The 144179-nt window shown below is 36.6% G+C and overlaps 1 protein-coding gene across 1 annotated transcript; it reads left to right on the forward strand.

Moving 5' to 3' along the window:
• The first annotated feature begins 1431 nt into the window (after positions 1-1431).
• On the forward strand, positions 1432-2793 carry LOC147063623 (cilia- and flagella-associated protein 100-like). Its single transcript, XM_085959434.1, has one exon. It carries the CDS (start codon positions 1432-1434, stop codon positions 2791-2793), a length of 1362 nt encoding a protein of 453 aa, XP_085815560.1.
• The last annotated feature ends 141386 nt before the right edge of the window (positions 2794-144179 follow it).

Consider the following 144179-nt stretch of genomic DNA (forward strand, 5'->3'; position numbering starts at 1 on the left):
CACCATTCAACTCAACTAAAACCACCGTTGGTAGAATGGTGTAAAATTCCTCTGGCGGTGCGAGCGACTTATTTAGGTGTTGGTATCGTTACTTTCAAATGACGCTAACACTGTCCCAAAGTGATTTGGTAGTGGCCGCAATGCCATAAAAATCTGCACTTCCTCTACCACAGTACTTCTCAAACTGAGGTGCGCGGCCCCTGGGGGGCCCTGGAGCTCCTGCCAGGGAGCCGCGAAATATTTCAGTATTTGAAAAAAAATCATAAAAATATGATCACTGGACGATACCTGATACAAATCAGTCAAAATCTCGAGGACGAATTTTAACGATTTTATCCGATATAGATAAAAATAATCTACTAATATTTAAAAATTAGTTAGATTTTTTAGTTAAACAAAATTTATATTGACCTAATTGCGACAACATACCTATGCGAAACAGCATTTTCATCATTACTGGTAATAAAAAATAAACACAGGTCGTGTCTTTCAATGGAGACTTTGGAGCAAACCCTGCGAATTATCATTTTAAACATTGTACATGATATTGATTTATTATGTAAACGTATGCAATCATTCCTTTCTCATTAAATTATGTGTAGGCTGTAGCTGTAATAAATTTGAAAGTATTTTCTTTTTAATTTTTGCTTTACAAGCAAGTAGGTAAATGAATTGTTCTATTATTGTTAATAAAAACGTACCTATAATAATAAATTAATGGTAAATAAAGTAAGGGAGCCTTGGATTATTTTTTGTGGTTTTGGGGGCTGCGGTATGAAAAAGTTTGAGAAGCACTGTTCTACCTAACGAATTCATAAGGACGTGATCGTCCGAGATAGAGAGCTAAGATTTAACAAGAATGCAGCCCTCAATCTCCTTATTGACTAAAAAAAACCGCGGCGATTCATGTGGCGCGAATTATTTTTTGGGGTGGTTCGGGTCTTTATTTCGATGTTTATACTCTGTTGTCTTATGTATGTCTGTATTTCCACGTGATATCTTATTGACATTCATCTCTGTGTGCCACTTCGTGTAATGTTTATATTTAATTCATGTACCTAAGTACTACAAATAATATTTTTTAAATACCTATCTTAATGTAATTTACAGGCTCCCGATAATGCACCAGCAAACATCGCAAGCGAATGGACAAACGTATCAGAAAAAATGCCTTCTATGGAATATTTAAATACTTACAAAATAATCGATCTTAAAAAATATGACGAGCCTAAAAAGATAAACGTACTAAGTCGGATGTTTAAAAAAGAATATGAAACCAGCTGTAGATACTTGACAACCGGTCAAATGAAACCGGATGAAAGAAATTTTCAAGAACAAATAAAAAGGACTCGGCCGTATTGGACACCAGTTCATCGACAGCATGAAGCCTTCAGGGTATTTTTGAAGTGTCAAAATAAACAAGAAAAAGATATGACTAAAGGTATGAATTTTTATGATAGGCAAAAATACAAAACAAGACAAAATGTTGACCTGAGGTCCAGAATTTTTGTTCGGCCATTTGTAAACGACGTTGAAACCATACTGGATATGGACCCAACGTTTTATACCCTTACTGAGGGTAGACCAGTTAAATACAACCAAAGCAGGAGAGATTACATGAAAGATATAACGGATTGCTTACAAATTCACCTCCAAACTGGATACCGTCATGACGAAAGGCTGAAGATCGAAATCGGCTTAGCGGAAGAAGAAAATGTTTACAAAAAAGTAAGTGAATTGTTGGAGGAATATTCTAATACTTTTGAAAAGTTTATAGCTAATGATTATGACTCGGCAGTGGATATTATGAACAGTGCTGTCGCCATGGGAGACATGTTGAGGAAGAGTAGTAAAGAACGGAAATTGTTAAAAGAAGAAGTTATTTGTATCAGAAATAAAGTACTCGATCTTAGAGAAAGATGCTCGCGTAGTAAAGTATATCAAAACTTTATTTATCAGTTGTCTCCAAGGTCTTGGCATGAATGTTGGAAAAAGAACGAACCACCAGTAGTTCCTGTGAATGTAAATGAAACGAAAACATTGCCTGAATCTGTCACACTGAAACGTACTAGCAGTACAGATACGTTGGATGAACAGGTTGAGTCTTTCAATGAATGCTACAATAAAATGGAAGAACCACGGATGTATTTTAATTACCCATGGCAGATAGCTGCATTATTCAAAACTATCGTCATGACAAACCTGAGGAGCTGGAAGAATGCTGAAAAATTATCTCAAAGCCTAGAAGGCGTAAAAGTTGGGATATATAATTTTAAAAAACATCTGGCGAAAGAGTATAAAGACATCGAAGATACAGTTGCAAATTTGGAAGAAAAAATTGTAGAAGAAGAATTGAATGCAAATAGAATGAAAGAAAGATCTATATTGTTGATAAATACTTCATTTTATAATGCTATTGTGTCAGATGAGGTTTTAAAATTGCTAGTTTCTGTACAAAATGTATACGAGAATTTAAAATTGCCTTCCGTACACTTCAGCACATTCGAGTTGATGAAAATTTTGGAGATGGAGTATAATAAGTCCATGAAAGAGCTGGATGATATTGATTACAAATGCGTGAAGGAGGCGCAGAAAATTTGCTACGCGGAGGACATCCAGAAATTCATAGTCGCCAAGGAGGCTGCGCAGAAATTGAAAAAGTTGAAGCTGTTACGGCTGGTGCAGAAGAAGGCGATGGAGAGCATTTCGACACACATTGGTTATATGGAGGCTCTATTTGCGCGAAAGAAAGTCCACAAAAAATTAATGTTTCTTAGCCATTACCAACTTTAAATTCGACAAGAATTCGTATTTTAAATATACTGCAATAATGCGTTGAAAATGATAATTTTCCGTTAATTTGTAATAGCAGAATATTTTTTTTTTTTTTTAAACTCACTTTATGTTTGTTGTTCATTGGGGTCAATGATACTTTGGCTTTGAATTTTATAAATAGGATTACACCAGGAAATTTTTTTGTAAGATATCAATTGAAATAGGGATGGAAGATCGAAGAAGATTTTTTTGTTAAATTTCAACGATTACAGTTACAGTAATTTCAAATTATTGTATGCGAGGAAATGGATTTACCACTATAACTTTGCTTTTCCATTCAGAATTATGGTGGCATCACGCGACTGATTTAATTGTGGCAAGATTTGTTGGCGTGTTTTCTGGATCATAGATTTCGATAACGAATTTTGTGGTTATCCACATTTATATATATATCTTGCCGACATATCAAGCGCGCACCGGCGCTCGAAATGGAAAATTGAACGGAGCGCTCGATAATTTTCTGAAAATATTAACATACTTATCTAACTCAGAGTATTTTATAAAAATATATATGTAAGATTTTTATATGGCATACTTAGCCCTGGTAATTAAATTATTTCTTCAACGAGACGGAGCGGTAATCTCGGGGATTTTATGAACCCCAACGGCGCTCCGGTGCGCTCTGGTCCATTTCGAGCCCTGGCGCGTACCAATTTCCTTTAAAACAAATATATATTTTTTCCAATCCAAGATTTAAAATGAATCTGGTAACACAACTATAATTATTGCTGTATTTTTAATACTCAGTAGCGGCTTAGCGCATAGGCTTAGTTTTTGCAAAGGGGTCTCAAAATCTGTTAGCGTGAACATTTACGAGCAATAGTTTGCGTTCAGAATTTCTATTGTGCCAGATGGAAAACATTATGTACGTACAGATGTACCTAAACTTATGTTGGTAAACATAATATAAAAAGTTTCCACGGCTAAATTCAAATGGAAAACGCTGATTTACCTACGAAGAGATTAACTTCACTAGTAATTCAATCAGCCAATACCTATGCGAGGAGGAATGACGTAACAATTCCTAAGTTCTACACTCATTATCACGCAAATGGAGTAATGGATTATGCTCTCCCAATCAGCATTAACTATATAAGGTGAGTGCTGTACGTTGGAAGAAAAAATAACCGATGCTAACCGATTTTAAAGACAGCTACCAAGGACACGCCTTACACGTCCTTAGGGGAGGTAGGCAAATAAGATTCGACATAAATAGTGCACACTAAACTTTGTCAGTTTGTTTTCATTAAACTAATAACACAATTTGCGGATGGTGGTATCTGCACAGTTAGTTTTTAAAAGGCAATTAAACTCTGCCTAAATCAAAACAATAATTCGAGTGCTTAAAGTCAGACAACGTTATCTACAAAAATGTGTTTTTTTTTTTGAGATAACGTTATTTTACATTTACGGATACATGATAGTCAAACAACGTTATGTCAATATTTTATAATTTATTATTAAATCGTCAGTAAAGTTTAACGCTAACTTCATAAGTTACCCTTGTTATCATATTTTTTAAAAACTATCCCTATAAATTTTAACATCATCATAAGCAAGACAAATGTACAATACACAATAAATTATAAAATATTAACATTAGGTTTTAAATAAACATTTCCCTTGTTGAGTAACAAGAATCTAAAATAACGATTTTTGGCTCTCCTGTAAAGTTGCACTTTTGTAGATAGTGTTGTTTGACACTAAGCCCTCGAATTTAGGTATGCTATGGGCGATCCTGCAAAAAATGCGCGCTTTTTCAGTCACACCTATTTGTTTTCATTGAATTAAGAACACATATATTGTTGGTCAGGTTTTTAAAATTCATTAAACCCTTCCTTACCAAACCATAATCGATAAAAATGTTTGTATATCTAAAAATAAATGTACGTATTTAAAATTATGTATGAGTTAATAGCATAATTTTAAATAAATAAACAAATATTATTTTACTATTATCTACTATGGCTTGGATTAGGCTTAATTGAAAACTAACAAACACTATCTACACAGGTAATTTCAAATACCATCAAATACCTTCGGTCGATAGTAGGTATCTATTAATATTGAAAATAGATAAGTTTGAATGAAAAAGTTTAGTGTGCCTTATTTAAGTCGGATCTTAACAGTCTACCTCCACCCTTCTCCACTCCAAAGCCACTGATAGTATCTACACAGGCTTCAATTGAAAGAACGTTTATTATTAAAATATATAATATCATTGTACATATTAAATTATAATATACATTTATATTTATTTTGTTACAATCTGATTGAATAGATTTATAAATAGAATGGTCGATCCTTTGATAAGGATCAGTTGCTTCGCAAAAACAGGTAAACAAGAATAGACGCTGTCAATTTTTTTACCTGTTGACCCCCTAAGGAGAGATTTTCGTATGTCAGGTACGTTTGACGGCAGAGTCGTATTAAATTCAGGACTAACTAATTAATACTTTCTTGGATCAGTTAAAAATTGCATTTATTTTTACGATAAACAAGCATCATAATATTAACTAAGGTTTGGTCATTTTGAAATATAGCGAAAAATCATTTAAACGTTTAGATATTTAAGCATATTATATATGTTGATAGTTTGGCCCCTTAAAACCGCAGAAAATTCTCAATATTGTTCTTATGGTGCGAAAAGTAGCTAAGTGACAAAATGATATCATATTGTAATTATAAGCAAATGAAGTTTTCCCAAAACACAATTGGGTTTTTTGACACCAATTTAATATGACTAATGTAATGATTTTTTTTATGTCTTCAAATTAACTGTTAGTTATAAACTTTTCGCAAAAGTAGTTGAAATCATTTATTTCTTATTTATTTTATAAACACACTAATAACAATGAATTATCTGTATATTAAAAAGTAAAAAAAATAATAATAATGAAAAATTAAACGTATTTACAGATCTTCATCTGAACCAACTCAAAACGCATTGACAGATTGTGATTGTAATGAAGTTAGCAATGAGTATTGCAAAAAACTTGACAAGTACGTTATCCACTATTGGTGAAAACATATTCCATTACATTTATGTTACTATATATCCCGAGAAAAGTGAACGAGTTACTTATTCATTATTTCTAATATACCGAATATACTAAGTGTAGTTACACATACCTAAAATATCACTTTCTGCCACTTTTTGCATTGATAGAGAACCTGTAGAGTGTAGAAGAACATTTAGCAATAAGTTAGCCATTTTTCGCACTATACGGACGATAATTATGTGAAGGCGTTTAATTTATAAAACACTTTATCGCGCATAGTGAATAACTATGATTAGTGGCCAAAGTACTCACCTCTCATCCCATTGGGCGACTATTTAAATCCAACGGCTGGATCAAATCAATATTGAATATGTTGTGTTTTTTCATTAGAATCTAGCATTTTTACAAAATTCTTTGTGTACCTACCTAATCAAATGGCTAATAAAATCAGTCAGTCCCAAACAGGCTAACGTGAAGATCTCTTCACATAGTTTAGTATGTCCGCATTGCTTTAGCTTCGTTTTTACATATTATTATTTGTAAATTAATTAGAATCATTTATTATTGTTAATTCTCCATCCTCCTTTATCCCATGAACATTTTTTTTATTGAACTAAGTCTCAGTAAACTCAATCAAAGCACACTTGAGTGCGTGGTGACCTCAGTATTGGGCGTCTGCTCCTGAGACATTCCCAGGCATAAAGAACGTAGGGCCTCGTGATACGCTTGATTTAGACTGAGTGTGGTTTTGGGCGGGTTGGTTTGGATAACCTATTAGGTAGTCAGTCCCAAAAGAGGTTTCTATACTTACCTATCTCAAAGGCACTTCGAGTGGAAATGTTACATGGTATTTTTTACATACAGCTACACGATAAATACATTATAAAGCGTCAATTACATTGAGCTTCTTTACGAGCTGTTTGTTGGCGAATTTAAAAGCGAGCGATTCAGCTACTGCGATTTGATGATTACACACAAAACTTTCCATTCGCTGAGAAGCCAAAAGCCAGCGACTATTTTGACAGAACGTAGTTCGTTTTTTTACCGGGAGGTTGCTACTGCGCTCTACTGCGCAGACGCAGTAGGCCCACACGCTGGCGTGTAGCGTGTAAAGTTGACCGGCTTTCAACTTTTCTCGGTGGAGTGTTTACAACCTGCTTGTTAGCTTGTTCGATGATTACACTGGGCGACTTTACATGCAGATTGTAAATTCGCCAACAAACAGCTCGTAAAGAAGCTCAATGTAATTGACGCTTAAATACCTATTTCCACCAATATAAATAAAGTATGATTATTTGTCCGTAGTGGAATAGTGGTCAAGCGTAGAAATTAACATTTTTAAAGGATCCAATGAGCTAACCGAATGCCTAAAACAATTTCTCGTAAACACAACGTGGTTGAAGAGAAACTCTACCCTGTGGAAGTCAATCTGCTCATACTAAGAGCAAAAATGATAATTTAGATTTTTTTATTACCTAATACAATCAGAATACAAAAACTTGTTTCCTTAATGCTGTAAAGCCGATAAAATTACAAAATCCCCGTCCTTATTGTGTAGGTATAAAATATTTACAAAGCATTCCAAAGGTAGACAGTGGGATTTGAAAAAAAAACGCAATATGAAAAAACTCTAATCCCCTAATGCAGACCTGACAACAAGATCCTGTTAAGTATCTTTTTGTTGCCATGGGAACCGCTGGATTAAACCTAAACCAAAGGATCAGGTAACAAAGGAGGAACTTGGAAAAATATCATACTTTATTGTCTCTTCTGAATAAAAATATGCCCGGGACATTGAGGCCAAGAGGTGGGGGCGGGGTTATAAAGGTCTATGTTTATTATTGAGGCGGTATTACGAGAGTTGATGCGAATATGATGCAACTCGACAATTGGAGAAGAAAATTCAATTGAAAGATGAAAAGATTAAGGCACTCTAAAAATGGTAAGTCAAGTAAAGTGTAAGGCAAGTGATGCATGGTCAAATGTACATGTATAACAAAAAAATGTTTTTTTTGTGTATCTAAATTCATTCCGGTTTCGTCGCTTATAACCAGAGCGTTGGAGTGGAGCTCGGAGCAGGAGCACGGAGCAGTGGAGCAATAGGGTTTTACCTGGAACAGGAGCGGAGTCGGAGCACCCAAAATTTGTAGTGCTCTACTGCTCCAGATGTTTTTTTTTATTATTAAATTTTCGTCCTAAAATCCAATGAAAATATTATATTTGACACTTTGCAACACTGGAATTATTTGAATTGAAATACGGCAACACACCGAGTGATAAATAACCTCACTTTTGTTGACAGAGAGGCAGATAATGAAAGACGATTTGCAGAAGGAATTGCGTATAATAGAATTATTAATGAAAAAGACGACTAATAATAATGAACCTTATTTCAAAACTACTTATTTTTATTTTTTAACATTTTTATATCTACATATAATACATATTACAACTTTTTACCCGGAGTGGAGCTGGAGCAAGAATTAGGTCCCGGACTCGTCATTAAGATATGTATTTTGACAAAGAATTTTCTAAAAAATATATTTAAACATTATCTATTACGACAAATGCAAAGTATTGTATTCATTTTTAGCTTTATGAATTATTTCTTACCTGTGAAACAGTATATTATTATTCAATGTTTGCTCTTGTGAAAACAATGTATATAATTTATTTTGATATAAGTACCTATTATTTTTGAAACGCTCATTTATACTTATATTTTTTTGAAATTATTAAAAAAAAAACTAGCAATTTTCTGCCAGCTAGGTTAGGTTACTCTATTTGGCATGTATATTTGTTAAAGAAAGTTAGTAACACTGGACAGATGGTTTATTTATAAATAATTACAAGATAAAAAGAACTTTTTATATACCACGTTTTTTAATTTTCTGTTGAATCATATAAACTTGACAATTATATTATGTATTAATAAAAACTTTTTATTGTACTTCAGAAATACTGAATAAATATTATAGAATACAGACAAGTCATTTTGACATTTCATATTGATTTCCATAGTAACGCACGTATTTATTAATAATTTAGTTGCTAGGACCCCCTTAGCAACCGACAATAATAACGAAAATGAATTCAATTCTGCTTAAAAATGACTAAAACTATTAAAAGAATGCATTGTCGTCGTGTTCTGGTGTATTCTAAAAGTTTCAAATATCTAGCTAGTCGGGAAGTTAGTTACAAATTTTCAATCGTCTAATACAAATCTTGGACAAACAAGAAAAAAAATGGTTACTGTTCGGTTATACGGAATACAGCGGAAAACACATTTTAAAAATACCTGATATACTGGATTATTTGATAGTTTAGGTTAGGTTAGGGTGGGTTAGGTTAGGTTAGGTTTGGTTAGGTTAAACTAACAAATAATCTAGTTTATCGGCTATTTTCAAAACGTGTTTTCCGCTGTATTCCGTATAACCGAACAGTACCAAAAAATGTACTGGACACACAAGAATACGAGCTAATAAAAACGTGGTAAAAAGTAGATACAACACAATAATATAATAATTAATATATAGCCGGTGTAATACGCACACCAAACTGAAAACAGTATCCACGGGTAATACGGGAGTATCAAAAGGTAGACATCCCACACGTGGTGCAGGTAGATGCGCAATAGTTTGATTTACGACGAGAAGGGGATAATTATTTAAAACCGACTTCAGTATAAATTAAAAAGGGATGACGGCATTAATTATACGATGTCAGATAAAACAAGGATAATAATGTATTATAATCGAGAGGATAAACTAATCGACTTTGTGTATGGAGTAGAGGTGGGAAAACTGGTCGATTTTGAAGACTAAGTATACTTACTACCGGTATAAAAAAAATACTTAGTATCAAAACTTGTTCCAAAATACTTAGTAGTATTTGGAATACTATATAGAGCATGGTTTCCCAAACTATGGGTCGCGACCCACCAGTGGGTCGCGAGCGAATATTGAGTGGGCCCTCGCCACTGTATATGTACATGAATTTAAAAAAAATAGCAAGTGATAAATTTGATATTTCATTCAGCTATTTATAATTCCTAAAAATTTAAATAAACTTAAGTTACGGAAAATATTGTGATAAAATAATAATAATTTGAATTGCCAATACACTACAGATGTTTTGGGGAAGAGATGAAAAATTTTGATTCGTTGCGTTGGATTTGTAACCCATTTCAATACGACTTACCTACTAGTATGTCAACAAAAGCAAGTGAAGAACTCATTGATTTATCAGAAGATACGTCACTGAAAAATAGTTTTAATCGTAAACAGTTAACGAAATTCTGGCTCTCAGTTGCTGATAATTATCCTTGCCTATTCGATGAAGCTATGAAAGTCCTCCTCTTTTTTACTACCTCATATCTATGTGAACATTAAAACTAAATACCGAAATAAATTGGATATAACAAACTCACTGTGATTAAAAGTAACTAAAGTTGAAGTTGATGCTAAAACTGTAATGAAGAAAAATATGAAACAAATACCTACATCCTTCCATTGAAATAACTTAAAAAAAAACCTTGCAGGTGTAGGTATTTAAGTAATATTTTTTTTTTATTTAAGTTGTGTTTCTTATTTCAACAGTCTTTCATTCATATTGGTAACACTTATAAAAAAATTTTTTTTATTCCAATTAGAACAAATAAGACAGCATTAAGTAGTTCCACGACTCGCCACTAGGGAATCTGAGCATTACCAATATTTATGCCCTCTTTTCTCTCAGCTAAGAGGTGGGTCCCAAGATTGAACATTTTTGTTAGATGGGTCGGAGCCCAGTCAACTTTGGGAACCACTGATATAGAGCGTTTGGCGTGCGTATGCGACATAAGTCTCATACTAAACCAGAACTTAAACTTAACTCCATATTAGTATTTAAAATGTCGGCTTCAATAGAATCGCTAAAAATACACTGAACTGAGCTTTCCGAAATGTCCCATTTATTATAAAATTTTAACAGTGGTTTTTTTTATTATAAACTGCGTCACCTCAGTCACATCACCACATTTCCGAGGGAATAATATGCTGCTACAGAAAATGACCTATTCTCATAAATAAGATGATGCAATTCGCATGCATAGACTAATAAATTAAAATATAATTTTATTGTATTCAAGTGCTATCTCGCTCGTGCGCATTTAATGTCAATAGTATTGAAAGTCTACCAACTAGCCAGCGAAACTCGCAATGATATCATCACAAGTTTATTGGGCCATACGTACTGAGTATGGGTAGTTTCATTCGATACTTGAGTACACAAACTGGTGACAGTATTTCCAACTCACCTCTAGTATGGAGGTTTATTTTGTTTACATAGATACTAATGCATTCTTATTATGAGGTAGTGATAAGTTAAATAATTTTAATTACCATTAACATATTGGATAAAACAATGCATATATTGACTGTAGATTTTTGGATGCATTATTCGACGCTTTGGGTAGCCTTCAGGGAAGGCGAAGCAGAGGAGTGCCACCACCCTGGAAAAACGAAGTGAAGGACCTTCACTTTACCCTGAGAGAAGAATAGGTCCGAGAGGGGTGGAGAGTCTCGGTCGCTCATAAGATGACTGAATGCGAGGGTGGTCATAGTTCTCAGCCATGAGAGAACTACCAAGAAGAGAGATTGGCAGAGGCAATGTTCCCTCTAATTTTTTCAGTTGCTTCTTATCCGGAGAGCTCCGGATTTGATTTCCGGTGGGGTCACAGTGCATTAATTTATAATATATACGAGCATGTCCCCCCTTAAATTTTTTTTGATTTTCTTTTATTTTCGAATGGCGAGGTTCATTGTTCAAAATGTCAAAATGTATGAGAAAATGAATTTTCTTCATAATTTATTTTTTCTGTAATTTATCCAATGTTTTAATAGTTATTCTGCTATTCGGGGCGGAGACAAATCGAACAAATCAAAGATTATAAAAATCGGTCCAGCCGTTCTTGAGTTATAAATGGTGTAACTAACCCGACTTTGTTTTATATATATAGAAGTAACTGTTTCATTACTACAACCACAAAACAGATACGTAATATGAACAGATCGATATAAATAAAAATGATTTCAATTTCAACATTATTGTTTTTAGAAAAATTAATATTGTTTAAATAAAAAATTACCCAGGTATATTACAATAATTGCGAATTATTCAAAAGTTTATTCTACATCTTCGATACAACTTATCAAACTATATTTAAATGATAAAATATGCAATAAGCTAAAAAGTTAAATATTTTAAATAATTGTAAGTAACAGTTTCCTCCATAATTGCAGGTTTCTTAATTCCGTCACTATAAAAGATATCCCTAGTAGTTAGTACTGCGACTTAGGTAAAATTCACACTGAAATTTGACTTGACACATACATACTAATAAATCACCGCCAAACAATGTTTTATTCAAACACGCACACGCTAGTAATGACGCCAAAAACGGCCAATCGTTATCGAACCTACATCCGACTTATTAGAGTTTATGAAAATAAGGTACCTACTACCAGTTGCGTGCGGTGACTTTTCAGATCGAGCATGCTCTTCAAAACAAATAGTTTTATTTATCAAAACCGCTATTGACACTAGAATTACTTACGTATTCGAATTAGGTATTCCTTAATCGAACTTTCTATATACGTAGGCGGAATTTATTCGGAAAGTAGATATTTTGTAAAACAGTTAAATAATAAAAAAACATTTGTCAATCATTTTACATAACTGTAACGCAGCGTTAGCCATAAATTAATTATACTGCTTATGACAAATAATATCTTATTCAAAAATATATTAATTCGTAATATTAAATAATATGTACAAAACACCACGTGCATTGTATTTTGCTAATCATTATTTTATTATTGATTTTATACATATATTCTATTATTATTATGGAATAATTCAGACGTGTGCCGCATCTACAGCATAATGAAAATTATTTGACGTACGAGTGTAGATAGTTTACGCCGTCAGTAGAGGTGAGTTAGAAATACTGTCACCAGTTTGTGTAATCAAGTTTTGGATGAAACTACCCATACTCAGTATGTGTGGCCCAATAAACTTGTGATGATATCATCGCGAGTCGCTGTTCTGTGCACTCGCCAGTTGGTAGACGTTCAACACTATTGATATTAAATGCGCGCGAACGAGATAGCAATTGAATATAGGTATATTTTAATTTATCAGTCTATTGCGTTCTAATATATGAATAATAGGTCATAAATTTTGTGTCACAGCACAGTGGTGAGATTCCGCACAGCTTAAGCTTGTTATATGACCGCTCAAAACATGTTTACAATTTAAAAAAAATCACTGTTATTCATTTTTGCTAATAAGAATATTGTAACCTAACAGAAAAAACAACTCATAAATTTTAAATGTCTTTAAAATTTTATAATAAATGAGACTTTTCGACAAGCGGAGCTCGGCGTATTTTTAGTGATTCTATTGAAGCCGATACACCGTCTGAGTTCCCTGAGTCGATACGTATTTCAAAAACTAATATGGAGTTGGTTTTAGTTTCAGTTGAGTATGACAATTTAGTCGCATACGCACGCTAAACGCTCTATATAGTATTCCAAATACTAGTAAGTATTTTGGAACAAGTCTCTATACTAAGTATTTTTTATACTGGTAGTAAGTATACTTAGTCTTCAAAATCGACCAGTTTTCCCATCTCTAGCGGTGAGTAACACGCTTTCAAACATGCGCAAAACTACTAGGTGTTAAAACCACAATTAAAAAGTTGAAGTGAAGTGGAAGATGAAGTGTTCAAATATAGATATAGCTATACGGACTATCTTGAAAATCGACTGACTCGCTGTAAATTGCATGGATTACATGCATATTTTTGAACTGCACCTTAACTGCACACATAAGCGACATTCATGCCGTGCACTTTAAACATGCTTCTTGCATGCGACTACACATTTCTATAAAGTGATCTATCAAGCTTGTGTCACGCATCGGTTCAACTATAAAAATATCCTTTCATAATTTGAAAGACATGCTATTATATTGATATAGAATATAGATATAGTTAAAAAACAAAAATGATAGAAAACTGTTTTTCCGAGTAATAAGTTATAACTCTCCCTTTGACGTAGAAAGATAAAAGGGGAGATGAATGGAAATAACATAGCTGAAGGGGGTGGTTTACCTGTAATGGCGGAAGACTGCATCAATAGCTTGGGATGGGCATAAAAGTGCATAAATATCAAAGGACTGTATGCACATATTACGTTGTTTTGAAGAGCGGCGATATTACAATATAATTTTCATTGAAATTACGAAATCTTTATATTTTAATTCTTCTTCTTATTGTGCCATCTCCTAGATGAGGTCGGCCACCATCAAGGCGATCTTATCTTTGTCGTCTGCTACCCCGGAACAGTTCGGTGGAGCTGCACTCGTACCAATCACGGAGGTTCTTAAGCCACGAAATGCGGCGCCGTCCTCCGCTACGCTTCCCATTGATCTTTCCTTGAATGACAAGTTGGGGAATGCTGTATTTTTGTCCTCTCATAATGTGGCCGAGGTATTGTAGTTTCCTGGTTTTGATACTACGTAGAACTTCTCGGTCCTTCCCCATTCGATTGAGAACTTCAACATTTATTTTGTCACCCGGTCAGTCCAAGGAATTTTGAGGATGCGTCTATACAGCCACATCTCGCAAGCTTCAAGTCTCCGTGACATCTCTTGGTTTAGCGTCCATACTTACATACCATAGAAAAGAATTGAGAGCACATAACAACGTACCATACGCAGTCTCAGACCTAGGTTAAGATCTCGATTGCTAAGGAGGCGTCTCATTTTGAGAAAGGCGCTCCTTGCGATCTCAATTCTAGTTTTTATTTCCTGAGACTGGTCCCATTTCTCATTGACCCATGTACCTAAATATTTATAATGGGTCACACGTTAGATTGGTTCGCTGTTAATGACAAAATTTGTGTTGGTGTCTGGTGTCGCTGTTTTTGATACTAGTACAATTACAATTGATTAAATTTATACCACTCCATGAATTTCTTATATTTAAACAAGAATAAACTGTATTCTATGTCAGTGTGCATCTGCCTGAAGATGCTGAAAGGCGAATCCCAGGTGCGTCTTGCCAAACCATTATAATAACAACCTCAATAAACCTTGGATAATGGTAAATATTTTCATTTTTACAAAAAAAATACTGTAACTATGCTTAACGTATATGTATAAATTATACCTACATATTTATTATAATTTCATGCTGGCATTTACCCTACGCATTATCGCGGCCATAACAAAAAATGCAGTGTAAACAATGTGTAGTATCATGCATGTTGCAAGATTGCATGCATGAACAAAAAAATTCGGAAGCTTCTAAATTTTCACGCGACAGTTGGGATTCGTTCTATATCTGCGCAGTAGAACGATAGTGGTTAATCTGCCGGTAAAAAAAACGAACGGTACTGTTCGGTTATACGGAATACAGCGGAAAACACATTTTGAAAATAGCCGATAAACTAGATTATTTGTTAGTTTAGGTTAGTTTAGGTTAGGTTAGGTTAGGTTAACCTAACAAATAATCCAGTTTATCGGCTATTTTCAAAATGCGTTTTCCGCTGTATTCCGTATAACCGAACAGTACCAAACGAACTACACCGCGCAGACTCATTTTGAGGTTAACCGATTTTCACGACCTGTCAAATAGTACTATAAAATGACAAAATCGCGTCTCGCTTACTCTTGAAGTATGAGATTGGTGAGACAGTCAGCACTTTTACATGTAAACGATAGTTTAGAATAGGTACACACTATTGCAGCGAATAAATCAATGCACGTGTATAGGCGCTATAATAATCCTTATATGAAACCTGTTTTGTTGGATTTAAAAACAAATAAATATAACCAAATCATTGAGTTATCGATTACATCATGAAATAGTACACGGTCGCTAAAAGCTACATTAATGTAGGCGCAAAAATTTTCTGTCTTGTTTTCTGATAGTAGGGTTTGGCAAGATATATGATACATCCAGGTAAAAGTACAAAACTTAAATCAATTAGATTTACATTCTAATTCCATCAGGTAGGCAAATCATTTAACAGTAGCACCATAGGTGTTTCGTGTATGTATGGAATTGTTTACTGCAATGCTTGTTTCAATGCCAGAAAACAATGCGTAGGTATCACTACAACTGCCAGCTGCTTTTACCATGGTGAAACTGTGACACTGTACCATGATTTACATATGTCATAATATATAGTACGCATGGTGCACTGTTATGTCTGGTATTAGTAATCGATTGCAGATATAAAATGCATATTTTTCACAATCTGAGTGTAATAAATCAGCCAAAGCTTTAAAAAATCTAGCAATCTATTGCTGTAGTCGTGGTAGTGTTTGAGTTTTATGACACAGATAAAAAAAATCAAGACGACCTCTGAACTTCTTTGTACCTAAAACAGCCGCTTTCTAGAATAAAGATATAGGCGCTAAACATATTTTTTCACGGAAACCTAAACTTTTTGAGATATGACTGTACCCATAGACAGTGTGACTAATGCTGGTATCCTCAGACGAATGGGAATGGGCCGAGAGTTCTGAAAATTTAGAAACTACGTTCAATCTATCCGAATAGAGGTTTATTAATGTATCTGGCTAGCTCGCCATACAATATCCACCTTTTCACCACTGTTCTTAGTTTAATAGAAAACCTCCATAGGACCAGATGTTCCTGGATTTCTTTTGTGTTTATTTTCTATAAAATGAAAGGTAAACATATTCGTTATATCTGTTTACATTTTACAGGTACCTACTTCAAAAAAAATATACAGGTACATGATCATTATGGTTGATATTTCTTTGAATTATTTTTGACAAAATAATATTAACTTGTTCTTCTTATACTCGTTGTAGACCGTCAGAACTATTTTTATTCAGATTATTCAGGTATTTATTTCTACGTGTTTTGGGAAGTCAGCCGAGAAGACGACCATTGCCAACGGTGAAGCGTTGAAAAGTAATTACAATATTTAAGGATACCCCCTTAGTCCAGTCAAATAAAAAAAAATACGTTATGGTTGAAAAGGGTGGGGTAGAAGATTTTTTTTCAACTTGTATATAATGATAATGAGTAAGAAAAAAAAGAGTTTGCCAATTCGGATGACTTCGGCACAACTTTTGGCGGGCAAAAAACCGCAAAATCTTGGGATAGTTTTTGGTTTTTCGCTTATATCACAAAAACTGTCGATCGTAGCAAAAATATTGTGATACATAATTTTAAAGCTTATTAAATTTTCTAGAATTTTTATATAATACATTTTTTCTATCTCTGACCGTTTATGAAATATTTGCTGTTGAAAACAGTATATATGTATTCAAAAACACGCGTTTTAGTAAAAATCAAACTTTAATGAGAACAAATACCATTTTAAACTTAAGATCTTACAAATAAACATTTTGGGGTTACTAACTAGACTTTATGGTCAATGGGCCCATTGTCCCAGATGGTGCGTGGGGGTGGGGAGGGTAGTGGGAGTCGTAGAAAGGGCCACATTCACATCCTCCACCAGTACCGCTGGTGGCACGACACGAATCAGTATCCCCCATCTTCAAATTTTGTGTTTTAAGAATTTTAGAATAACTTCGATCATTCAAATTTCAATTTAATCAATTTTTTTACATATAGTGAACATTACAAACTATTAATTTAAGACGTTCACAACATTTAGAAGAAAATAAATATTAAATTCGACATATTGTGGTCAGTATATCAACATACAATTAATGGTGTAGTACTAAATAAAATAATGGCGTGTGGCTTGTTAAAAAATCCTGTTCACCTCCCTCCCTCACCTTTCAAACGCACATTTTTTTAATATTTCGACTGATGGGGGCCGAAAAATCAGCGGTGGCAACGATTATCGACATCGATTATCGAAATTCAAAGTGATACATGAAATCGAATATCACCCGCAAAGTAGAAAAGGGTCTTTCCCACGATCACTTCGGAATTGAACTGACTAATTGCTTCTTTCGCATTTTTACGCACAGTTCACACGTATGATCAAATGGTTTTTTTCCCTATATTCACATGATTCAAAATAATTATTGTTTATAACTAATGTTGACATTAATATGGACGAATCATCTGGAAAAGAAAATGACACTCACTTTATTGTCGGGTCTGCCGAATGGCATAATCTGTTCTAACGCCATTACAATAAAGGTGATATTGCTATAAATTCCTGATGCTTTTTGTTGGATCTGCCGAATGGTTCGGTTCGAACGGGTTCGCTCAAATGAACATTGACATTAGAAACACTGCTCGAACGAACGCCATTACAATAAAGGTCATATTGCTATAAATTCCCGATGCGTGATATCGCATAATGATATTGCGTGACGTCTACCTATACATGCGAATGCGCGAATTTACTTGCTAGCTTACTGTATTGAGTGCGTCGTCCAATAACATATAAACTTGATGAGAACTGCCCGGAGAAATATCGGAGTGTGCTCCGTCCTGGATAAAAGTACTGAATAGTCCGCCGTTCTGGCTACTAGCAGTACACCACTGCAGACGACACCCTTAACTTCGTAAAATTCTCGAATTTTCGGATGTATATTTTAAATTGGTACGAAAGACGTAGTTTGAACTACTTAAAATAGAGTAATACGAACTGTTTGTATTAGGTACTAACATACATGCCAACTAGGAATCAAAGTGACTAACTCAGTACCTACCTATAATTGTTGACAACTTTAATGATTAATTTAATAAAAAGCAAAATTGTTTAGTACTTACTTAATTCATTCCGACCATGTTCGATCCTAATAGGATCATATGAGCTTCCACAGAGTGGAGGTTTGTATTAACGGATTTTAATACTATCGACTGACGGTACTTGATGGAATTTGAATTTATATCATATCCTATATTATGATGTTTTACATATGAGACTCTATTATGGTCAATGTTATTGATACAAAATGTATATATGTATGTATAAGATTGTATGGATGAGGATTTAGGTATGCATAAGTGTATATTAGGTGAGTTTATATATATTATATTAGGCGAGTTTATAAAAAAGTAGGTACCATGTAAGAGTATTATTAAAGACTAATATCTCATTAGTTAACCCCATTAGTAATTATTTTTGTAAGAATTGACGATTTACACCTCTTGAATGTACTTAGTATTTTTATTGTTCATAAAGAATAATGATCTATTATTATGTTTTGACGATTTATTATAATATGCTATCGAGTGTATTGTTTTTCGTTCGTTCGTTCTGTGTATAGCCTTTACGTGTATGTAGAGCTCCGGGGCTGGGCCCCCTATCTCCTTCATCTCAGTTGTAATTGGCATTTGATAGGCTTTGACGAGGTACGAGTTTACATAATTGCATATATAAACAGGTACAAGTTCATACTCATAATACAGACATTGCAATTTTCTTCATCCTGGCCGTGATGTGGCCCAGATTCAGGACACATCACTGGTCAGGTGGTTTCCGGTGTAGATCTCTGCTGTGACATTGATAGCCCGATTGTCTCCCTCGAGCAGTATTTTGTCTTTTATACTTAAGTCCCTGGATGAAATAAAAAGGTTGTGTATTTATATTTTTAATACTAGGGAGGAAAGTTCCCTCCGCCCGCACTTGCGTCAGGCGGCGGGGTGCCCTTCATCTTTTATTATCCTCGGGAGAGGGCCGGGTATCAATGTCTCTCCTTGGTACGCTGAAAAATAACAGGTTAGTCGCTTGGATTATAGGAGTCTGTGGTATGGATGTGAGGGAACTATGGTGGTTACTTGTCCAGCAGGATTGCCTTCGGCCTCCTATAAACGTAGTCTGTATCGCTTCCATTTTCGATCAGCAAATTTTTAATAGTCGCGTTGGGATGGTTTATCATGGACTTGTAGAATTTCTTCGACAGTTTCACGATATGTTCGTGGATGGTTTCAACATTAAGGTCTCTGTGGAGTGTAGTATTGCGTACAAACCACGGTGCGTTTGTGATTTGTCTCAATGTCTTGTTTTGTATGGTCTGAAAGACTTTAATGTGCCTAGGGTTTGCGTATGCCCATATGGGGCTTGCGTAGGTGATTATTGGTCTGGTGATTGCTGTGTAGACAAGGAGTTTTGCTCGAGTAGACAGTTTACTCTTGGGACCCATTATGGGTTGAAGTCGTGAATGGACTATTGCAGCTTGGCGTTTTTTCTGTAAAATATGTTTGTTAAACGTGAGTTTCCTGTCTATCGTAAGACCTAGGTACTTAACCGACTTATCCCATGGGATTTTGTGGTTATGCATTTTGAGATTTTCCATTCTATTGACGTGCCTATTCGGATGCTTGGCAAAGTGAATGGCCGTGCTCTTGGATGGATTAATCTGAATACGCCATTTGTCGCACCAGTTGGAGATCTGGTTTGTCGCTTTCTGGACTTGTTTGATTGATTTATTGAGATTGAGCGATTTGCCAAGGATAGCTGTGTCATCTGCGTATTGGGCTACGATAGTCTACGATAGGGCTACGATAGATGTGGATCTAATTCCGTTAATTTTTACATTAAAGCTTCTATTCCGGAGAAAGGAGCTTATCATGTTGATCATGGCTATGTCGAGTCCTGATTCTTCGAGTTTAACTATAAGACCTTTGATCCAGACCTTATCAAAGGCTTTTGCTATGTCTAAGAAAAGTCCTGTTGTGAAGACTTTGTAATTGAACGCTTTGGTTATGTATTCAATAACCCTAAGTAGCTGGTGGTTGGTCGAGTGTCCTGCTCTGAATCCGTGTTGGATTTCTGGGATGAGGTCTGCTTCATCTATCATGATTTGAAGTCTGCGTGTTCAAAGATTTTACTTAAAGTAGGTAAGAGGCTAATTGGTCTGTGATTTTCTGGTATAGTCAGGTCTTTGCCGGGTTTTGGAATGAGGACTATATCCGCTACTTTCCAGTAAAGAGAGTATTGGAGTTCTAAGCTGGCGTTGATTATCTGCGTAAGTATTTCTATACCTCTGTCTGGGAGGTTTTTGACAGTTCTGTTTGTTAGACCGTCATTACCAGGGGCTTTGCGGTTATTAAGCCACTTAATGAGGCAACCGATTTCCGTGACCGTGGCCGGTGTTAGAGGATTTGGAGGAGGATCTGACCTCTTATTGTAGATATCCATGACTTTTCTAATGATTTGCCTAACATAATTAACTATTTTCGAATTGTTCCTGTCTGGAGTTTTTGCTCCTGCCACTCCTTGCGCGCTATATTTTTCTCTCTGATTTTATCTTTGAGGCGCTGTGGTATGTCTGGGCGGAGTGTATGATTTGACGGTGTAACTACGGTGGCTGAGTTTACGGCATCAATTATTTCGCCCGTGAATGTCGCGACTGCGGAGTCTATACTCTCCTCAGTGTTAAGTAGGGTTGGCTGCGTGAGCTTTTCCTTTAACGCTGATTAGAAATCGTCCCAAGATGTTCGGGTTCTGAAAGTACCGAAAGAGGAGGAAAGAGGTGAAAAGTACCGGCTTGTGATCTGACGATAGTTCGTTAACTACACTAGTTTCGTGGATGAAATCCATCTGCGCGAGCAAAGCAAAGTCTAAGATACTAGGTTGATCAAAATTCGTTGGAAAGTGAGTGGGCTCAGATGGAGCTGCTAAGGTTATGTCATTGTCTTCTATGAATTTATGTATCATCTTGCCCCTGAAGTTCGCTGTTAAAGAGCATCCTTGGTGGTTTTGGCTGGAGAAGTTACCGACGTTCGTTTTGGTGGTGTGCTGATCTTCTGGGCTGGTGGTGTGCTGAGTCTAGGGGCGGCCTTCTTCTTCTGCATTTACTGTGGTGAGATCTGCGTGGTGTTTGGCGATGTCGATTCCCTTTGCCTTTTTCGCACTGCCGAGGCAAAGGTGTTGTCGTCGTTAAGATCCTCGTAGTCGGAGTCATCTTGAGTGGCGGCGATCGTTTCCTGTGAGTTCAGCAGAGTCTCTTGCTTCTTCTGGGTGGTCGGGCGCTTCTGTCTCTTAATCTTGAAGTTGGGTGCGGCAGGATGGCTGGTCGTTGGCTGTCGGCATTGGGCCTTCGTTTTTGAGTCCATGCAGGAAACCAGTAACCTGAAAATAGAACGGATCAAAGTTTGAGGGTCTTGCCGTTTGTTTTTAGTTATCACGTAAGCAATGTTTTGAAGTGTCGTAGCCGGGTCCTGTTCCAACAGTTGCCTAGGGTTTGGAGCTGCAGGGGTCTCCATCAGGTTATGGATGTCCGCGGTTGCTTCCTCGCGGATCTCAATAAATCTGGGCGATGACATGTTTGGATAATGAAAGTGTTGCTGATTTGAATGAAGAGAAAATGAGATAAAATAAAATTTAATTTAATTTGATAGAAGAAAAGAAAATCGCGCAGTGGGCAGAAATCCCTGTGGATAGGTATGACAGATATAGATTAATAATAAAGGTAGAAAAGAAAAAATGAGTGATTTGTTATCTGTAGCCCGGTTCCTTCGGCGCGGTGATCCGGCGGTCGCCTCGAAGCACGTTTCACTGACCGAACTGAACCGAACGGAACTGATGTCGATCTATGCGATCCGGGTCGTCGATATCACAAGATAAGATGAAATTGAAGGCTCGGATTGCTCACGACACCACACTTAACTGAACAGAACCGTCAGTGCTTGTGCCTCTCGGTTACACACTTGATACACGGCACTTGGTGAACAAACGAAAGCACTGGCCCACAGTAACACACTTCACGGGGAGGTAGGTAAGTACTAAGTAGGTAGGTCTTGGGCGCCACGATGTAGGCCTCCGAATCCTTGGCTAGCTCCGGGCCTGGAGTGGAGGTACATTCAAGTTTGGAGAGCAGGTAGGCACAGTAGTATAGTTGACAGAAACTAATGTTTATTATATTATAGTCTATTTATTTCATCTCACTTCCACCAAAAGTTATAAAAAAGTCAAGTTACATAAATCCGAAACCACAAAAGTTCACAATATTTTTATAACAGTCTAATTTAATTAATTATAGTAAAAGTCAGAAACACTTTATTATATACTTAAGAATTACTTTCTTATTATTATCTCTATACTATCGCAGGCGAGATTGCACGAGCGCGGGACCTTGCTACGAAAGGTTGAAGACCGGGTCCAATAATAAAAAGTTAAAACGAGAGAAACGGCTAAGTCGCTGACTGACACTTCAGAACGCTGTCAGATTTGACAGTAGGTACTGATCGGTAGGTATCAACCGGTAGGTATTATGAACCTCGGTGAGTACCTCCTCTCAAGTCTTTGAAGACTTGTATGGAGAAGTGCGATTAAAAACACGCCGCCGACCGTCGCAGTTCGGGGTCGTAAGGGCGGAAGAAGACTATTCTGGAATCTCGAAATCAGGGGTTTATATGCAAATTGGGCCGATTTCATCCCTTCGACCAACGTTAAGAGGGTGCGAAAATTAATTAACGGTTTCATTATGAAGATGAGCAGAAATCGTACAGTGACTAATTACCCGCAACATCCACACAACTACCGGTTACGTCAAATTATGGGCGCTAGGCGTCGCTTTCAGATGGGCGGCGTCGCTCTCGCGTCACTTACGTATCTCGAGTACTTGTCCGTACTGAGTGTACGTACTTAGAGTAGCAGAAGCACTTTGTTTCTGGTCCAGCCACGCGAAAAACGCACGTACGAAAGAGTGTTTAGTACCGATGGCTTCGTCATTGAATTACCTATCGATACAGCACACCCCCTGCGTGGTGGCGTTCCCCATGACTGAGGAAGGGGCGTTTCAGAGGCGGCCGGCTCTAGAGGCTCTAGCGACGTGAGGATACCTCTCACCCAGAAACAAGAGTACTCCAGAGTTAGCCTGGGTGGTAAGGCGTCATATCCCAGTGGTCAAATTGGCATATTTGCGGCACCAGGCCTACGATAGCGCATACCAACCCTTCGGCCAACTACCGTGGGAGGGACAATCTTTGAGGCCCTCCGACGGCCTGAATACCTCCTTGGCGTCGGTCTCAGAATATGAAATCGGTAGGTCATGAATTTACTTAAAAAATGATAGCTTAATATTTGATAATATTGAGCGGGAACGTTACTTTAAATGAAAATGTATTTGTGCTGGTCGCGCAATCTTTCCTACTTTATCAACTAATATAGCTCGGTGTCGCCACAAGCACATACTTACGCCTAGTTGACGGATGTTATTCCGTCAACCAAACATATAGGCAGTAATAATTGCTTAGTACATACTCATACTTTGCCGGTCAAAGATTTCCCGCACTTTATTCTAGTACGTGGTCTCCTTGATCGACAAAAATCATTGATCCGATTCTCCCGTCGCGCGTGAGCGTGACGCTGTCATACACGCGAGCGAGAGGGGCTCTGTCTCTGCAGAGGGAGTAAATTTGGATCGCGAAATCGGTTTCAACACATACGACAGAGACGCCGTCGTATGTCAGAGCAGGAAAGTTGCCGGAATACCGATTCAGAAACGCCGCGCGCGGAACAGCCGTGGCTATTAAAAATCGAATTTGTATGAAAATTAATTCCGCGGGATCGTGATTAAAATCGGATCGATGATTGCCCTATGTGTTGCTATACTTTGTGATCGCACAAATGTACAAATGGAAGTTTTCGCAACAGGCCTATGAGCATATGTTAACAATTACTGTGCCATGTACGCGCGATGCGTAGCGACATCGATCTATATACCCTTAATATTACATGCACCTAAATTACTTTAATTACTATATACTATTAACGCCCATCCATAAGTCCCCCTTTATTACCTTGTTAACCCTTGCATTACATATTAATTTACAATTTACAATACATATTATAATTACAAATGAAATTTTATATTACATCTAATCTAACTTAACTAACCCCTTTATCCAATATACATTTAATTCAAATTTAATCATATAACCTTATTACCTTATTACCTATATTTACATGGTCTGCGACCGACTTATTCATCCACAGTTCACCCTGAGAAGTCGTGGGACCTGCCAGAGCAAACTGCGGGACTTGTACATATGTAACATTTCGTATGTTTTTGTTCGGCCTTGTCGAGGGTCGTCATCATTCCACCGGTGGCACATTGACTACCAGGGTCAGACCGAGCGGCTAGGTCGGTAGGTATGATAGTGATGGGCGAAGGCAGGTTGGCAAGAGAGAGCGCAATTCAGGTCTGGTTCGAAACGTATCGCGTCTCCGCTATGAAAGCCCGGGTGAAGATTCTAGTTTGGTCGGCTGTCGGCGACATGTCCATGCGGAGGGGAAATACAGGATGCCAACCACATCCTATGGGAGTGTCTGAGTATGTGCTCCGAACGGGAGGAAATGCTCAGGTCGGTCCAACCAGCTGTTGGACCTATCGGCCCGTCCGACCTGGTTGCTACTAAGGCCAATTATCTTGCTTTCAAAAAATTTGCGGCGTCTTACTACGGGCGTGAAGATCTCTTCACATAAATTTTGCTGCCTGTATGATTAGCTTCGTTCTTTAATTTAATAAACAAGTAGCTTCATTTTCTTTTTAGTAATTTCCATGTGCTTTTTCTCTCCCTGGCACTTTGCATTAGAGTAAACTCAGTAAACTCAGTCAGAGCTCACTTTGAGCGTAGCAATCTAAGTCTTGGCCATCTTCTCCCAGGACGCTCCCAGGCCAATTCTTAGATGCTTCACATCACCAATTGATGGGTCCCGTGATACTCTCGATTAAGACCGAGGGTGGTACGGGGCGGGTTTGGTGGAGGGACTTTAACTTCAATGTCGGCGATTATCTTGAGAAAGACTGTTCGGCGGCAGGTAGATGGCTGCTAGAGATCCTAAGGCTGGCGATGATAGCGGCTAATCGATGGGTATCTGGGTGTCCAGTGCGTATTCAGGATTAAATTATTCTTTGCAGAAATAAATTCAATGCGCAAGCTGAATCGGAGTGGAGAGCAGAGATGTTATCGGATCGAGTGTCAGACGAGAAGTGGGTGTATTGTTATTAATAAGATAGGGTTTTTACTAATTAGGTTTTTTACTGACACTTTTACTGACTATTCATAATTTGTTTATTGTATTTTTTGTAACCTTTGACTTTATAGGTCGGTATGAGGTTTTACCTACTTTATTGTATTGATTAATGATATTAGTTAGAGTAAAGAGAGTTCGTTGTCAGTGTGTGTTTACCTTTGGTGAGTGTACACGGCGTCTGAAGATGCCGAAAGGTGAAACCCGACTCGCAAAAAACGACTTAAATGAAATAGTACATAGCTTGAATCCATTAGAATTAACGGATTTTGTTTTTACGAGAAATGGATGTCAGCCACTTGCTCAACCTATTAGGTTTAGTACTTAGTCCATTTTTATTATTTAATAAATCTGGAGCGGTTTCGTCCGCCTCAGAGGGATAAAAATATTTGCGTTTTATTAAATTAATCAATAATACAATGCAGTTCCAACATGAATTGACAGTCATATAGGACAGCAGACATGAATCGTTAGTCTATGGTTTCGTCATTTTGCAGAATATTTTGAACGATCACCACCTCTCTAAATTCAATAATTATAGAAAGTGCCATACCTTTCTTAATTATTATTAATTATTCTAATTTCAATTAATTTTAACAGTTTCTACGTGTACGCACGTAAAATTACTTGTAATACTATCCATAGATAATATTTTGAACAGAACCCAACCTGAAGACTATAGATAATAGACAATATTCCTATAGAAAATACATAGTGCTAAGCACTTAAAACAAAAAACGTGATTTTGACATAATTTGAAAAACTGTAGACATCTAGAATATCATAAAAACGTTCAAAACGCCACGCAAGTGTCGATGCAGTGCGGTTCAACGTGAGGTGACCTTATTGTTGTGCAGATTTTGCCAACTGACATTGTTCGTTTACTTTAAATTAAAGGTTCACAATGTGCTACGGGATGGGAGCATCAGTCTGATAACATTTCAAACACCAAGAAAAACGATATTAGGTACACACTTTCTCCCAGGGAACTCAGAAATAATGGGAATTGAAATACACAACGGGTAAGGCGATAGCAGGTAACCGACTCGAGTAAGGAAGAACCCGGGTTAAACTTACACATGTGTCTAGAATACGTTTTACGCCGAATACTACGGTTTATGCATTTACGCTCATTTAATGTTGGTGTATTACACACACTATTGCACGTGCATAATGCGTGCTTCATTTTCGTAGGACACTCACACATTCAAAAGCCTGCTTCACCATGCGGCGTATTGAATATTGCCTATCGGTATTCTATTTATTATCTGTTCTGTGCTTTCTCCCGTAGCGGCAGCTTACTGTGATGTCACGTGATAGTCCGCGATATGCACCATAATATAGTTCAGGGAATGGGACGACTGGCCTCCGGACAATTGGACGCCGCACTGTCGTAGACACGTGTAGACGATGTATTTTAATCAGTTTCTATCTACTACTTAGTAGTTTGAATTCATTTTACTCTTAACATAATGTATTCTTTATCGCGGATTGAGAATTACCATGCCTAAGGCTTTATATAACATAAAAAACTCTTTTTTCGTTGAAACTTAAACATATGCACGATTAAATCATTGTTTACGTCTGCATATTTACATTCTAACCAACTATTAAATCATAATATAATCATTTAAGTATAAATAATAATATTGAATATTTTTTTTTTAAGTACCTAACGTCTATTTATTTTCGAATTCCGTGGCGTCTAGTTGTCCGGTGCCAAATCGACCTAGACCCATATTTCACGCTTTGTGTTTGATTTCGTATGTTTTTTCTGATTCGACAAAATTACGGTATAATTTTTAAAATGAAACTGTGGTTTTCAGAAAAAAAATATCTATAGGGAAACACCCTATAATATAAGACTATTCTCTGCAATAAAATAACGTATGGGCACTGTAGTTACAGGTAGGGAATCCAATCCCGGGATCCCGAGCTATTTTCAATACCTATGAATCCCGGGATTGATAAACATAATCCCGGGATTTCGGGATTGATTTTTTTATCAATTTTTATGGAAAATATAACAGAAAAAATACTTTTAATACAAAATAACTACATTAGAAATAAACTGAGTTTGAATGAAATTTGATGTGTAGGTTGCCGATTCATTTTATTTTTTCACATAGATTATTAAAAATGAGAAAGATTGGTAAAAAAACAATGCTTCGCACTTTTAACAAAGTAATTCCACCATGATATCATACGTTTTACGGCAGTTTCATATTTGGCTGACTAATTAGATTTATGAAGCGGAAAGGCCATAAGTACGCCATGATTATTTGCTTTACTATTTTAAATCTCGCTGATCTATTCATTATGTCTTTACTATCAGAAATAGCAATCTCATATTAAATTCACATTATTATTTATATTACAATATTATTTACTCCATTAAACTTGTGTATTTCCAAGATTTAACCTATACAATATTAACAATAAATGTCTTAAATAGTATAAATTATACTAGATTTATTTTTGACCGATTTTATCAATGTTATTTGTAAATATAAAAATTTTATATTAACAATGGAAAAAAATTCCAATCCCGGGACCAGTCCCGGGATTGTCAATTTGTAATCCCGAAATCCCGGGATCAGAATTTTGGCTCGGGATTGGATTCCTTAGTTACAGGTCATTTAAAAGGCGAAATGATTACGTAATCGCCAATACCTTGTTATGTAGTTACATATTATTTAAAGTTTTTACTCGGTGGGCAGGTTAACAATGGAACAATGAAAAATGCATCGCACTGTGTAATTTTATAACATCAAAGTATTCGTTGACAAGGTGATTTGCATTGTGTGCTTCATTATCTGATATAATTATTTTTACATAAGTACTTCTGTAGAGAACATTACATCATTACACGAAATAGAGACCACCAGTTGTTTATTCTCCCAAGGTACAGAACCAACCTGCCACTGGTAATGCCAATTGGGAGAGTGATAACTATGTTCAACGAAATTGCTTCGGGTGTTGATATATTCCACCTACGTGAGAATGAGTTTAGGTCGATGTTGTTTTATAAAATCTTAAAATAGGGTCTGCTTAACTCATCCGGTGTACTTCCTTGTACCTATCTAATTCATCTACTGATATATCTCTTTTTTTATGTAATACTGTTATATTTATATATCTTTCTTTCTAAATGTCATGTTGTGAACGTCTTAAACTTATAATTTGTAATGTCCACAATATGTTAAAAAAAATAAATGAATTGAAATGAATGAATTGAATAATAGTCGTAAAATGATCCAAAATAAAGGCGAACAACGTAACGTCCGAAACAAGCAGTTCAAAAGGGAGCTCGCCATGGATGGATCCTCTCCTCAGATTTCTTCAAAATGTGGGGCGAACATATTATGAAAAGATCATTAATACTTTGGACGCTGAAGACGCACCTGGCGCGTAATGACCAGGCGGCCGATCGATGTAATTAACGTTCATTTTAAAGGTGGTAATTAAAAAATCGTTATCTAGTCAGCAGCGAATGAGTTAAGGCTATACCTCAGCTGAGGCATGGTCTAAAAAGATCGTGACTAGGCGATGCGCGGATTGTGCAAATGACGCGAGCCGAACGAAATATAATTTGTCATGCGTCCTTTTTATGCTATGTTTATTATTATATTCCTAATAATAATAGTATATTCATTGACATGTTTTCTTTTCCAAGTACATGCGGAACGTTTTTTAGTCATCTTTACACGATTTAAGAATATATTCCTCCGACGCCATCACAAAACAAATTGACGAGCAAACCGTTGAGCGTGTCATCAGCGACTGGCGGATTGGAAGTGAACAGCGACCATGCTGGACATGTGTACCTAGTATGCTAAAAGATTACTTAAATAATATCGGCTGTGCTACCCGCTTGGTCTAGAGCAGTGTTTCCCAAAGTGTGGTACGCGTACCCCCTGGGGTACGGGAAGAGTTTGGTGGGGGTACGCGCTGCACCGGGTTATGGCTACGCCTGGTGCAACAAGCATTAATACAACATCCATGCTAGAAGGTTTATCGCACACGGAAGAAGAGCAATTGTTGGAATTATTAGCTTCAGAAGGATTCTTGCAAAATATATATAAGGAGTGTACTTAAACATCATTTAAGTTGCAAGTGCAATATGTGTATCCAGTTTTAACAGAGAAATTCCTGAAATACATCTTGCCTTTTCCAACTTCTTTTCCAACTTCATATCTATGTGAAGTTGCTTTTTCAGCATTTGTAGATACGTATTAAGTCAAAAAAAGGAACAGTCTTTTGGGTGTGGAAACGCATCTCTGATTAAAATTAATAACCAGGGAACCGAATTATGATGATCTGTCGTTTCAACATAAATAATTTCATCCTTCTCATGGTTTATAATGAATGTTATTTTTTATAATATAACTTTTATTTATATTTTATTATGAATGAACTTTATTTTTCGTTTATTATTATTTTGTTTATGTAATACAAAAGGAATTTATATATTTTTTGATTGTTATTGAAGTACTTATATGCATTTTTCTTAAGTACTCAGTGTTACGAGAATTATAGAAGGGGTACACAGATGTCGAAAGTTTGGGGAACACTGGTCTAGAGAGCTACAATATTTATGCCGAATTCCACCGAAAAAATGTTCTTTTGATTTACACGGGTAGTCGTAGTAGTATCGTTGTAGTCGTTCTTTTCGCCGAATGTTTATCGCAGATTTTTGGTTTGTTCCAACATATTAATTGAAAATGGACAAAAAAGTCCAATTGGAGACTAAGGCAGTTTTTCCCAACCCTATTGGTGGCATGCCCCATTTCAACGCTTCAAAAATCGTCATGCACCCCCCCCCCTTTCAAAATTTCATAGTTAACTAACGAATTCTAAATGAAAAAAAATGAATTGCTTCAAATAAAAAATACACATAGGCAATACTATTTTTAATTTAACTTTCGTAAGTAAGTACCTATGTATATATCATATTAGACATACAACTCGGAAGAAAATTAGTGCGATATTTGTGCTTGATGTGAGCTGCAATGCATGTGAGTTTTTATGTGAGGTACCAATTTGGTCCATTTTAATCATAAATCTCCACAGTTTGTGATATCAAAACGATTTCTATTTTTCAGTAACAAATCATTTACAGCGCTAAAGCAAAGCATCCAATTAAATATTATGATAGGAATGGCAACGGTAATTTTCTCGGATAGTCGCGGTTGCAATATCAATTTTTTTTTCGAAAATGCGTTTTTAATCAAAAAAAAAATGTACCAAATATTAATGATTTGTACATTGCCCCACGTTGGGAAACACTGCTCTAAGGACTAAGCGGATTCATTTAGAATCAAGTAAGACGCAGTATGGTGTATTAGCAACCATTGTAGATAACGGCCTACTGCCGTATGCATATAACAGCAAACTGCATTCAAGCTATTTAATGCAAATTTGCATGCATAAACCTAAATAGAGTCCGTTGAATAGTGACGTCACGTTGCTGACGTAATGCCGTGACTAATGTTACCAACTTTTAAATTTTGATTCCCCGATATTTAATTTAAAATTTTGAAATTGTGAATAGGTGTAAAAATGTGCAAACGGTACCATATACATTTAATAATTATAAATGAATAATGATCATGAACTTTAAATAATTTATTTATTATAATATCATATTTATTTTATACTTCTTAATGCACAAAGGACAAAGTATACCCAGTAGACATTTCCTGCCAGCTTCGCGGGCTCATTGACAATATTGACGTTTCCTTCGATCCTCGATATCTGTATACATTTTTACAGTTTTAGCATTTTTACACCATGAATCCATCTATATCCCAACGACGACGGGCAGTTAACTTCAATCAAGACGGATTAAACCTACTAAACGCTTGTTGTGATGAACTCATTTTAGACATCGCCGCCATTTTAAGTTTGGTGCGCATTCCTGTACGCATCTTTGTGACGTATGCATTTTTCATAGTTTTCTTATTCGGACGATAAACCACTAACTGCGTTGAGTGCGATTCGAGACTGTATGAATACGGCTGCTAGTCTATGGAATTGTTATCCGAGTGATATCTGTGTTATTTTGGAGCAATAAATAACGGAAACGTGTTACTGTGCGGTCTATTTAGAATAAAGAGCTCTATGTATAAGATACTGGTGGTAGTAAAGTAATATACCTACACATTAACCATAATTCACAGCACAATATGTCAGTGCGCTCTGTAATCTTCACTATCTTTTACGTGGCATGTCACAAAAGCGGGGAAGTAAAGCAGGAAACTCGAGCAGCGACTGGATGTGTCTTGCCAGCGTTGCATATTGGATGCACGTGTTGAGTGCTCGTCATCGTGACAAGACGCGGGGACTCCCCTTAATACAGTGGCGCACTTAATGCATGCCGAAAAATCGAATAAAAAATAAATAGCGATTTTACCTATTCCAGTACCTAGCTCTATGTACGGATGTAATGAGGAAACATTCGTTGACATTTTATTTTATGATTTTCTCCATACATTTATTCACTGTTATAACGAGCAACTTATCGGCAATACCGAGCTAAAATATCGTCAAAAATTTTCTTAAAACTATTAATGTGTCGATTGCTTAAAAACATTTCGACCCTAAGCAATAAAATCCGACGGGACAAGATGCCGCCGGGATCGCATTACGTTTATGACACTAGTTAAGTGTCTAAGTACCTACCTAATTGGTGTTTTCGCCGACAATATTGAAAAAGTATCCACGCATATGGTTGAAATGAGTAAAAAAGTCCAAAGTTTGTGAAGTCAGTAGGTACCTACCAGCGTTCATTACAATAAACAACTTCTTTTGTAGTTCATGATTGTCATGCTTGTTTCGGGGGTTTTTACGATGGTTTTCAGATTTTATGTTTTCGACTTTTTGTGTTATGTGACCGCTCATTTAAAAATACCTATTCTCTGATATAACGAGTAACGCATATAACGAGCAAATTCAGTCGTCCCATCTTCCTCGCAATAACCAAGTTCGACTGTAATTGTATGGAATCGTAAGATCTTTCAAACATATTCACGATGTAATTAATACGATTTCTATATACTATTTGACGGTAAAACGAATACGAATTTAGTGATCTCGTGTCCTACAGAGGTCGCGCATTCGAACATGGACTGAAGAGATATCATTTACCTCGGATATAATTTTAAACACTCACAGCGGGTTAGAATAAAACTGATGATTATAATTTTACCGATGCATTGACTGAAACCTGCTGTCATAACGTTTTCTTCTGTTAGTGTCTTCAGCATGGCCCCCACATCGTGAAGCGGGCCCCCAGGCCAGGATCATTGGTGACCCCCCTACCTATAGCTTAGGTTAAAGGCAGTCTGATGCTCTATAGTGGCGTTTTCCAAATGGTTTTTGAGGTCAAATAAAATTCAGTGCAGATTTTTTAACACACAACAACCAAAAATTGCGTCGCACAACCATATATTTTAAAATGGGAATAAACCTGAAGTAAAATAGCGCCGCAGGTGACTTTTTTATTACTTATTTGAGCAAATTTAAGATGTGTGTTTATCTCATTTATCTGGTCGAACACCACGCCGGGCCCCCCTCTGCCCGGGCCCCTAGGCTAGAGCCCTGTCAGCCGATGACAGCAGATGAGGAGACTGCTTGGGAGAAAGTATAGACATGTCAATTTTATACTATCTGAGTGGAAAAAATCAAAACTGTATCTAGGTCGTCGTCTGTCGGTTATATATCTTAAAAATATCACGCCTCACAGTTAACTTCAAGGGATAAATTAACTGCCTAAATACGACCCACGATGGCCGCGTGCCTTAAGAGTGGGTATAACAGCAGCCAGTGTGATTCATATTTCAGTCGAAGAGAGTCCACAGAGCTAGCACCACGTCATTTAAAATCAAATTTACAACAAAATACCTGGTCATCGAAGATTTTATTTTAAAAATATAATAATAATTATTGTCGCTAGAGCAATTCTTTGCAATGATTTATTAGGTGCCGTGAACGCTCTCGCCAGCCGGTGGAATGAAAACAATGTGAAAAATAATAACAGTATATGGGGTGCCTATACGATAATATTTATTTTTAGGCGTTATAAATTATTTCGTGCATTGGCTTTACTCAACCAACAAAATACAATAATGGTACCTACCTATTGTTTCACTAGTACATATTAAATTATAAAAGTAATTGCGTTACTAGTTTGTAAAAGTGTCTCTAAACTCGGGTACATCACTAGATAATATATTGTACGTTTTTTTTTTAAATATGCATTATACTTACCTATTTTTTTAAAATAATTATGTAGGTCTTACACATTAAAAATAAATACTACTCATTAATTATGTTTTTTGGATAGCACATGAAATAAAAATGTAGGTAGATAATGTGTTTCAAAATCCTTCGTATGTTTAGTTCTCGTACAATTTCAGGTTAAAAAGTTATTAATCTATTTCTATGTTTCTAAAATACTAAACTAAACTCTAAGTTTAAAAACGTTACAATATCCACCATATTGGTTGCAATACTTCCCACCAAAAAGCTGATTAACATATTGAATTTAGTAACATTTAAGTATATTAAAAGATATTATTTTTTGGTCACCCCATACTCACTAAGCTGAAACGAGTTTGTTTGTTTTAAATTTATTTTATTGACCATTACTTTTGACCCACGTATCGGCGGCGACTTTTTAATATTACTATTACTGGTAGACCAGCTATTTCGGACCACATATAAAAATATCATATTTTCAATTCTCAAGGGCATTTCTGTAGATCGTCCCCTTAAGCGTCGGCCTATAGCGTCGTGGGTCCCAGGTTCGAGTCCTGCGTCTGGCAACTACGCGTATTGTTTTTTTCGATTTGTGTATGAGTCAGAGTATTGACCTAATAGGTTGAGCAAGTAGCTGACATCCATTTCTCGTAAAAAACATGATCCTATTACGATCGCACATGGTAAAAAAAATACGACATCATATTTATCACATTTTTTTATTGATTTTAAAGTTACTAAAATAGCTCTGGTAGAAATATGTTTCGTCGGTCTTGATATGGTCGGGTCAATCTCCCATTCACCATGAATTTCTTCTCTGGTAGATTGTCTGGCATGAGGAACCCGTGTATTTCCTAAAGCATTCCTGTATTGAACATTAAACCTGCAACATCCAGTTATTAAGCACGTCACTGTCACCACCCCTCCGTAAAGTGGTACTCTGGTAAATTCTACTCTGTCAGCAAATCCGTGAGAGAAAGATTGGAACAGAAGGAACCGGGAGCTTTTCGTACCGAATTTAGCTTGTGTTCAGTACCACCGCTTTGGTACCGCACCGCCTACATACTTGTCAGACTTCAACCAGTTTCTATATGAGACAGTACCCTCATTTTGTATCGTATTACGCTTCTGTTTCATATTATAAACAAGGGTTAGTGACATATTTGGAGTACCAACTTGTAAATTATTAATTAATCACTATTTTCTGAGTATAAGTATTAAAATTATTTCCATAATATAATATTATTAAATTAAATTAGCAGACGATGTATTTCCATCAGTGGCGAAGAGTGGGCTGTTAAGATTCGACATAAATAGTTTTGTCAGTCATAAGTATTTGTTTTCATTGAAATAAGAATACAATTTAAGTTCGTTAGTTTATAAAATTTCCATTAAACCCTGCCTAAGCAAAACCATAATAGTTTAGGTATAGGTACTATGGGCGAACCGAAAAAAGTTTTGCATACTTTTTAGTGATACATATTTGTTTTTGTTGAATTAAGAATACATACTATTTCAGTTGGTATTGGTATATATATTTTAAAATTCATAAACCCATCCATAATCGATAATAAAATATTCTTTTATCTATAAATTTTTTTAAATTATATATGGTTTAATGGCATAATTTTGGATATTTTATAGATAAACGAATATTTTTTGACTAATATCTATTATGGCTTGGTTTAATTGAACTTTAAAAACTAAGCCGGCTCGCACATGACAACTCGCCTTGTGTGCCTGACGGCCATAAATTAAAACCTTCGAGACTGCCGGCGAATGTTGCACGATCACAACCTCGCACATCTGCCTATCGCTGCTAGCTCTAGCTCTACCAAACGCAGCGACAGTCTGGAGAGAAATGGCCGATTCGCCCGATTCTGCAGCTGTGTGCATGCGCGGAGTCGATATTGGCCGGACATCGACATGCAGGCTTTGGCCAATGCAACTAGACGAATGTCGCAGGGTCGCAGAGTTGCAGTTGCATCGGCCAATCTGCGAAGCTCCATTTGATAACGTTTGTTTCTTGGTTTACGATGACTTCACATCGACGAATTCGTCGTAAGACGCATGCGGCGAGTTCTGATGTGCGAGCCCTCTAAGAGAGTAAACCAAGAAACAAACGTTATCAAATGGAGCTTCGCAGATTGGCCGATGCAACTGCAACTCTGCGACCCTGCGACATTCGTCTAGTTGCAATGGCCAAAGCGTGCATGTCGATCTCGGGAATGTCGCCTCCGCGCAAGCGCACAGCCTGCGGCCATCGGCCATTTCTGTTTCTGTCTCTGTCTACACTGTCATTGCTCGCTCATCGCGGTGAGCGTTTGACGTTTGTTCATACAATCAACATCTGCACGTCCAAGTCAGAGGATCGATCACCCTCCTCTTGAGGGGGATCAGCACAATACTCGCCGGTGTCCATCTGACACCACCGCAGAGATCCGAGGACGTTCCTTACAGGAAGACTGTAAGTGACATTGTGTACAAGACCGCATTTGCGGCATGGCAGGCGAGGTGGACCGCCTCCCCCAAGGGGCGGCATACTTACCGTTTTTTTCCAGACGTATTCTGCAGGCACCAAACTAGAAGACTCCAACCTTCGCACTGGATTAGCCAGTTCCTCACCGGCCATGGCAACTTCGCCGCCAGACTCCACGAGTTTGGCTTGATAGTAGATGGGCCGGGTTGTACCTGCGGGCATGACCACCAAGATGTTGAACACATCCTCTGGGATTGCCCGCTTATGGAATTCGAACGAGCGGAGCTGTTTGCCAGGGTCCGTCCTCACACGGGCCCAATTGGTCATGGAGATCTGGTAGCAACCGAGGCCAACTTTGTGGCATTTGAGAAATTTACAGCGTCGTATGGGGAGCGGGATAGTCCCGACTCTTCCGTAAACTCATCCATTTCAATTCGTGACACTCAGTATGCGGGTACACAAAGCGCTTAACGTCAGCGGACAGCAGAGCCAGTCCAAAAACAAACATTTTCTTTCTTAACTTTCTTCTTTAAGCACTACGGTGCATGGTTGCAGCATCAGTCCCGTGCGGCTCCGTCTCGGGACGGAATGAGCACTTAAAATCACTTCTTTCAGACACGTTTAAAGCGTCATAGAAAGCGGCCGTGCATATCCACGGTTGTGCATATATGACGGGCGGTGGTGGGCACTTTAACGTAATCAACACAATAAAAATGGCAGACGAGAGACTTCTCCTTTTTCACGTTTGACGTTTGCCGTTAGGCAGATTTGCGAGTTGTAGCATACACCATTCGCCGGCAGTCTCAGAAGTCTTTGATTTATGGCCGTCAGGCACACAAGGCGAGTTGCGATGTGCGAGCCGGCTAACAAACACTACCTACACATTTTTGCCATAGTTAAATGAAAACAAATACGTTTGATGAACAAAATTTGGTGTGCACTGTTTATGTCAGATCTTAACAGCCTACCTCCACCCTTCGCCACTGGTTTCTATACAGATGCATGTATTAACTAATTTTACAAAATATTTAGACCGATAGTTTGATAGAAAAATTGAATAAAAAATTTGTTATTTATAAAAAAACCCTCATGCATATTTGACATTAGCAAAATTTCACTTAGATATTATATTGAAGACAATTTTTTGAAACTGTGATGGTAATTGTGTATCTCCAAAACAGACTTTTGTGGGTTAGCCAGTTTTTCGATCACATCCCTCATTTAAGCTAATAATTTCAATAATCGATAATTCTGTGTGAACATATTTTTCTACCCACTATTTTCATTATTTCAGAGGGGACGTAGACGAAAGTCATATGATCGTATCGATGGCATGCTAAAAGTTACGGTGTTTTCAATTGAACATTCAATCGCTTCAACAAAATCTAGAAGGTGCCACTGACTTCCATATTTAATCTTCCTATTACTTATAACTTCTCGTTCAACTGTCGATCACCGCACTTTTCCGGGTTCATTCCCCATACCCAGACACTCATCACTTTTAGTCTAGCGATGAACACCTGGCCTGCAGCTATAACTACTTGCGCTCATCTACAAACTATTGCGACCTGTCGAATCCACAAGTGGTTAATAAATTCACGTGGCCTAACGGTCCTAACTGTTATGTTATTTATCGTCCGTTTCTGTAGTCCGCGCTATCTTGTCTTTTAGACATGCCGTGTCAAATGATTTCACCATTTCATGAGTGCCACGAATCTTCAACTGACACAGGCTTTGCATGTCGTGAAATGTCAAGAGGAGACGGGCCAACCCGTTGACAAGGCTGTTCGACAGCCAAATAATCCAGGTCACGATCCTCAGACATGAAGTCATGACGAAGAAGAAGAAAAAGAATTATTCCATTCACAATAAAAATTTATATTTTTTCTTTCCTTTACAAATTGTGACGTAATGTCCGACAAGAAGATCTAGGCGATAACCGGAAGTAGCTGTAGTCGAAGTGCGATTAACTAAATAGGAGGGGCTTATTAGTTCACAGTTTTAACACGTGGACAACTCGTCGATAACCGGTAGTCGCTGTTGTCGAAGTGCGGTTAAAAATAGGAGGGGCTTGTTAGTTCACAGTTTTAAGGGCGGACGTGCTCAGCGTGGGTCAAAATGGAGCTTTTCAAACACGCGCGTTAACATCATTTTACTCCCTACTTCAATTATAGTTTGTCAATTTATGACTACGGCCGTATGTTGTAGCTTAACCACTGGGGACAGCCAAAAGAAATGTGCGTATTTCAAAAAAACACTACCTTATTCTTAGGTCAATAATTATTATAAAGCAATCATTATTCGTAGGATGTTTATCACACTTGAATGGTCAAAAACATAGCTTATAATTAGTATCTTTAGAATTATCTTCAAATGTGTTAATCTTGCCCATTCTTGAATAATAAAATCCCCAATTCTTGTCAAATTTGGGATCACAGAGATTATCATTATAATTTTTTATCGTAAACATTTCACTATAATAATGTCGATTTAAATTATACTGATGGTTTTATAAATGCGTTTAAAAATTAATAAATGTAAAAAATCTTAACACCACTGCACATTTATGTACTGAAATATGAATATATTCTAAAACATTAGAGCGAGAGGTTTAAAAGAATACTATTTTATGTAACAAAAATACTTTATGCAGTCATCAACTGTTTAAAATAAATATAAAGGATAATAAGGCTTCCAAATTATATAAATATATTATCTACAACGTTTAAGGTATGTCCAGGATCATGCTTTGAAAATAGAACAAAAGCTCCATTTTGACCTACGCTGAGCATGTCCCCCCTTAAGACGTAGAGAAGAAATTCTTATTCGACATACGTGTATTTCTTTGTGCATTTTAATCACATCTATATGCAATGTCCAAATGTCGTTCGTCGAGTTGGTTAAGTCGGCGACGTCCAGTTGGGGGCGCCAAATGTCTTACCCCGCTAATAGTACTTCTTACCGCAATTACTATGCAAAACCGTATTATTTTGAGTTTTAATTAAAACTTCCAATTACCAATTAACATTAACATAACCTTAGCATAAAGTTCCTAAAATGTCGGAAATTGCTTTTTTACGTAAAGCTTTATGAAAACCCATTGAGCAGAAAATAATATCCAAGCACACAATCTAAAGAGACAGAGATTCCGAAACGAGCTTTGTAATAATAATACTTATTTTGAGAGACAGAGTTTTTGCAACCCTGATTAAATTTTACTTGCAATAGGCCCCTACATTATTTCTCTCCTATTCTGCTTTACATATTATAAACCGAGTCTAAAAATATCTTCCCACCCTCCTTTCCTTATTTATAGGGCATAAAATAAACTAAATGAAGACTTTTCTGTATAGTTAACTTAGGTACGAAGTTTCAAGGCAATACCCACTTACTAATTAGCAAGACAGTGGCGTAGAATATATAATATCGTCTCTGTTCTGGCAGAACACACTAACTGGAGCATACTAGTTTTGAGTAATTTCACTTTGAAGTTGTTAAAATGTTTGAAATGGTCTATCATGTGAGTTTATTAAGTAATCGTAAAAAGGATGACTTTAAAATAAGACTGTTTATTTATTAAGAAGGTTTCCAGACGGTAAAGTTTGAAATAAGGAACATTTTGGTATAACTAACTCAATGTGTCATTTTTTCGAATTTGTGTCTTCTGCCAGAACAGAGACGATATGTAGCAGTGGCGAAGGGTGGAGGTAGGCTGGATCCGACATAAATAGTCCACAATAAAATTTATCAGTCATACGTATTTGTTTTTATTAAGGTGACGCATCAGTGAAACGCCAAATAATGTTCAACTGTACGCGCGACGAAAATTTGTACTTGCTTCGCATTCATTGAGAGAACGTGGAGTCGGACGCACGTCACTTTGCTGCGTGATGGCGACGGGCCAATTAATTCTAAAATCGTGTAAAGATGACTAAAAGCTTTACCCATTTACTTTAAAAAGCAAACATGTCAATGAATATATTATTATTGATACTAATAGAATAATAAACAGAACATAAAATGGACGTATGTTGGATTTATATGAGAAATAATATTTCGTTTGACAGGCGTCATTTTCACCCGCGACCCGCAATCCGCACATCGCCTAGCAACGATCTTTTTAGACCGTGCCTCAACTAATGCATGGCCTTAAACTAAGTCTACAATTCACAGATGTTGGTTAGTTTTTCAAAATTCAATAAGTAAACACTGCGAAAACCAAGACATAATAGATACTAGTCAAAAAATAATCGTCTATCTATAAAATATCTAAAATTGTGCTATTAACATTAAACCATACATAATTTTGAATATTTTATAGACATGATAATATTTTGAATCTACTGTGGTTTGGTTAGGCAGGGCTTAACGAATTTAAAAAACTAACCATTTACATGTGTAATATAATATTATATTCTTAGATATGTAGGTATGAATGAAAAAGTGTGCACAATTTTGAAGAATCGCCCATAACATACCTAAATTGTTATTTTGAACTGGATTAATTGATTTTTAAAAACTAACCAAGATCATCTGTAAATTGTAGACTTTCTTCAATAAAAACAAATATGAATGACTGACAAAGTTTAATGTGCACAATTTATGTCGGATCTTAACAGCCTATCTCCACCCTTCGCCACTGATATATAGTCGGTAAAATTCATTATGTACTTACCTTCATTATTGCCCTTAAAAATAATTAACATATCCGCAGTATCGGCATAAGTTTTGCTAATTATTCATCCGCGGATTAAAAGTCTAATCTTGTAGAAAACACTAATAAGACTCGACATAATTATAGGCTCGGAGACATGACGCCTGAGTAAAATAATAGAAAGAGTATTGGGCTCATTTGAGCAGAGTGTGCTGCCTGGTATCTTCGGACCCATAAATGACACACAGTTGGGATGGAGACGGATATACAACTACGAGCTGTACGCTTTGTACGGGGTTCGCAAATCGTATAATCTATCAAATTGGGCCGCCTTAGAAGGCTGGGCCATGTACACAGAATAGGCGAGTCACTCATAGCAAGGAAACTAAAATTCAGAAAGTGGGAAGGCGAACGAAGACAGATGGACGATAGTGTCGAGTTGGATTTAAAGACCTTGGACGTCCTAAACTGGATGGAAGTGGCTTTGAATATACGTGGATGAAGACAAATGCTAGGGGAGGCTAAGACCCACATATGATTGTAGTGGCATTAAGAAGACGAAGTAGAATTAATTCGTATACATTAATAATAACAAATAATAAACACAGCTTAAATGTGTTTAAAAAATCTCAATATGATGTTGACGCCACCTGTAAAATACTTGGTAATCTTATTATTTTTATTTCAATTACAAATACTTTGGCTTAATTTGAAAATAGGTACCTACCTACCTGAGATAGCATATTTGTATATTATATAGCAGGGATGGGCATACATGAGGTCAACGAGAGCGACATTCTGGATTTTCATATACGTATATAAAGAGCCACTCCATAGTCACGTTCTCACGTAGTATTGAATACACAAATTCAAATTTAATTACATATTATTATCTACACTGCTATATAAAGTATAAAAATACATATATACGCATACACTAATACGTGCGTCTTTGACAGTTGCATTCGTATACGGCTAGGCAGTGGCGCACCCAGGATTTAATATTGGGGGGGGCCCAAGGAGGATAATGTAAATTAGTCCCATAGGATCTTTTTCTTCTTCACACCCTAATTTCTCGTTTATCGCCCTTTTGTCTATTGCACTCGGTGTACCTATACCATGGTCCCCACATCCTGAAACGGGCCCTCAGGATAGGATATTTGGCGGGCCCCCTACCTACCGCGAACATTAAAGGCAGTGTGAAACACTACATTAACGTTTTTCAAATTGTGTTTTAGTTCAAATTAAGGGTACTCATACAGTGAAATATTGGCGATTTTTAATACATTTACTTTAATAATGGAGCAATCGAGTATCGACACATAATAATCAAAAAATATATTGCACAATTACATAATTGAACATGTTCATGGTTATGAAGTATAATAGCGCCGCAGGCGACTTTTTTATTATTAAAGCTAATGCATGATGTGTGTTTATCTCACTTATCTGGTCAACCCGACACGCCGGGCCCCCAGGCTAGAGCCCTGTCAGCCATTACCTACACCACTCCGGATTTCGGATGGACACCGAGAATTTTTTCACAGTTCCATTAGGGATTGGGTGTCTAAAATCATTCTGATAATTTTGGGGGGTGTCAGGGCCCCTTGGCCCCCCCTGGGTGCGCCACTGACAACGAGAGGGGCGGAAAAAGTAGGACCAGTCGTTGTGAATGTATCGGCTTTCTACTTTAGTCGCAAATGTCCACACTCAGAGTTCCCTGATAGAGTATATGCTTCATAACTTTGCACTCCAGCTCTAGGATGAAAATGATTTAACATATTCTAAAAACTTTTTTTTACATGTATTGTTTGTCTATTTATTTATTAGTAAATAATATATTATATTAATACAAGTAAATATCATTTGATCTAATTTTATGCGAGGTAATTACGCAAAGAGGCTTATCAGTATAGTAAAGAGTGCAAAAAAGTGCAAAGTTATAAAACGTTTACTCTGGCAACCCTTCGATATGCAGTATTAACTAAATTAGCCGTACAATTTTAGAATATTAATGGAAGGGGTTGCATTATTTTATTCTGCTTTAGGGCGGCACTTTACCTAAAGACGTCACTGTGTCTATGTGCTTGGTCAAACGGAATCTTTGATGGAATCTACTATTGTTATTGAATATATATACAATTATAGTTACAGTGATTACAGTGAATTACAGTTGATTACAGATTACCCAGGATTTATTATTGGGGGGGGGGGCGAAGGAGGAGAATGGAAATTAGTCCCATAGGCTCCTTTTCTTCTTCATATAAATATTTTTAAATAATTTCACAATACACGGCGATATATTTGTACAGTTTCTCCTAGTTTTTATTAAATTGGAGGCATAGTGGCGGTAACCGTTGAGCGTGTCATCAGCGACTGGAAGTGAACAGCGACCATGCTGGACATGTGTACCTAGTATGCTGAAACATTGCTTAAATAATATCGGCTGTGCTACCCGCTTGGTCTAGAGCAGTGTTTCCCAAAGTGTGGTACGCATACCCCCTGGGGTACGGGAAGAGTTTGGTGGGGGTACGTGCTGCACCGGGTTATGGCTACGCCTGGTGCAACAAGCATTAATACAACATCCATGCTAGGTTTATCGCATGCGGAAGAAGAGCAATTGTTGGAATTACTAGCTTCAGACGGATTCTTGCAAAATAAATATAAGGAGTGTACTTAAACATCATTTAGGTTGCAAATGCAACATGTGTATCCAGTTTTAACAGAGAAATTCCTGAAATACATTGCCTTTTTAAACTTCATATCTATGTGAAGTTGCTTTTTCAGCATTTGTAGACATTAAGTCAAAAAAAAAAACAGCCTTTGGGTGTGGAACCACATCTCAGATTAAAATTAATAACCAGGGAACCAAATTATGATGATCTGTCGTTTCAACATAAATAATTTCATCCTTCTCATGGTTTATAATGAATGTTATTTTTTTATAATATAACTTTGATTTATATTTTATTATGAATGAATTTTATTTTTCGTTTATTATTATTTTGTTTATGTACTACAAAAGGAATATATTTTGATTGTTATTAAAGTACTTACGTGCATTTTTCTTTGACGAGGAGTACTCAGTGTTACGAAAATTATAGAAGGGGTACACAGATGTCGAAAGTTTGGGGAACACTGGTCTAGAGAGCTACAATATTTATGCCGAATTCCACCGAAAAAATGTTCTTTTGATTTACACCACCACCGTAGTGGGTGTAGTCGTTCTTTTCGCCGAATGTTTATCGCAGATTTTTGGTTTTTTAATATTGAGGTTTTAACATATTAATTGAAAATGGACAAAAAAGTATTATTGCTTTTAAATTATACACAACCTACTCAATACAACACAGCCTAATATCTCGTTTATCGGTCTTTTGTCTATTGCACTCGGTGTACCTACACCATGGCCCCCACATCCTGAAACGGGCCCTCAGGCTAGGGCAGTGGTCGGCAAACTGCGGCTCTTTAGCCCCTTGAGCGCGGCTCTGCCGCAGATGCTCTCTGCCATATTTGATATGGCTACAAAGAAGAAGCAAAGAAAATGGAAGAGGATATCCGTAAATGTAATGTTGAATAGACCGAGACTTTGCGTTTATTCAAAACTTAAATGGCTTACCAACCTTTATTTATGTGTCGGGAAAAATTAGCGCATTCAAATTTAGAGAGATACTACAACTAAAAACTCGTAATTTTGCGCTAAATATTCTGTCGATTATGCAAGGAAGAAAGCAGCTGAGGAGAAGAGTCAAGAAAAATAAAGTTCTGTATTTAATTAGGTACTGAATAACATCTTTCAACAATGTTAATATTGCAAGTTTTGTGATTAGTAAAAAGATTTCCAAGAGAGGAAATCAAGAGTAAATTGAGAAATCGATTTATTGATGAGAACCTGGAATCGTGCTTAAAATTAAATCAACAACATACGAACCTGACTTACCCAAACTTTACAAGGAGATGCAAGGCCATTATTCACATTGAGTTTGTCAGTCATTGTCATGATTCAATTTTATGGATACCTGACTTACAATTTAATTTGTATTAATAAATAAGATCATTATTACGTATGATATTCAGTTTTATTCAGTGTACCTACCTATAATTTAATTATGACTTAAAACTTTAACTAAAGTTTATTAAGTAAATTAGCAGTGTACCTACTTACTACCTACGCATATAATTTAAGTTTAAGAAATTTGGCTCTCAAAAGAAATCTCAATCGTTGTACTGTTGATATTTGGCTCTATTGACTAATGAGTTGGCCGACCACTGGGCTAGGATATTTGACGGGCCCCCTATCCACCGCTTAGATTAAAGACAGTGTAAAACACTACATTTACGTTTTTTAAATTGTGTTTTACTTCAAATTGAGGGTACTTATACAATGAATTATTGGCGATTTTCAATACATCTACTTTAATAATGGAGCTGTCGAGTATCGACACATAATAATCTGAAAATATATTGGACAATTATATAATTTAAAATGTTGTGATGATGTGTGTTTATCTCACTTATCTGGTCAACCCGACACGCCGGCCTCCCACAGCCCGGGCCCCCAGGCTAGAGCCCTGTCAACCCTCCCCAGCCATCACCTATACCACTCCAGAATTCGGGTGGACACCGAGAATTTCATTAGGGAACGGGTTTCTAAAAAAACCTGACATCAGTGTTTCGAAATTTTTGTGTTAGAAATTAAAATCTAAGAAATTTTACTAAAAAGGGTGCTGGAGAATTACAAATCATTTTTTGCCATGTTGTTTGTCTAAGCCCAATGTATAGTTTATTGGCTTTCGATTTCAATGTGTAAAATCATTCTGATGATTTTCATATTTTGGGGGGGGGCAAGGCCCCCTGGCCCCCCCCCTGGGTGCGCTACTGCGGCTAGGTGCATCTCGTTACTTACAAAGGAAAACCGCGAAATTACAAGTATAATGGGGAAACAAAATAACTATATTATTATTGTCAAGAAATATTGGGAGCCGCAATTTACCCAACGAAGAGCCGCATACGGCTCTCGGAGCCGTATTTGCCCACGTTTGTTATAATATGGCATGAATATGGTATGTATGTGTATATACTATATTATTGATTGTCAATATGATAGCGTTCTCATACGACTGGCCCATGGTAGGGAGGTTTACTACAGCAAGTTGATCACCAACCTTTGATGGAAGACGTCATCAAAAGAAGCATGTTCACAACCCATCATCATCGTCATGAAATCATCCATCCAGTCTAAATTATGCCACATTTTGAATCCCCCCCCCCCCCCCCCAATTCGACAAATAACAAATTTATTGGAAATTATTGAATAGGTAGATGATTTCAGTTGTATGTACGGTCCTTGCTCTGTGAAAAAAAATTTTTTTAGACACGGAATCTGAACTCGCGCCCACGGCTCGAAAGGCTGAGCCGCTACTTATCCAACTTTATTATTTGTTACTTACTATTAATTTTTTTTTATCTTTCTAATCCGCCGTCTACTCCACTGGGTCTCTAAGTTGTGTAACTAAATCTTATTAAAAACATATTAACTTTGTAAATATGCTAAATTTAATACGGATCACAATACAAATCTGGTCTTATTTAAATCTGATAATCCTGGCAACGCATCTTCATATGAAATTTGTGGAAAATTAATTTGTTCAGGACTTTATTCGCTGTCTTATCCTTTTCTCGTCCTTCGTTATTGAAATGAGTTAGATAGAGACAGGGACAGGGGTTTGTGTGCGGACTTTTTGGATGATTGATTTTGAGCATGTGTTAACTTTAACACTTCCGTGTCACATAGGTAATAATTTTACAACGTTTTTATTATGTCATATTCTTATTTATCCGGTGGTTGTTTATTCATTACAAATCTTCCAATCGATTTTTAATGAACATCCCGACTAGCTAGACATTTGAAAATTTTAGAATATATCAGAACACGATGCCAATGCATTCTTTTAATACTTTTAACCAGAATTGAATTCATTTTCAGTTAATTCTGTTTTGTATGAAAAGTTATTTCGGGAGAAATCCGTAATCCAATCCACTATTATTGTTTGCTAGAGGTCTGAGGTCCTAGCAACTAAATTATTAATATATTCGTTCGTTACTATGGAAATCAATATGAAATGTCAAAATAACATTTCAGTATTATTTCTACTAAGTACATTTTTTTTGATCATTTAAGCTAGTCAAGTCAAGTTTATATGATTCAACAGAAAATTTAAAAACGTTGTATACCTATAAGAAGTTCTTTTTATCTTGTAATTATTCTATAATATGATAATAGAATCTGTTAAAAATGGTCTCTTCCGCGACTGAAACCGATCATGATAACAATGAAAGTATGTCATCATCATCAGCCGGGGTCAATCCACTGCTGGATGAAGGCCTCCCCAAGCTTTCTCCAACTCTCTCGGTCCTGTCTCGTTCGCTGCCGCGTATTTCCACCGAACTTTACCAGTTCGTCAATCCAGCGGCTTTTAGGGCGACCCTGTGGCCGTTTCGTACCCCTAGGGTACCACTGGATGACGGCATTTGTCCAGCGGCCATCCTTTTGGCGAGCATTGTGCCCCGCCCATCTCCATTGCAGCTGTTTGGCAACGTCTATTACATCGCGTACTCTTGTCTGCTTCCTAACCCATTCGTTTCTCTTACGGTCCTTTCGCGTGATGCCCAACATGCACTTCTCCATGCCTCGCTGTGCGACTCTTAGCCTTTGGACATCTCTCGTGTTGAGGGTCCACGTCTCGCAGCCATACGTGAGCACGGGTAGCACACATTGGTTGAACACCCTACGTTTAAGACATAATGGTAGGTCACTCTTGAAGATACTATTCAGACGTCCGAAAGCACTCCATCCCAGCTTTGTTCTTCGAGCAATTTCATCGTGCATGCTTCCGTCTATGGACACCTGCTGTCCGAGATAATGTAATATGTAATAAATATAATAATAATGAAATTATGTAATAAACTAAATTGTTTTATTCAACGAATAGTTCACAAGATTTTATATTGTAACATTCCTTTAATAAACATACCTACATAATTTGAAAACACCTCATAACATATTATAATAAGTAGGTATACGAACTAGAAGATATTTTTGAAAAAAATACGACACAGCGGGAATCAAACCCGCATCTCCAGCACCTGATTCGCACCAACGTGCTTTACCAATTAACCCATATGCGTCCATCTAATTACGACGAAATTACAGTAGGTAGTTTTTACGCCTTTTAATTGAGAAAAAAATCCAGAGCAGGAACGTAATAGATTGAGCTACTTGCTCAACATGTTTCGGATTCAAACGCACATTGAAAAAAAATATGTAAAGTTTGCCAGACCCGGAATTTGAACCTGATACCTCTCAACTTACCAAGCGGATACGTAACCACTCGGCCATCACAGGCACCGGATTGTAGAGGCAGTTAAAAAAGTTTTTCACCACTTGAAACCCAATTTCAGCGCTTCCATGAACATATTTTTTTTAGAATTATTAATAACCATGTCCTTGCTTTTTTGTACAGGGTGGTTGTTAGTAATTTTGAACAATCACAAACACATAAATACATAAATATTGTATCCTGACCGGGAATCGAACCCAGAACTCTCGGGTGGAAGGCAAGCGCCTTATGCACTGCACCACGAGAGCCGCCTCCATGGACACATTGTCTGCAATTTTTTTAGGTACGTACTTAGCGATTTTATTACTTACTTTCGGCTCAAATAGACAAATACAACAAAAATATTAAATTGAAATACACAATATCATCTAATGAAAATTTGAGCATTTCCACGAAACGTACTCTCAACTTCGTCAAGAAAATCTGTTACAATTCTGTACATACAAAAATAAAACTATATATTATTATTTGATATGTTGCAGCTAAGATCACTTACTTATTCGGCCGCCAAATGCTGGTTCTGGCTTGTTTTCGAAGAACGCCGAAAATATAGGAATCAGTATTTATACTACAATAAATTACTGTAATATTTATTAGTCGTAAACGTCAATAAATATCTTACTCCATGCCTTACCTGAAGTGAATGTGTTTAAATTAAGAGATCTATTTTTGGGTTTCCTTTGTACTGTTTGATAAAGTAAAACGAAGATGCTTCTTCCGTTTGTCGTTCGACAAAGTCGCTCGCAAATTGAAAATAATTATATGTTCCGTGAGTTTGTTATTAAATCTCAGGTACCTATATTCATTTATATACCTTAACAATTTATTCTGTTATTTATCTACATTACCAACTTACATTATATCTTATATCTGTTCTGGCTGAAGACACTAATTCGAAAAAATACATATTGAGTTAGTTATACCAAAATGTTCCTTATTTCAAACTTTACCGTCTGGAAAGCTTCTTAATAAATAAACAGTCTTTATTTTAAAGTTATCCTTTTTACGATTACTTAATAAGGTCACATGATAGTCCATTTCAAACATTTTAACAACTTCAAAGTCAAATTACTCAAAACTAGTATTCTCCAGTTAGTGTGTTCTGCCAGAACAGAGATTCTGTTTTAGTTTTAGTAGTTTAGTTGTCAGTTTTCACAGTGTAGAGCTAATAAAATGGTGCCAGGTCGCTGATTTTTTTTAAATTTTATCCCCCCCCCCCACTCTCCCACTTTTCCAAAAGCACATGTTTTAAATTTTCAATGGCTCGGTAACGAAAATTTAGAATTTCACCATTCCAAGTTTTGACACACGCACACGGCCCCACCAGAAACGGAAAAAATACGAAATATCAAAATGAAATATTATTTCTTCTTAGTCTTCCTCATGACTGAGGATCTAGACCAGTGTTTCCCAACACCGGGGGGCAATATGGAAATCATTAATATTTGGTACATTTTTTTTTTGTTAAAAACCAATAATATTATTAATGGACGACGCACTCAATACAGTAGCTAACAAGTAAATTCGCATGTATTGGTAGACGTCACGCAATTTCCATTATGCGATATCACGCATCGGGAATTTATAGCAATATGACTTTTATTGTAATGGCGTTAGAGCAGTGTTTCTAATGTCAATGTTCATTTGAGCGAACCCGTTCGAACTGAACCATTCGGCAGACCTAACAAAAAGCATCAGGAATTTATAGCAATATCACCTTTATTGTAATGGCGTTAGAACAGATTATGCCATTCGGCAGACCCGACAATAAAGTGAGTGTCATTTTCTTTTCCAGATGAATCGTCCATATTAATGTCATTGTAAAAAACGCATTTTCGAAAATATTTTTTTGATATTGCAACCATGACTTTCCGAGAAAATTACTGTTGCCATTCCCATCATAATATTTAGCTGAATGCGGCGCTTTAGCGCTTTAAATGATTTGTTACTGAACAAAAGAAATCGTTTTGATATCACAAACTGTGGAGATTTGATTAAAATTGACCAAATTAGTACCTCACATTCTCTTTGCAGCTCACATCAAGCACAAATATCGCACTAATTTTCTTCCGAGTTGTACATCTAATATAGTATCTTGTATATATCTTGGATCGACCATCAGTGGAAAGGATGGATGCGAAGCGGAAATAAAAAGGCGCACACAAATTGCAAAAAGTGCGATGACACGCCTTACCACTATATGGAAGGATCGGGGAATTTCGATTCCCACAAAAATGATGCTTGTGCAAACATTAGTGTTCTCGATATTCCTATACGGAGTCGAGTCGTCGACCCTGAAGGCAAGAGAGCGGAAGGCAATTGATGCCTTTGAGATGTGGTGTTAGCGCCGAATGCTTCGCATTTCTTGGACGGAGCACAGGACGAACCAGTCAATCATCCAGGGACTGAAGATAAAGGAACGGCTCTCGACGATATGTCTGAGAAGAATTCTGCAGTTTTTTGGACATATTGTCAGGCGAGGACCGGACAACCTGGAGAGACTAGTAGTTTTGGGTAGCCTCCAGGGAAGGCGAAGCAGTGGAAGAGTTTCTGCGCGATGGAGCGACCAAGTGAAAGAGCTGGGGGGCACCATCCATTCTGCCCTGAGAGAAGCGGAAGATCGGGAAGGATGGAAAGTCTTGGTCGCTCAAAGGATGGCGAAATTTAAATGTAGTCACGATCCTCAGCTATGAGTGCACGACCAAGAAGAGATAGTATACATACTAGGTACTTACTTACGAAAGTTAAATTAAAAAATAGTATTGCCTAATTCGTCGGTGTTTTGTAAAAAGGGCGAATCAACCATTTTGGCGAAATCGATATTTTAATGAAAATACAATATGTACCCCACTAGCTTTGTTGTGTAAAAACGGCGAATTTTTATCTCCACAGGAAAGTACTTAAAAACGATAATCGACAAAAATTAAATTAATTAAAATTACGAAATAAAAAGCAAATGTGACATATTAGGCCTTTTAAAATATTATATAATAATACCTATTATAATGACAGTATTCTTTCTAAGCTTTATTATTAACTTGTCAGATATTTATAATCATCTACAGGTAAAAAACAAATAAATGTCAAAAGTTAAAAATCCTCCTCCTGTAAAGTAGCATTTTGGGTAATTCGCCATTTTTACAAAACATAGACGCTATGTTCATTTTTTATTTGAAGCAATTCATTTTTTTTCATAATTTGTTAGTTTACTATGATATTTTGGTAGGGGGGGGGCGTGGAGATTTTTAAATAGTTGAAGTGGGGCATGGCATAAATAATATTACAGGCATAAGATGCTTTGACTGTTGAACAGCCTTCTCAAATAGTTGGCACGACACGCAAGGTCTGTGACCAGTAGAAGACCAGTGGGACTCATAAATTGGTATGACTATCTGGGGCACGGCCTGGGGGTACGTCTAAAAGACGAGATAGCACGTACGACACAAACGGACACTAATAATTATGACCGACCACGCGCATTTGATAACCACTCGTGGATACGACAGCTAATTTGAACGTTCCGAAAGTACTTATAACTGGGCTCTTATCTCTATAAATTAACGTTATCTTGAAATAGCTCCTAAAATTGTACAAACTTACCCAGTAACCCATGATCTTCGTGGATTTTACCCCCAAATTGGGGGCGCCCACCAATGACATTATTAATGGACAACGCACTCAAAACACTAGCTAGCAAGTAAATTCAAGCATAGCCGTAAGTAGACGTCACGCAATTTCCATTATACGATATCACGAATCGGTAATTTATAGCAATATCACCTTTATTGTAATGGCGTTAGAACAGTGTTTCTAGTGTCATGTTCATTTGAGCGAACCCATTCGAACCGAACCATTCGGCAGACTCGACAAAAAGCATCGGGAATTTATAGCAATATCACCTTTATTGTAATGGCGTTTGAATAGATTATCCTATTCGGTAGAGCCGACAAAAAAGTGAGTGTCATTTTTTTTCCAGATGCATCGTCCATATTAATGTCATTGGCGCCCACCAATTTGTGTTCCTGGGGTCAGGACCGAGCCTGGAGTTGCTTGCGCTTGGGTGTCAGTACAAAACTCCTGCCCCTCCCAATTAAATATTTTTTGTACATATTATGTTGTACTATGGTTGTACCTTTATTGTATTATTTTCTAGCGCCCTTTGTCGTAGAATTATATTTTTATAGAAACATTATATTATTTAGTATACTCTAAAACTGGCCGATACTATGAAGATATCAAAATTATGCTTTTCGGTAGGAATTTCTTTACACAATTGTGAGACATTAGACATCTTCTTCTTCTTTTGCCATATCCGCCACTTAACTGGAACATATGGACACCACGCGGCGCCTCCAAGAACCCCTGTCGCTCGCCAGTCTTCTTGCTTCGTTCCAGGTCAAACCAGCATCCCGTAGCTCTGTCGTATACACTCTGTAGATTGTATTTATCGGACTTCCGGGACGCCGGAATCCGGTCGGCTTGAAGAACAGGCAAGCCAGGTTGAAGTTCTCTTCTGGCATCCGCAGCACGTGTCCGAGCCAGGTCCAACGTCGCCTCTTCACTTTCAGCGTGATGAGAGGCTGCTTGGTGCGTTCTGTTATCTCCTCGTCGCTCTTAAAGTCATACCGCACACCCAGTATTCGTCGCAAACATCTGTTTTCGAAGCTCAGTATACGGTTGCTCTGAGCCTTTGTAAGGTGCCATGATTCGCTACCGTAAAGCAGCACCGTCAGAATGCAAGCGTTGAATAGGCGGCATTTGGTTTTGACCGAGTACAATCGTGAGTCCCAGACATTTAGAATCGAGTTGAATGTTGCTCCAGCCATTCCCATTCGGATAGCGAGCTCTTTCTGCAAAATGCCAACTCCCGTGATGTGTACCCCCAGGTACTTGAAGCTGTCGACGCTCTCGATGTTTTGTCCGCCGCTAATCAGAGGGAAATCTGGATCAGGACAGGCGCTATTACACAAGACGTTGGTTTTCTTAGACAAATGTCGAAGATTTTAAAGTCCTTAATAAGAATATACTATGCAGTTAACATTTACTTAAGTAATTCGCCCAAAATCTTCGATGTTCCGTTCTGTAGTACCTAAGTGCCGCCCTTCGGCAGTAAGTAGGAATCGTATGTAGACATTTTCATATATTTCATCATATATATAAAAAAAAAAAAATTTGCTCGTATATTTTACATAACTAACAACCCCGTTTGATGCGTTTCTGGATTAAAGCACCTTCTAATCTTCACGATGGCCTAGCGGCTTAAACATTGGCTTATAATGTCGTGGGTCCCAGGTTCGAATCCTGGGTTTGGCAAATACACATATTGTTTTTCAATTTGTGTTTGGAGTCAGCTCAGAGTACGGACCTAATAGGTTGAGCATATGGCTGAGTGCTGACATCCATTTTCCGTAAAAACAAAATCAGTGAATACAACCTACACTCTGTGGAGGCCCATATGATCCTATCACAGTGATGGCAAACCAATGGCACGCGAGATGATTTTGCAGTGCATGCGAATGTTTTATTTTGAAGAGAAAAAGAAATTACCTACTTATAATAATAATTAAGTAAATAAAAAGTTTTACAAAAAATATAAGTGTGTACTTATATGTAGGTATATAATATAATATTACAAAATGATGACGGCATAGCCATGCGTATTTCAGTTCATATTACATTCAGTTTTTGTTATTATTTTTACCAATAATATTTACCAATCGATTCGCAAACGGAAACGACGAAATTCATGCATAAATAACAGATTGCATTGTATAAAAAATAACAGGCAAATACTTTGGTACTTACTTTTAATGTAAATATATAATTGCATATCCGTCACATAATATTATCGCACTGACCTCACAAAGATATGCATTCGGCTAGAAACACGATGAAAAATAGAATCGCAAGAACTAAATTGTAATTTTTAAACGTTTTTTATTAGTATTCTTAAAACTATGTTTTCTTCTTGAAAAACTGCTCGGCACGTCAGACAGTCGAAAAATAATATTTGGGAAATTTTGGCACGCGTACGTAAGAAGGTTCACCAACCCTGACCTTTAAGGGGGGACATGCTCAGCGTAGGTCAAAATGGAGCTTTTGTTCTATCTTCAAAACATGATCCTGGACATACCTTAAAGGTTGTAGATAATCTATTTATATAATTTTAAAGCCTTATTATCCTTTATATTTATTTTAAACATTTGATGACTGCATAAAGTATTTTTTTACATAAAATAGTATTCTTTTAAACCTTTCGCTCTAATGTTTTAGAATATAGTCATATCAGTACATAAATGTGCAGTGGTGTTAAGATTTTTTACATTTATTAATTTTTAAACGCATTTATAAAACCTACCTATGTACCTAACCGTTTTTTTTAATGGTACCATCATTTTACTCCCTACTTCAATTATAGTCAATTTATGGCTACGGCCGTATGTTGTAACTTAACTTCTGGGGAATGCCAAAAGAAATGCCGTATTTCAAAAAAACACTACCTTATTCTTAGGTCAATAATTATTATAAAACAATATTTATTCGTAGGATGTTTATCACACTTGAATGGTAAAAGACATAGCTTATAATTAGTATCTTTAGAATTATCTTCAAATGTGTTAATCTTGCCCATTTTTTGAATAATAAAATGCCTAATTCTTGTCAAATTTGGGATCACATAGATTATCAGTAAATATCAAAAAATCAATAAATATTTCACTATAATAATGTCGATATAAATTATACTGATGGTTTTATGAATGCGTTTAAAAATTAATAAATGTAAAAAATCTTAACACCACTGCACATTTATGTACTGAAATAGGACTATATTCTAAAACATTAGAGCGAGAGGTTTAAAAGAATACTATTTTATGTAATAAAAATACTTTATGCAGTCATCAAATGTTTAAAATAAATATAAAGGATAATAAGGCTTTAAAATTATATAAATAGATTATCTACAACGTTTAAGGTATGTCCAGAATCATGCTTTGAAAATAGAAAAAAAGCTCAATTTTGACCCACGCTGAGCACGTCCGCCCTTAAGGATTGGACATGGTGAAGTAGTAGTAGTAATCTTATAATAATTACAGCCCTGCATCTATTTTCAATACATACCCACTCAAAAGCTTTGGTCAGATGTCACATTTTGATAAGCTGATGAAATGACTTTGGCGCTTTAAATATTCCAATTACATGTCAGAATATTAGCTCTTTTCTTCTGAATTGTCCTACAAACATACCTTTGTGTCATGTAATGTCAAGGGCCGTCAGTTGGAAGGCATAAACATTACCTGTTTAACTGTACCTACGCTCTGACATGTCTAACACCCACCCCTACCCCCATGTTTCTGAAACATCTTAAAAGACAGCTGAAGTAAAAAGGCACAAGAGAAATGAACTGTTCTAACCACAGATCTAAATATAAACGCCTAACTTAAGTGATGAATATAAGTCTAGGACAGTTGACGTTTGCCCGAGGCCTCAGGAAAATATGTTGTTTCGAATAAATGTATTATATTTTAGTAGGAAATATGTATAATAATATTACTTATATTGTTTCCAAACATATGTGATAACAGAAAGTATATTATTATACCGGTTGAAAATTTTGTCTTTTAGACAGTGGAAGATCACTTTTTTCATTTAGGCTTCAAAAATGATAGATTTACTCCAGTCCAGCTATGGTCTGCAAGTGATTTCATCAAAATTAACATCTATTTATAGCAGTGGCGTACAGTCCATAGATGCTGTTGATACGGAGCATCCCCAAAATACTTGATATACTTTGTAATAAATACTAAGTAGCTATTATTGTGCATGTGGCGGAGAGCTACATGATGCAAACCACATCCTCTGGGAATGTTCGAGACTGTACTCCGGAGAGGGAAGAGATGCTTAAGTCGGTTCAACCAGCTGTTGGGCCCATCGGATCATCCGACCTGGTCACCACAAAGGCCAATTATATTGCATTTAAAAAAAATTGTGGCGTCTTATTGCGTACATGAAGATCTCTTCACATAGTTTGGTTTGGCTATGTTTTTTGTATATTATATATAATTAAATTCATTTATTCCTATTAGTCTCCGTGCCTTTTTCTTCCGTGGCACTTTCTATTAAATTACGTCTTTCAGTAAACTCAGTCAAAGCTCAATTTGGAGCGTGGCGATCTCAGTTTGGGCATCCTGAGACATTCCCAGGCGTAAAAAACTGCTGATGCTTCACATACAATCGAAAGGCCTCATTATACGCTCGATTAAGACCGAGTGTGGTGCAGGACGGCTTGTTTTGATGGGGTCTATGTTTGTGTTGTACATTTTCGGTCCCAAAAAGATCATATTATGGGCCTCCACAGAATGGATATAGTACCTATACATAACAGATTTTTACGAGAAATGGATGTTAGCCACTTGGTCAACCTATTAGGTATATAGTCAGGGTTGAAACACACATTAAAAAACAAGTAAGTATATAATATTACGTAAATATTTTTTGAATATCTCAGACCCACCATTCCGTATTAACCACACACTATGCCACTTCACCTGCCGAAGTAGCAAACAGTAGGTATATTCGCTTTTTGTTCACAATATCCCTACAAGAAAAAGTAAATATATGATACCAATCAATATAAACTTTCATTATGATCAGCTGATATTATTATTGCCAATCTACTTTTGAATAATCATTCAGAATTTTATAGAAATATATACGATATGATTGTATTATTTTCTAATTTACTTACCTACCTATTCTCTTCTGTCTTTCTCTTGTATTCAGGTGGTTTTTATTACGTATTTTTGTATCTTATTTAGACATGAATTTTATCTTAATGCTATACGTCCATCGCTCTTCTGAAAACTGTTATACGATCACCTGCATACGTACAATTTTCTGGACACTAGGAAACTCAATTCACTAAGATTTAAAAAAAAGTATGTTAATATACTTATACATTACCCTGTAAACGTCCATAAGTTGCGGCCGAGGTAAATTAGGTACTTTGACTTTACAGTAATAAAATTTCACCCACATCACTTATTCAAAATTTTCTTTTTGAAAAAGTTGTTAATGGAACACTCCATTTTTAGAGTGTGGCAATTTTAAGGGTCGCAAAGTATTTCCTTCACAGGAAGCACAAATTGAATAGAGGAAATCGTTAATTCACCCCCCACCTCACATCCAAAGTGTTCCATCCACATGTGCCCTTAGCGCACCTCTCAGATTGTCAGCGGTATACAATAAACAAACATAAAAATGCGATTGTCTATTTTAGATTTCAATTTCACTTAGAGAACTATTAATTGGATATAGAATACATAAGTATTATGGAGAACAATTATTATAATAGTATGCTGTACTTCGCTATCGAAAACAATGACATACTTCACAGAGACGTGCACAAAAAGTACTTCACAAAATCGATGAATATCGCAGAATATTGTGAACACTGTCATGTTATTTTATAACATAACACACTAAGTCAAGGAAGTCTTTACGAGGGCAACACTACGCAAAAGTACGACCGGATCGCGCCTGCGCACGGGATAGTTTGTACGGAGTTCGTGACACTATTTCCGGCGCTATAGGAGATAGCGGGCTTTTTACACGAAGGCGAAGCAGGAGTCTCTCTCGCAGTCTTGACCTTTCGAAGGAAGCAGACGTCTTGGCCAGTTCCGAGCCTCGGACCCTGGGCACAGGGCTTTCGATTTCCTGACGTTTTGGAGACGTGGACGATGATCATCTGAAGGACGTCCCCCCCACGCCAGGAGATCGGAGTAACTCCACGGTCCCCACACGTTTGAAGACGCACTCCTCGATTCCGTCCTGGAAGGAATCGAGGGCAGCGAAAAGGCTGGAGAGCCTTTTGTATAATTGGTATTTATTGTTCATTTATGTTACGGTCCACCGAAGTAGTCTTTGTTTCGAATTAGCTTTTGGGTTTTTGTTCTTATTTATTTAAATATTGTATCGCATTAGGTGCTCGTGATTCACTTAAGTAATTATACATTTTTATACACTGTAGCCCGCAAGTTATCTTATTTATTAATATACAATTGTTGGAATTTCTCTACTTGCTTTTCATTTAATTATCCTTCACTATTGTCTCTATGCATCATCATAGAGTGGCGCTCAATCCGAGATATTTATATTTATTCCATCTTTATGTACTTTATTATTATACAGGAACATCCAACGAATGAGTGTAGTAGCCGGACAGGTAACTGAGGTCTTAGAGGTAATAAGTCAAACCATCCACGACCCTGCATCCTATTTCCCAGAGTCTCATGCTTATCCCTATCCTACATCCTCCATCCTATATCCCCATCTATCCCTATTCCTAACCCCTATTAAATAATAATATGACAACACTTAAAATAAAACCATACCACAAAAAAGGTGGATGCGATGCGATACTGATATCAAGAGGAGAATAATTGGCAATGGTAAACAATGGCCACAATGGCCGTGCGGCTTAAGCGTTGGCCTATTGCGTCGTGGGTCCCAAGTTAGAATCCTGGGTCTGGCAAGTACACATATTGTTTTTCAATTTGTGTATGAGTCAGAGTATGGACCTAATAGGTAGAGCAAGTGGCTGACATCCATTTCTCGTAAAAACAAAATCTGTCAATACAAACCTCTACTCTGTGGAGGTCCATATGATCCTATTTGGATCGGACATGGTCGGGAAACAAAACAATGCTTTCAAAACTACGTAACCAATTTGGAAAATCCAAAATATTACCAAAACCACTAAAATGACGTACCTTGCCTATTTAGCCGGATCTCACATCTAAACTCGCCCGTCTACCGCATAGCCATAAATCAAACCATCCAAGAACGTCGATCCGGTGTCGCATATGATGACCGCGCACATCTACCTACCGACAGTCGCACGTAACCTTTGAAACGTATAGATATTTCGATGCGGCGATCGGCAAGCGAGTATAGGAATGACCAATTCGTAGGTGTTTGTATGTGTCCTGGCGTCGTCGACTCGCAGCCCGAAAAAAATGCAACTTGTCGATTGCAACAGCAGATGTTTTTTTCAAACTAAACAGTCGCATTCGACCAATCTGCAGAGCTCCATTTGGCAACGTGTGTTTTGTGTATAACGATGACGTCACATCGACGTATTCGACGCGTTGCAAGCGAGACAAGTTTTGATGTGAGGTAAGGTATAAGAAAGGCAGAGGTTAAATAACGCTTTTGACATGACTTGGTGTTGGAGACGAATGCCAAGAATCTCGTGGATGACCAAACGTACCAACGACTACACAATTAGTGAACTGTAGATAAACTAATCTAAACAGACTTTCCTCGGTTTGCCTTCGCAGAACTCTTAAATTTGTTGGTCGTATAGCCCACAGAGAAGATTATAACTTGGAAAAACTCATGGAAGATAGGAGATGACGAGGAAGTACTCCCTCCAGATGGAAAGACCAGATCAAGAAGACCAAATCTTTCGATTACAAGGGTATACATGACGTCAAACGATTATAGTTATTTTGATCTCCCCCTCCCAATCATCACAATTCACCGTGAGCTTTCTTATCGGAAAGAGATGACCGCATACTATATGGTCTCTCTAACATTGATTAAATTTTCATAGGTGATTTTGGCAAAATTCATGAATTCAAGAATGAAAACCTAACCTAACCTAACAAAAAAATCCAGTATATCGGCTATTTTCAAAATTTGTTTGCTGCTGGCTTTCTGTAAAGTGTAAACCGACAAAACCCGTGTTTTATTTAGACATGAATTTTATGTCAGTACTATACGCCCAAAGAGGTTGGACGGCCTTTAAGTATACGGCCATATATTTCCGATACAACATTTCACGGTGAAGTGTGATAGCGCGAACTGCATACGTACAAGTTTCCGGACACGATTGAAAGTAGGAAACATTGGGAAATATTTATTTGGATATCTTGCCGTCGATTGAAAATATACTTTGAAAGTCCCTGAAGATTGCCAGATGTGCCCTAAAAATTGTACCTACTAGTCATGTTTTTTGCAAGAAGAGCTTTTTAAATATTACCAACAGATGAAAATGAATTCCCAAGCTTTGGATTATTCAAATTTATTGCTTGTTTTTATATTAATTTTAACAGGTGCATCCGGTTTTAAGTGCATTTTTTTGTTGTTGAAGTGAAGCACGGTAGCAGTTATGGGAAATAAATAAAAAATATACTCCAAAGGGCTTGTCCTACACGTGTCTGTGTTTAAGAATAAAGATAAGATCGATACAGATACTAACCTTTTGAAAAGCCTTTATTTACAAATCAATTTAACCTTTTAAAAAAAAGATAATTTGGAAAACCTCAAGAACGAAGGAAGATATAAGGCTATACCTCCGTTGAGGCACGGTCCAAAAAGATCGTGGCTAGGCGATGCGCGGATTGCGGGTCGCGGGTGCAAATGACGCATGCCAAACGAAATATAATTTGTTATACAAATCCAACATGCGTCCATTTAATGTTCTGTTTATTGATCTATTAGTAACTTCGGGGCCTAAGCGGTGGCCGTATCATACAAGCTACCCCGAAATCTCTAGCTTGCATATTTGTAATTGACACCGCACTGACTGTGTTGCATCTCTCGCATCTATCCAATGAGCTCTTCGCGGTGGCGGAGATTGCTAATAACAGGGGGCTCTCCATTGTAGTTATATCTGCGTATTTTCAGTACAGTTCTTCTACCCTGTATTGCACAAAACAACTGGAGAAAATCTTATATGCTTGCAGAGGCAAGCAGATAATTGTTGGGGCGGACGTTAACGTCCAGTCCTTGCTCTGGGCCCCCTCTGGGCCCAGACGTAACAAGGACAAACCTGAACCACTCGAGGAGCTCTTGGCCGCCTTTGATTTGACGGTGCTAAATGACCCTAACGGGCCGGCCACTTTCTCCACCAGAAATGGTGAGTCACATATTGATGTCACTCTGACATCCAGTGGCGTTGCCAGACGCGCCGTGGACTGGCAGGTCCACACGGACGCGGTGGCTAGCGATCACCGTCTGATCACATTTTCGTTCAGAGTTGCGGGAGATGCGGCCCCATTGAGCCAAACCGAGAGCCTACTACTTCCCAGGCGCTTTCGGACGAGCGGTGTCAATTGGGATGCTTTTGACGTCAAAATTGGTGGACTGGCCTCTGCCATGTCGGCTGACGATCTCCACCAAAGAGCCAATGACTTGACTGCGTTCATTACTCAAACTGCGGAGTCCACGCTGGGTAGAACCTCTCTGAGGCCACCCAACCTTGCGCCATGGTGGATACCAAAATTGACGTCTTTGAGAAGGACCATGAGACTTGCCCAAAGAAAATTGCAAAGAGCTAGAAGATCTCAGAACGACTTACCCAGAAATGACGAACCTACGGAGATTGCTTATAAATCCGCAAGGGCAAAATTCAAAAAAGAGTTAAATAAAGCCAAGAAAAAGCACTGGCGGGATTTTGTCTCTGAAATGGGGGGCTATGATCCGTGGGGACCGCCTTTCCGCGTGATAAAGCTGGGCTCAAGGCCTGGTAAAGTCATGGCGGCTATGCGGCGCCCCGATGGCACCTTTGCGATGGACAGCGCAGAGTCTGCATCCATACTGCTGGAAGCTCTAATTCCACAGGACATACCTACGGCACATGAAGATGACAGAACCTGTCAACTAAGACTATCTGCAATCTTGCCGTTGGAAACTCACCATTCTCCTGAGCTTACCCAGTCGGAGGTGGGATTAATTTTTGATGGCCTCAGGGCGGGCAAAGCCCCCGGACCTGATGGGATTAGCAATGTGATTGCCAGAAGGGCGTGGCTTCGAGCACCTCATGAGATAGTCGGGCTGTATGCTGACTGCATGAGCAGGGGCATCTTCCCGGACTGTTGGAAGAAGGGTCTCCTTAGGATTATACCTAAGATGAGCACACGACCACCGCATGACCCAGAGGCGTACCGTCCAATCACTCTTCTGCCAGTGCTGGGTAAGATATTGGAGCGGTTAATCAGCAGAAGACTGGAGGACCACCTTGAGAGAATCTACCCTATCTCGGAGAGGCAATTTGGCTTTAGACCCGGCAAGTCTACTGAGGACGCTATCAGATTTGCACAGAAATTTGTTGAGGACTCAGAAGAAGTTATTGTGGCAGGCTTCTTTTTGGACATAGCCGGTGCCTTCGACACCGCATGGTGGCCATTAATTCTATCTAAGCTTCGGCTCCGACAGATCCCGGGGGACCTCTTTGCCCTAGTGCAAAGCTATTTTAATAAAAGGGAAGTTATATACGACTCTAGCACTGAATTGATTTACAGGGAGACCACCATGGGGTGTCCGCAGGGTTCCGTGCTTGGCCCCTTGCTATGGAATATACTTTTTGACGATGTTTTGACGTTACCTCTGCCACCGGGCTGCGCGCTCGTCGCGTACGCTGATGACCTTCTTTTACTAGTTGGCTCGTCGAGCCGTCCGACACTCGAGCGCATAGCTAAGGACGCATTATCGAGAATCCTTAACTGGGGTAAGCTTAATAAGCTTGCATTTGCACCTGGCAAAACGGAAGCTATCCTCCTAAAGGGTAGCTCAAGGATAAACATAAATAAGCGATCACCCGCAGTGCGCTTCGGCGACTCTGCTATAAGGTTTTCTCGAGAGGTGACCTACTTGGGGGTCGTTCTGGACGAGAAGCAGACCTTTTTGAAACATGCTAAAGTAATTGTGGCTAAGGCCAACTCAGCCTATCAGAAGGTTGCTCGCCTGGCGGGCAACAATTGGGGCCTAAAGCCTCGGGCCCTGAGAATTGCCTACGAGGCTATATTCATGGGCATCGCTGGCTATGCCTCCAGCGTGTGGCACACCAAAGCCTCGCTGACAATTGTGAAGAGGGCTCTGCTTAGCGGACAGAGGGCTGCTCTGATTGGCCTTACTAAGGCCTATAGGACCACATCTTCGGATGCCCTGGCGGTCCTTGCGGGGGTCTTTCCCCTCGACTTGCACGTTCAAATTAGAGGATCGATCACTCTCCTTATGAGGAGGATCAATACAACTCTCGCCGGTGTCCCTCTGACACCGCCATCGAGAGTGGAGGGCGTGAGCTACAGAAAAACTGTATCTGAGCTGGTCTACAAGACCGCATATGCGGCATGGCAGGCGAGATGGGTGGCCTCCTCTAAGGGCCGCCAGACTTTTCTATACTTTCCAGATGTCTCGGTGAGACACATGACGAGGAGACTGGTGCCTACCCACTGGACTAGTCAATTCATGACTGGCCATGGAAACTTTGCGGCCAAACTGCAGGGGTTTGGTTTGGCAGGACATGGGTCGGGTTGCTCATGTGGACACGACCAGCAGGACGCAGAGCACGTCCTGTGGGACTGTCCACTTATGGGCTCCGAACGAGCGGAGTTGTTTGCCCGGGTCCGACCCCATTCGGGCCCAATAGGACACGCGGACATGGTGGCAACCGAGGCCAATTTTGCGGCCTTTACTAAATTCGCCAGAGCGCACGGGGGGCGGGACACTCTCGACTCCCCTTGCGACTCTTCAAACTAAAGTCACTCTGATAGTTGCCATATAAATTAACATCATGCATTCGCACTTCGGTGCAAGGTTGCATCACCAGTCCCGTGCGGCTCTGCTCGGGACAAAATGAGGGCTTAAATTCTTTGATCTGGCACACGTAAGGGTTATGTTCGCCGGCCGCGTATGACGTGGCTGCATATACATAACGGGAGCGGAGGTGGGAATTTTACACACCATGATCTATTAGTAACAATAATAGTATAGTTATTGACATGTTTTCTTTTTTAAGTAAATGGGTAACGTTTTTAGTAATTTTTACACGATTTAAGAATTACCCCCGTCGCCTCACGAAACAAATTGACGTGTTCCCAGCTCGACGTTCTCTCTCCGAATGCCAGCGAGTCCAAAATTTCGTCGCGCCTATAGTTGAAAATTATTTGCAGTTTCACTGATGTATCGTCTTAATAGTAAATTTACCCCTTTCGGATATTAGGCCAAAACCTGCTCTGACGGTCTTATAACAAGGAGTTGGCTGCAACTTAGATAACAAATAGTTGGTTTTATTAAAGTAACTATATAATATTGTATATGTAAAAAAATGCACATTAGGTGTGTAATAAATATTTTATCTTATCCCAAATTGCGAGAATGCAAATCTAGGTACTACCAAGCTACCTAACCCGATGGTGTCGGAAATAATAATTAATGTCGATGCTTGGATCAGTTGGATCCGGTCTTTCGCCTGATACGTCGGACTAACGTTAACAATTACCTAATTAAATTAACCTACTTGAATATTTTAAACTGTTCGCTGTCTGTTATCTTTAAAATATAAACCATCTTTTTGTCAAAATTGTTTGTTTGACAATATATCCCTGCCTCCCTAAAACCATTTGTACCTAATATGTTCTGATACATATTTAATGTTTGTAAATGTATGTATTTTTTTTTAAAAGACAAGAAATGAAAATAGTTGAATCAATGTCATTGGTTGAATCTCATCAAAATAGAATGTATGTTGTGACAAATTATGTTGTCATTTTTTACTGCGATGGCGCAGGCGATTTTTTTTTCTATCGAGCGCTGGACAGAGATTCCTGGAGAAACGTTGTGCAGTCGGCCATGGACCTGAACGGCCCCTAGCGCCAGTTTGATAATAATAATAATAAACCAATTTACTATAATAATAATTATGCTTAATATCCTGGATATTATGTACAATTACATTTTGCCGAAATATCTTATGTCTATTATGATAGTACTCTGTACCATTCTATGAAGACTTCGAAAGAATGCTCTTCAGTATATTTATATACATTTGTGAAACATGTTATTATTTATTTGTCATAGATCGAGGGATCTTGAACGCATAAATATGATAACTTTTTGTGCCTATGTTTAATTAATATATCACGCGTTAATTTTTCTATTTGTCACCCTTCGGTTTTATACGACCTCAGGAACAGATTAATAAATAGAATTCTGATATGTTATACCCAATACACTACATTTTGACGCAGGGTTTTGAATGTGTGAGTGTCCTACTAAAATGAACCACACATTGTATACGTAAATAGTGTGTGTTGCAACCTTCAAATACACCAATATTGAATGAGCGGCAGTGCATAAATCGAGAGCAGTTGTCATTGAAGTTAAGTGCCTTCCACCGAAACACGCCCCGCACCACACTCAGTCTTAATCGAGCGTATCGCGAGACCCTACAATTGGCGATGTGAAGCATTTGAAACAATTGGACTGGGAGTGTCCTGGAGAAGATGCCCAAGACTTAGGTTGCTACGCTCAGAGTGAGCTCTGACTGAGTTTATTGAGTTTATTTTATTGCAAAGTGCCAGGAAGAGAAAAGCACATGGAGAACGAAATACTAGCGTATTCAAAAGATCGGTTGCCTGTTACTCCACACCCGTTAGGTATTTAGGTTCCCATTAACTCATTTAGCGCTAACACCGCGACTGGCGCGTTTGGAGTACTTGGCCATTAGATATAATTAACGTGTTATTTAAATGTGGTAAGTAATTAAAAGGTCAGCAGTGATTGCGTTAATTAAGTTAAGTTCGCTGTACGACACACGTACAGCGAACCTAAGTACGTACGTAAGTAATTCATATATTTCAATATTAGATTTAGTTTACATGGGCAAATGAATTGATTATATTATATTTTTAGTAATGAATATTAGGTATTTTCTTTGTATTTTGCCGCCTCCTGAATATTTGGTCCATTGACAAGTAAAGCGAGTTAATAAAATTATCCTCCATTGTCGGGAGCGAACGCTGCGCAAAACCATCCGGTTATTTGTCATAAAATATATAATATAGGACAAAATGAAAAAAGGTTATTCATGCCTCATGTCTCCATATAAAGCCTGAGCACGTTTTCAAGCGCGGCCCGCATCATGACGTGAACCTGCTTCAGACTAGCCTAATAAGGTAACCGGTCGCGGTGCTCGGTTAATTGCTTCTGTCCGGACTACCTGATATCCTATGTCGTGAATGGCGTGGCGTATATTGCCTATCTGAGATATAATATATCAATCTTATATCCGTAAATGGTCACATAGTTCACCGTGAGCTACCTTACCGGAAAACAGGCGCGCAAACAAGGGGAGGATTTTCCGGTCCAGATCCCACCTGCCCCCTCCCTATAAACGAACAAATAATTAATTATTTAGGTGAATGGAATTTCTTCTTCTTCTTCGTCATGACTTCATGTATTAGGATCGTGAGCCAGATAACTTGGTTACTTATAAATTGTACGTAAAACATTTCACCATGGCACGGTTCGCCGTGAGCTTTATAGGTGAATAGGTAGACACTAATTGAATGAAACTTCAAAAACTCACTGACGACATAAAATTGATAGATGAGTTTAAATTACGTATATTTCAAAACATTTATACACATCACATCAAATATCATTAGACAAAATTTATTTTTATTTTTAAAAACAATCTATATTTATTAATATGCGATTAAACGGCATTGAAATTATTTAATTATTAATTATTTTGGACAAAGTACAGTCATGACAACAATATTATGCCCGAAGGCTTTAGGCTCTGCGATAGGAGCCTACCATATTACATACAATTCGATAGACTGACTGAGGTTACCTGACGTAAAAGTAAAGTCCACACGAAAATATATCACAATTCTTTGACAAATAATCCGACATTTATTTACGTCAAGACAGATGGCGCGCTGTGGTATATTTTTTAAGCCATTGCAGATTGTTTTGTAATCTGTATAATACATTACGACATATACGTACGACATCAGTCGTTGGCAAATTAATTTCTAGAATATAAAATATTTTTCTTAAGAAGGTAGGAGAGGAACGCCAGCAGAGAACCTAGCGGAAAAATTCGAAGCTTGCAATTTGAGATTTTTTTTTGATAATTTACAATTTCAACTGTATTAATTAATTAATAGGTATGTATCTGAAAACATTAAAAAGATTTTTTTAAAGATAAACTTACAATTGTAAAAAATGTAATAAAATTTTAATTCATTGCAGGGTCACATCTTATTATTACATTATATTTTATGGTCATATTTATTTTTAAAATTTAGTTGATTAAGTTTTCAATTTTTCGTCGTTTAGATTTTTGACTAATTCATTGTTTTAATATTTTTTACTTATATTTATTTAAAAAAACATCGATTTTTATAAAAATATAAATTTGTATAACTTGATTTTTTTTATTTATATCAAATCGAGCTTCAATATTGGAACCATACCTAAAATAAAAGTTGATATAAATAAAAAGGATTTCAAGTTATACACATTTATATTTTTAGAAAAATCGATGTTTATTTTTAAATAAATATAAAAATATTAAAACGATGAATTAGTCAAAAATCTAAACGACGAAAAATTGAAAACTTAATAAACTAATTTTTAATAATAAATACCTATGGCCATAAAATATAATGTAATAATAAGATGTGACCCTGCAACGAATTCACATTTTATTACATTTTTTTACAATTGTAAGTTTATCTTTAAATTTAAAAAAAAATTTAAAATCTTTTTATTGTTTTCAGATACATATTTATTAATTAATAGAGTTGAAATTGTAAATTATCAAAAAAAATCTCAAATTGCAAGCTTCGTATTTTTCCGCTAGGTTCTCTGTTGGCATGCCTATAATCCCCTAGTATGGAGTCTTCGCCACTGATGTTTAGATGAATATTTAACAAATGGGTTAATTTATTATGGTTAAGAAAATAATGTTTTCCAAATGAATTACCCACTAAAACTCAAGAAGTGAAAATAATTGAAAATAGCTCATCTATGAAGTAAGCCTTTGACTTTCTGAAATTCGCCCAGGTCTATGAATTATTTATAGCTTAATTTTAGGCATCTGTCAAAAGAAAATGTCGCTGAAGCGCATGATTAGCGGTTACTTCATTTACATTATTATTAGTTCCTACATTTTCCACCCGGATGACAGTCGCGTACTTACTTGACGCCATCTTGTTTCCGCAAAGGAATGATAGCCTGCAACAGAGATGGGCGATTAAAATTCAATTATTTTTTAATAATATATAAATATAAAAGTCGTAAATATAATTTTTTTGTCAAAATAATGATTGAATAGATAACTACCTGTAATATGTCAATTATTTGGAGCCATTGCCTCTTTACCTATTATATAGGATTATCAAATAAATCTTACTGTTATGATTTATCTAATTCTATTTCGACCACTGCAACTTTTATGGTACCATCTTTGGAAAGTCGAAATTCTATATCTGATCAATATTTTCTTTTTAAATTTATCAATGGTTTTGTTGATTCGCCAAACCTACTCGAAAGGGTGGGATTCCATTGTCCATCAAGATTTACGCGAAACCAAACTTTGTACCATGTCAGTCGTAGCGATTCTAATTATGCACAAAACTCTTTTATTCGGCGCTCTTGTTTAAATTATAATACGTATTTCTCCACCGTTGATCCTTTTAATAATTCATTCAGTTTCAATTAAACGCGCTGTCTCCAAAATGTTGTATAAATACTAAATAGATATATATTTTTACTTTTTTGTATATAATTTAATTATTCATTATTCTTCCTTATTTTTCACATGTAATTTCTTTATATTTATGTTATTCTTACTCTCTATCTTGTTAGGCTTAACTATAATTATTATAATGTATACATGGAAACTTTGCTGGTTGCAATAACTTTTCATTATTGTATTTTAAATTGTTGTAATTAGGGAATCCAATCCCGAGCCAAAATTCTGATCCCGGGATTTCGGGATTACAATTTGACAATCCCGGGATCCCGGGACTGGTCCCGGGATTGGGATTTTTTTCCATTGTTAATATAAAATTTTTATATTTACAAATAACATTGATAAAATCGGTCAAAAATAAATCTAGTATAATTTATACTATTTAAGACATTTATTGTTAATATTGTATACGTTAAATCTTGGAAATACACAAGTTTAATGAAGTAAATAATATTGTAATATAAATAATAATGTGAATTTAATATGAGATTGCTATTTCTGATAGTAAAGACATAATGAATAGATCAGTGAGATTTAAAATAGTAAAGCAAATAATCATGGCGTACTTATGGCCTTTCCGCTTCATAAATCTAATTAGTCAGCCAAATATGAAACTGCCGTAAAACGTATGATATCATGGTGGAATTACTTTGTTAAAAGTGCGAAGCATTGTTTTTTTACCAATCTTTCTCATTTTTAATAATCTATGTGAAAAAATAAAATGAATCGGCAACCTACACATCAAACTTCATTCAAACTCAGTTTATTTCTAATGTAGTTATTTTGTATTAAAAGTATTTTTTCTGTTATATTTTCCATAAAAATTGATAAAAAAATCAATCCCGAAATCCCGGGATTATGTTTATCAATCCCGGGATTCATAGGTATCGAAAATAGCTCGGGATCCCGGGATTGGATTCCCTAGTTGTAATCAATATGTAGCTGTTTGTTTCCTTAATAAATAAAATAATAAAAAAAATTAAACATTCAAATTAGTACTTGTGTCCCTGATTCCCACCAAAACTGACATTTGTGTTCAGTATTATTTGGAAAATCATCATGGAAAGATACACAGTGCTGATGATACCGGTACCCAATCGTCTGCTCTGTGGAAAACCGCCATTGATTTAAAAAAAATCGTCTTTAATGATGACATTTGTTCTTTCATTTGCCACCGTTTATAACGTGCCGACCCTAAGCAATGCATGACCTACCTATCCCTATGGGATGTCACTGTTTATAGCCACTCTTAATTCGTGGCAACTAGTCACTACATTATAGGTAAATTATTATTTTCGATCCAAAGTCAGTCATGTATTGTCTTAATTAATCTGTCATATTTCCTTTCTATCTACGCAATGAACACATTGAGTGCATCGACAAGAATGTTGACAGGTGGCACTACCGCCTGCTAATTGAAGGGTGGATTGCAAAAACAAAATATATGTCAGAACTGAACAATTTTACAGAAGAGCAAAAAAACTGAATCTCTTCCTTGTGAATTATGATTTGTCTTCTTTTGATGTGATACTCGTACTACACAATATTATTATGTGCTTATTTTTCAATGAGAATTAATTAATAATCATTAGAGCTTTTGAAGTGCCTATCAGCAAAACATGTAATAGCAGTTGTAATTTGACTTAATTATTATGATGTATTTGTAGAAACTTTTTTGCCAAATCATTTTTTTGCTGGATTAAAAATACTTTTAACCTTTAAACTCGTGTTAGGTGTATGTTTTTGAAAGAACGGTAAATGAGAGCATAGAGCCAACATTAAAAAAATGATATAAATCTAAAGTATGACAAAACCTGACATATTGTTTTTGTAATCCACCCTTCAATTTGTTTAGTTATAATAATAAATATACCTACTCCACGTTCAAAAGGAAATAGCACTTCACATTTTTACCTATCGTCATATCGTGTTCTGAGACTGTCCACATTGGCAACATCGTTAAATTTCGATTTTTGGTCAAACAAATTTTGATAATTATCGTAAAATTTAATGAGGTTGCCAGCAACTTGTTTCAAGCGTGGACAGCATTATAGCACAACTACCCGACTTGTTACCGAATGTACTGTTCCAGTTATATGATAACAATTTAGTCCGACCCCTAGAGCAGTGCTCCGCAACCTTTTCCAACGCATGGCACACCAAAGGCCTTCCCAAAATTCCGCGGCACACCACACGTAAAACAATTTATACACCAAAACATGGACTCCACGTCCTGAAGGGGGACCCCAGCACAAGATTTTTGGCGGCCCCCTTACCTATCGCTAAGGTTATAAAGACAGTGTGATACTCTAAAATAGCGTTTTTTTCAAATAGTGTTCGAGGTAAAATTAATGGTATTGATTTTATGTTTAGCGATTTTTTGTATGGTTATATTCTATTAATATAATTATGGTTCGTTGTCGGGTTAAGAATAATTATTTGTCGAGTATTGATACAATAATAATAAATTGTGTCCTACAATCACATGTTCTAAAATATTAATACTTACTAGCGTAGTAAAATAGCGCCGCAGGCGACTTTTTTTGACTCGAAAATGGGAGCTGAACTGCGAACCTTGTCGAAAATCTGAGGATATTTTTTATTAACCGAAATCCAGAAAATAGCCAATGGAACATCGGCGAACTTCAGTTTTAGCGTCCCGTCGTTTATCAATTCATCAAATTCCTCTCGAATTTATAGGAAAAGCACTTCTATAGAATTTTCGGCATTGGTTGCAAAAGGGTTTCGTATCCTGTCGCATTTATTGTGTGAAAGTACTGATAAAATTTTCATTCTGACCTTGCATTGTTTTATTAAGTTCATGCAGGTGCTCAAATGTATTACCAGCCATGTATGAAAATTTGGCTATTGCACCGCGGCACACCTAGCATCGTCTGACGGCACACCGGTTGCGGAGCACTGCCCTAGAGGATAGCAATTAAAAGCTATTATCAGACAACTAACCACTCCGCTTTCAAAATGGACGATGATTCGGCGAAATAATTTCCACGGGCATGAATGCTAATGAGTGTTTTTCCTTTTTTGTGGAAAACCATTTACAGCTTTGTCATTTTGTTGGCTCACCTGTCAATTTCCCGCTAAAACCTGAAAAAGCTCGTTAGTCGCCATTTTTATATATTTCTGTACAGGTACGTTGAGGCGACAGTGAATTATTCACTGTCACGAATCCAATGAAAGATTTGAAACGAAAATAATTATTTTACGGCCTATTTATAGATCCATGCAGTGGCGGCTCTCTAAGTGGTGGGGTTTAGCCATTTATTATTAAATATACATACCTGACTACTTTCTCATATTATACATTATGTACCAAGCTACTTATAATAATATGATTTTATTAATGAGGAAATGAGTCATTTTTCAGAATAAATAATATGATTATCAGAGTCGTTACTTAAAGGGGGACATGCTCAGCGTAGGTCAAAATGGAGCTTTTATTGCTATTTTAAACATTTGATAACTGCATAAAGTATTTTTATTACATAAAATAGTATTCTTTTAAATCTCTCGCTCTAATGTTTTAGAATATAGTCATATTTCAGTACATGCATGTGCAGTGGTGTTAAGATTTTTTACATTTATTTATTTTTGAACGCATTTATAAAACCATTAGTATAATTTATGTCGAGATTATTACTGGGGAATGCCAAAAGAAATGGCGTATTTCAAAAAAACATTACCTTATTCTTAGGTCAATAATTATTATAAAACACTCATTATTCGTAGGATGTTTATCACACTTGAATGGTCAAAGACATAGCTTATAATTAGTATCTTTAGAATTATCTTCAAATGTGTTAATCTTGCCCATTTTTTGAATAATAAAATGCCTAATTCTTGTCAAATTTGGGATCACAGGGATTATCAATATAATTTTTTATCGTAAATAATTCACTATAATAATGTCGACATAAATTATACTAATGGTTTTATAAATGCGTTCAAAAATTAATAAATGTAAAAAATCTTAACACCGCTGCACATTCATGTACTGAAATATGACTATATTCTAAAAAATTTGAGCGAGAGGTTTAAAAGATTACTATTTTATGTAATAAAAATACTTTATGCGGTCATCAAATGTTTAAAATAAATATAAAGGTTAATAAGGCTTCAAAATTATATAAATACATTATCTACAACGATTAAGGAATGTCCAGGATCATGCTTTGAAAATGCAATAAAAGCTCCATTTTGACCTACGCTGAGCATATCCGCCCTTAATCACATATAAAAAGCGTCCTTAAAAATATTAATTTAATTAATAATAATTATCTTACCATTATTAGTTTTGAACAACGATATACAGAGAGCTCTTTTACTCACCTAGGGGTCATTTGATTCGTTCCCCAGTATGCGTATACTAACGCTAATGCATTCACATCCTTTGTAGAACGAGATTTGTACCGCGGCGACGTGATGGGACTGAGTGACCCCAGCAAAAAATAGACGACATAGTTTTCTTAATTTGTACATAGTTGTCACCGGGAAATAGGACATATTCAAGTTAGTTAATTATTTTAATACGACGTAATCATCATTATGTTATTACACAATTTACAATAATTGCTTTATTTATTTGTATAATAATAAATATGTCTATAAAATTGCGACTGGTTTAGATGGATAAGATAACTTAAATAGTTCATTTCATCATGTAATTGAGTAGGTATATTAATCGCACCGTGAGTGTAAAACCAACGCATCTGCAATTTTTTCAATTTCGAGATTAAATGCAAAACAACTGCAAAAGTCGTGAACTTGATAATGTAAAAGTGAAGTAACTGAAAGAACATGTAATATAATGTAAATATAAACCAAATATTATGTTTTTTTTAGAAACTCTATTTCTACTAACAAAACGAAGACTATCCTAATATATCCAAAATATGTCTTTTGCAGATGCCTTGGTTTTACACTCACGGTGCGTTATGACGATGATAAAAATATCGGACGTGTATTTTTGACATGATAACAATGTGGAGATGATCCCTACGAACCCTTAAGGTAGAGCCGCCCCTGGATCCATGAATAATAAATCAAATTATGAACTCACGCTAATACAAATTTACCTTGTATAGCAGGTAGTAACAGGCAATGTTCAATAGCACCTGGCAAATAAAGTTTAATAAGATATTACCTATATTGGTATAGGTTTTCATGTTGGTGTTAATTGTTATACTATCAAAATCTCTGATGTTATATCTACCTATTCATATCGTCATCATCATCATCAACCATGATCAATCCACTGCTGGATGATGGTTATCCCGACCTAATTTTTACTCCGGTTGATCATATGAATTGCTATATTTATCAAAATCGATATTATTACAATATACTCTACCTTTTTATAACGCCATTATCATCAGCAACCCACTGCTAGATGAAAGCCTCTCTAAGTCGATTGTATTCCTGTCGGTCATATGAGTTGGTTTATCAACATTTGTTTCAATATGAACGTCACAAACCGGGTATTGTTTTTACGACAATTATGTGATCAAGAACTAAATTTTAGTTCAAATTTGATTTTTAACGATTTCGCTGCTGAAGAGATAATGAGATTTTAATTGCCCCCTTTAAAATGCATGTTAATTACATCGATCGGCCGCCTGGTCATAACGCGCCGTGTGCGTCTTCCGCGTCCAAAGTATTAATATTATTTCATAGCTGCAATCAGCTGTTTTTGTTATAGAGTTAAGTATGACTCCATCTAGGCGCCCCGATATTGAATGTGCGTTACATGTACGTGACAAACTTTAATGCATTATTATGATACTATTGAAAATACATATTCTTTAATTTTAACAGGACGTGTTTGTGTTTATCCCATATACTTCCACACCCATTCATCCAACACATTGATCTGTGCTCCCTGGGAGAGACAAAATGATTATTCATGCTTTAAACCGGTGATTCCCAACCTTTTTTTGTTTGGTGGAACCCTTGAGACATTTTTTTTTAAAATCTCTACTTGGTTGATAGGTACACATTTAGATCAAGAGTGATACATTATAAAATGTCGGTAGTAAGCAGTAAACATGGCCCCCACAAGAAGGGGGTGACAGAGCTCTAGCGTGGGGGCATGGCCTGGCAGGTCGACCAGTAAAGTGAGATATACGATATTTATATTTGGCCACGTATTATTTCCGACTTATACGCAGTGAAAATGAGAATTCTGCTATTCTTGGTAGTATTGACCTGTGTGTCGTTGATAACTATCTTAGAAATCGGGAGCATCAGTTGTTTCTTCTCCCAAGGTGCAGAACTAACCTGCCATTGGTAATGCTAATTGGGATGGCAATAACTCTCTTCAACAGAATCACTTAGGATATTGACATATTCCACCTATTCTTAAAATAGGGTCTGCTTAACTCATTAGTGCTGACACCGTGACTGGCGCGTTTGCATGAGTTGGCCATTAGATATAATTAACACGATATTTAAATGTGGTAATTAAAAATTAATTAACAGGTCAGCAGTGATTGTGTTAAATCATTCGGCGTACCTTTTTGTAAGTATCTAACTTATATTTTTTTGTATTTACACTTTTATACTTACTGATATTTTTATTTTTTAATAATATAATACTGTTTTGATAATATTTCTATTTTTTTCAATGTCATGTTGTGATGTTCACTATAATTATGTCAAAAAAATGAATTTGAACACACCACAATCGGGGTCGATCCACTTCTGGATAAAGATATACTTCCACTTTTCCTGGACCCCTAGTTCTTCGCTGTCATATGCCCCCTCGTGGCCGCAAATTATTATGAATATTTTTTTTTTAAATAGACCCCCATACAATTTTCGCGTCGCGTCTTCAGCTTAGAAATACCTTCGTGGAGCAGTTGATTAATTCAGGCCAACGATGATGATGACAATAATATTCTCCAGTCCACGACTCTGTGTATTTTGATCCAATCTTCTTGAATGCAATCAACTCTTCTTCTAGCAGGCTTATTCGTATGTTTATTGCCTACATTCATAACTTTTTGCTCTGTGTTTATGTGTGTTTTTTTAATTCCTCTTTTTATAGACCAATTTAGAAAAATGCACATCCCACGTGCGATTAAAACCCACACGGAAATCATCAGTAAATTTATTAAAGTCGTAAATAAATCTTCATAAAACACTGTCAACAAATCTACAGGAAAGCATATAGACGCAGTGCCGGAGTAAGAAACTATATTTATTTTGAACATGGCATTCAGTTTATTGACTTGTTTATCTTTTTAAATCGATCTCGTATCGCCCACATTAGCCAACCTTCGTCTGGTACTTACCACACGGTTTATGCTGAGATGCAGCGTTTAACTTCGCAATATTCACATCTTCGTTTGTAAGCACTCGCATACTCGATTTTTTGACCATGTCCGATCCTAATAAGATCATATGGAGCTCCAAAGAGTGGAGGTTTGTATAAACAGACCAAGGATTCGAAGCTGGGAACCGTGACGTTATAGGCCGACACTTAAGCCGCGCGGCCATTGTGGGACTGGCTATCTAGGTACATATCTACTCAGTTTAAATAATGTAAAAACTTGTACCTACATAAAATTTTTGCAAAGAACAACAGAGAGTGGAAAGGCCTCGGGTCGTGATAAGGCGATGCTACAGGCGTGATCTCAATACTGTTGGTGATAGCATCCATCAGAAAGAATTGTTGTGTCAGCCATTTAAGTTAATTTTAACACACATGATGGCCAAATCGCTTACACGTCGGAGTATAATGTCGTGGGTCCCAGGTTCGAATCCTGAGTCTGGCAAATACACATATTGTTTTTCAATGGAGTCAGTGTTATTACAAACGTCCACTCTGTGGAAGCCCATAATATGATTCTATTAGGATTGGACATGGTCAAAAGAAAGAATTTAATTTGTAAGTGTACCTATTAAAAACGAAATACTTAAATTTATATTTCAATGTTATGGAGATATAGTAGCAATACGGCATGGGATGGTGCCCTGAGTGGGCGCCTTTTTATTACCAAGATGTGGTGTAGGGCGATTCCAGGAAACACAACGTCTAACAGATAACGGTTTTTGTCAGGGAATTCAGAAATAATGTGAACTGAAATACCTAAAGGGTAAAAGGAGAAGCAGGCAACCGATCTAGAGTAAGGAAGAAAACGGGATAAATTTAAACAGGTGTCAAGAATACGTCATACGTCGAATACTGACAACTGCTCTCGGTTTATGCATTGACGCTCATTTAATATTGGTGTATTTCACACAACTATTGCACGTCTATAATGTGTGGCTCATTTTCGTAAGATACTCACAGATTCAAAACCCTGCTTCAAAATTTACTGTTTTGGGATATAGCCTATCGGAATTCTATTTATTATCTGCTGTGTGGTTTTTATTCAAATTATTGCAGATATTGACAACTCGAGAATCGGGGTCTAAGTGACAATGATGTTAAACTAGGTATCTGTCTTTGTCCTACGGGCAGCGCTCGAAATGGAATATTTTACGAACCGGAGCGCACAATATTTTATGAAAATGTTAACATAGTTATCTAATTGCTTGTGTATTTTATAAAAATAAGTGTGTTATGCCGTGTCCACATTGGCAACAAGTTGCTGGCAACCTCATTAAATTTCGATTAAAATAATTTTTGGTCAAACAAATTTTGATAATTATCGTGTAATTTAATGAGGTTACCAGTGTGGACAAACTTTTAGATTTTTACGTTAAATGGCAAATCTAGCTCACTGTCAAATTAATATGTCCACGAGACGGAGCGATAATTTTGGTGATTTTACGAGCCGGAACGGCGCTCCGGTGCGTTCCGGTCCACTTCGAGCCCTGTCTACGGGTTTTTATTAACTGAACCAGACGTACGTTAGCAGTTATAGCCTGTCTTCTCGGAATTGAACAGCCACGTTCAAGGTTGGTTGGTTATCGGTATAAGTTTTAAAATTAATATTAAATAAAAACATGGAAAATATTCTAGGAATTTGCCACTAACTCTGATTATTCGAAAATTTGTTTAACATTTGCGGTTATCTATATGATATTCAAAATAATCATATTTCGTTTTATTCAATACTCTCGTAAACTTTTGTCAGAATTTGGATTTTACTTAAAAGTTAATGTCGAACTCGGTTATCACGATCACGGATATAGCCAGATCTCGGATGTAACGAGGAAACATTCGTTGATGTTTTAGTTTATGATATTCTCCATACATTTATTCACTTTTATAACGAGCTACTTATCGGGTATACCGAGCTAAAATATCGTCAAAATTTTTCTTAAAACTTGTTATGTGTCCGATCGTTTAAAAACATTTCGACCCTAAGCCTAAGCAAAAAAATCCGACCGATCAGGATGTCGCCGTGATCGCCGTTATGACACTAGTTAAGTGTCTAAGTACCAACCTAATTGGTGTTTTCGCCGACAATATTGAAAAAGTCTCCACGCATATGATTGAAATTGCATGTAAAAAATCCAAGGTTTGTGAAGTCAGTAGGTACCTACCAGCGTTCATTACAATAAACAACTTCTTTTGTAGTTTATGAATGCCATGCTTGTTTCGGGTCAAAATTCTAATTGTGTATTTTTGTTTGAATTGCGACTTTATGTGACCGCTCATTTAAAAATACATATTCTCTGATATTACGAGTAACGCTTATAACGATCAAATTCAGTCGGTCCCATCTTCCTCGTAATAACCAAGTTCGACGTAATTACAAATTCGCACGATTTGTATACGAGACTCAAAGTTATCGTCTTCGGATCGGGTTGAATTAATTGAGTCGCATCCTCCCACAGGAATAGGTTGCACATTTCCCGGTGTAATATGACTATTAGTAAAAACCTATTTGAACTTGGCATTTGGCTTATTGCCTTGTATATCATTTAGAGTCGATCGCGCGACGCCCACATCACCAGAACCTGGTTTCCGATTAAGGAATGACCACATGTCGCATGTGAGTTTGAGTTTGTCTTGTTCATTAAAAGTTTAATGCCCTTTGCACTTTATTTATATGACGAAAGTAGAGAATAATTAATCTTTCAAAGTAATAAAAACTATCACGTAGAGACAGTTGTAGGTAGAAGGTTCCAAACATCTGAATGAAGAATTTTCAATTGCCTGATCAGAGAATATAATTATTTTTAACACAAAGTGTAAAAATCTTCATACAATAGGGCGCCGTTAAGCAGAGTTTGAAAACTGTTGAATTAATGGAATAACCCAGTGATTCCTAACCGTGGTTTCGCGGGAATTTGCCAAAGTTTTCGAAAAGGGATAAAGCTTGAAACTATTTTGATTAGGTATCAGTAAAAATGTTTAGCTAGACATTTTTTTATATTATGGACGTGGGCAAAGCAGGTTATGCGTTTGAGGAAACGTTATATGAAAATGATAAAATTTTCTTGGCATAATTCTTGTAATGTGAATATCAGTGGCGAAGGGTGGAGGTAGGCTGCTAAGATCCGAAATAAATAGTGCACACTAAACGTTGTCAGTCAATCGTATTTGTTTTCATGGAAATACTAGTGCAATGTCTAGACTGTAGATCAGGGGGGGAGCAAACTGCGGCCCGCTGGCCGCATGTGGCCCACAGGGTATTTTTTTTGAGGCCCGCCATCATTAATTGGTACGAATAACTTTTTTATAATTTTTAAAAAATATTGAAAATAGAATAAAATTTGTTTAGCAATAGTAAGCGATCCATTTTCAATAGTTATTGATAGTGTACCGACAGAGCTACAACTTGAGATTATTTATCTGCAGTATGACATTGATTTAAGAGAATTGCATCGTCGTGAAGAAATCTCCAAAGTTTACAATGCCCTTAATTCAGACAAATTCGACCAACTTATATATAGAGAATATGCAAGAAAAATGTTCGTTATTTTTTGGATCAACCTATATATGTGAACAAACATTTTCGATCATGAACCTCAATAAAAAAAATTTACAATCAAATATCTCCGATGCCCATTTATAAGCAGTTTTGAGAGTATCAACTACAAAATTAACACCTGAATTTAAAAAAAATGTTAAAAAATGTACAACAATTTCATTCTTCTCATTAATTTTTTTGTAATGTTTATTTTTCGTGATAATAAATAGTGTAAGTATATCTAAAAATGGTATTTTACTTGCGGCCCGCCGCTCATTTTGAATTCTTGAATTTGGCCCTCCATCCAAAAAGTTTGCCCCCTCTGCTGTAGATAGTGTTAGTTAGTTTTTAAAATTCAATGAAACCCTGCCTAATCCAAGCCATAGTAGAAAATAAGCAAAAATATTCGTTTACCTATAAAATATATAAAAGTATGCCTTTAAATCATAAATATTTTTAGATATTTTATAGATAGAAGATTTTGGCTTAGAATACGCAGAGCTTGATGAATTTTAAAACAACTTACCAACGCCATCTGTAATATGAATTCTTAATTCAATAAAAACAGATATGTATGACTGAAAAAGTGTGCACTATTTTTATCGAATCGCCCATAGCATACCGAAACTATTATGCTTTGGCTTAGGCAGGGTTTAATTGAATTTTAAAAACTAACCAGCATTATCTGCAAATTATATTCTTAGTTCAATGAAAACAAATACGAATGACTGACAAAGTTTAGTGTGCACTATTTATGTCAAATCTTAACAGGCTACCTCCCACCCCTCGCCACTGGTAAATATTAAATTGTATAGTACTTATATTCTTTGCATGTAGCCGTTCAAGACAGCCACGGAATATGTATAATGTGGTAGGTATGTAACAAATTTACTTTAAAATTTCAGCATAAAATTGTACTTTTCTTAAGTAGGTATTTCAACGCTTACTTATTTACAAATCTCTTTTGTAATTTACCCATCTAGACCTTAAGGTGAAGCCTTTACTGAGCCGTTTTTAAAGAGGCACCTAGCGGAAAAATACGAAGCTTGCAATTTGAGATTTTTTTTTGATAATTTACAATTTCACCTGTATTAATTAATAAATATGTATCTGAAAACACTAAAAAGAAAAATATTTTTTATTTTAACTTAAAGATAAACTTACAATTTTATTGTAAAAAATGTAATAAAATGTGAATTTATTGAATCTGACCGCACCCTATTATTAAATATATTTTATCTTAATATTTATTATTAAAATTTAGTTTATTAAGTTTTCTAAGCAACGCCTAAGAGATTTTTGACTAATTCATAGTTTTAATATTTTTATATCTATTTTAAAAAGCATCAATTTTTATAAAAAATATAAATGTGTATAACTTGAAATCATTTTTATTTATATCAAATCAAGCTTCAATATTGGGACCATACATAAATAAAATTTGTTATAAATAAAAAGGATTTCAAGTTATACACATTTATATTTTTTATAAAAATCGATGTTTTTTAAAAATAAAAAATATTTTTCTTTTTAATGTTTTCAGATACATATTTATTAATTAACACAGTTGAAATTGTAAATTATCAAAAAAAAATCTCAAATTGCAAGCTTCGTATTTTTCCGCTAGGTGCCTCTTTAAAAAGGGCTCAGTAAAGGCTTCACCTTAATGTGTTAGTCAAATAAGGGATTCCCGAGAAGTGTTCCGCCAATCAAAAAATGTTTTGAATCGCTGGATTATTCTTTCTCCAAATAACCAATCATATTATTTGTATTATACCTATATGTACGTAGCATAAATGAAAAGTTTATTACCCAGATGCCCTACTATTTTTTAACGAATGCGCAATTACACTAATTAGTAAGTAATCACTAATTAGTAGTTGAGTTAATTATTTCAGTCGTAAATTCGCACCTCAGTGTTGCCAGTGCAGCGATAATTTATCCGAAATAAGGTCGCTATCACTATCGTGGAACGACAGTCATTATTTGTTAGTTCTTATTCCCAGAAGTTGGTTTGGCAAGCACCAGGTTAATTGCACTGGCAACACTGTTGGTTTGACTTTAACACATTGGTCTAAATTGGCAATGGTCATGGTACTTGATAAAGTCGTTATTGTGTTGAAACCTGTCCAAGTAAAATAAAAAATAACGTTCTAAGAGAATGCGTCCAATTTTCTGTCGCCAATTTCAGGGTTTCAAATTTGTGTACTTATTGATTTTTTGGCAATGCCTATTAGGTATCAACAAATATTGTTATCTTTGCTGTGAAAATGTGACATGTCAGATGCAATACTATTCATATAATAGAAGTTTGTCAATGACAAAAAAGTAGAAAATATAATAAACTGTGATGGAACAAAACCAAAACAATATACCTACCTATAACCACATCAGTGACGTTAATTAATTAATTACAAAACCGATTGCCATACATTAGGCGAAATATGAAGTAGGTCAGAGAGCGTAGTTATCAATGAGAATTCGCATAAACATAAAGCATAGTCGGATCGAAAGCTCAAATGATAAAAGCACTCACCTGACAATGCAAGGCTTGAGTTCGATGCCCACTTTGACCAACTTTCGTTCTGGAATTTTTATAGTACGCATAGTTTTAAGGATTTTCAAAATAATGTACCTACATAATTTCAATATTAAAGAATTTAACATGCCTGTCTCCAATGCTCCAAGGACAACGTGTGATTTTATTTTATGTAAATGCTACATGGCCATCTTTTTCCGGTACGACAGTTCACGGTGAACTGTGCTCCAGCAAAATGTAATACTGTAGTTTCTATATTATGCAAAAATAATACTAAATATTTTGCCAGATAATTTAAGCCAATTTCAAGAATCGACTATCATAGTTTTTTTCAAATGCAACTGACCGTCCTACGATCGAACCAATGGCATAGTAAAAGTTTCTTACTGTCTTTGCTTCGAACTTGGATTTATCATTATATTTTCCAAGGAAAGTCGTTGAATAAAACCTTCTGGTGAAGAGATGAAAGTGATGGCTAAAAGGATCACTTACCAACTCCGAATACGGTCCAAGACAAATCCTGTACAAAAATAACCACAAGTCTGAGTGACAAAGCATTCGGCACGCTTATATCTCCGCAATATGCGTTAGATTAAGACAAAATTTCTGCGGCTGAATTAAATATTTTTTGTACACGTCGGCGGTAAATATTGATTTGGATGACTACAGTCATCTAACAACTGTGAGCACGTGTTAATATTTTTTTTTGCTTTTGTGTTAAATATAAAGTAGTGGTAATTATTTTTAAATAATTTAGTAGAAAATATGGTTAACTCTGTTGTGTTTAAATTTGGTAGCCGTACTGAGAAGCAATATGATGGTATAACGTTTCATAATTAAGTTAATATTAATAATGAAATTGAGGTTCTATTGTGTGTTATACGCAAGAAGCATGGCTTCCTTTTTCCGAACAATACCAACTCTCTTTATTTTACATATTACTCTGACTCTGAGATGTATCTATAGTCTAAGCTCTGCAGCCCTATGCTCTAACTAGTGATATGAAGTCACCTGACGACATGACGTAATTATGACGTCAGCCAATACACGCTCGAGGCAAGCCGTCCAACGCACACGGCTCACCATAGATATTATTATGCTGAAACACCTATTTGTGTATGGGGACAATGGATAACGCCACTATTTTAGTAGCGTTATTTTCTCGAATGCTATTATCACTCCGGTAGTACGTCACAATGATGTCATATGACGTCATGTCGACCGGGCGACTACAACTCGTAAGTTCTAACATATAAGGCCCCTGAGGTTATTTTTATTTTTGCATAAAAAATTGAAAATGAGATTGCATTCATAGATTTTATAAGAAAATCACAGAGAGTCACAGAAAATCCATCTTAAAAAATATTCAACATTTTTGTAAGTACCTAGCCATGTTTCAACAAGTCAAAACCAAAATTAAAATGTGGGAATTCTTTTCGCAATGTTAATATTGACAACCCGTTGATGCGTATGAAATGCCTTGCCAATTATTATTATGTCTGCTCAATATAATAAACACAATAATTAGCACTCGTTTTCCAGATGGTCTCACATTGAAACATAAAAGGTGTTTCTCTGTCAGTGGGCCAACGCAGTACCCGTTTTTCACACCAAACTTAAATCATTGCAAGTGTGTATTCCATTAGCTATTAGCATGAGCTTTTGTATTATGTACTTACCTACTTTCTTTTTACGTAAAACGGCTTATATTTCCATACGTACATTATAATATAGAGGGGTAACCTCAGTTTCTTCAAAGTGCTTCGCGCGTACTTCGACTAGAGAAGTGGATGATATGAAGGGATGCAGTTTGCAAGGCGCTGGCCTTCCATCACGGAGTTCTGGGTTCGATTCCCAGTGAGGCCAACATATATTTACATAATCTATTCCTCAAGACTGGGAGTTTTACCACTACTATTGGGCTTCACGGCCTGAAAAAAGGTGATTGAGGCAGCAACGGTATAGATAGGTGTTGTAGATGTTTATTGTCTTGATGCAGAGTACAGTACAGAGAGTTACAATGCAACTGCTTAATTTTCAAACCTGGCTTACTCTACTTGGGCAAATTGTTCAGGAAAGAGAGAAAACTTAATAATTTTAACTATCGAGCGGAATTTAACAATTCCAAAAATAAGCTCAGCGACGTCCCGTGAGGGTAGGCAGACTGAGCGTCGCTTGGGGGCGGCAGTTACTCGAAGGGCGGCAAATCGAGGATAATCATTTGGTATATAGAAATAGCTACCTACTGAAACTTAGTAATAACGAAAATATCTTTCCATTAAAAATTCAGCTCACTGGTAGGAAACAAAATGTATTAATTAACATAAAAAGTTTAACAGGACTAGTACTCCTGTACCATAACAGGTTTAACAGGACTCGGGTTCGCGATGTCTAGTTTACTTCCGTTGCCCTTCGACGTCCTTGGTGACCAGAAACGACACGTTCGCGGATGATGAAAAATATTGTATAAAAAAATGTGGCGGCATTTTGGCGCTGTACAGGGGCGGCATTTTGTCTAGGGACGTCACTGAATAAACTGTAGATATAAATTATGAATTAATACACTATTTTAGCATCCCTTTTATATATAAATAATAAATAAAATAATATTTGCATTAAAGAGCGGAGTTGTTCCATTTACGATTGGATTGGAAATTTGGCAACTTTACTGCAGTTGGATGTTTTGTGTGAAAAACAATAACGCATTTATTATGTTTAGGAGTTTGAAATTTTGTGTGACCATAGAAAACATCTTCTTCTTCTTTGCCCATATCCGCCCCTTAACTGGAGCATATGGACACCACGCGGCGCCTCCAAGAATCCCTGTCGCTCGCCAGTCTTCTTGCTTCGTTCCAGGTCAAACCAGCATCCCGTAGCTCCGCCGTATACACTCTGTAGATTGTATTTAGCGGCCTTCCAGGACGCCGGAATCCGGTCGGCTTGAAGAACAGGCAAGCCAGGTTAAAGTTCTCTTCTGGCATCCGCAGCACGTGGCCGAGCCAGGTCCAACGTCGCCTCTTCACTTTCAGCGTGATGAGAGGCTGCTTGGTACGTTTTCTTATCTCCTCGTTGCTCCTAAAGTCATACCACCGCACACCCAGTATTCGTCGCAAACATCTGTTTTCGAAGCTCAGTATACGGTTGCTCTGAGCCTTCGTAAGGTGCCATGATTCGCTACCGTAAAGCAGCACCATCAGAATGCAGGCGTCGAATAGGCGGCATTTGGTTTTGACCGAGTACAATCGTGAGTCCCAGACATTTCGCATCGAGTTGAATGTTGCTCCAGCCATTCCCATTCGGATAGCGAGCTCTTTCTGCAAAATGCCATCTCCCGTGATGTGTACCCCCAGGTACTTGAAGCTGTCGACGCTCTCGATGCTCTGTCCATCTCTAATCAGAGGGAAATCTGGATCAGGACAGGTGCTATTGCACAAGACGTTGGTTTTCTTCGCGTTGATTTTCAAACCAACGCGAGAGGAGTTGTTATGCAACCTGTCGATTGTCTCTTGAATGCCCTCGATTGAGTTGTCGAATAGGACAGCATCATCGGCGTATTCCAGGTCGCATAGCTTCACCGTGGGTGTAACAGGTATGCCTCGGTCGGGTGGTATTGACTTCCGTAGTATGAAGTCAAAGAGAATGATAAAGAGAAACGGTGCAAGGACACAACCCTGTCTGACTCCGGTCGTGACCCCGAACCATTCCGTGACAGTGTCTCCAATTCTGACACAGCATTCGCTATTCTCGTGCAGGCTTTTGATTATGGCAATGATCTTAGAAAACATACTTTATAACAAAATTCCATCAAACTATATTCAATGAATTTATATTATGAAGTGATCTTAGATGTGTATGTGTCTCACTGATAATAATGCCACCTAATGTTTTATTAGTATATTGCACTAACACGTCGAATGGCATCGGAAGTAAACTAGATATCGCGTAACCGTAAAAATTTACTGTCCTGTTAAACATCTTATGTTATTTAATAAAGTTTATTTTCGCTTTCAATACGGAATATATCGGTATTGTCTGATTTTTAAAACTGGTATTTCCGTTTTTTTCTTTTATTTTGTTAACTGTCAATTCATAGTGGAACTGCATTGTATTGTTGTTTTAATTTAATAAAACGCATTTTTTGTGTAGTAGGTACTTATTCCACTTTTAATCAATAAATTAGGACCGGTTTCGTCCGCCTCAGAAAGACATTTTTTTTAAACAATATTTATCAAACAAAATCCAAAGCGACAGTTATATTATTTCTGTCGCTTTGGATTTTGTTTGATAATTAATATTGTTGTTAAAAAATGTATTCAGTTGAAAATGTCCCTTTGAGGCGGACGAAACCGGTCCTAATTTATTGATTAAAAGTGGAATAAGTACTACAAAAAAAATGCGTTTTATTAAATTAAAACAACAATGGTATTTCGGTATCAAAAAATACTGAGATATCGGTTTTGAAATGCCGATATTGCATTGCAATCCCTACAGCTATTACAATACAAACAAGCCACGAAAATTTGGTAGGGGGGTACATAAAGTGCACATACCAAAGCTAGTTTTGACTACGAAAGTAGTCCATACCAGTATGGCAATGATTAATACCGATTGTTTTATTGTCAATAATAAATTATTATATTTCGGTCAATATTTTCGTGCGGGAGATTATTATCGACTTCGATAAAAGATAACTGCATAAAACACAGTTTTAAAAAATATACTAACTGTACACAGAAAAAATCGCAATGGTAATTGGTAATTTATTAATGGCTGTCTTAATGCAGAGGTGTTCATACTCGTATGTTATTATTACAGCAATAAATTCGAAATTTTATTATAACAATTTATTAATGATTTTTGTACTGTTCAATTTTCCATATACATACTTATTTTAATGCGTAGGTTTGTAGTGAATTATTATAGAAAGTGAACATCATACAATATATCGTCACTGTTCTGGCAGAAGACACTAGTTCGAAAAAATGACATATTGAGTTAGTTATACCAAAATGATCCTTATCTCAAAATTTACCGTCTGAAAACCTTCTTAATAAATAAACAGTCTTTATTTTAAAGTCATCCTTATTACGATTATTTAATAAACTCGCATGATAGACCATTTCAAACATTTTAAAAACTTCAACGTGAAATTACTCAAAACTAGTATTCTCCAGTTAGTGTGTTATACCAGAACAGAGACGATATTTTATATAGCGTGTGGTTTCAGATTTTTGTCCACAATTTTGTATCATTGTTGACAGTGGGGGGGTTTGGAACGTGCATGATCGAGTCGCCCGAGTCAAGGGGGGGGGGGCTAACAGGGCTCATGGGGGGCCCGGCGTGACGAGTCGACCAAATAAGTGAGATAAACACACACGACAGATTATTTGCTGTAATAGTAAAAAAAGTCACCATTTTCGGCATTATTTCCTTTCATAATGGTTATAATTATTTTAGAATATGTGAGAGTGTAATGTAATTTTTAATTGTGTCATTACTTGATAACTCCATAATTCAAGTGGATGTAAGTATAAAAAATACACTAAACACCCTTAATTTTACCGTGAACGACATTTTTAAAATGCTACTATAGAGCGTCTCATTGCCTTTAATCTTTGCGATAGGTAGGGAGGCCCGATAAAGATCCTAGCCTTGGGGCCCGCTTCAGGGTGTGGGGGCCATGCCTCGTATACCTATGCAATATCCATTCACGTGCGATAAGTCTCAAATTGGTGGTTACATGTAAATTTTACGTAAAACATTTCACCGTGGCACAGTTCGCCGTGAGCTTTCATCGGAAAGAGATGACCGAATATACTATACGGTCTCCAATTTTATTAGATTCAAAATGAACATTAATTCAATTTTCATAGCTGATTTTGGCAAAATTCATGAATTCAAAAATGAAAACCTAACCTAACCTAACAAATAGTCCAGTATATCGCATATTTTCAAAATTTGTTTGCTGCTGGCTTCATGTAAACTAGTGTAAGCCGATAAGAACCGTGTTTTACTTAGACATGAATTTTATACTATAAGACCCAAGGAGGTTGGACGGTATTTTATATATGGCCATATAATATTTCCGATACAACATTATTCACGGTGAAGTGTGATACGACGAACTGCACACGTACAAGTTTGAAGATGATTCGGCGCCGGGACAAATGGACGCCACACAATCAACAATCAAATGAATTTCAAAAATAAATAGACGTTCGCGAATTATAGGTACGAGTAGGTACTATTAAAATGTATATTTAATATTAATATTTATATTTAAATTGTTATATTATTATTTAATACTTGGTGAGAATTTAAATATGCACACGTAAATAATGATTTAATTGTGCATATTATGTTTAATTTCCAATGAGAAAGAAGTTCTTTATTTTCATATAAATAAATCCCCAGGCATGATAATTCTCAATCCACAATAAAAGAGAAACTGATTAAAATTCCTCCTGTACTTTCTGTACAAAATCGTAACAAACGTATATTTATTTCATTCAACAGTAGGGCGCCCAATTGTCCTGGTACCCAGTTGTCTCATTCCTCAATATGTGTGTATAAAATATGTGAAAATTTTGCATTCTTTTATAATGTTGGTAATTTCTTATGAAGCGACAACCTTATCTACTTCTTGGAAAGCAATCGGGGATGATAAGTCTTTACGATATTAACGTTTCACGATAACGTTTTTGTATTCAGCAAGGTAGATCGCCAACCGATCGGCAATGTCGAAAAAAAGTATTAGGTAGGTATGTTAGAATAAATAACTTTTGAGGAAATACACAATAATAGAAAGTATACCACTGTGTAGAATGTATTGATAAGGAGGATTTTCTCACAAGCATCAAGAATCTAAACATGTGACCATTTAATTTCCAAAGCACTCAATAGTGCGAATTCTTGCGCCGATACTACAAGAATGATCTACACCAGGGTTTCCCAAACTTTTTCTGCAATGGAACACTTCGCCGACCCGGAAATTTTAACGGAACACTTAGCTTATTTTCCTACTAGGTAAAATTTAAAGAGAATGTTATTAAAACACATTATTTATTTAGTAATTACATATTTTAAAATATACAACTATAATATAATATAAACATAAAAATATGAATAAATAAAGCACTTAGGTAATGAGTTTGATAATTTTGAGTCCTTGAATTTCATATCTTCTTGTATGCACAATATTGGTAAGTTGCATTCTAATATCTGGTGTGGCGTCGAGACTGTTCCTGCACTTTGACTTCGTTGCAGCATCAATAGAAAATCCCGCTTCGGATAAATTGGTAGTAGAAAATGGAACTAAAACAATCATGGTCCCCACATCCTGAAGCGGGCCCTCAGGCTAGGATCTTTGGCGGCCCCCTACCTATCTCTAGTGTTAAAGGCAGTGTGACACATCACATTAACATTTTTCAAATTTTGTTACAGCTCAAATTAAGGGCCCCTTATTCAGTGTATTATTAACTATTTTTAATACATTTACTTTCATCATGGATTGTCGAGTATCAATACTCAATAATCAAAAATTACATCGTTCAATTATATAATTTAAAATTAACAAAAATATTAATAGTTTTTTTAAAACTATTAAAGCAAATTTGTGATGTGTGTTTATCTTACTTATCTGATCAACCCGCCACGCTGGGCCAAACAATAATAGCTTGTTTTGAAAATTGGGGTACTTTTCTGACAAACTCGCCCAGAAATCCTTTAAAGGCTGATCTTCAAATCAGACTCACTAATTAAGTCACGGAAAATGGATTCCGAACCCAGGAATCGTCCTTACTAGTTTTCAGAAAATATTGCAAAAGTGTATAAAACCTTTCCAAATTGTCGCAGAACACCTATTCAGGTTCGGCGGAACACTGGTGTTCCGCAGATCATAGTTTGGGAAACCCTGATCTACACTATGCAGTTCTGAAATGACAAGAGACGAAGAATAAGGCGCCGGTCATGAAAATATCGTCACTGTTCTGGCAGAAGACACTAATTCGAAAAAATGACATATTGAGTTAGTTATACCAAAATGTTCCTTATTTCAAACTTTACCGTCTGGAAACATTCTTAATAAATAAACAGTCTTTATTTTAAGGTCATCCTTATTACAATTACTTAATAAACTCACATGATAGACCATTTTAACAAATTCAAAGTCAAATTACTCAAAACTAGTATTCTCCAGTTGGTGTGTTCTGCCAGAACAGAGACGATATGATCTCATACAGTGACGTCCCATGCAAAGTGCTGCCGCCGGTAAGCTGACTTAAGGACCCTTTCATTATTAGTCTCAAATTGTATGCAAATTCTCTTCTTCTGCTTGTCGTAAATATTCTCTTTTTTAAGTACTTATCCATTTTTTCCGGTTATCTTAAATAGACAAACGCAGCAAAAAATTTGAAAAAATTGACATACTCATGTCATCACCTACTGAGGATTAGAGTGTTTCCACTAAAACCACTCTCAAACAGCGGTGGTTTTAGGTGCGTAGAGGATTGAGGCGCTGACAAGTTTGGAGACCCCCTTGTGATTTTTAAAAAACTATGATGAGTATGATGTCGATACTTTCTAGAGAAAACCGACATCGATTTCAAAAGCTGCAATGATTGCATTCGTTCCTTCATTTGCCACTATTTATATTGGGCCGCCCCTAAGCAATGCATGACTTGCCTACCCCCACGAGACGTCGCTGAACTCATACTTGGTCTACATTCCGTCTGAGGTTCAACGTGGTAGGCTGCAGTAAAGAAGTTTCTTCGTAACGTTCGTACATTCATCCATTCGTCTATCAAACCGCAATAATAGAACTTCTCTATAATAAAAAATAAATAAATGTTAAATAACTTGTCTGTTCATAAGTCTAAATAAAAATTACATCTTTATAATCGTTGAGTCATGTATTGGATACCCCTGACATGTTGCACTTTGGTATCTTGAAATGAATACGTATATTTACCGTACAAATTTAACGATTTTATTACAATCAATGTTTTTTTGATGGGAGATGAAGATAATATTTGTGCATTAGATTTTATATCTGATAGAGAAGTGTTTCTCAAACCTTCGTATTACTGATGATAATTAAAATTGGTTCAAGAAGTACGTAATTGAATATAGAATGATATATGCACCTACATTACAAAGTTACGTGTAAATTGCTTGTATTACATTTTTGCCATCCCTAATGTACATTCGTGTTTGGAAATTTGTACGTATGCAGTTTGCCGTAACACAGCTCATAGTTCACAGTTCTATCGGAAATAGATGACCGTATAAATATTAAAATCAATTTCATACCTAAACCTAAATAAACCACTTAAAAACACGTTATAAAACCATCGTAATACAACAGAAAAAATAAGGTGTTAAATTAGAAATGCAATCATAATATCTTATAATTTATTTAAAATTCTGATAGGTTCTCATATTAAGTCGTACTTACCTATCAATTGTCTGATTATAATGACAAGATTATTATCAAACATTTGATGCCAATCAATATCAAATAAATGCTATTATTGAATCTAATAAAACTGAAACAGTACTGTCTGCAATGCTCTACGAACAACGACTTTCTTAAATCTCAATGCTACTAGTATATGGGGACTTTTTCCCGGTAAAACAGCTCACGGTAAACTGTGCTAAGACGAAATGTAATACGAACAATTTAAATGTAACCATGTACATTATACAAACTATTGCTTACATTTTTTGTGAGTGTTCATCTAAATATTTAAAATATTGATACCCACTGTAATTATTAATTAACAAATATTTGGTACATACCTACATATTTTAAAACTTACCGTAGGTAAAATTATCAGGAGGAAGTGTCAACTGTCAACATTCTTGTTGATGAACTCAAAGCGTTCAACGTGGTTAATGCGCAGCCATAATATTGCTTTTATTATATTACTTTAATATTTACATAAAGTATCGTAAGCCACTTCTGCTCTTCAGACATCTTTGGCTGTTATCGCGAGATGGTTTCCAATACTGGTGTCCTAAAGTATTTGAATTTATATGCGCTTGTCAATTGCATACATGGTCGCAGCCATGATCTATTCTGGGTCGGAACCGTTTCCTCGTATCAAGCCTATCAAGCACCATTAGCGAGGGGTGCAAGACTATGCACTAGCCAAAGACATAGACATTTTCAGCGACGTGACGTGTTATGTATGTAATTTGTTTTCGAAATTTATTTTATCTGTATAAAATTGTACAGTTTTTTCATATATATATTTTCTTCTCTCTTGTGAGGATAATATGTATAATATAAATTTCATGTTATGAACGTCTTCAATTTAGATTTGTTTTGTTTTCTTAAATACATAAATAAGAACATACTTCCTCTTTTGTATAAATTTATTTTGTATTATGGCACATTGGCCAATCTCTGTAATGCCATAATAAATAAACAAATAAAATAAACCAAGACAATTGTATAATAAATGTAATTTTGTAACTACAAATTAATGTTTCATTCCCAATTCCATTCGGCTTTAATGTTTATCTGTTGTTTGGGCATCGGCCTGATAGCTTCGACCATTTTATCTATCATACAAATGTTTTCGTACAAATTACCGGACATCACTGTATCTGACATAATGTGAATATCGAAATGCCAGCACCACAAACAGTAGAAAATTTTTGGGGAGTCATTCGTCTAATTTATGACTGACGATTAAAAGTTAAAACAATAATGCCTTATAGATAAAACGCACCACCTTCATAGCTATTGAATATAACTGTACCTACTCAGCTACAATGCTACCAATATAAAAGTAATTGAGGAGCTGAGAATTAAACGAAAACAAGTACCTACACTGATAACCAATTTGAATAAAAAAACTTACAAGGCTTATATAAATTCCACATAATATTTTTTTCAAAATCCTTACTCCATTCAATCAATTCCACGATAGAATTTTAATAAGTATTTATTAGTGTATTTAGTAAAAATGTTTTGATAAAATAAGTATGTACATATAGGTACCTCCTGTGCAACAAAATATGCACGTAGGAGTGAACAAAGAAAGTTGTCGTCGGTCTGTAGAGCTGACAATAAGTTAAAGTAAGATCGAAGATTGATTCATAGGATAGGCAGGGTAGACGAACCTTTGTACATACGTGTGCCGAAATTTCCCAATATCATTTTTTGACTGTCTGACGTACCGAGCAGTTTTTCATGGGGAAGAAATAGTTACAAGAATTCTCTATTAATAAAGTTTTAATATATAATTGAGTTCTTGAGTATTTCTGAATTATTTAGTTTGTTTCTCTACATACAAATTGTAAAGATAAGGCATTCTCTAGCTACAGTGGTCTCAAGCATTTTAAATTGATTGTAAGTCGATCAAAATCAGAGGTTCGCGGCGCGGCTTCCCCCACCGCCTGATGAGGTCAGTGCAATAATATTATATGTGATACATAAAGCCTAAGGACCGATATAGCAATTTAAACCAAATGTAATGCTTATTCTGTGAGGACCAAATGTTGTTTGTTTAACGCGTGCGAGCTACCTGTGCTCCTGTATGGCTGTGGGACATGGCATCTTACTAAGCTTCAAGAGTCTCGGCTTTTGAGCTTTGAGAATCAATGTCTCCGCCGAATCTTAGGGGTACATTGGTATGACCGCGTTACAAACACCCGAGTTCGTGAGCAGACACAACAGCTTCGGTGATTGAAGTTATCACGAAGAGACGCTTTACGTGGCTGGGACACGTATTCCCGATGCCGCCAAAGAGTGCGGCACTTCGTACCGTTGTGGCACAGCTCCAAGGGTTCCGTCGCCGTGGCCGGCCCTCCCTCACCCTGCAGCGGTGCTACAAGAGCGACCTACGTGCTGCAGGTCTGACATGGCGGGAGGCGCAAGAGTTGGCGATGAACTGACTGAGAGAAGTGGCGCCAACTTGTGCTTGCCCGATGCCCCAATGTTGGGACGTGACAGGGTGGAAGAAGAAGAAGAATGCTTATTTTTGAAGAGTATCTGCCTGCTATTTTGTATACAACGCGATCTGTCATTTATGGATGAACTTCGTCGTTTCAGTTTACGCATCGATTGGTGAACATTATTGGTAAAAATATTATTAAATACCGAATAAAATACGCATGGCTATGTCGTCATTATTTTGTAACTTATTATAAGTATCAATTTTTTTTTTCTCCAACATTAAATATTCGCGTGCCACTATTGGCACGCGTAACATAGTTCGCCACCACTGAGATAGGGCATACTCGTGCAATATTGCCAGGACGTGTTCGAGATATATATAAATTGATATTGAGTAAAATATGCTGACTTTAAGACAGTAAGTTTCGCCACTGGACTGAATTGCTGAAAATTGGGGGCCAAAAATTAAGCGCAAATATTTAAGACAAATAGGTATACCAGGGAACTCAGAAATAATGGGAACTGAAATACATAACGGGTAAGGCGAAGCAGGTAACCGACTCGAGTAAGGAAGAATCCGGGTTAAACTTACACACGTGTTAAGAATATGTTTTACGTCGAATACTAAAAACTGCTCTCGGTTTATGCATTTACGCTCATTTAATGTTGGTGTACTACACACACTATTGCACGTGCATAATGCGTGCTTCATTTTCGTAGGACACTCACACATTCAAAACCCTGCATCAAGATGCGGCGTATTGAATATAGACTATCGGTATTCTATTTATTATCTGTTCTGTGAGGTATACCAATGGTGCCCCCTCTTCGACTCTAACCTGAAAATGAATTACTTCCGAGCACCACCACGAAGTATCACGGCATGTATATTATATTAAGTTACTTGCGTCCAGTTATTTTGTAGTCCCTCAATTATCAAATCAATCCATATGGACCGTTAGTCGGGTAAAAAAACACCTATACGAATTTGCTGCCATATAAAAAAACGACCTCGATATATCATCATATTAATATTGTATATAAATTCCTGCCTCCGGGCAAATTTAGACGTACCCACATAGTTTGCGATAGAGATACACATGCTCACAAACAGGAAAAAAATGGCCGAATAGTAGAAACATCTTTTTGCCGTTTCATAACAATCATGTAACGTTGGCTATCGATAAGTCGATATTGAGCTTCGTTTTAACACCATTATGAATGAACTGCCAGGCGTACCAAACAGGTGCGTACACAAGATGCAGGGTTTAAAACAAAAAATTAATAAGTACAACATATTTAGATTAATAGAATATTACTTGTTGTTCTTTTTCTCCGTCAGATGACTGAGGATCATTGTTACCAGTGACGCCATTCATGACTCCAATATCTAAGAAATGTGTTGTTTGTATACATTACTGACAAAATAAATACCACTAAAATATACAAAATTTAATTTAGATATAAAAAGCGAATAAATATAATACTTATAGGTAATTATACACATCTAAACTCACCAGAAGTCTGAGGTTCTATTTGGTGGATATTTCTGACACATTTCGCTTATACCATTTAGAAATAAACAGATTTATTATTTTCACATCATTTTTACTATGCTACTATTGTACAATATGTAAACAAAATACTTTTTGCTATTTCTATATAATATATTCCAAATGATTCTCCTCGATTTGCCGCCCTTCGAGTCACTGCCGTTAGACGTCACTGATTGTTACCGCCCAAAACATTGTATCTCCAGAGGATCCAATGCCATGAGGCCATAACCATTATCAGGCGGAATCATACAGATATGAGCAGGGACAGAGACAGATTAATTTCTAGCCCATAAGCAATTTTATAATCACCTTTTACAACTTCACCAACAAAGTTGATTAGAATCATTTAGCCATTAATATTACATAAAATCCTGCATTTTTATACATTAAATATTCTAGAAGCAAGCTATCATTTCATGACGCAGATTAATTGGCTGTCGAAAAGCTGGCTCCAATCTTCTCGGCATTCTACGGCAGTGGAATACCAACAGCACACAGTGAATTGTTACAATCATCAGGGGCATCCAATGTTTGCTTAAATATTCTGACCCGGCCTCCCTTAAAGACAAGACAGCGCGGATGACACAAATGTATACTAACGATCCTAATAATTATTACCGTTATGCCATGCGCAATCGATAACCAGTTGTAGAAGCGATAGCTCGCAATGGCACGTAGGTGAACACCCTTAGTTATACCTGTAGGTCAGAAGTTTATTGTTAGACTCAATACGGAGTGTCTGAGTATGAAGAATGTACCTAGATAAGTGCGGTATTCTGGATTGTAAGGGGGGCAAATGTGGAAGTCAGTGGTACATATTAGATTTTGTTCACCCCGTTCCGCCGCATTAAAAAGCAATAAAAATATATTTACGATAATTTTTCCAAATTGACCCCCCAAACCATTTTTCTGTGTGAGCGCCTGTATATGGCAGTAGCGAAGGGTGGAGGTAGACTGTTAATATCCGCCATAAATAGTGCACATTAAACTTTGTTAGTCATAAGTATTTGTTTTTATTGACCCAAGACTACAATTTACAGATAGTATTAAATTTATTAATTCAATTAAAAAATTAAGCCCTGCCTAACCCAAACCATAGTATTTTTGATATACTTTGGACGATATGATAAAATTGTGTACACTTTTTCATTCGCTTTTATTTGTTTTCGTTGGATTAAGAATACATAATATTATTACACATATTGTTGGTTCATTTTTTTAAATTCATTAAGCCCTACCTAAACAAACTATAATAGATAAAAATATTGTTCTATCTATAAAATATCCATAGTTTTGTATGATTTAATTGCATAATTTTAAATATTTTATAGATAGATGAGTTTTTTTGTACTATTATTTATTATGTAGGTTTCATTTAATTTTAAAAACAAACAAACACCATCCATAAATTGTAGTCAATTTCAATAAAAACAAATAAGTATGACTGACAAAGTTTAGTTTGCACTATTTATGACTGATAAACAGCCTACCTTCACCCTTGGCCACTGGTATACTTTATATATATACTCGTATTATTTAACTCGTTTGTAGTTGAAAATACATCGCTTAACTAGATTCCCTGATTACAAATTACTATTAACACACTTTGTTATTCCACCTTCAGCCGCGAGTTGAATATTATTATTTGTCTAACAAAATTTAAATGTCGGCCGAGTTAGTGAAAATTTTAATTTTCCTCTGCTTTTGGGAAAATTCCAATTTTCATAATGAAAACAAACGAGAGCGGTTTTCAGTACTCGCCGAGGTTCTTTGTTGGGCTGTGTAACACGCTAAAATCCTGTAAATTTTAACTACTTAAAAATATTCAATATCCGTAAAATGGAAACACCATCAATAATAATTGCAATGTAAAAATTAATACAATTCGTATATCATTGTTGAAATCCCCATCTCCAGTAAGTACATACTATTTAAAACATAAAAATGACAAGTTATATGGAAAATGACGCAGTGAATGATTCAAAATATAAAGTAGTAATTGTGAGAAATTCATTAAAAACAGTAAGAAAAAATAATAAAAATATATTTATTACAAAAGATACCGTGTCCGGAAACTTGTACGTATGCAGTTCGTCGTATCACACATCACTGTGAAATGTTGTATAGGAAATATATGGCCGTATATTAAAGACCGTCTAACATATTTGCGTCGTATAGTACTACTTTGTTTGTTTTCCCACCACCACCCGTCATGTATGTACAGCCGTGGATATGCACGGTCGCCTTCCATGGCGCTATAAACGTTTCTGAAAGAAGTGATTTTAAGTGCTCATTCCGTCCCGAAACGGAGCCGCACGGGACTGATGCTACAACCATGCACCGTAGTGCTTAAGAGGACGTTCTACAGAATTGGCCTTGAGAATTGAAAATATGATTTTTTAACATGTGGTCCATAATATCTGGTCTACTAGTTAATATAAAAAGGTCGTGTCAAAGTTGTTTGTGTTAATAAATTTGCTCTGTGACTGATCCGACTCATATTTCACATTTATTTCATCAGGGCTGTCGAAGACATAAATCATAATATATATTTATAATTTTAAATTTTTATTTATAATATATATTATTTAAGTTTTGTGCATCTAATGCCGGGTCCACACTGGCAACAAGTTAATTTGCTGGCAACCTCGTTAGATTTTACGATAATTATTGTAAAATTTCTTAAGCAATTATGGTAAGTATCGTAAAATTTAATGAGGTTGCCAGCAACTTGTTGCCAGTGTGGAAATGGCTTAATATCCACTGTGGTTCACGTAGTGGCATGGACCTGGGGTTAGCTAATTCAGGAAGTCAACACCCATGATAGATTTTTTTCCAGTTTTGGTTGCATTATATTCCAAAACTCTTCTGTAAAAATCGTTTCCGAGTTTATAAATGGAAATTTCTCGGTGTACATAGTAAACAAACCTACGAATAAAAAAAGACAAAAAGGAACATACTGATTAATCGCAGTAAAATCTGGTAATCAAATTCGCCATTTTGAAAAGCGACGATTTTGCGTAAACAAATATCACGTGGTCTGTACGTGTGCGGCAAACTTCGAATGTGTTTGTAATTTTGTGCAAAGTGCAAATGTAATGTTTTCAAATAATTGATATGGATTAATTATACCGTCGTATTATTTTCTCGAAATCATAAACATACTATAATAGTATTTGAGTATCAACCTATGTTCAATTTGAATTGGGTTATAATAATAATATACCCGTATATATATCAATATTATGTTTGCTACAAAATCCACCGAAGTTATCAGTACGTACTTGCACAGGTTTGATTAAAAACCATGATGAAATTAACATTTAAAAAATATGAATGCTAAATTTTGACAGCCCTGTTTTCTGATCGGCTTCATCTCGCAGGTGTTCATAAAATAATAATAATTCTCCGCGCGGCAGAAATTATCAGTAATAATAATAATATTTCTTCAAATAAAATCTCCGATGATTAGTGATTTTTGCGAAAAGATCGATTTAAATTGACGTAGTTACGACGCCGAGGTCCTTTTTATACTGAATTATATTTGAACGGCGGGCTCTTCAGCGGGCCCTTAAGACTCAGCTGAACAGGAACAAGGTCATTCATAGTTTAGTCAGAAATAAACCTCAGCGTTGAAAGGACGTCATTTTAATTCAGTCTAACCTCAAAAACCTCTAACCATCGGGGATTTATTTTAAGAAACGCAATAATTATTAATTACAATTCTCGGTCGAACGAATATCATTATTATTATTCCCTTCAAACATAACATGTATGCGACGTAACCTGAAACCGGCCGAACGAATACAGGGCTGTCAAAATAATATCAATCTAATTTTACGTTTTAAAGAGTTACAAATTTAAAGTTAAAAATAGCTTACTGTACCGATGGAATAATTACATACTTCCAAGCGTCAAACGGCATACAACATTCATCTAAAATAATTATGAAAAGACTAGCTGATTATGTTATGTTATTTTTGTATTGTTCTTATTTTTTTGCTTATCAAAATATTTCACATATTATCTGATGATGTGTATTTTGGATATATCGTCATATGTATCTGGTCTCATTAAAATTGCTATTAAGTTGATATAACATAGGAAAATCTGTAAATCATTAAAATGTTAATTTCGTTATAGTTTTTAATTAAACCGGTGCAATTACATATTAGATTTAAACACTGTTGTACTGTGTGACTTTTATAATATCAGATAAAACTGTAGGATGTCAGCAAAAGAGTAAACAAAACCCAGCTCATGGGATAACCGAATGGTAAGCAACTGTATATATTATATTTTCCCGCCAAATTGCACACAATTAAAAACAATTTATCATAAAAACAAGTAAGACGTCTTCGACAGCCCTGGGTGATTGATTCGATAAAGTCGGCAGTTTTTTTTGTCTTGTTCTCTGCGATCGCTAGCTTTGAATAAAAAAAAATCTATGGGTGACCATTTTTTATGAGTATAAATTATTTCTTGCATTGGCTTTTATTAATTAATAATTATTGTACCTACCAACTAAAAGTAAAGTTGCGTTACTTGTTTGTAAAAGTGTCAGACTAAATTAATTAAACTAATCGGGTAAGTAATAAAAAGTCATTAATTGAGTTAGCATTTACTTGGTAGAATTCCATTTTAAAAGAAATGAAAATATAATTAATTATATTTTCATTTCTTTTAATAAAAAGTCACTTTCTTTTATAATAAACAGACATCACTATATTTTTTTTTTTTAAATATGCATTAGAATTAAACAATATGTACCCATTTTTTTTAAATAGTTATGTAATAGGTCTTACATATTCAAAATAAATACTATTCATTAATAATGTTTTTTGGATAGCACATGAAATAAAAATGTAGGTAGATATGTATTTCAACATCCTTCGTATGTTTAGCTCTCGGACAATTTCAGGTTAAAACGTTATTAATATATTATTATTAAGTTTATATCGTGGCTATCCATCATATTGGTTGCAATGTTTTCCACCAAACACCTGATTAACAAATTGAATTTAGTAACATTTACGTATATTAGAAGATATCATTTTTTGGTCACCCCATATTTTATACACTTTGACAGTGTTATGATTTAAATTAAATAAGAGATCATTATTATTACTTTAGACCAAAGCATTGTCGGCGACCTTTGCATATTACCAGTAGAGCAACAATTCCGGACCACATGTAAAAAAATCATATTTTCAATTCTCAAGGGCAATTCTGTAGAGCGTCCCCTTAAAGAAGAAAGTTAAGAAAGGAAAAAAAATCTTTTGGACTGGCTCTGCTGTCCGCTGACGTTAAGCGCCCTATGTATCCGCATACTGAGTGTCACGAGTTGAAATGGATGAGTCTACAGAGGAGTCGGAACTATCCAGCTTCCCATACGACGCTGCAAATTTCTCGAATGCCGCAAAGTTGGCCTCGGTTGCTATCAAATCTGCGTGGCCAATTGGGCCCGTGTGAGGACGGACCCTGGCAAACAGCTCCGCTCGTTCAGGTTCCATAAGCGGGCAATCCCAGAGGACGTGTTCAACGTCTTGGTGGTCATGCCCGCAGATACAATCCGGCCCATCTACTATCAAGTCAAACTCGTGGAGTTTGGCGGCAAAGTTGCCATGGCCGATGAGGAACTGGCTAATCCAGTGCGAAAGTTGGAGTCTTCTAGTTTGATGCTTGCAGAATACGTCTGGAAAGAAACGGTAAGTGTGTCGCCCCTTGGGGGATGCCGTCCACCTTTCCTGCCATGTCGCATATTATGCGGTCTTGTACTACTGACATAAAATTCATTTCTGAATAAAACACTTGTCGGTTTACACTTTACAGATGCCATCACCAAACAAATTTTGAAAATAGCCGATATGTACTGGATTATTTGTTAGGTTAGGTTAGGTTTTCATTCTTGAATTCATGAAGTTTGCCAAAATCAGCTATGAAAATTGAATTAATGTTCATATTGAATCTAATAAAATTGGAGACCGTATAGTATATACCAGGGTTATTAAACATTTTTACGTACGCGTGCCAAAATTTCCCAAATATTATTTTTCGACTGTTTGACTTCCCGAACAGTTTTTCATGGGGAAAAAAGAAAAAAAATATATTTTTTAAATTCTTTTAAAAAAGTTTGAAAATTACAATTGAGTCCTTGAAATCCTATTTTTCTAGCCTTTCTATATATTTTATTCTTTGAATATTTTTTTCCGTGTTCAAAGAGATCGTGGAAGCATTTTAACCACGCTTCATATATTTCTTTACTTCTTCCATTTTTAGCGATTATGTTTGAGGCAAAATAACAAACAGCTGTTTATATTTGAATGACTGCCGATAAATTTCATCAAGTTTGTTGATTGAATATTTTTATTTGTAATTGTCGATTTTAGGAGTGCTTCAATATACACACAAGTACCTATACAAATTTTACACAAAATAAATAAAGGTAAGTTTACAATCGACAATCCGCCATTATTCAAACACCAAAAGACGATTACAAATAAATTTTCACCTTTATTTAATTTTGTAACATTGTTAATATTTTTTCAGATTATTATTTAACTAGTGACGCCCTATAAAACAACCCCCTCCCCCCATATGTAAAAATGGTATTGCGGTGGGGGAGATATATTTCGGAAAATAACTTTTTTTAAGGTGGCAGGAGTGGGCGGAGTTCAAAAAAACCTAAAAGGCCTGCCACACGCTCATGCTTCACCACGGTGTTGCCCGAAACTGTACACTGCGCAAACCAAAAAGTACGGCCTGCGTAAAATTCAACTTGCTTGAAATTTTGACTGTGCAAACTCGGTTTGCGCAGTTAAACCTGTGCGTGTGGACAGTGTACGGGGTACAAGCCGCGCTTGTTCTCAGTTCGTCGAAGGTCACGGTCGTGCAACATCTGTTTAATGTTTATTTTATAAAATATATACATAGACATATATGTACATAGACTATATTTTGGGCGATAAATTCATTTAGCTCTGAATAAAAAAATATTATATCTATAAAATTTTCAAAGTTATGTATGATTTAATTGCATAATTTTAGATATTTTATAGAATAGTATTTTTTGACTATTATCTATTATGGCTTGGTTTCGCAGGGTTTAATTGAATTTTAAAAACTAACCAACACCATCTGTAAATAAACAATAGAAAAACGCTTGTGACAAAATCAAATCGTCACTTGAAGACATTGTTGCGATTCCGAAAAACAATGTTTTCACGATGGCGGCTTCTGACGTAATGAAGTTTGCGCAGTTTTACTTGTGTCGTGCGGCCACGCGAGAGTGTTCCGTTTTTTTTGCACAGGCAAAACCGCACAGGCAAGTCGCTGCCGTGTGGCCGGCGCATAACAGGTGCCACCAACTTCTGTATTTAGCCCTTTTACTACTCCGAACCCAGCACGTTATCGGATACATTCCTTTAACCCAGACACTCTTTCAGCCAAATGATGAATACCAGATAACTACGAGTTATTGTGACGTGTCGTATCCACAAACACTCTTAATTTTTAAGATCTGTAGTGTCCGATTGTGTTGTCCTCGAAAAAAGTAAACATCGGATACCTCAAATTGTTGCATAATATAATAGTTGCATGTCGTCACCTCAATACTACAACTAGATAACTTGATTTTCACTGTTTTTGAGATAGCTATTGAATATGATTCTACATTTCCTTCTCTACAAAATGATAAAACTAAGTAAGTCAGAAGTTAACGGGAATTGTATTAATTTTGTGTTTGAAAATATTAGATACATTTAAAACCATAAATTCTTTTTAATAAAATAATATATCTACAATATTTTTTCACACAATTGAACATTATTTAATAATTGTTCCCAATGTAGACAAGCACAATAATTTTCCATTTTTATTTTAAATAATAATTATTGCCTAGATTTATGTACGAGGGTGGGTCAATAAGTCCTTAGAAAAGCCGACAGGTGGCGTGACTAGTACTGTAAGCGGTTTGTTTTCATGCAGCGGCACTACCGATTCAGTATGCTGCGAAGTTTCAATCAGATTGGTCGGGTTGTTGTGTGTTTCTCGTACATTTAAAAAAAAATTTGCTTGTGGAAAATGGAAAAATGGAAAATGGAGAAAATTGAGCTTAGAGCTGTTATTAAACATTTTAATATAAAAGGGTTAACAGCAAAGGAAATAAAAAATGAGTTGGATTTAGTTCACGGCATATCTGCTCCTTCACTTGCAACTATTTATAACTGGTTAAATGAATTTAAACGTGGTCGTACATCAACAAAGGATGAACCACGCTCAGGACGTCCTGTAGAGGTGACTACACCAGAAATGATCAATAAAATCCACGATATGGTGTTAAGTGACCGAAGATTAAAGTTGAGTGAGATAATTGAGGTTACAGGGATCTCAAAAGGTAACGTCATTTCTATTTTACATGACAAATTGGGCATGAAAAAAATTTCTGCAAGATGGGTGCCGCGTTTGCTCACAGTCGACAATAAACGCAATAGGGTGGTGGCCTCTAAAGCCCTGTTGTCGCTCATGCAACGCAATCCGGATGAATTTTTTCGTCGCTTTGTGACTGTAGATGAAACATGGATACACCACTATACTCCCGAGACGAAAGAACAGTCAAAGCAGTGGATTGCGAAAGGCGAACCAAGTCCAAAGAAGGCAAAAACCGTAAAATCAGCTGGTAAGGTTATGGCTACTGTATTTTGGGATGCACGTGGAATTATTTTCGTTGACTATTTGGAAAAAGGAAAAACAATAACAGGGGATTATTATGCATCTTTATTGGACCAGCTAAAAAACAAAATTGAAGAAAAACGGCCTCATTTAAACAGGAAAAAAATCCTCTTTCATCAAGACAATGCCCGTGTTCACACATGTTTACGATCAATGGCTAAAATTGAAGAATTGAAGTTCGAATTGGTCGACCACCTACCGTATTCGCCAGATTTAGCCCCCAGTGACTTTTTCCTTTTCCCAAACTTAAAAAAATGGCTAAGTGGACAACGTTTTTTTTCAAATGAAGAAGTCATCGATCGGACAAATGCTTATTTTGAGGACCTTCCGAAAACTTATTTTTCTGACGGTTTAAAAAAAAATTGAGAAACGTCTAACCAAGTGTATTGAGCTCCAAGGAGATTATGTTGAGAAATAAAAAAAAAATACAAAAATAAAAACTGTTTTAATGCTTTTTTCTAAGGAATTATTGACCCACCCTCGTAAATCAAGTAAAGTTTAAATTTAATTTTCCCAACAATGACCAAATCAGAGTTATCTAGTTATAGTATTGAGGTGACGATATGATCAATGACGTCTCTAGACAAAATGCCGCCGCTAGGCAGTTCCAAAATGCCGCCACATTTTTTTTATACAGTAACCTACTTTTTATCATCCTTTCGTGACTCCTATATCTAAGAAATGTGTTGTATGCATTCATTACTAACAAGATATATACCACTAAATCTAATTTAAATGCCATCTATGCTGCAATAGGCAATATTAGAGTTAAAAAGTCAACTTCCAAAACTCGCGAGTGACCGGCGAACATGTTTGGATAAATTTTAAATTAGGTATGCACGTGTCATTGCTGTTCACCAAGAACGTGACGTCCAAGGACAACGGAAGTAAACTAGACATCGCGAACCCGACAAAAAAATCCTGTTAAAACTTGTATAGTAGGTACCTAATTTTGTTTCCAACCAGTGAGCTGAATTTTTTAATGAAAATATATTTCCGTTATTACTAAGTTAAGGTAGCTATTTCTATATATACCTAAGTGGGCTCGCACATCAGAACTCGCCGCATGCGTCTTACAACGAATTCGTCGATGTGACGTTATCGTAAACCAAGAAACAAACGTTATCAAATGGAGCTTCGCAGATTGGCCGACGCAACTGCAACTCTGCGACCCTGCGACATTCGTCTAGTTGCATTGGTCAAAGCCTGCATGTCGATGTCCGGCCAATATCGACTCCGCGCATGCACACGGCTGCAGAATCGGCCATTTCTCTCCAGACTGTCGCCGCGTTTGGCAGAGCTAGAGCTAGCAGCGCTTGGCAGATGTGCGAGGTTGTGATCATGCAACATTCGCCGGCAGTCTCCGAGGTTTTGATTTATGGCCATCAGGCACACAAGGCGAGTTGTGATATGCGAGCCGGCTAATGATTCTCCTCGATTCGCCGCCCTTTGGGTAACTGCCGCCCCCAAGCGACGCTCAATTTGCCTACCCCCACGGAACGTCACTGGATATTATTGTTGCATAAACGATTCTTACATAATATGATTTTCGCATAAGGCCCAAAATTTTGGCCCAGAAGTCAATATGTACAAACTTAATTTTAGTTTTCCTTTATAGGAGTCTTCATTTAGTAATGTCTCTGTAAATCGTAGTAGGATATACTTCCATTTTCCATTTTCTGAGACCAATTCCATTGTAGTCACTAAAAAAAATGTATATTAAGAGATATGGGTAGGTAATCATCACTCGACCTCGCCTTTAAGGTTCCGTTATATTATTAAAAATATCAAAGATTCCGTGACCAATAATAGTTTGGAAACTCTGTATAGCCTAAATGTAGTTAATTTAATATTACAAAAAATACTTTTCCCAGTTTCCGGGGTGTTAGAGTTTCGGCGTCTGTATACAATTCTTGTGCAGTTTATGTACGTACTCTAGTTATGAAGTGTGCACAAGAAATCCGCAGGCCACCTGTTTCGTCGAGTTTCCCCTACCTCGATAAATATTTACATTTTACTATGTTGTTTTATGCTATGCAAAATCCTTAATTTTTTTCATGTCAACGTTGCAGGAGACCACAGTATATATTTTTTTACTGTGAACTTTATTTGTGGTAATTTTATGTCGAATATTCCGTTTCTTTTCTTTCTTTTATTTTTCGGAAAAGGGGCTTTTCCTCATCTTCAAGGATTCTGATATTGAATAGACTTCTCCACAGTTCGACCTCCACTTATTTCAACATTTAGCGACACCAAGCAACTGTATGAGTGGAATACCTGAGCCACTTTTTATTTCGTCTTTTAACAGTAATTATGTGTCAAACTTGCAATGCTGCACACTTTAGTGCGAAACAGGGTCATGGGAAGTTTCTCCTGGGACAATCTCAGCACAACTGGGTGAATCTCGTTCGATCAAGCGCGCACACAGAAAAATAGAATATGGGGGGGGGGGTCTATTTCTAAAAAAAGTATCCATAATATTTCTTATTGATTTTTAATTTGTCGGGAGAGGCCTGGTTTAACAAAATTTAGCATGTATCACTGACTTCCGTATTTACCCCACCTACTACTGATTGGATAGGTACGTGTACATTGCCCATACCCAGACACTCCACACTTTGAATATAGCTATGAACACCTAAGATGCAGTCATACGGCCTTTCTACCTACTCAGGAGTTGCACAGAAGTCCAGTCTTTGGTAAGGAGACGAAGGAAGGATAACACCATCAAACCAGATCAGGTTTTGTCAACCTAAGCTACCTGTTTCCTTTGCCTTCCCCCTGAGAGACATAACGAATCGTTACGCTCAGTCACAGAACAACGTCGCTTTTTGCGATCAAAAAGGCTGCCATTTTTTAAGTTCCCGTTTTTCTCAACTTAATATTAATGCTAAAGTAAACACACAGTGGCAAAAGTATGAGCTATGATACTGCACAATAAATAAATATATATACACTAATGACTAAATAAATATACATCGCAGCCAGAGTGACCCTTGCTATTGAAAATCATAATTTCAATGACAACACTAAGTCAAACGCCTACGCTTGCAGTTAATATTATTGAATATTCACATTTACAGATATTATCTGTCAACAACCATTTGGAATTGAATGCTAAGTAATTATTAGGTACACAATCGTATCTCGACACAATTTTCTTTTGTCACAACTAATAAAGTGGTTACTATTTTTGAAAGCTGCACATTTGAGTTTCTCTATTTTGTCGTCAGTAGGGATCCCAAGCTATTTTCGATACCTATGAATCCCGAAACTTTCGGGATTGATTTTTTCATCAATTTTTATGGAAAATAAAATAAAAACGAAAATATAACTTAAAAAATACTTTTAATAACAAATAACTACATTAGAAATAAACTGAGTTTGAATGAAGTTTGATGTATACCCATGTGTAAGCTGCCGATGCATTTTATTTTTTCACATAAATTAATATAAATGAGAAAGATTGGAAAAAAACAATGCTTCGCACTATTAACAAAGTAATTCCACCATGATCTCATACGTTTTACGGCAGTTTCATATTTGGCTGACTAATTAGATTTATGAAGCGGAAAGGCCATAAGTACACCATGATTTGCTTTACAATTTTAAATCTCGCTATCCCATTCATTAAGTCTTTACTATCAGAAACAGCAATCTCATATTAAATTCACATTATTATTTATATTACAATATTATTTACTCCATTAAACTTATGTATTTCCAAGATTGAACGTGTACAATATTAACAATAAATGTCTTAAATATAGTATAAATTATACTAGATTTATTTTTGACAGATTTTATCAATGTTATTTGTAAATATAAAAATTTGATATCAACAATGGAAAAAATGCCAATCCCGGGATTGTCGAATTGTTATCCCGGGATCGGGATTTTGGCTCGGGATTGGATTCCCTAGTCGTCAATATTCCCGGCGCTGTCACTAAGTTGCTGATTTTTTAAGTATGACTTTTCATCTGGTATAATATATCCACATACAATATAAGTATAAGACCATAGCAAACGCTTCGCGCCAAAACTCCATGGATCCATTTCGTTATTCGTAGCTGTCACATTCAAAATGTTTCTATTCTTGATTGAATATAAATATTTTAACCGGATTTTTTAATATTGGAATTGAAATTGAGATTATTGATTTGAGTCACCCCATCTCCACCCGTCATGTATATGCAGACTCGATTTATCCATGGCAGCCTTCCATGACACTATAAACGTGACACTTCCTTGTCATAAAACGAAGCTGCACGGGACTGATGTAGCAACCATACACCTTGGTACTTAACGAAAGAATCTAGAAAAAGGCTCTGCCGTCATTTAGCTTTGGTGGCATGAAGTGTCCTAACATATCCGTGTACCAAAACTCTACCGAACAGAGGAGTCAGGAGTTGAAAGTAATGAATCTATGAAAGGATCGGAATTATTCCGTCCTCCATACGACGCAGTAAAGTTTTCAAATATCTAGTATAATTTAGTCTTGGTTGATATCAAGTCGGCGGAGCCAATAAATTGGGGTCGTGTGTGAACGGACGCTGCCAAACAACTCAGCTCGGAATGTGTTCAGCCTCTTGATCAGTGCTCCGCAACTGGTGTGCCGCGAGACGATGCTAGGTGTGCCGCGGTGCATTGCTTCAAAAAAAAAATCACAAATAATTTTGTATAATATTTTATAATACTTACTTAACAGCCAAATTTGCGTACATGGGTGGTAATACATTAATTTGAGCACCTGCATGAACTTAATAAAACAATGCAAGGTCAGAATGAAAATATATTGACGTGCTCTGATAAATTAGTCTCTACAAATGTACCAAAGGACCTACCACCAATGAAAACACGAAATTAATTTTGGATCCGTCTCAAAAACATTTAACTTTGCTTCAAAAGAAATTTCATCATTACTTTCATACAATCAATACGACTGGATTCAAACCCCTTTTGCACCAATGCTGAAAATTCTATAGAAGCGCTTATGCTATTTTCTGGATTTAGGTTAATAAAGAATATTCTCGTATTTCTGACAAGGCTACAAAACTAAGTAAGTGAGGGTAAAAACTTTTACGTTCATTGAAACAAGCTCAGGTATCATATTAATTAGTTATTTTATTGATTTTTCTAGTGGTTATATTATATTCTCACAGGTGTTTTAAAATGAAATTATTTGTTTTTGCCCAAAAACAATTTAATATAATTCTAGTCATCATTGTAAATCAGTGGGCTCAACCAGAGCCCACATGTCGAATATAAACCGATAGAAAGTCTAAGAAAATTATTATATAAGTAATTATAAATGTATTAAAATGTTAGTTAAACATCGTAATCACCATCATCAGCCTGGATCAATCCACTGCTAGATAAAGACCACTCTAAGCGGATTCCATTCCTCTGGGTCATATGCACTGCTATATGTATCAAAATTGATGATATATACCTATTTATATTGTCATTATCATCATCAATCTGAATCAATGCACTGCTGGACGAAGGCCGCCCTAGATATTTCTACTTCTCTTGGTGCTATGCATTGTTATATTTAAAAAAAAATTGAGATGTGATATACCATTCATTTCATCATTATCATCTTCAGCCCGAGTTAATTAACTGCTGAATGAAGGCCTATCCAAGCCCATATTGCTCTCGATTCTATGTATTGAGTTTCCATATTGAATAATCGGCGTTTGCCAGCTGGGTCCACTAGTATATATTATATAAATATTCTAGATTGATGTGAATTAATTATCAGCGATATTAGTTATGGTGGAGGTTGTTAATTGGTAAAGCACATTGGCCAGAATTTGATAGATAATAAATGTTCGTGACGTGTTTCCCAATCGGTATCAATATTTTTTAATATTCATGCTTTTGAGAATGTCTATCTATAGTTTAGAGAAGTGTTAATATTGTAACATGCAAAAATACCCACGAGAAGCAAGATAAAGCCCAAATAAATACAAAGAAAAGGCGCGTATATTCTATTTTACTCACAAAAACAACAAATCTTTGTCGCAGAAAGTATTTGAGTCTAAAGTTGACCTGAGATGATTTAAATTTAATTTAACGCGGATTTCCCGATGACTGACTCACGAAACTGTCTGACAGTCAACTTGATTGGCTGGTCCAAGATAATTTTAGACACAATTAACACGAGCATCATATCACATAAGTCTTGAGGTGTCGCTCTAGTGAATCGCTAAAAGATAGCGTAAAATACAGCGGTTCGGGATAGAGTTTAATTTATATTATAAGTAGAATGAGTCTATCAATCGAATTAACGTATACTTAGTAAAATGCCTTTTTACAAAATCTATAGGTGCTAATAATAATGTCTGTGGGTGATTTTCAAAATATTTACATTTTGATTAGCGTTTTAACTATGAGGCAGACGTAGTCGAAAATAGAAGAATAAAGTATGTATTGACAATATTAAGTTAAACAATAAACAGAGTAAGTAATACGAAGTGAGCGAAGCAGAACCTATTTTAAGAATTTATAAAACAACTTCTGCATTGTCATCCTCCCGCAAGTGATACAATATTCCAGTGGTCGCGAACCTATGCCATGCGTGCCACTAGTGGCACGTGAGATGATTTTACATGGCACGCGAATGTTTTATTTTGAAGAGAAAATTATTGATGTTTGTATTTTTTTATTTTTCGGGATTTCGGCCTTCGGGATTTTGGCCATTCGGGATTTCAGCCATTCGGGATTTCAGCGTTCGGGATTTCGGCTTTCGGGATTTCGGCCATTCGCGATTGCGTCCATTCGGGATTTCAGCATTCGGGATTTCAGCCTTCGAGATTCCGGCCTTCGGGATTTCGACCCAAGCCCGAGCGGAGCAATTCTGGTCTCAATTTGTGCGTAATAAATAACCTAACTAAGTAATACAGTAATACAAACAATTTCATTTTTACGTAAAAAAGAGGATGTACCAAATATGAAACAAAAACTTGATGAAGCTTGTAGTAGTAATTCTGGCATACAGTTTTAAAATTGGTGGACCGGAATGTATGGCGTAATAGAAAAAAGTGATAAAACTGTACTACGAGTTCTGTGAGTGATATCTATATTAATCTAGAACATCATCATTTTTTCAATAGAATTTTTTAAAAACTATTTTCCCCCATAACTGCTTGGCACGCCAGACAGTTGAAAAATAACATTTGGGGTATTTTGGTACGCGTACGTAAAAAGGTTCGCCAACCCTATATTCGATTTGGTTGAACACAGTTATTTCCCTCCAAATTGGTATTACCAATAGCAGGCTAGCTCTGCAGTTTGGGAATTGATGCTCATTTTTCTAAGATAGTTGAATAGAGACTTCCTATTTACATAAATGCGTAGATCAGCGATTTCCAAACTGGGAGGCGCGAAAAGTTTAACACAATTAATGTAGCCACAAGTTTGCAGTTTGCAAATGCATAGTTTATAAAACGGCTGCTAGTTATAAACTACACAAAAAACAGTCCTATAACAGGTTGTTTGCAAACCTGTCTAAATCTAATCTAAGTCTGTCCAAATATGGAGACTAATTTTATAATACCTCACTTCTATACCTACTATTGTGAAGCGCGCTGGCTATCTCGTGAAAAGATGAAATAAAAGGGTCAAATCGTAATGTTGAAATTTGAGGCAAATTTGTTTAGGAATGATAATTTTGTTGTTAAACTTGTCTATTAGGTTAAAATTGAAAAAAAAAAACTTAGTGAATAAATCAATGCAAGGACCACTAATGCATTCACTGATTTAAAAAGACAAAGTGAAGGCATTCATAAAAAATTGGAGCTTTGGAAATCAAAATTACAAAAAAAAATAAGTTTGCCATGTCTCCACTTTTAAATGATTTCTTCGGATATGGAAGCAAACAAAAATCTATTTCCTGAGTTCTTGGTTAGTTTGCTAATGCACTTTTCACATTATTTTATTAATAGTAAATGCTTTCTTTCAAGGCTATTAAATATTTTAAATATATGGTATTAGATATAGATTTTTTAAAAGGGAGGCGTAGTACCATAAAGTTTGGAAACCACTGGCGTAGATAGATGTCAGAAAAATACCAAATACAATACCTTGAAGAAAGTCTCCCTTGCTGAAAACCACGGATAGTATACAAACAGCCTTAAAAAATCTTTTGAATCCTCTCCACCACAAGCCACTTCAATGTCATTGATGCGAGGCCGAAACAAAAAATAACCCCCCATCCTCAACCCTACTTCAAATTAATAATTTTAAATAAATTTAATAATCAGAATGGATACGTCTTGAATAAGTTTACGATAGGTATAAAGCACGTGTGGTGAATTCAACGTGATATAATATATTTTGATATATTTAATAATGTTGCCAATCTAACCAAAAGTGTATCTGAGAGACATTATATGTTTACACCATATCTTCAATGTATCAATGGAGGTCTACTGTTCAATTATATAAATCTTATTATTATCATTGTCTCGTTACAAAAAATACACCACGGATCAGACTGAAAACTCACCCCATCGCGGCTTCTACTATATATAATATGTATGTATACAAAGTATTACCTAGTTACTTTTCATCGTGTGGAAATTCAGCATAGGCGTGCTTATTTTAATTTCAGATGATATAAAAAATGCTGCTTATTTATGAGTATTTTAGGGTTAGGAAGAGAATGATATAATAATAATATTATGAATTATAACTTATACTACTTATACTACGTATTGGCCTCTTCCATTTTTTTTGCTGAATATCCTTAAATATTTTGTGCAACAGTCCAGCCATCTTAGTTTCTGTTTCGAAGATTCTTTCCACTAGCGTCAAGTGTCATTCTATCATCTTGTATTTCTGCGGGCTAGCGTATAAAAGTAAAATAATATTCTTCAAGTACATGCCAAACGAATTAACACTATCAATATCCATATTGAGATACATTGTTAAATGAATTTGAGTGTATGGACTATTTTATAGACATGCGAATCTATTTTGACAGCAGCTGTCAGTGGTAAATGGTAATAGAGAAGGGGCGTGTTCATAACAAAAGTAGTCTATGGTTAAGGATTTCTTAACTCTATACTCAGGATTGTCTATAGTTAAGTCATGGTTTTCGGCGACTTATCCTTAGGATCGAAATCTTAGATTGTGCATACCGCTCTTAGCAACTTACGGAGGTTGCATAACCAAGAGAGTGACCTTTTCCTACGATTCTGCTATACTATACCTTTCTTTCATTGTATTGTGAGTTGGATTCAATTCAAATTCAACTAAGAGAAATTACATAATATCATGAACATAACAAATTATTAATTTAAAATGTTCACAACATGAAATTTAGAAACAATGAAATATTATTAAAATAGTAGATATTATATAAAAGTTATTAAACAGTAGAAAAGTGTAAATACAAAAATAATATAAATCAAAGGAAGTAGGTAAATGAGCTAAGCAGACCCTATTTTAAGAATTTATAAAACAATGCCCACCTATACTCATTCTCACGCAGGTGGAATATGTCAATATCCGAAGTGATTTGGTTGAACAGAGTTATTGCCCTCCCAATTGGCATTACCAATGAAAGGTTAGTTCTGAACCTTGGGAGAACAAACAACTGATGCTCTCGATTTTTAAGATAGTTATCAGGGACACACAGGTCAATACTACCAAGAATGGCAGAGTTCTACATGCTTCTTATTGCAGAAAATATGACTGCAGTATGCAGCTTTTCTGTGCGGGCTGTGGTGGCTATAAGTTCTATCGGCTTACTCGCTCATCTAAAAACCTCTTCTTTAATAATTTGATCAACCTAAGATATCTTAGATATATCTCAATAGGTCTACCATACGGACCCGAACCCTCTCTTGGTATCGCCTAACACTACACACTAGACGAGAAACAATGGAGGTAATTTTTGAAGACTTTATTCAGATGCCAAAAATTACTTTTCTCTTACCAATTTCATTAAATGAACTCATCCATCTATCAATATGCACAATATTATATTGTTGTATCAGATAGACTTGTAGGCACTACATTATAAATACATATTTTGATTTTGATTTTACACTAGACAACCAATTGTTTTAATTTTGATAGTTTGGCACGCCTCTGGTCGGAAAATTGCAATTAAGGGGTGATTCGAGCCAGACAGAAAAACAGCCCCCAGCTGCTGGACGTCAAAAAAAAAACACAGAAGAAAAAAACTTATGAAAGCAGACGAAAATAATTGCCAACATTCTGAGCGAGAAATTGAGCAATAAAGAAGGTTATTGTAACACTGTGCGATGTTTATTATTTTTATTCTGTGATTGCCAGTTTTTTATCTCGTTTTGTATATAGTGTTCGTCATAATACAACAAAGCAAGTAAATTATAGTATTTGTCTACTTTTGTTTCCAACTAACAATACAACTTGTATGTTAAAGTATCTCAGAGTAAAAATAACATTTATCGTCCTGATCACAAAACAGATTAATAACATATAAATTCGAAAGCCAGTCGCCGTAGACAAAGACTTTGAAGTCAACTTTGGGTTATGACTTCATGACTGCTCAAAAATTGAATGCGCGTTTCATTTACGTGACAAACTTTAAGCCAGCTCTCACACCAAAACTTGTCTCACCTACAACGTGTCGAATTCTTCGATGTGACGTCATCGTTATTCACAAAACACACGTTGCCAAATGGAGCTCAGCAGATTGATCGAATGACGAGATGCGCGGTCTTCACAAGCAGCACTGGATCGCCGTTCTCAGAAGGTTTGATTTATGGCTGTGCGGCAGACGGGCGAGTTTAGATGTGAGAGCCGGCTAAGATTAGAGTGAGAGGATATCGTCCTGATCACAAAACAGATAAATAACATAGAAATTCGAAAGCCAGTCGCCGTAGACCAAGACTTTGAAGTCAACTTTGGGTTATGACTTAATGACTGTTTCATTTACGTGACAAACTTTAAGACAGCTCTCACATCAAAACTTATCTCACCTACAACGTGTCGAATTCGTCGATGTGACGTCATCGTTATTCACAAAACACACGTTGCCAAATGGAGCTCAGCAGATTGATCGAATGCGACTGTTTCGTTTGAAAAAAACATCTGCTGTTGCAATCGACAAGTTACATGCTTCTCGGGCTTCGAGTCGAAGAGTCGAAGTTGCATACAAATGCTCTCGATAGGCAGATGTGCGCGGTCTTCACAAGCAGCACTGGATCGCCGTTCTCAGAAGGTTTGATTTATGGCTGTGCGGCAGACGAGGCAAGTTTAGATGTGAGAGCCGGCTAAGATTAGAGTGAGAGGATATCGTCCTGATCACAAAACAGATTAATAACATAGAAATTCGAAAGCCAGTCGCCGTAGACCAAGATTTTGAAGCCACCTTTGGGTTATGACTTAATGACTGCGCAAATATTGAATGCGCGTTTCATTTACGTGACAAACTTTAATGCATAAGTGAGGCTTGAATGAGTCTCCCCATTGCGAGTGTAGTGCGGTTCAGAACAGTTCAGAACTGCTGAAGAGTTTCCGCCATACACCACGCCAAACCGGACGCTATTGCGTGAGTCGGTGCCTTGCCGGTTCTGTGATTTTTTTTCTAATGTAAGTACTTATATATCTTTTTTTCAACAAATTTTTTTACCTAATTATTTATATTTTTACCATCGCCATATGATTATATAATACACCTATACATTTGTATGATATGAGTCGCTTAGTCTCTAAATCCACTCGAGTAAATCATGAAGAAATATTTTGTGTATTTACGATGATGTTGATATTAGTAGTGGTGGCATTTATATCATGGCTTGAATCGCGACTTCTAATTGGTCGGCCATGTAGAGCGGGTTTCGTAGCCTGTTATTTATCCTAGAGCGGGTTTGGCGACTCAAGTCAATATTTATTTTGTTTTTTTTACGAAACAGGGCGGAATTTAAAACTTGTACCTCTTAAAACCCAATGCTTACGGGCCGCACAAAATTGTGTTATAGCTAATTACTTTTCAAATGCAAATTAACACGTTAATTAAAAAATTAATTAAAAGGGCCCGTAAGCATTGTGTTAACTGTTAAGGCTGGTAGACCTATCGATTTAGCACAATATTATACAAAACTAATTTTATTGAAAAATCGCTCAGAGCGGATTTGGCGACTAAGCGACTCATGTCAGAAAAGTATTCGCCACTATTTTGTTGTGTACTATACTTTTGTGTATTAAAAATCATTATAATATCGTAACTGCACGTAATAATAAGTCTTCCAAGCCCTGGCGTGAAGTATGCAAGATTATTTAATCACACAATAAGGTAAGGTGGTGAACAAATTAATCTGTCAAAGTTATGGCAAATGTTATTCGAATCTTAGTTACCTACGTAAACATTTTGTGTAACAAATTACGTAACGATTATTCAAACATAGTCGATTAATAATAAAGTGAAAAGTAAATTTCGCGAACCAATCTTTGGACTAAATTATGTTGAACTTTAAGATTCTTCGATTTAACCCACAAATGACAAGTGTATTTCGCATTCTGTCATCGTTTATGATAATATTTTCCTAAACATCTACGTAACTCTTAGCCACCATCTTAGTATTTTATAAGCTTCCAAATGGAAAATGTCAAGTTTAACTTTGAATTAGTATTCAACACAATAAAATACATGTCTTAACTAAAAATCAATCAAAAATCAGACTGTAATTAAAGGTATATTATTGAAACTTAAGAATTTAGGAGCTCTTAGGTAAATTTTGAAGTGGTTGAATATTTTGTAAATGACCCTCAGGACATTCCTATTTACTATTTTTTAAAATAAAAATACATAAATATATATTATTTATAACACTACATCAGGCGAAGAGGCCAAATGACAGTAGTAATCCTATAAGTGAAACAATTACAAACACCCCGGCTTTGAGAAAATCACATAAATATATTACAATATATGTCCTCACCGGAAAATGAACCTGGAGGTCCGCGTTTCGAGGCCCTTTTTAGATCTTCGGACGCATCATCTGCGTCAAAGAAAGCCGTCGCTGCATGGCCAGGTTCTGAAACAGATTTTTGCCGCGGTCGCCAATATGATTTTAAATTTAGTTTTAAAAGAAAGTGCAGCAACAAAAACTGCAGAGTTAATGAATAATACATAATAGCGCGCCGTTACGGGAAGGTTAAAAATAACTTTGCTTACTTTTTGTTTGCTTCCTTCCTTTCCTTGTGTTTGAATTCGCAGGAGATAATTGGATCGAAAAGTTAATCAAGTGAAAATGAAATCATTAGCAATGTTTTTGCAAACGCTTTGTGCTAATGCGCAAGTAAAATAATGAAAATCCCTTTACGTGAAGAGGTTGTTAAAAATAAAATAAATTACAGATTTATAATAAATTCTCTTTCATCATGCTCAGTTAACTACCTGCAATGTTTTATAACAAAATAAATATTTCGTTTTAACCAAAGATATAAAAGAATTAATTATGTTGTAACATTAAATTTAAATCTGTCTATTATTTTTTTTACTTAATATCTACTAAATACACATAAATTCTAATGTATTTACGTTTTGTACTAAGTTCCATTTGAATCGTTTTTTGCGACCCGGGTTTCAGCCTTCGGCATCTTTAGGCACTATGTGCACTCACCAGCGCTCGAAATGGAAAAGTTTACGAACCGGAGCGCTCGAAAATTTTCTGAGGGTATTAACAAGGTTATAAAATTTTATGTTTCTTTTATAAACATAAGTGTGCTAGATTTTCTGTTATATCAGACGGTCAAATTATCTTGTCCGTGAGACGGAGCGATAACCGGAACGGCGCTCCGGTGCGTTCCGGTCCATTTCGAGCCCTGGCACTCACCAAAAGGTAAATACACACTGACAACGAATACAATTCATTCTAACTTATATAATAACTTAATACAATAGATTAGGTAGGTAAAAACGTTATCACCTACCTATTAATTCAAGGATAGGTAACAAACAAATTTGAATATATGAAGTGTTTGTAAAAAACCCCTATCACTAATAATACAATCAATAAGCGTAAACCCTAATAGCATAGTACCTACAAAACTAAAATCCATTAGAATTTAAATTCAAATTCCATAATGTAGGTACCCTCGGTCCATAGTATTATCTACTTAATATTATAAATATATATAAGGTTTAAGAATGATTCTTTATTATAGGGAGACCATATTTTTAAAACATACCTAAGAAAATAGATACTAGGAAATGGTTCACTGGCAGAACATTACGGACACTTAATATATTTTGTCCAGTATGAGCACACACAAGGTTGGCGTAAGGATGGGGGGTTCGTATTTATGTATGGAGTTTACATGGGGCAAATTTGGATTGGTTTACTATGTACATAGCCACCACAAGGGTGGGGGGGGGCTGACAGGGCTCTCGCCTGGGAGCCAGTGGTCTGGGGGCCCACGTGGCGCGTCTACTTTATAAGTGTGATAAAGACGCATCACAAATTTGCTCTAATGGTAAAAAGTCGCCTGCGGTGCTATTTTACTTTAAGAATATTAACATTTTAAAATATGTGATTGTGTGATGCCAATTTTCATTACTGTGTGTCGGTATTCGAAAACTTCATAACTCAAGTGGATTTATTAAAAAATACAAAAAATCGTTAAAAATACTCTTCGACCATGTCCGATTCTAATATGATCGTATGGGTCTCCACGGAGTAGAGGTACCTATGTATTGACAGATTTTTTGTTTTTACGAGAAATGTTTGTCAGCCACTTGCTCAACCTATTAGGTCCATACTCTGACACAAATTGAAAAACAATATGTGTACTTGTCAGACCCAGGATTCGAACCCGAGACCCACGACGCGATAGGCCAACGCTTAACCCGCGTAGCCATCGTGGGTGTTACACCATTTAGGAAACGTTTATGTAGAACATCACACTGTTATTAACCCTAGCGATAGGTAGGGGGCCCGACAAAGATCCTGGCCTGGGGGATGTGGAGGCCATGACTATGTAAGTATATTCAATTATTATAATAATTGCCTACCTCAGTCCAACAGACAGGCTTCGCCACTGGTGTCGAGAACGGAATCCATAACCATCTCGGCGTTATTGTCAGCTCCATAATTTCAAAGCCGTAAATCCGATAAGGTTATAGAAGCCCACGTTCCAATAATATTATTGTAAAGGCAAAACACATGAAGTTACGTTTTACGTTTACTCCTAATGTTTATATTTACAGCACGATCGAAATATCAGCCATGCTAGAAGCGTGGTGATTTAATTACTTATTTATGTTCGTCATTACGTGCTCTATAACTGAATAGTTTGGACAAAAGTTAGTATTTACGAGCTTTCGTTAGGAATAAACTTGAATTTAATTCATAAACATTAGGGTTACATCAGTGCTGCGGCCGAAAGTTTAAACGACATACTGTAGGCCTCCGAATCCTCGGCTAGCTCCGGGCCTGGAGTGGAGGTACATTCAATGTTTGGAAGAACAGGTAGGCACAGTATATAGTAAATGGAAACTAATGTTCACTCTGTTATAGTTAATTTATTATGTCACATTCACAAAAATTATAAAGAAAAGTCAAGTAAGCGAAAACACAGACATACAAGAACAAAATCTCATGGAACTAATTTATTATTATAATATTGTTTATATAAAATTAATACGTTTATTATTTACTTATTCACTTTAACTAGCGTAAGCGAAATTGCACGAACAGGGCTTTATACCGAAAGGTTGGGAGCCGGGTCCAATAGTAAAGAAACAAATTAAACTCGCGAAAACGACTAAGTCGCTATCTGACATTTGGAGGAGTAGGTATCGACCGGTAGGTATCTCGGACCTCGGTGAGTACCTCTTCTCAAGTTTTGACAAACTTGTAACACTCGCTGACTGGCACTCGCCGCGACCAGTCGCACGTCAAGCGCTCCTGACCGCTCCGTGTGAACTACCTACTTATTCCGACTCGACCGATATTCGCCTCGATCAAGCTGCGATCGCACCATTCTGCAAGCAGCGCTACCAACAAAAAAGAAAAAATCAGCCCGATACGCCGCTCACACAGCGACTCTACAAAAAGACCATCACTACCAGTGAAGCACCTACCTACCAAGACCAAACACCAGCAGCGAGCTATCTCTCACATACCTACCATGGATCAAACCAATACCGACATCAAGGCGGAGCTGCGCAAGCTGTCCAGCATAAAAGCGCCACTGCTTCATGAATACCTACCGCTTCATATCTTGTTGCTGGCTGCGTTTCAAGAGCATGCGCTGGCAATCTCGAAAGCCCAAGCCTCCGCTCCCGCCCAAGCGGACGACCACAAAACGAACGACGATGATGAGGACCTAAAAGCCCTCAGGGAAATGGCCCTCAATTCAAAAGCGCCAAAATTCCCTTGCAAGGACACACAGACCCAATCTCACCGGTCGGCGGAGAGGAATGCTGACTTTAAACCAAAGAAGGCACCCTCGCTGCCGCCCGCCAAGAAGGAAGCCTACAAGATCCCAGCCCTCCGCAAATCATCAGCTCCGACACCTATGGAAGACAAAATTCTAAAGGTCGTCGTCAGAGGTATCCCGCCACATGTCAGAACGGATGACATCACAGATGACCTCCTCAAACAAGGACTGCCGATAATCACATCGACACGCATGACTCAAGGGACGAGCAATTATCCAATGCCGCTCGTCCTCGTCAAGCTTTTATCTACCGACAAAGGGCTGAAAATATTTACAACCCGACGTGTGCTACAGACAAGGGTGACAATTGAAACACCCCGACGCAATTACCCGGACAGACAATGCACGCGCAGTCAGAACTACAAACACCTGACACGTGACTGCCCAGCCCTACCGTCCCACCAAACCAAGAAATTCCAAGCAGCCCACACTGCCAAATCTCAGCCCAGACCAAATAAAATCACTTGGAGTCAAACCACACAGACTCCAAGTAAGCCAGACATACTAAAACCATCAGAGGATATCAACCAGACTCAACATCAGTCGACCATCGCCGCTGATCTGGCCAACAAAAAGATGAAAATCTCCCTCGACGAACTACTTGCCAAAGCCAAACAGACTATACAAAAAACCGAAGAGATCTACGAGCGGAACACTCCACGAGAAACCGCCACCAAAAACTCGGAAACCCAAACTAACATAGCAGAGACACCGGAAGCGGAAACACACGTTGCTCCATTAACCGAAGTAACCGAGAGCCCGGATTTTGAAACCAGCACGGACAAAATCCGGAGATTACTTAAACAACTAGAAAACCGCGAGGCCACATCCGCACCGGTAAATGAATCAAGCGAGAAGCCGGAAACGGAACTCAATGAGACTTCAGAAACCGCAACAAAAAAAAAACAGAAGAAAGAACAATCGCCGATAAAATGATCACAGATGACTCACCAAATCAAAAGAGAAAATCAAAGGAGAACAATCGCCAATAAACCTGCTACTCACCAAACGAAGCAACGACGGACCCCCTCCCAAGGCCACCATAAACCAAACGGCGGCAAACACATGATGCACGAAAACAGACGATGCAAAGAACGAAAAGGAGGAGCGAGCAATCGGCAATCGACGGACGGCCGAAAGGAGAATGTGCTAGCTTTTTTAATCCACAAGAGATAATCATAATCGAGACCACAAATTGGGCCTCGGCCCGGTCGCGAAGCCACCGAGGCCCAAAGAACCCAACAACGGTATTAAAAACAAATACCTCAAGGCAATCTGAGAGACAGTAACTAGAGATAACGGGGATGACTCATTGAGTCGGCGCCCCAGTAAAATAATTGCCATTACCCCAAGCAAGCAAGCACAAACTTGTATGGAGGAGAGTGAATAATTCGCGCCGCGAACCGTTGCAGGTTCGGGGTCGTAAGTGCGAGAGAAGACTGCTGATGGATTCTAAAATCACGGGTTTTAATACAAATGTGCCCGTCGTGCAATCTTTCTTACTTTAACATCTAATACAGCTCGGTGTCGCCACGGGCACATACTTACGACTAGTTGGCGGATGTTATTCCGTCAACCAGACATATAGGCAGTAATAATTGCTTAGTACATACTCATACTTCGCCGATCAAAGATTTCCCGAGCCTTATTCCAGTACGCGGTCTCCTTGATCGACCAAAATCATTGATCCGATTCTCCCGTCGCGTGTGAGCGTGACGCCGTCATACTCGCGAGCGAGAGGGGCTCTGTCACTGCAAAGCTGGCAAATTCGTATCGCGAAATCGGTTTCAAACACGTACGACAGAGACGCCGTCGTACGTCAGAGCAGGAAAGCTGCCGGAATACCGATTCGGAAACGCCGCGCGTGGAACAGCCGCGGATATTTAGGATCGGATTTACTATGAAAATTACGCGGGATCGTGATTACAATCGGATCGATGGTTGCCCTATGTGTTGCTATACTTTGTGATTGCACATCTGTACAAATGGAAGTTTTCGCAACAGGACCTATGAGCATATGTTAACAATTACTGCGCCGTGTACGCGCGATGCGTAGCGACATCGATCCATATACCCTTAATATTACAATACCAATTACTTTTAATTATTATATGCTATCAACGCCCATCTATATGTCCCCCTTTATTATTCTCGTTAACCCTTACATTTTTACATTATTTTATACATTAGCTTACAATTTACATTACATATTAAACTTATAATTCAAATCGTATTTTATATCCTATTTAGCTTAATTATCTCCTTATCTAAACATATATTTAATCCAAACTTAATCCTATTGTTATGCTTCGTCGAGGGTCGTCATCATCCAACCGGTGGCGCATTGACTACCAGGATCAGACCGAGCGGTGGGGAGGCACTACTCCTTATGGGAGTGCCCCCATAAGGGGCGGAAAATCTAGTGTGCGTCAATACCCAAATATATTAAAAACCTCCTTCTATAGAGATGGAGCACAGAACCAGAGCGTTGGAGCGAAGCTCGGAGCAGGAGCACGGAGCATTAGAGCAATGGGGTTTTGCCTGGAGCAACGAAAATTTGTAGTGCTCCACTGCTCGGGTGTTTTTTATTATTATTAACTTTTCATCCTAAAATGCAATGAAAATATTATATTTTGACAATTTGCATTGCATTTTTACAGTTTTTTTTTCAATTTTTGCAGTGTTGCAACACTGCCGAGTGTTAAATAACTTCACTTTTTTGACAGAAGAGGCAGTTAATGAAAGAAAATTTTGCTGTCTTCAATTTTGTTTAACATAATTAATAATGAAAAGGACGAATGATAAACCTTATTTCAAAACTATATCATATACCTATTAAAACTTTTTACTCGGAGCGGAGCGGAGCATTAGGTCCCGGAGCGGAGCAACTCAAAAAAGGGTCTGCTCCAACCCTCTGCACAGAACAGATTAATAAATAGAATTCCGATAGGCTATATCCCAATACATACAAACAATACAGTATTGTGTTATCCCAATACACCATGTGACCCCACGATGGCCGCGCGGCTTACGCGTCCGCCTATAGCGTCGTGGGTCCCCGGTTCGAATCCTGGGTCTGATTAATACATATATTGTTTTTCAATTTGTGTATGAGTCAGAGTATGGACCCAATAGGTTGAGCAACTGGCTGACATCCATTTCTCGTAAAAAATAAAATCTGTTAATACAAATCTCCACTCTGTGAAGCCCCATATGATCTTATTAGGATCGGACATGGTCGGATTGATGATACCCCTCAATACACTAAATTTCGACGACGGGTTTTGAATGTGCGAGTGTCCTACGAAAATAAGCCACGCATTAATAGACGTGCAATAGTGTGTTGCAACCAATGACATTAATACGGACGAAGCATCTGGATAAAAAATTGACACTCACTTTTATGTCGGGTCTGCCGAATGGCATAATCTGTTCTAACGCCATTACAGTAAAGGTGATATTGCTATAAATTCCTGATGCTTTTTGTTTGGTCTGCCGAATGGTTTGGTTCGAACGGGTTCGCTCAAATGAACATTCACATTAGAAACACTGTTCTAACGCCATTACAATAAAGGTAATATTGCTATAAATTCCCGATGCGTGATATCGCATAACGGAAATTGCGTGACGTCTACCTATACATGCGAATGCGCGAATTTACTTGCTAGCTACTGTATTGCGTGCGTCGTCCATTAATAATGTCATTGGATGATACCCCCAATACACTAAATTTCGACGTAGGGTTTTGAATGTGTGAGTGTCCTACAAAAATGAGCCACGCATTATAGACGTGCAATAGTGTGTGTTGCAACCTTCAAATACACCAATCTTTAATGAGAGAGCAGTTGTCAGTATGACGTATTTAAGTTTATCCCGTATTTTATTTTTCCACACTCGAGATCGGTTGCCTGCTTTTCCACATCCACTAGGTATTTCAGTTCCCATCATTTCTGAGTTCCTTATTTGGTACTTATTCAAATTTAGTTGAGTATATCATAACAAAATCCTTGCCAATAACAATCTTTGCCAAGTTCATAATAATACAACTACTCAAACAGATACGTACTTGTATAAAAAAGAAACTAATACTATTATGTGTCATCACAGTATTCCTTTAATGATAATTATTTTACTCGAAGGGTTTGATTATTTTATCTTGGGAGGGGGAGGGGGGTTACCCACCACTACACGAAGACCAGTGGCTTTTCATTCTTTAAAAAGATAAGTACTGAAATTCGTTAAGAGCATACTTCAGTGAAACGGCAAATAAATTTCAGTAATAGGTGGGACGCAATTTCGCCCGCGTTGCCATTCGGAGAGCGATAGTCGACCTGTGAGCACGTCAATTTGTTTTGTGGTGGCGTCGGAAGAATTAATTCTTAAATCGTGTAAATATTACTAAAAAACGTTATTTATTTACTGAAAAAACAAAACATGTCAATGAATATATTATTATTATTACTTAAATACACCCATGATGGCCGCGGGGCTTAAGCGTTGGCCTGTTGCGTTGTGGGTCCCAGATTCGAATCCTAAGTCTGACAAGTACACATATTTTTTTTTTAATTTGTGTATGAGTCAGAGTATGGAGCTAATAGGTTGAGCAAGTGACTGACATCCATTTCTCGTAAAAACAAAATTCTGTCAATACAAACCTCCACTCTGTGGGGGCCCATATGATCATATTAGGATCGGATATGGTCGAAAGAAAAAAAGAAGAATTACATTAAATGGACGCATGTTGAATTTTTATGACAAATTATGTTTTGTTCGTCACGCGTCGTTTGCACAATCTGCGCGTCGCGTTGTCACGATCCTTTTAGACCATGCCTCAGCTGAAGTATAGCCTTGATGGGTCTATAAAACAGAACCAATTGGAAACTACATAGCTGCCTAAATACTATTTGAATTCACAAATGTAGCCCTGGGCGAAGATACAATTTTAGCCCCCTCCGCATAAATTGGTGTAAATAACCCACCCAAATGGGTATCCAAATTTAGAAATATCTTGAAATGGTCTTTAGTACAAAGTCATCAATTAATTAATGACTTCTGTCGTCTGTGAGCAGCTGAACGAAAGTTATTAGGGTGTTAAACATTTTGCATTCAATACCAACGCGGTGAGAACTAGTGAATCAAAGATGTATGAAGATATATCTCACTGATGTTTAAACCGAAGTCATGTACTTACAGAGAAACAAGTACTTATAGTACAATGCAGTAATAAATAAATATTAATTGAGTTATCATTTACTTGGTAGATTTCCATTTTACAAGAAATGAAAATATAATTAATATTGAATTCTACAGGTTTTTAAAAAGGGTTGTCGATAGCTATTTCGGTTGTAACACCATTTTCAAGACTATTAGTAGACTAGTCTTGATATTGGTGTTACAACCGAAATAGCTATCGACAAACCTTTTTAAAACCTGTAGAATTTATTATTAATTATATTTTCATTTCTAATAAATAAATACTTTATAACAAAACAAGTAATGAATACTTTAATTTAGAATACAAAAACCGATCGCCTACCGTAACTCAATTTGGAGAGCGCTTATGAGCAGGCATTAAATAGGCCAGTAGTTCAAATTTTTCGCAATTAAGCATGGCAGTCGAAACATAGTGATAATGCACAGGGCGCGATACCCAAGAGACGCAGGCTCGATTCCTGCCGGGTTATTTATTCTACTGGGTATATTTTCTCATGAGTGTTTTCAAAATTATGTATGTTCAATAATTAGAATGGTACATTTTTAAAATATTATGAATTATTCGTTGAATAAAAGAAATAGTTAATTTAAAAAAGGGCATTATTTTATAAATTCTTAAAATAGTGTCTGCTTAACACATTCGATGTTCTTCCTTGTATCTGATGTATATATTTTTGTATTTACACTTTTCTACTGTTTAATAACTTAATAGTGATCTATTTCTTTTTTAAATACCTAATACTGTTGTAATAACATTTCTTTGTTTCGAAATGTCATGTTTTGAAGTCTTAATAATTTCTAGTGTAAAAATTGAATAAAGTAAAAGTAAATGAATTTGAAATCTGCATATTGAGGTCAATGAAAACAAATACGTATGACTGACAAAGTTTAGTGTGTACTATTTATGTCGGATCTTAACACCCTACCTCCACCCTTCACCAGTGGCATATTATGGCATTATTGTATCGGGGTAATCTATAAAACTTTCGGAGAATGAATGACAAACTTATGAGATGAAAATTGAAAATCACAGGACAGCACCCAATGAATGGATATATATACACATATTGTGCATTTTTCTTGGGTCAGCTATAAAGTATAAAATAGCAAATCTTTAACTAACGTTATCTACTTACAACACAACACAGATGACAGGCTTTACCATAAAAAAATACCTATAATTCGTATACGCCTCTAACCCCTTCCGACGAAACATTTTACTGATATTGTATTGTGTTGCAACTCAATTCAGAATTTTAGATTGCATTATTTTTTCTTGTTTTTATTTTAAATTCAAATTTATTTTATATTATCCCGAATTTAAAAATTCATGACATGGGGAAAAACAAAAGATATATAATATAACAGTATTAACAATATTATATTAGGAATTTTTTAAATAGCAACCCTGCACATATTTTTTTTTACCATGTCTGATACTAATAGAAGTCATTAGCCTCCACAGAGTGGAGGTTTGTATTGACACATTTTTGTTTTTACGAGAAATGAATGTCAGCCACTTACTCAACCTATAAGGTCCATACTCTGACTCATACACAAATTGAAAAACAATATGTGTACTAGCCAGACCCAGGACTCGAACCTGGGACCCTCGATACTATAGGCCAACGCTTAAGCCGCGCGGCCATCGTGGGTGCACATATTATTTAGCACTAAAACACTAGGTAAGGTTGTTTAAATGAAAGACAATTTTTTACATGCTGTCACGCATAAGAAAAGCTCTATACCATGGCATTTCTCTTGGTCTCATTTTATCATCCAATGCCAGCCCTGCCTCGTGTAGATCTTAGTTGTAGCATCGCTACAGTGCTAAGAAGACTGAAGCTGTTTTAAAAATGCGTTAATTGCTGTACTCTCAAGCTACGGGACTCTTTTCGATCGTAATTGCGAAGAACATTTAGTCAGCTCAAGTGATATCTAGAAAGCGGACGTGAGCAAGTTTTATACTTTACCGTCGCTACCTACCTACAGCGTGACTCATATAAAACATATCTATTCGACCTTCTTTGCACTTAATCTGTTACGGTTTGAGTGAACGTCGCGTCCATCAATCATACAACCTATCATCATCGTTCATCAACCTCTATATCTATAACCAGTTCCAGTGTACGCCAGCCCTCTCAACATCAAATGTCCATGTCTGGCATTCTGTGTAACCCCCCCTAGGTCCATAATCCACCATTCACCATCACCTTTAAAATTACAGTCCTCTGCTGAAAACGCCACCAAATATATTTTTTTAAATGTCATGTTGTGAACGTTCACTAAAATAAATTTGAATAAAATTACATTGTCTAGCCAACATCAATAGAACCATTGTAGAGTCACAATCCATGTAAGCGCATTTTTATCAGCTTGGTGGATGGTAAAGAATTTCCCAGGAAACGCAACACCATGTTCAGCGGTTTCCATTTCTTCAGATTCACATTAAAGAGAATGATTTAATCCCCATGTATGGCGTATCGGTATGTGTTTTGTGGGAAAATTGGGCTCTTGTGAGCTCTACCAGTGGATCTTGCACCAGCTAATGATAGTTTCTTTACCCCTAAAGCGCGACCCAAATTGAGGTGCATGTCGCCTACTGTCACGCTGTCGCGGCGACAAATTTAGTCTATGGTTTCGTCATTTTGCAGAATAAGAATGCCTACTATAATGTATTCGTAATTTGAAATATTATTAATTATTCATGTTAACTTCAATTGATTTTAACAGTTTCTACGTGTGCGTACGTTAAAATACTTGCGGCATGCAATCCACAGATAATATTTTTAACAGAACCCAACCAGCAGACCGTAGATAATAGACAACATTCTTATCGAAAATACATAGTGCCAACCGCTAAAAACAAAAAAACGTGATTTCGACATGACATTCGAAAAGTGTAGGCATGTGGAATATGATAAAAACGTTCAAAACGTCATGCAGGTGTCGATGCACTGCAGTGCAGTTCAACGTGAGGTGACCTCATTGTTGTTTTAGTGATTTTAGCAGATTTTGCCAACTGACAATGTTCGTTTAAAGGTACTACGGGATGGGAGCATCAGTCTGCTAACATTTTAAACACCAAGAATAACGACATTACACACTTTTTTCCCGTAGCGGCAGCTAACTGTGACGTCACGTGATAGTCCGCGACATGCACCTCAATTTGGTTTTGGTTCGCGCTTAATGCGTACCATTAATGGTGATTATTGGAGTAATCAGATCAGCGGGTAACTGACCTGACAGCTAATCACAAAAAGTATTTTAAGATGTTATATACTTTCACATATTGGTTTAAAAAAATACTTTTTGTCATGGTAAACTACCTTTTCGGCGAAATCCCGATGAAAATCTGCCGCCAGTATTGCAACTAGCTAAAATAAAAACAAAACTTTTTCCACGACCAACTAGAACAAAAGCCACCAGAGGCAGGGGTTATAAAACGTCGGATAGTGGCCTTAACGAGGTCCGCTCCGAGCTTATCTATCCACTTGACTAAATCCCAAAGGAAAACGCAGAAAAGCTTATTTTTTAGGCCATATTATTTCAGCTCTTTCGAGTGAGATGAATTGTGCTTTCTCCACAGAGGTTATAATTTACGATATTTTTTTTTTTGATGACATTTGGGATTTCTATTAAATCATGTTGCTATACGTCTTCAGGAAGAATTCTTTAATAAAATAAGAGTAGATTGAACTTAGAATATTTTATTTCGTCTTTATGAATGTACGTACCATGCGATTTATTTATTAAAAAAACACATTGAGCACATAACAAATTATTAATTCAAGACGTTCACAACATGACATTTATAATAAAAGAATGCAGGTAAATCAAATCAGTAGAGAAAAAACAAAGCTAAAAAGAATTTTAAAAACAAAATACATAGCTAAAAATGTCTACATCTCTAGGGGGTGCATTGACCAGCCCACAGCCCTCGCTATTGGTGCCTGGTGAGCCTGACATGAGCAAACAGCTTTCACTAAAAATAGGTCATGATACATGCGGGTGCATAAAAATTAAAATTTTCTATAATATCAAGATTGGTAACTATACCATATGAGAGCAGGAAAAAATGCTTTAAGAGCAGAAGTGACCTACAAGTTTCAAGAGAATGAAAGGCGAGCATGCCTTGAAGAAAGTTCGTCAGAAAATACTCGTTTTTCGAAATTATGAGGAAAATATTTATATACATTAAAATAAAGAGTCGAAGAAATTTCTTCTGAACACGGTCGAATACAAGCTTATAGGAAACCTCAAAATTACTCCAGATAATGGACCCATATTCAAGAATACTCCGTACTAACGACTCTAAATACATCGCCGTTTCAAAACTGAAACAAAACGGAAACCTCGACTGAACGGACTACAAAACTTACGTCTAAGGGCCGTATGTATGAGATTGACAAATTGTTTATAAGCTATTTAACCGATTTTCCACCATATAGCGTATAGCACTGTTTGTGACGTAACAATCTGACGTCACACGTCATTAAAAATGGCTGCTTTATATGTCACTTTCAAATGTCATTTTAATAATGCATTCATTACAACAAACGTTTGCTTGAGGCCCTCGTTCATTTTGTAGACTCTGTAAAACATTTGCGAACTTTAAAAACAGTTCCTAGTCGTGCTGTTTATTCATTTCATTCATTCATTTATTTTTATTCCGTTTTGACATCTCATAATAGAAGTGATTGAAGTGAAGTCAGTCATAATATAACTGTATGTATTGCCACCAAATGGAAATGTTTACTGTTTACTCTATCCTTTCGTACAGTAGAATTATAAAATAAATTTGATAAAATAACTGATAAATTATTTAAAGTTTATAATAATTATTCATTTATAATTATTAAATTTATATGGTACCGTTCGCACACTATTAATTTAATATTAATAAAATATTAATGATCGGGGAATGAAATTTTATAATTTTACCATTATATGGACGCCATGACACATTATGACGTAACATCGTAATGTCGCTAACCAACGGATTACATTTGCACTCATGCATACAAATGAGCAGTATTTAGCCTATAAAGTATTTGGGAATCTCATGCATACGACCCTAAATCTAAAAGGACCTTAAATAAATTTAACGCTATTTATATAATAACAATTACACTATAGATATCTATTCAAACTAAAGCCTCAATTACATTGAGCTTCTTTACGAGATGTTTATTGGCGAATTTACAATCTGCCTGTAAAGTCGCCCAGTGTAGTCATCGAATAAGCTAATAAGCAGATTGTAAACACTCTACCGAGAAAAGTTGAAAGCCGGTCAACTTTACACGCTACACGCCGGCGTGTGGGCCTACTGCGTCTGCGCAGTAGAGCGCAGTACCAATCTCCCGGTAAAAAAACGAACTACGTTCCGTCAAAATAGTCGCTGGCTTGTGGCTTCTCAGCGAATGGAAAGTTTTGTGTGTAATCATCAAATCGCAGTAGCTGAATTGCCCGCTTTTAAATTCACCAATAAACAGCTCGTAAGAAGCTCAATGTAATTGAGGCTTAAACAGTCAAGAGGCATTTTATAACCGGATATTTTTACAGCCCAAAAAAGGTTTCGACGCAAATTCTTATTGAGAATCACATTTCTACCGTAACCACTTGTTAATCAGTTTACCTTGAAAACATTTCCACTGCTGAACTATCTGTAAGTATACATCGTGTCTACGTGATGAGTCGATGATTTCGTGAAGTACTTAGGTACCGCGTAAGTATAATCTCTATCTCAGGCAGATTAACATAAGGGAAAGTTGGTCAAAGTGAAGTCACTGGAAGGCAGTTATCCGATGGGTGATTTAGGATGGAAGGTTGTACGGAGATTGTAGAAAGCTAAGCTCAGTCGGTAAAACAGGTCTCTGAGCTTTGAGCGCAGCGGTGGGTTTCGATATTGCATTATTTATTAGCCGGAGAGTGGTGCTAAACATTTTATCCACATATTATTATGGAATATAGTAAATACGTTACAATACGAGAAATGAGGTTGTCGAATCGAAAGATATTTACTTTATGTTTACATCGCTTATTATCCAAATATAAACTTAAGTATGTACCTATATCATTTAGATAAGTCAAATAAATTGAATTAAACGGAGGAGGAAATTGTGTAAGTAATTAAAAATACAGAAGATAGAAACTGGACTGTTCGATTCCAAGGCCACAAAATAATCGCTGTTCGTTGGTGTCAATACGTCTATTTTTTTGTTGCCAGACAGCTAAATGATAACCAGGGAACTCAGAAATAATGGGAACTGAAATACCTAACGGGTAAGGAGAAGCAGGTAACCGATTTCGAGTAAGGAAGAATACTGGATAAATTTAAACATGTGTCAAGAATACGTAATACGTCGAATACTGCTCTCGGTTTATGCATTGACGCTCATTTAATATTGGTGTATTACACACACTATTGCACGTCTATAAATGCGTAGTTCATTTTCGTATGACACTCACACATTCAAAACCCTGCTTTAAAATTTACTGTATTGGTATATAACCTATCGGAAATCTATTTATGATCTGTTCTATGATGATAACCATGCAGAAAATGTATGTCTCTAACTCGCTAATCAGATAATATTAATTTGTTTTAATATTATTTAATATAAATTCCAGGGATAGCATGTAAACTAATCGCATGACCAGATTCATCAACATCAGCCGTCAGCAAACATCAAAATAGCAATTACACGCAACGATTCAGATAACAATTTGATCGTCTCGACTCTTGTTTTAATTGGTTTATAAATACGGTGTGTTTTAGGTTTCAAGAATTACAATTAAACAAAAAACTATCTATTGGTCAGCTCGGTGACTATACTAATCAGTTAATAGTTTTAATATTTTTTATATCTATTTTAAAAGACATCTATTCTTATAAAAATATAAATGTGTATAATTTGAAATCCTTTTTATTTATATCAAATCGAGCTTCAATATTGGGACCATACCAAAATAAAATTTGATATAAATAAAAAATTATTTCAAATTATATGGTAGTAGGTACACATTTATATTTTTATAAAAATCGATGTTTTTTAAAATGAATATAAAAAATATTAAAACTATGAATTAGTTAAAAATCTCTTTGGCGATGCTTAGAAAACTTAATTAACTAAATTTTAATAATAAATATGACCATAAAATATATGTAAGGGGTCCGATCCAACAAATTCACATTTAATTACATTTTTTACAATTGTTTATCTTTGACTTAAAATAAAAAATAGTTTTCTTTTAAATGTTTTCAGATTTATTAATTAATACAATGATTTAAGTTTCCCCATCTCCACCCGCCATATATATGCAGCCGCGGTTTGTGCACGGTTGCATTCCATGACGCTATAAACGTGTCAGAATGAAAAGATTTTAGTGCCACACTTCCTTGTCCCGAAGCGATGCACACATTTGTAATTGTAAATTATCAAAAAAATGTCTCAAATTGCAAGCTTCGTATTTTTTCGCTACGTGCCTCTAGTAGGTAAAGACATCGCCTTAAGTAGGTATTAAAAATTGCCACATTAGTGATGATGGAACGCGATCCGAAGTCACAAATTAAGAGTTTAACAACTGTATTTATATTTTGCTTTATGCATGTAATAATGACGTTATTTCGATTTAACGTAACCTGGCATTATATGCATCTAGGCCTAAGGCAAACTAATTAATATTGTATATAAATTTAACGCAGCCAACCAGATTGGAAACCGCGAGACATCAATCAGAATCGCAGCATATTAATGTCCGATCCATTGACACCATGTAACCACCTCAAACGCCAAAGGTTGTCCTTCAATGTAATGTCAGTAGAAACCACAAGCAATCGAGCTTGACGGAACTTATTCATCGGCTCATTAAATACATGAGGTAGTCTAGTACAAAACTGCGGTACGAACTTACACACAGCACTACTCGAAGTAGAGATTCTCAATCTTTTTCGTTTTGTTGGACCCCTTGAACCAATTATTGGAAAAAACTCGGGAACCCGTGGTAGCTGACACAATTATTGTCATTATTAATTATAAAACCAGACAAACTCAATAGAAAAAAGTAATGTCAATTTAATATTTAGTATAAAATACTATCCAGGTTTTAGGCACTGTGTCTAAAGCGCAAAGTAATCACATATGCGTGTGAAACATGGACCCTAAGTAAAGAGAGATCCAGAAACTTGGAGTAGCACAACGTGGTATGGACAGGTGCATGCTGGGCGAAATTGAAAATGCGCGAAAGGAGAAAAATAGGAATGAGTGGATAATGAAACAGACAATGGTTTGCAATGTAACAGAGTTCGCTAAAGACCTCAAATGGAAATGGGCTGGACACATAGCTCGAAGAAGGTACAATCGTTGGACAAATCTAATCATCCAGATGTACAAAACGTCCGCAAGGTAGACCTAGTAGAAGTACGTCTAGAAGGGTCGATCCACTGTGGGACGAAGGTCTCCCCTAGCTCCCTCGACCATTCTCTGTCCCTAGTTCTTTGCTGCGAAGTACATTCACCGAACTTTATAAGTTCGTCTATCTAGCGGATTTTAGAGCGTCCCTATGGGAGTTTAATGCATTTGTCCAGTCCACTGCTGTTTCATCTGCTTAAGTGGCGACCTCTACCACATCGCGTATTCTTGTCTGCTTCCTTATCCATAGAATTATTTTGTGGTGTTTCTGCATTATACCCAACATGCACTTTTCCATGCCACGTTGCACTAATCGTATTATTGTCTTTGACAGGAGCAGTGTGTAGTAGGCGGTAACGTTTGATATAAACTAACCACATCTTCAATTTTGAATCCTTCATTAATTGCTGCAAATAAACCCTCGTTACTTCGGTAATGATTATGGTAACATATTTTAAAACCACAAACAATCATCTGGTTAGCTAGCGACCTCTATCACATCGCGAATTCTTGTCTGCTTCCCTACCTATTGGTTTCTTTTGTGGTCTTTTGGTGTAATATCCAACATGCACCTTTCCATGCACGTTGCGCTACTCGTAATTTGCACTAGAGTATTTATTGTCTTTGACAGAAATAATTAGAGCAGTGTAATTTTCAACCCTTCATTAATTGCTGATAGAAAAAAAATCTCTCAAATAAACACTTGTTACCTACTTCGGTAATATACATAAAAAAAATTAAAACCATAAACTTTTCAAATTAGTAGATACTTTTGCCTGTTCTATTAACAAAGTTTTAAGTCGATGTTTTTTCTTATGCTTTTACGAATTCTCGCGGAACCTTGGTTGGGAATCGATGACTTGTAGGTATAACAACACAATTATGCCACGTTCTATTTACACGCGAGAGTGGCTGGCTTGTGTAATTTACTTTCGTATCGACACGTGTAGTCGAAGTGATTGATTTCATGTAAGTGACACTTTGTTGATTGGGTTGACATTTACAGGCTGATATAAACAAATGAGGATTGTACTATAGGTACTTTCTTTTTCTTTTAGTATCGTCTTCTATAGGAGGTTATCAAATTGCAGGACCTGTTAAATCAGAATCAAGGATCGCGGTATGTATTTCGTAGATCAGCGTTTTCTCAATTTGTTAAACCCGAGGTACATCTGCTTAACTTGACAAACAAATCACTGAAGCTAGACATCGGGCCAAGCGCAGACTATAGTCGAGACTGTAGTTAAACAGCATTCTTGTTCTGTTTGGACATTGAAGTTAAATTCCCTCCACCAAAACCCGCCCCGTACCACAATCGGTCTTAATCGAGAGTATCACGGGACCCGTCAATTGGTGATGTGAAGCATCTAAGAATTGGCCTGGGAGTGTCCTGGGAGAAGATGCCCAAGACTTAGGTTGCTACGCTCAGAGTGAGCTCTGACTGAGTTTACTGAGTTTACTCTAATGCAAAGTGCCAGGGAGAGAAAAAGCACATATAAATTATTTAAAACAAAATGAAGCTACTTATTTATTTATTATATCAAAGAACGAGGCTATACAGGCAGCAAAATTTATGTGAAGAGATCTTCACGCCCGTAGTAAGACGCGTTTAAATGCAAGATAGTTGGCCTTAGTAGCAACCAGGTCGATGGGTCCAACAGCTGGTTGGACCGACCTGAGCATTTCCTCCCGTTCGGAGCACATACTCAGACACTCCCATAGGATGTGATTGGCATCCTGTACCTCCCATCCGCATGGACATGTCGGATGGCTTGCAAGTCCAAGCTTAAAGAGCCTGCCAGCGAAACCACCATGGCCAGTCACAAATTGACTGGTGCAATGGTCTGGAGTCAGATACTTGGTTATCTCCATTCGCCACCGTATATCTGGAAAAAACTTGTATGTGTGCCGGCCCTTGGTAGATTCGTCCCACTTTCGCTGCCAGGTCTTAATGGCCGCATCAAGCGACATCAATCTGATTTTGCGCTTCAATAGTGCTAATCCCTCGCCGGCTTGTCGAGGGGGGGGGGACGAGATGAAAGTCACCAACGTCGGCCTCCTCGCCTTTGAGGAGCAGCATTGAAGCGCCGCTGACCTGAATGTGCAGGCCAAGTGGGAGAATACCGGCCAGGACCGGGAGCGCGTCGGTAGAGGTTGTACGGTAGGCCTTGGTAATGGACAGGAGCGCCATGCGCTGTCCTCTTAAAAGAGAGCTTCTAAGTTTGACACTCTTGGGAATGCGCGGGCACCAGGCACTGGCGCCATAAGCCGCAATTCTCATAAAAATGGCGCCGTAGGCGATCTTGAGCGCCCTTACTTTTAAGCCCCATCCTTCACCAGCCATGCGGCCGACCCTCTGGAAGGCCACCCCAGCCTTGTGGACTTGGGTTTCGGCATGGTGTTGGAAATTTAGCATAGTGTCCAGCTTGACGCCTAGATAGGTGACGATCTTCGACACTTTCACTCTCGTGTCACTGAATCGAACTGTGGGTGGTCTCGAGCAGTTTTGTCGTCCCGGTCCTTTGAGGACAATGGCTTCTGTTTTGGAAGGTGCGAATGATAGTCTATTTAGTTTACCCCAAGCCTCAATTGATGCTAAGGCTTCGCCAACAGTGCTCCCAATCTTCGCCCTGCTGTCGGCCTCGACCAGCAGCAGCGCATCATCTGCGTAGGCAATGACAGTACAGTCGGTTGGAAGCGGAATTCTAAGGAGATCGTCGAAGAGTACGTTCCAGAGAAGGGGCCCGAGGACTGAGCCCTGGGGACATCCCATGCTGGTGTTCCTCTCTATAGTTGTTGATCCAACTCGAAACTCGATCGATCTATTCGTGAAGTAACTTTGAATTGACGCGAACAAATTTCCTGGTAGTCTCTTCAGCCGGAGCTTTCGAAGTATAAGAGGCCAGGACGCACTATCAAACGCACCTGCAATGTCCAGGAAAACTCCTAGGACGTATTTACGGTGAGAATTTTCAGCAATGGCAATCACGTTCCTAATGGCGTCGACTGTTGATTTGCCTCTTCTGAATCCGAATTGCTTATCCGAAAGCGGCGAGTGTGTCTCCAGGTGGGCTTCAATCCTGTGGCACAGTAGCTTCTCCAGCACTTTGCCCAGAGCGGGCAGAAGTGTTAGAGGGCGGTAGGCTTTGGGGCTAGACGGTTCTCGGCTGCCAGCTTTGGGGATTACCTTAAGTAAGCCCTTCTTCCAGCAGTCGGGGAATGTGCCGCTTCTGATGCAGTCACTGAAGAGGGCTGTGATCTCTGGCGCGGCGATGGCCCATGTGCGTTTGACAAGTAAATTGTCAATGCAGTCCGGGCCCGGGGCCTTGCCAGCGATCAACGTGCGAATAATGTGGTTGATCTCCTGTTCGGAAGGCAACGATGAGTGATCCGTGTCGATGGGAAGAGAAGCCTCAAAGCGGGCCGTCCTCATGGCGTCATCATCCCTGGACTCATCATCCAGGGGGATGTTCTCCAGTTCTGTTTGAACAATGAGAACAAAAGTGGTGTACAAGAAGACGTCTCAAGGCTTAATTACATTGGCAGAAGCGCAGATCCAACGATCCACGCCGACCGCCGTGACCAACGTCTTAACACTATAAGCAATTATTACATGCAACGATTCGATCGCATTGGTCCTTGCTTTTGATTGGTATAAAATAAACATAGTGTTGATGTTATTAAAAATATAGGTTGACCGAAAACAATTTCTTCGTTAGATTGATGGCTACACTGAAAAGTTTTCCCTCGCAATTTTACGTCAAAACTCAGCTGTCAAACCTAACCTCGCAAGCGGGCGGTAGCTTTGAATATTTTCGTACGTTCTTGGCAATCTTCGCTTGAATCTTCGTGAATCGTGGCAGATGGAAATAGGATCGGTTCCAATTCGCTCACGATCGATCACGATCCCGGAAAACCATAGATAATACATTTTTGCAATCGTGACAGACGATCGGGCCAGACGCAATCTGCCAACGTAATTTAAGCATCAGAGACAAAATGGTAGGGCGGCCATGCGAACTGCTAACTAAATATGACTAATTGCTGTCTGATTCCCTTTGAAATATATGCGTCCACGAAGACTATGATAAAACAATCTAGCACCCAAGTCGGTTCAACCATCTGTTGAACCCATGGGACCATCCGTCCTGGTCGCCACAAAGGCCATCTATAATTCTTTTAAAAATCTTCTTATTGCGGACGTGAAGCTCTCTTCACATAGTTTAGTATGTCCATATGGTTCTAGCTTTCTTTTTAAATATTGGGTATATGTCAATTAATTAGAATAATTTATTTTTGGCACTTTACCAAGGGACGTCACTGTGTGCAACCTTACTCTTGGAGTCTCTGAGCATGTAACCCCGGCACTGCCATATTATTAAGTTTAGAATATATTCTCATTATAATATAACATGAAATAAAACTATGATTTATACAAATTTAAAAGTATTCATTGTGAAAATAAAGGTTAAAATTTAATTTATTCGGTATCAAAGTTCTTACAAATTTTATTTGAACATTACAAAGATTTATACGTAGTCCATGGAAATAACCAAAACGCTGATAAAACGACAACTATTTTGAAATCACAGACGTCGACTTCAACATTATTATTCGCATAGATTCTGTTATCATAAGTTTTTTTTTATTCAGTTAGCAGTAAACGAAAATAATTGCAAGTCCATCCACTGCAGCGTCAGTGATGAGCAAAAAGGTTACTATGTACAAAAATAGATAGCTAAGGACAGGGCAGAACTTTATCGCGATTTAATTAAATCTGTATACTCACATCCGGTGCTTGATTATCACGTCGCGTTCCTTATATAGAAGCTTTTCGTCATCATTTAATGAGGCATCAGTTCAATTGGTTAACATTTAATGAGGCATCCTGGCAGAAAACAGGTGTCATTGTGGACTACATACTAGACGTGAGATGTTCGTGTATGATCGATTAAAACTGTCTGAAACATAACCATGTACTACGCTTATATGTCATGAATAAAAAGCTACATGTCCAAACAGCGGACGTGGTTCGTGAAAACTTTTAAAACACAAGCCAGTCAGTGCGTTATCCGTGAACACGTTCTAGCTAGGGGAAATTTTATTGATCCTTATTTGAATGAACTAATCAATCAGAACGAGACATAAAAAATATAATTGACGTGAAGACTTACGTTCGTATTTAAGTGACCCATTTTCAATAGTTACATGTTACATGTAAATTGTACGTAAAACATTTCACCGTGGCACAGTTCGCCGTGAGCTTTATATCTGAAAGAGATGACCGTATACTATACGCCGCAGTGGCGAAGACTCCATACTAGGCGATTATTTAAAGCCTACCTTTTTAAGAAAAAATATTTTTTAATTTTATATTGACATATTAAATAATATAATCACTTAATAATATATTCAATATGCCCATCGACATCTATCGTATAATTGTCATAATAATTTTACGATCTTTTCCACTATTTCAATAAGCACCATTTATGGCATGTCTCGAAGGTTTAAAAAAATAAGCGACATCTCGTTTCGCTTCACATATTGTATGGATTACGTTCGCGTGAATCGAAAACTTTTTTTATATGAAGTTTGTTTCTCATAATTTCAAGACGTCTGCGGCGGCCCATATAAATTGGTAAGCTATTTAAGGAGCGCTTACATTTTACGTAAGTGCACATATATTCAAAATAATTTATAAGATAATTTAAAAAATATATTTCTAGGGTTTCAATCACATATAAATATTGATTGTTGTTAAAAATAATAAATAATTTATCTCGTGATTTATATTTGTCAGTTAGTTTATTCATAGACTAAGACAATTTATTCAGCCAATTATGTAAGTTGAAATCTGATATTGTATCTAAGTCTGTGTTTTAAATATAGAAGTATTTTAAAATGTCTAGTTTACGGGTTAAATTATAAATTGTTATGGACAGATTCACAAAAACGGATATTTTCAATATATTTTGAGCGTATCTTGCGTTTATATTTAAGAAAATACATAATTCAAATTAATTGCTTAATTTTATACCATCAGTGAGCTTTTGAAATTTCATCGGTTTTTGTGTACCTACCTATTCATCAGTAGTTATGTCGGATTATCTTCTTATTACCCGTAAATACACCTAACAAGTGTGCTTTCTCCACAGCCTACCTGTTTCCAAAAGTCACCTTTCGCCAATGCTATACGGTCTCCAATTTTATTAGATTCCATGTTATGAACATTAATAATTCAATTTTCATAACTGATGTTGGCAAAATTCACGAATTTAAGAATGAAAACCTAACCTAACCTAACAAAGAATCCAGTATATCAGCTATTTTCAAAATTTATTTGCTGCTGGCGACCTGTAAAGTGTAAACTGACAAAAACTGTGTTTTATATAGACATGATTTTTTTGTCAGTACTATACGACCCAAAGAGGTTGGGCGGTCTTTAATATACGGCCATATATTTCCGATACAACATTTTAAGGTGAAGTATAATACGGCGAACTGCATACGTACAAGTTTCCGGATACGATTTCCAATGACTATTAAATAAACGATTGGAATTTCGTATTAAAAGAACAAACAACCAAAATAACTACAGGGAAAAGCTGGACAGTATTGAAGGCGAGTGAAGATACGCTGGTTGTTTTTTTAAAGAAAAGTCCAAACATATTATATACTTATCGCCCAACTCGTGTCGGTGGAGTATGTAGGTATACTGTACGAGATCTGCATATGTGTATAGGTACGCGGTGCTTCCACGATACTCCTCAAAGAGAGAAGCCAGATGTGGGTAACTTTCACAAATGACGCTGGATGCTGTGTTGAAGACCTGACAGATCAAAGAATCAGTGGGATGCCTCCACCAAAATCAGGATCATAACACCTGTCATTTTCTGACTGTACATGGTGAACAATCTCTATAAGCTTGGACGTGTTATTGGACGAACATGTGAATGTGGCGGAGAGGTACCGGATCCTAAAATCTGTAACGAAAAATTACACTGGTTGCCACAAAGGCCAATTTTATTACATTTAAAAACATCATACTGTGCATGGCAAAATCACTACACTCAGATATTTTACTAGTTTTATATCAGCTCTTAATTTGTATTTTGTATCTGTTTTTTCTCTCCCATATAGGAACTCAACTTAAATTGATAAAAAACTCAGTCAAAACATACTTGAGTGCGTGTAAATTCAGCCTTGTAGAACTGCTCTTGAGTTATTTCCAGGCACACACAATTGGTGGTGTTTCACATCAAACAGTAGGGCTTCCCGGTTGTGGTGCGGGACGGAATTAGAGATGGAAAACTGGTCGATTTTGAAGACTAAGTATACTTACCACCAGTATAAAAAAAATACTTAGTATAGAAACTTGTGCCATAATACTAACTAGTATTTGGAATACTATATAGTATATACAGTGTTTGGCGTACGTATGCGACAAAAGTTTCATACTCAACTGAAACTAAAACCAACTCCATATTAGTATTTGAAATACGTATCGGCTCAGGGAACTCAGACTGTGTATCGGCTTCAATAGAATCGCTAAAAATATGCTAAACTCCGCTTGTTGAAAAGTCCCATTTATTATAAAATTTTAAACACATTTCAAATTTATGAGTTGTTTTTCTGTTAGGTTACAATATTCTTTTAACAAAAATGAATAACAGTGATTTTTTTTAAATTTTAAACATGTTTTGAACGGTCATATAACAAGCCTAAGCCTGTGCGTCATCTCACCACTGTGCCGCGACACAAAATTTATGACCTATTATTTATACATTCGAACGCAATAGACTAATAAATTAAAATATACCTATATTCAAGTGCTATTTCGTTCGCGTGCATTTAATGTCAATAGTGTTGAAAGTCTACCAACTGGCGAGTGCACAGAACAGCGACTCGCGATGATATCATTACAAGTTTTTTGGAATAAGTTTATTGGGCCACACATACTGAGTATGGGTAGTTTCATCCGAAACTTGAGTACACAAACTGGTGACAGTATTTCCAATTCGCCTCTAGTTTGGATGAGTATATGTTTATGTTGTACGAGAATGACAGTATTAGTCACATTTAATTGGATAGATTCTAATTGCGGGGCACGTTCGGCATGTTGATAACTACACATAATTGTAAAATTGTTTCCCATCCCTCATGATATTTTCACTGAAAATTTCCTCCCCTATATCATAAAGTGTAAAGGTGACTTCAATTCAAATTCAACAAACATTACATAACGCACCCGGGGAATAATAGTGGCACAAGTCCAAATCTGTCATTTTTGAGTTAAGTATGCAGAAATGTTCCAAGATATCTTTTCTATCCGCACAAATAACGGCATAATTCTTAAAAATATAATGGTGGCCTTAAAAGCATTTTTGTCATTATCATATTATAACATTTTACTTGAATTTAAGCAGAAATAGTGGCACAATGATCATTGTGCCATTGTTATTGCGGATAACATTCAAAATGAGATGACTCAAATGTGCCAACTTTACGCTTTTATGAAGTAAATTTAAAAAAAAACTGCTCTCCTGCAAAAACAAGTTTTTCGAGTTGTGCCACTATTATTCCCCGGGTGCGATATTATAATATATTATTATCTAGCTACATTATACTCCATGAGACTAGGAAAATATTATTCGCCGCATAATATATTGAAAAAAAATCAAAAAAGTGTGACTGTTTTGAAAGCAGTAGGTATACTTTTCGGGTACAAATATAATTATTTACAGACTATTATTTTCATCCTCAATGCGACTCTGACAATCGTCTCCGCTGGCGTTGGTGGAAGAAGAAGAAGATGCGAGTCGCTTCGTGAATCGGTGGCCCTGGATGCAAATGTGGCACAGATGCCGAAGCAAAGTAGTCTCGTTTAAATGCAGTGGTTGAGCACCAAGTAGTTAATTGGTTATGGAGAATTTATTCAATAAACACTTAGATATTTTTTTAAACATGGTGCTCATTTTTTTCGCCCACTGCAGCCGTACCTAGAGTTGGGTATTTCCCGAGAAAATCTCAATCTCGAGATTCGGGATTTCCCGAAATGATGAAATTTTGAATTCTCGAGATTCAGGATTTCCAGAAATCAATTCTCGAGAATTCTCGAGATATCGAGAAATTGAAAAAAAACCTGTAAAAAATCCTTAAATCAGTGTAAAAACAGACAAATTCCAATTTTTTTTATTTATGTAAGAAGATAAACAAATAGAAGTAAGAAAACAAAAATAATTCAAAACATTGCTTATTAAAATAGGATTTCAAAAAACACAGACTGTCACTCGCTGCGTCTGACAATCG

The sequence above is a fragment of the Rhyacophila brunnea genome, unplaced genomic scaffold, assembly GCF_057557595.1.
Source record: "Rhyacophila brunnea isolate RB1 unplaced genomic scaffold, BYU_Rbru_1.0 scaffold_9, whole genome shotgun sequence".
In the NCBI taxonomy this organism is placed as follows: Eukaryota; Metazoa; Arthropoda; class Insecta; order Trichoptera; family Rhyacophilidae; genus Rhyacophila; species Rhyacophila brunnea.

What these genes read in the sequence shown, in the direction of transcription:
- LOC147063623 (XM_085959434.1), top strand. Translation starts at nt 1,432, where the DNA reads ATGACTAAAGGTATGAATTTTTATGATAGGCAAAAATACAAAACAAGA.